The following is a 144,179-nucleotide window of genomic DNA, read 5'->3' on the forward strand; positions in this document are numbered from 1 at the left end:
AAATGGAGAAGTAAACGGGTAGAGAAAAACCAGAAATAGCGAAGGCTTTTAAGTTTAGCTTTGAATCTACTTCTCACCCCAACTGACCTCAGAAATTCTTGATTTATTTGTGTAACAGTCATAAAATCGCTCTGTGGGATAGTGTGAAAAATATGTTTCTGCCACTCATTAACCAGGGTCTGAATCTTAGCTGTGCTAATTACCGGCTGAGAGAAGGTGGCTCAGATGGGTCCTTCAGTTCTCGGCAGGGTTGAATTGGACACCTGCACCTACTCTTGTTCCGTTCTCCTCTCTTGTTGGCTGACGCCTGTGTTGAATCAGGTGTCAAATATTTTGAATATTACCTCTGCTTCTCTGAGCTTCCTTTTCCTCATAGGGGGCGAGTGACACCTTATGTGCTAGTTACTGAAAAGAAAAAATGAGACAATGCAGTGCTTCTCAGACTTTAGTGTTCATTGATAAGATCCCCTCTTATAGCTACCTGGAGATCTTGTTAAAATGCAGAATTTGATTCAGTAAGTTTGGGTTGGGGCCTGAGATTCTGCCTTTATTACACCTTCTTACAAGTTTTTTGCTGGTCCAAAGACCTCACTTTAAGTAGCAAGGAGATAATGTTTGTAAAGCAACTGGTACATAATAGACGATCAGAAATTATTGCTAGTCATTATTTTCAATTATTATCATCAAACTCATAAATGTAAATTGCCTCCATTTATATTTAATTACCATGCAACAAAATAATCATAAGTTATTAAGTTATGCGCTAACTTTTCTTATAAACTTGGCTTAATTTCAGCAATGGTCTCTGTCCATATGTGTTTATTCTTTATATTACATGGCTCATTTATACACAATTTTAAAAACCACAGAGAGAATGACACGAAAATCACTTCAACTTATAATGTTTCTCTCTCTCCATTTTAGTATAGAAAGAAGAAACTATAATTTATTAAACTGCAAGAGATATTCCTAGTTTCACCCAATCAAAAAATATTATTGTCACTAGTAATACTTGTGAGCTTCATCCAGTAACAAAATATTATGCTCAATAATGATACCAATTATTATGTGTATGGAGAAGAAATAAACCAAATAATAATAATAATTTGGTGCACCAAATTATCTGAAAATGGTGTTGTCTTTTGACATCACAGCCTTATATCAGAAGTTCTTTCTCCATTTTTTCTCTTTCCTTAATATAGTTGTATACTCTTAAACTTTGCCTAAGTCCTATGTTTGACTTTTGTAATTAAAAAAATTAAAGGAAAAGTATTTATTATTTTGGGTCCTTGTTTACTCTTGACTTTCCAAAACGCTAACATCTTTGTAAAATAGGGAAAATTTCCTTCAGAGTGAAGTACTTTCCCTTACTGTCAAACATTTTTACAGAACAATGAAGGACATGATGAGAACCGTTTTTCCTAAGGCCTAGTTACTCCTTGGCAGTAAATTCGGTATTCAAGTGTACAACTATTAATTGTGCCGGGAGTCCAACTCTTCTAAGTCTTTAATACTTTGGTTTAAGAGCTGAACGAGTTAATATAATTCCATGAGTAGTATCCACTCAGAGTAGACACGTGGTGGAACAATATGAGTGTTAAATTTTTGTGAATTTTGTGAATTTTTTTTTCTCAACTGTACAAGGGATCTTAAAAAGCATAAAGCCAGTCAAACTGGAAATGTGTTGTTTGCTATTTAGGGTGTTACCAAATTATAGAATCTTTGACCTGGATAGGATTTTCAGGCATCATCTGTCCCAGTCTCATCTTTAGGAAAAGGAACTGAAATCTCTGAGGGTTAAATGAGTCTGATTTGTAGTGAGGTTGTTAGAATGAATGCCATGGGAGAATAATGCATTGGTTTACATTAAACTTCTATAAACAGATCTCAGCATTTTGCTCCTTGGTGTACAAAATTATTTCCAATACAAGCTTCAAAATTATCTTGTGAGTTTCAAAGTGCTGGAGGGAAAGTTTTACCTTTGTTATGTAACCTTCTGAGTCCTTTGCGATAAAACACTGAGGGCCCCTCCCAAACTTTAGCACAGTAAATGGCTTTTCCTTAAAATATCCATAAAGCTAATCATTTTAGTAACTGTTGCTACAGTTTTAAAGTTCCTGTCTATTCCCAAGTGTGCAGACCCCGCAATGCTGAAGATTTGGAGTTAAGATCTGAAGATCACATGAAGACCATTGGCTGTAAATGAGGGTCATAGAAGGTAGAAATCACAGCTTAAGATCAGAAGTTATTTTTCTGTTTTAGATTTTCAAATGAAAACAAGAAAATGCTGTAAGAAATATGTCTCTTCAAGTAGAATGTGTAGGCCTTCTAATATCCAAATTCAGTTTTGGCACAGATGGAGAAAGTATAAATGATTCAGTGTTGGTCTTATAAAATTTGGTCCAAAATGCCTGACTTCTAAGTTAATGCTCTTTGGGTGGTAATTCCTGTAAAGATAGGAATGATCAAAAGCAAATTTAATGTTGAAAACAGGTATGGTTCCTGAATTTGGATGAGAAAGTATATTCATGCATATTGAAAACAGGAAGGAATACAGTTGTGGTGAGGGTAAAAGTCTAAGAGGTTGAGTGTCAAAGAGTTCTCCTGGGATGTCTCTACACTGTCAACACCTGGGGTTGCCTTTTAAAGATCACCATGTCTCTGGGCGTGGCATATAGTGATAACTAGACTTTGGTCCCAAACAGCTGCATTTCTGATTTATCTACAGCCATGATTCATATCCATTCTCTCATTTTCTTTAGAAATAATATTTTTGCCCCTTCTCCCTCCCTACTGTTTGCCTGATATATCCCTTTTTTTTTTTTTTTTTTTTTTGCCGTATGCGGGCCTCTCACCGCTGTGGCCTCTCCCGCTCCGGACGCGCAGGCCCAGCAGCCATGGCCCACGGGCCCAGCCGCTCCGCGGCATGCGGAATCCTCCCGGACCGGGGCGCAAACCCGCGTCCCCTGCATCGGCAGGCAGACTCCCCACCACTGTGCCACCAGGGAAGCCCTGATATATCCTCTTTTATGGTAGAATTTTTCAGAAAAAAAAAAAATCATATCTAGTCAGGAAAAAATGATATTTCAATGGTTTACATTATATGCTATTTAGCCCTTTGTTATATACACTGGAGTTTTTTTTTAAAAAAAGCACGCACGCGTGCGTGCGCGCACACACACACACACACACACACACACATACAGTAACGAGGAAGAACTCAGTGAAAATGTGTAGAACTACTCAATTCCTTAAAATTTTTTTCCATCGGGAAAAAAAAGAATGGACAAAAAAATCAAATTTAACCATTATAACTTGAGTACAACCGTTCCCAGATTCTTATGAAGGGGTATTCAGTTTTGCAAAATGATGACAAAAATGATCTGTTCTCTATGTCAATTTTCATCCAGGTGAAATTTTATCACATAGTGAAATCAGTTCTACTCCTGGTTGTTATGGGAGTTTGAGAGAAAAAAAATGCCATTTTTTTAATGACGTAGAAAGCCCAAATTAATACTAAGGTTTATTCTTCATAAACTAGGCTAGGAGACAGTAGAGCAGAAGTCACAATATTACTCTTCTGGTTGGACAGCCATCCAGCTGAGGCTCCTGGCACAACTATCTCCGTCCTTTAAGTAATACTACAGGTGATGTCCTGAAGTTTTAATGGAAATACACTCTCTAGTTTGAATCTCTCATGGAAACAATGAGGACCAAAGTTTGGCGAGAGGTCATGGCTTCCCTCTTGAAGGACCCTGGAGGATTATCAAACGTGTCTTATCTGCAGGAAGCTGTCACCCAACACATGGAATCTAGTTTGAACAACTCCTGAGGACCCTGTATTTTAATGGAACAAACATTGCTACGTTCGTTTTACCACATTTCTTTTAAAACCTTATGATGATGAAGACTTTGAAAGTGAATTTCTCAACTGTAGTACCTACATGATTGTCTCCATTCAACCTCCACTCTTACTCATGATTCGGAATCTGGGATGTTGAGAGGCTGGGAGGAAAAGGAGCCTGAGTTAGGGGTAGAGAGGGAGAGGAGAGGGCCTGGAATCATGCCAGAAAGGAAGCATGTGGAAGCACTTTGCCTGTCTTCCTCGGGATGCCTGCGGACTGCCCGCTCACGAGGCACAGCTGAGGCCCATGGGAGCCTGATTACCGAGCGACACATTCAGCTCATCTTTAGAGACAGGTTGGATTTGCCCTTTCCCAAGCCTAAAGCTGGGAAACTTCCTTACCTTAGCCTCTTTAATACTCTTAATATTACTTCCAGGCAAAGGAAGAAATACTGAATATGACTCTCTTTTTCCCAAACTCAACTCTCAGTGGGCTTGTCTTACACTTTACCAGTCTCGGTTTCTCCGTTTTCCCCCTTTTCCCTCAGACACTTGCACCCTCAAGCCCTGTGAAATTAGTTTTGGATCAGTCACTTTAGGTACTAGTCTTCACGTTTCATTAAATTTTTTTCAACTCATTTCCTTATTTTTCCCTGAAGGTAAATCACTAAACAAAATGCTCTTTTGTGAACAGTAAAAATCACCTGGTCAGCAGATAGCCAGCTTTTGCTTGCCATTGATGTCACGTGGCTTAGATGTGTACTAGAAGCAATGCAGTGCTTTACGGACCAGTAATGCCTTTATTTCATGACGGTGTTCTAGAGAGAGTCCAGCTTCCCTTTTACAGTCAGAATGATGGGCAGTAGAGATAAGGAGATCTGTCCTTGAGTTTTAGAGACTCTCCCTTCTCCAATATGTCATGAGGTAAATGAAAATGATGTCTTATTCCATTTTCCACTGACCATCCCCTCGTCCTTCCCATAGTTTTTAATGGAAATAATCTTCTTGCTTAATTGTCAATAAACTCTGAAAGAGATGTCTATGCTCTGTCCAACACTTTTATCTGTGGGATCATTACTAGATTGGTCCTGAGACACTCTGGGAACACTTCAAAGTTTTAATGGCAGCAATTACGTGGTGCATTTGTATAGCACTCTGTAATTTTTATAGAAATTTCAGAAAAGGAAAATATCAGTTAGATCTAAAGCTTCCAATCTATAAGAATGACTTGACTTTCCACCTTATTGCTGTTGGGTGATAAATGTCTCCTTGCTCTTTTGACATCACACTAAAATGGCATATCCGTGTGAAACATTAAGTAATTATTCTTCTCACATGGAAAGAAACAGACATGGTAAATGTCATTTTGTGTTAACTCAAAAGACCTTTTAGAAGACATGTTCAAAAGATTTTAGGACACCTTAAAGCAACAGTATTGGTATTTCCAGGTCAAATATGTTTACTTTAATAACTCAGATTAAAGACATTGTTTACTTCTAAGTTTCTGTTGAGATTTTTTTAGGTTGATTGTATGTGCAGACTACATTGCATTATAGGCTTTTCTTCTTGTGGAAAATTTTTGAAAACACAGAAATAAAGTGAAAAAATATAACAGTCATGATTTCACCACTCAGTATTGATATTTATAACATTTTTGTCATAAAAAGATAATGTTGAAGTTCTCTTTGGAATCCACTGACTTTCCAAAATGTGTTTGTGGAAGTGGAATTGTAGAAGTGGGATCTTCTCATGGTGTCAGTCTATTTTTCTGAAGTACAATGCCTGTTGTGATAAGAGCTGAAATGTACCAAACAGTCAAACTCCAGTACAGTCTGTCTTCTCCAGCATATTGCCCACATGCTGTTGGCAGTTTACTCTCACCACGTCTACCAGAAAAATTAATACTCCAATATAATCAAATGGTGTAAATAACCCCTAATGATTACTACTGGGTTCTTCATCCACAAGGATTTCATTTCTGAACTTGTAAAAAAAATTTTTCTTACTTTGGAGAGGTTTGCCACTGCTAAAAATTCTATGGACTATGTTCTCGTATAATGAGAAAAACATACATGATTCCTATCCTATAATGCCAGTGAAGCAATCTAGAGGCCATAAATACAATTTCCCCTCTAAGAAAACACTCAGCAACTCCTTTTTAAAAAGGGAGTGGGCTTATTTCTAAATTACTTTAAAGAATGAGTGTTTAAATGTTAACCTGGCTGCTAGCTCTCTCAGGGAAAGAAATAGGAAGATGAAACAGAGGAACATTCCTAGAAATGAGTGTGTGACCTGTGTGGTCTTTACAGTAAATTATACTAATTCTACATTTATGTTTATGTGTTGTGGCCCTATTGAGCTGATATAACTTTTCCATTAAGTGGGCAGGTGGTTTTCCTGTAGTACCCCCAAGTGCCTGAAGAGGTATATTGTTTTCTTGTTTCCATTACAGCATAGAGACTAAGAGGGAATCCTCTGTGGTACTTTCACATAGGTTGTGAATCTTTCATCTGTAGGTTGTATTTGTATCCAAGAGGTGAATATTAGTAGCCTCTTGGTGGCAGAGTGACTTTCTTAAAAAAAAAGGGGTTTCCCTGTGCATGGGGGGATTAACCTTTCAAAATATGTTTCTACTTCAACCACTTACTTACTGTTTGATTCAAAGGCTGTCATAAAGACAACCTCTCCACGTCTTTATTAGACCTCGTAGTACACTTACCTAGATCTGAGAGGAACTTTCAGTATAGAGCATGGTGAGTAACGTATTCTCCTGCCTTTACTTTCATTTCGCTTACTTACCAGTTTGCCGTAACTTAATTTCTTTTTAAAATGCCTAGAGTTTTCATATTAAAATGGCATGTGTGATTGGTTTTTGGATTTGGTAATATTAGCAATTAAGATCTGGTTTTTTGTATTCCAGGCGGGAAATGAGATAGAATGTATAAAATGTAATAATGTGTGATGTTCTCCTTTAAAATCTTCATAGCTTTCACCAGTTAGCCCCTTTGTCCATGTCAGGTAAGAGATTTTGAAATGACACAGTTAACTATGTGATGTTATCCTATTTACTGTTTCTAACAATTCTGTAAATAATAACCAAATCGAAGCACTCATATGAATAATTTTACTATGATTGTCCTCTTAGGCAATATTGCAGAGTTCAACAATCTTGATAAAGCAATGAGCGTGCAAGGATCCAGGCAATGTGTGTCGCTGTAGTGGATAGCTTTCATTGTATTCTTCATGGTATTATAGAATCATGTTGATGGGAAGCATAAAAAGTTCTAAAAGAATGTATTTCTAAATATAAAGTCACTGGGTTGATTTATTTAAATTGTCAAATCTTCCAAAGGAGATTGGAAAATAAACTTCCCTAGGTGCAATTTAACTATAAGCAATCAGATTGACATCCAAGGAAGGTTCATTTTAAAAGCCAGCAGTGGACAAAGGGAGACGAGATGGCTGTGAACACAGTGATGATTTTTTTCATTAATCTAGCAACATTAAGTTTCTGGCTTAGCCACAAAATTTTCTGTTGTGAAATACTACGGGGCTTCGTTATTCTTGGGAATCTCAGGCAATGCCCTGTTGCAGAAACTCTGAAAGCCCTTTTTTAAATGGCAAAGCATCCAAGGACCTGTTCCCACAGCACAAGGCCTTACCATGATGGGTGACAAGCAAATATCTGTAGAATGGGTCGATGTTAACATAGACAACTTTCAGAAATGCTCTCCTCAAATTTTTGAGGCTAATTTTTTTTAAATCGGAATTGTAACATATTTTTAAAATCCAGAAAATAACGGGAAACAAATCCTCTCATTTTCTCCTTTCCTTTTCACTCTGTATCTTTGTCTCTCTCTCTTTCCTGTCTTTCTGTCTCTCACTCCCTCTCTCTGTCTCCCTCTCCGCTGGCTTCCCTCGCTCTCCACTAAGTCTACATTTTAATTAGTACATCATTGGCTTCCAGTATAATTATTCCATTGAAATTTGCAGTCACTGTACAATTTCCCAGTTTTAATGAGATAAATGAGGCATGAATGAGGAAGAAATAATCATTCTTAAACATGGGAAATGTAGTATTAAACTCAATTCCTCCAGTTAAAGGAACCTGAAACACAGGTGTGAGAGGGGCCTGTGGAACAACAGAAGAGACAGACACCATCCTGTATGCTTCATCAATCAAGGTCCTTTACTCCTTGACCATCTTCTTCCACTGAGGTTAAGCATCTTTACCTAGATAGTGAGGGGGGAGGGGGAGGAGGGAATGAAGATGCTTACTAAGTTCTTTGTCAACCGAATACTTCCTGCAGAGAATAAAACCTTAGGCTTTGTTTTAACTGTTAACTTTAAAAAATTGCTCTCTAATGTTTTATGCTTAAGTGCTTTAGCTATCAATTTGTAAACTTTGTTTCCTCATTAATATTAGATAATGAAGAGGTCTCAGAGGAAAACCTGTTAGTCACGGTTGTTCTCCCATCTGTTTGGAGCTGTGACAGTTTAGATATTTCAAACATTGTTTTCATGAAGGAAGAAGGATTTAAAATAAAAGAAACATTTTACACACATATGTCCTCAAGTCTTTAAGAAAGATGAGAGAATTTAAAAAATGTCTTTCTACTGAAATTGCACAGAGCATGAGTCAACAATCAATTTTATTTGAAAACACTGCCAAGATGAAATATCCCCAAGGTTTTAAAATAAAAACAACATATGGGTGAAAATTATTCTAGTGGCTGCAAAGCACAGTCCCAACAAATGGATCCCTTGATTGATCTAAGAATGTAAAAAACTGTGGATGACAGAGAAAGAGTCGCAGTGGGGCAGTTAGTACACAGTTAATAGATTATTATGGTAAGTAATCAAAGTTAATTATTCTATACTTCTGCTAATCTGACACACAAATTCTGAGAGAAGAAATATATTAAGTGGCGTAATTCATAAAATACATTCAAAAGTAAATTACTCCTTTCACAGTTTTAAAATACATCTTAAATTACAAAGATGGTGAAATATTTCCTTTTGATGTGAATAAATATTGATAGGTTATGTCCAGATGACAGATTGCATGCTTACGAGGTATATCAGTACATTCTTCAGTAGGTTGCCGTATTCACCTTTTTTCCTTCAGTTTTGAAGAATATGTTATCACTTTTCACAAACTCTTTACTAGGAGAAGCTGTTCAAAAGTGTTCTGGGAAGAAAGCTTACATTTTTTTCAACTACAAAAGGCAAAACAACTGTAGATATTAAAATAAGCAAAAAACTGTTCAGCCTGAACAATAGGAAAATGTGCTTCCTCTTTGAATTTTTCTTGTAGAGAGGAACATAAAACATTGGAACAGTATCAAAACAATCAAATTTGATTTATAGTTGAAAAAAGTGAGTAGGAAGATTCTCAACCTTGAAGTGTTTCATGTAGACAAATTTAATCCTCCCTAAATGTGTGTCAAAAAATAAGATAAATTTCTAATTAGAGATTATTCTGTTGCTTTTTTAAAAATAAGAAAAAATATCAAAAAATAAAACCATTAACATTAGATAAGACTAAAGCAGAGACTATGTAATTAGTCTGAAAGGATCTTGAATTTCACATGTAGAAACAAAAGGATGGATTCTGTATCTGAAATCCAGTGTCCAGAGGTCAGGTCTTATCTCAACTTTTCCTTACCAACAGAAAGCATTTATTAAAATCTCAGGACTGAGCTCATTAACTATTCATTTTTATTATACTAAAACAGTCATTTATTTTCATTTGAGTTGTATTGAGATAGCATAGTTCTTTATATATATATATATATATATATATATATATATATATATATATTTGTTTGTTAATCTGGTGATAATCACCTGGACGGTAAAATTCCAAGGTAATTTCTATGTAGTCACAGATATTTAGATTTATCACAATTCCTTGATGTTAATAATAATCTTATATTATTATAATAATAACATGGTAATTAATGTTAAGTACTTATAATAATAATAACATATTATTATCATTTTGAAAGTACACAGACTCGGACATGGCTTCTATTGCTAAAAATTTGGTGCAGGTCAGAATACACTCATCTGAAGTATATTCCCATAAAACAACACCTCCTTAATCTCCCAGTTTCATGACTATCAACAAAACAATCAATACCCATAAATAATAACATACATAAAATACTCATGTCCCATAAAAATCATTTTCTCTACAGGTTTTCCAATGAGTTTTGAATGTTAAACAGTATTTAAATTCGACAATATTTATTTAGAACTTACTATTCACCAGACAACTCCGGGCAAATCTCCTTGTAGTGGAGGCAAACTGGCAGTGCTTTCAAATGCAATCTCTCGTTTAATCTTTATGTTTTTCCCTTTGAAGATAGGAAGTATTATTGTTACTTCACAGATGAGGATATTGGGGCTCTGAGAGTTTAACTAATTTGCCAAAAGTCACAAAGCTTGTTGAGTATAAGAGATAGATTGGGACTCACATCTTTTGACACTTACTTAATCCAATCATTCTTTGTAATATGCATGTTAAAAAAGGTGAATTTCTAAATTGGGGTACCTCAGGGGAGTCCTTCAATAGAACTCCACAGAAAGAGACTAATTCCCCAGATAGAGCTGGATGAAGGCCCAGAGCAAGCACATGCTTGTCTTGCTGCAGAATGAAAGGCCATGCTATGGACAACAGGACCCTCTCTATGAGGTAAGAACTGGCCATTGGTCATATTTCAGTAAGCCTCTAACACGTTGTGTCACAAGAGATAGCAATATATATAACACTAGGATGACCAATTTCACAGCACCTAAGTGTTGGAAAAGTTCTTAGCCATTATAACGTCCAATCTCTTCAAATCTGTGAGATGATGATAAACAACTTATCCAGGGATGAGCAAGTTTAGTGACAGCCCTGGTAACAGAATCTTGGTCTCTTGACTCCTGATTCAGGAACTTTTCCAATTTCAGTCCCCAAATGTTAGTTTTTCATAAAGTAGTGCAGGTGCCCTGAAGTGCTTGAACAATAGAGTACCTGTGGTGGTAAAGAATTTTATTCTATTGCTATAAAACAAAAAGACTTCTTAGAAGGAAACAGATGATGAAAGTCCCCTGATTGGGCAACTTTCTCAGAAATATGAAATGGAAAAAAAAAAAAAAACGCAGCTCTTCTTTTAGGTATCTCTTTCTTTTGGTTTAGCCAAACAATGTGTAGCCAAAAGTCTCTTTCCTATTCTCGATCTCCCTTGAGCCATTACTGTAAATGAGGGTGATGTGTAATTTTCCTCTCTTCCAATTTCTTCCACAACTGTAATCAAAGGGCCTTAAGTACCTGTTTAGATATAGGGATCTTTTTTTTGCCAGAGAAAATAAATGAATGAAAACCTAGAACAAATGCTTATTTTTTTGAATGGCATTATCGTATTCTTAAAAAACCCTGTGCATTTGCCTTATTTATCATAGAAATTACCTGAAATATTCCAGTGGAATTTAACCCTGTTTCTAGGCTAAGTGAATTCCCTTTTCTTTTTTAATTTTTTTGACTATAAAATTATTTTGATAGGGAGCTCTGGGGATAAAACTTCTTGAACATACAAACAGGTTTAAAGAGTGATTTAGACTAAACTAAGGTATTATTAGGAAAGCTTATTCAAGATTTTGTATTAAAAATGTTAAAATTCCATGTACAACTTACTGCTGGCATAATTAATATCCTTCAATTCATTCATTCAACATGTGTGGCGCATTTAGCATATTACAGACACTGCACCAGGTACCGGGGATTCAGTTGCGAGCAAAAAAGATGTAAAAATCACAGGATTTACAGTCTGGTGGAGAAGAATGGCCTTAAGCAAATACTCACACACCAAAATAGAAATTACAATTATGATAAATGCTACAAAGGGGAGATGCATACAGTTGTAAGAACGGATATTAAAAGAATTTGTACAAGATAAGTCAGGAAAGATTTACTTTGAGGGGAAGAGCAATCTAAGGGGGAGCAGCTTCAAAGGTTACAGCAGAAGGGAGCGTGGTACCTTCAGGGAACTGACAAAAAGGCAAATGGGTGATAAGAAAAGTGGTTGGAAGGTGCTTGTGGGTCAATGGCAGAGAGAGGGGAGCATTTTCAGTTATCGTAATGACTGGAGGCCGGTGATGTCAATACCAGAAGAGTTGCCACACGTCAAAGAACCATCACTTCCTTACGTGACTTCCTTAACCATCACTTCCAATAGTGACTGGTTTGAGACAAGCAGAGCCCTTTAGTTACGATAAGGACTTTGGTCACTGTAATGGAAAACCATGATGGTGGTTTCTTTGGCGGGTGGAGAGAGGGGAGATGACAAGATCAAATATGTGTTTTGAAAAGAACACTATGTCTACCATGTGAAGAGCCAACCGAAGGGAGCCAATACCAGGAAGAGGCAGGCCAGTTAGGATGCTACTTTAGTGGTCCAGGTAAAAAGCAATGGTATTGTCAGTGGTTTGCAAGCATTGCAAAGAAGCTATACAATACTTGAAGTTATTTCTTACCAGCCAATGTAATAGAACATTAAGCATAAAGAAAAGTTTGTCTGGCCCTTTATCTCCCCAATTCGTTCTTGAGTTTTATACAAGTCATTTAATTCTACTTTAAGGAGAACCAAACACAGAGAACAATAGCACCTGTGTCTCCTTCCCACCATAAGGGTTAACCCAGTAGTGATCCTGGTCATCATTCCCAGTGCTGACAGTAAATATCTGGCAATAATCATCATGGAATTTTAGAATTCAAGGGACATTAGAGATAATGCAATCAGGCCTTGATTCTGCCAAAGAGGGCTGAAATCTAGAGAAAATAATTAAAATGCTTAAAATTTTACATCTAGTTAATTTAGGAATTGGGACCAGAAAAAAACTAATAAAAACGAAAGACCTTCTAGTTTCCAATCTAGTGCTTTTTTTCATATTTCTTTCTTACTAATAATCGCAAGGATCTCAAAACTTATGCATGAGTATCTACATATTGGCAACAAATAAGCTCACGCTTTGGAAGTTACAAACGGCTATGAAAAATAGACTTGATAGTTGCTGAAAGTCAACAGAAATATATTTTAAGAGCATTGTTTTTTGTTTGTTCACTTTGCTTTTTTTAAAAAAAAATTGAATTTGAAAGCCTTGAGGCAGGACATTCATTTACTTGTTCTCCACAGGCCCTCCCACCACCTAATGTGGCCAATTTATCTTAGCTTCCTGATACGCTGCAGGCACTTTCCCACTCCTGACTGAAAGCTCTGCTCTTTTTCCAAACTCCACTTAACCAACTCAGCATGCATTAACCATTCTGTCTATTGTCTCTGTAAACTGGCACTCAAGGCACGCCTAATACTCGCAGCTAAGGACATTCTCTTATTTCTGCCTCCAAAAGTTAAGTGGTACGTTTACCAAAGGTCAGTCTTCTTTTTTCCCCCAAGCTATATGTGACAATTTTAATTTTTTTGCAATTACATAATTTAAATAAAATTTGTATAAGCTGATGTTTCATGAGTACAAAAAATGTAAGAGAATTGTTCTGTACAAGCTAATGGGAGTACCTTGGAAACATCCAACACAGGTGAGTTGCCCAATTTAAATTGGATGTGGGTGAGGCAAATTTAAAAGACTGGAAAAATATAAGCATCGAAAAGCATTCTATTTTCAGACAGCTTTGTAAATGTCTTACAAGTCTAATTCCCTTGTAAACAAAATGAAAACTAGAATTCATGGAGGATTTGCTGTGGGCCAGAAAGGCTCTCTGGAACAAAATCAGTTGATCCCTGCTGGGAAGAGAGGGCTTGGTGACTGAGGTGCACTTGTGTATCTTAAGTTATAATAACTTATTATGATAGTAGTGTGTTATTCTTCATGAGTCCCAGTTTTAACCAATTTTTTGATCAACTGACTACTTGTAGGTCTCTTATGTGATGATAAGAAAACATTTGTGTATTAGACACTAATAGATCATTCCTTTAAAAATCAATATAAGTGATTTCATATATGTAAGTTTGAGGGTATAAGTATGTATGTTTTCAGCATATGATAAAATCTTTATTATTTATCATATATATTTAGATATAAGGATAATAATTTTCATAATGGTTTAGTACTTACCTAGGACATTTCATCCTAAATGCATTGGACCTGGTTAACGTTTGATTTTGAATTTAGTTAAGGTAGACTCTGGAATGAAATAGATTTTCCGGGTAAATATTATGAGTTCTAAATCATATGCCCCAGAGGGCAGAGCATTCTATATAGATAAAAATCACTTGTCAGCCTCAGCGGACAGCCTTCTTTATGTTTTAAGTAAAACTTTCATGCCTTTGATTGCTCATTTATTTTGACACATTCCAACGCTATAGCATAGACTTGACCAACATAACAATGTTATACAATTGTAGAAGAATTCTTTGGCCATTTTTAATGTGATATTTTCAAGGTCTGTAAAAACCATTTCTGCACAGTTGACCATGACTGGTAATGCTCACACCCTAGTCCTTGAACCTGACTTTAAAAGTCCAACTGTATTAAAAACTTGTCACCACAAATGGCAAATAGCTCATAAAACTTGGTTTACTTCCAAAAGTAAGTTTATCCTCTAAAGTTGGGTTATTTTGGAACTGTGGATTGTGTAAACTTCTGCTTAAACAATCAAAGAGTTTATGATCTTCACTGATGTACTGAAATCCATCCAAGAATCCAGGACATCTTTTGGTTAAGTTAAACAGAAAGCAACAGCTGCTTCTTGAGCAGTAAGAAACTCCTTAAAAAGAGGAGGAACTGGTGGGGGAGAAGAAGAGGAAGAAGAAATTAACCAAACAGTGGAAACAAAAAATGTGTTTGCTTTTAGCTGAGAGGATGCTGTCAGCCAGTTAGGTACTCTAACTTCCATGGTCTTTAATTGGAAATCTTTTGGTTCCCAGAAATTGTATGTGGTTTATACTAGTCTTCCCCCAGGAAAACAAAAGTATAAAACAACTTAAGTAAACTTTTAAGCCCTCCTGTTGTCAAATTTCCTTGATATAAAAGGTAAAAATAAAACAATGTAAATGATCCATTAAAAACATCAGAGCAACTGATGCTGGCCATAGTTAGGTCCTATAATCCTCAAACTCTTAATGTCAGTATCAGTTATTTTTCATTTTCACATCTATCCTTTTATTCAGTTAGGTATCCTTCTTAATTCTACTGTGAAAATATTTGGTCCTCACTGTGAGATAAGTACCAGGTAGGATCCTGGAGATATGAAAATAAGAAACACCTGGATTTGAGCCTCTAAGGCTTAGCATCCTACTTTCTCAATAGGATGTGAATTCTTTGAAAGCAAGCACCTCTTTCTTTCCTCGGAATCTTAGAAGCAGAGAATTTTAGAGTCAAAAGGAACCTTAAAAGATGTCATCGGGCTTCCCTGGTGGCGCAGTGGTTGAGAGTCCGCCTGCCGATGAAGGGGACACGGGTTTGTGCCCCGGTCCGGGAAGATCCCACATGCCGCGGAGCGGCTGGGCCCGTGGGCCATGGCCGCTGAGCCTGTGCGTCCGGAGCCTGTGCTCCGCAACGGGAGAGGCCACAACAGTGAGAGGACTGCGTACCACAAAAATAGATATCATCTACACCAACCCCCATACACCAAGCTCTCCCGGTACGAGCCCCTCCTACCCACCATGAGTCAAGGTGATGAAACGATCAGTTATTTACCTCCTTCCTCCTCAGACTCTGTCAAAATGACACCCATAAACAAGTATAGCACACTAACTACAGGCCAAACACTACTGTATATATTTTACATATATCAACATATTTAAGCCTCATTACGGCCCTAATGAGGCAGGTACTATTATTATTCCCATCTTACCAGAGAGGAAACAGAGACACAGGAAGACTGTAATCTCTCACTAGAGGAGCCGGGACTGCACTTGGGCAGTCTTGCTTCCCAGTCTGTTCTTAATCACTATGCTACTCTGCTTCTATCCATACAAAGAAAACATATTTTAAAAGTTTACAAACGAGGGAAGGAAGACAGCTCTATTTTTCACCCTATATTTTAAACCACTGTTATTACTTAGCCTTACTGTCTTCACCTTATTTCCTGAACTTTAACCTGACGACTTAGGCCTTTTCCAAAAAGTTTGAAAAGAACATATGTCATATTACGGTCACACTTCTTATCAAGGATGATAGGGTACAAAGGTTCAGTGGCTCGTGGACCACATAGTGAACATATCTGGGAGAAATAATGGCTTCTCGGATGACCCTGCAGGGTAGAGACCAATATCACAGATATGAGAGAAAGATCTGTTGACTTCTACCTAGAAGTTAATAGAAATAAGAGTAGAGCAGGCAGACACCATGATCAGCAGTACAAACTAGACTAGTTTATATTGCAAGTACTTCGGGATAAACTGAGAAATTCACCTTGAATGGGCAAACGCTAAGAGGCGTCAGGTACCCTATCTTTCCTTTATCTTTCTACTATTTGATATTCAGATACTATTCATTTTAATGAAAGTTCACCCTGTTCTATGTCTGACTTGGTTGTCCCATTTGGGATCTGCCTCAAACATTTTAAATGTTTAGCAAAGCAAAAATACTTGAATTACACATTTTGCAAGAAATGAATGAACCTCAATCAAGCTGCAGTAGGCTGTGATGTGCTGCTATAGATGTGGGGGTTCTGACCACAGTGTCTCCTGGTTTGGTGTAGCAGGTGCTTTGCTCCTGCCTGTTTCACGTCTCCACACTAGCCAATTAAATTTCAGGAAGTCCATTACCTCCCTTCTAGGCTGATTCTGTGAAAAATTAAAGGAGCAAGAACTTCAGTAGAATTCTTTATCTTATGGTTTAACATCACCCTGACTTACAGTTTGTAGAGATAAAGTGCAGAGAGGCACACACATGTTTACTAAGTCTTATGAGACTCCTAAAGTGGTTCATTTTCTCTACGACTAAAAAAAAAAAGTGAGGCACCGACATTGAGAAAGGCCCTATGTCTTCAATGTTGGCTGGATTTATTTGCTTCTACTTGAAAGAGAAGCTCTTTAATTGCTCAGTGTCTTTTTCTGATTGTCTTCTTTGTTTCTCTTCTCATGGAAAAACACCCCCCATCAGGGGAAATGTATAAACTATTGGAAATTATGATTATTCCTGTGATATTGACTTTTCTGATTATCATTAGTTGATATTTCGACTTCCTGGGTAGAAGAATAACAAGTGTAAAATTCCAGCCTATGAAAAGGCTATTTAGAAGGAAATACAATGTTCAGTAAAGTACACCTTTGAGACAGTACCTAGTCCATCTGTTTCTAGTGCCTCGGAGGTATTACCTGTGAATTTTAAACTATAATATTTGGTTTGTTGGTTTGTTTGTTGTTTTTATTTTTTCATTGTGGTATAAACTATAACATTTTAAGTTTGGAAATTTCCCTCTCCATATGCTGTTTTCGGGGATTTTTTACCACCAGAGTTCAAATAATACAATGTCCTTGCCTAAGAAATATGTTTTTATGAGGTTTCATTTATAATGTAAACATTTCCTATATAACTTTTTAAATATTTTAACATTAGATCTCATCTTATTTCAAACTTGAAATTTCACCTGTATAACGTTCAATTGTGGAACAACAATAGAAAGTCATGGACTAGGGGTCAAATGGCTTGACATCTAATCCTAGATGAGGCATTAGTTAGTCAAATCATTTGTCCTCTATGGGCTTCTGTTTCCTCTCTTGTAAAATGATGATGTCATAATTCTCAGTATTCTCCAAGGTCTCAAATTCTATGATTCTGTAATACTCCAGGACTCCATGTGTCATTTCAGCTCTGCTAGGAAATTAACATTTTTTAAGAAGTAATTTTAGGAATAATGAAACCATTGAAGATATTTTTTAAAACTTACTGCAATTTTATTTTATAAATGAAATATTTTAAAAACCTCATCTTCCAGAAATGATAGAGTGCACACTTAACTGCAAGTCATGCTTTGTCAGGTAGCACCTCACTTGCATGCCTTTTCAAAGCATCCGCAGAATTGTATGGTATTTCCAGAGCGCCCCATGAAGAAACTGGGCAATTTTGCAATTTTATATAGCTAAAAGATAGTTGTACTAGTTGGTGGTCTAATTCCTACAACAGTCCTGAAAGGCATTTGCTTTCATCTAGCAACTGGCTACCATGGTGGTAATGGATGACTTTTAAACAGCTGTCACAAGCTGAAAAAAAACAAAATAAAAAAGCCACCCTCCTACACTATGTAAAGACAGCCTGCCAATAGCTAAAACAAATCCTTCTTGGAGCAATTTAACAAACAAACTTTTTTTTGTTGTTGTTACTATTAAATAGAAACTCATAAAACTCAAACAAACTGGCTTCATGTTTCCCACACACTTGAACAGCCTAACTTTTCTTATGGGATCACAGCAATTAGTGGTTTCCAGATGCATTTCAAATGTGTTAAGTGCCTGCAGGAATTGGCTTTTAAAACATACCCATGTCTTCAAATGCTTCAATCTCAAGAATCTACTATAATCCCCATGAGGGCCTATGATGTCTGTGTAATGTTTGACCATAGTTTGGTGCTTAAGTTGCAATTAATATTAAACAGGAAAAAAAATTGGGAAATGAAAAAAATTCTGTCTTACACGCCTTTTAAAATTTCCTCCTTTTTTAATGATCACATTACCAGTTCCCTTGTTATCCTGAAAATCATGGAAATAATCATTAACTTCTATTGGAGAAAAAGCTGGAATAAATGAGATTCTGAGAAGAAAGCTCTTGGTGTCACTGCGTTGTTAGGCACTCCCGGAAAACTCATTCCTGGACTGTGGCTAATTGAACTACAAACATGTCAGTCTGACAGCATTAACAGTTTATGACTCGTGCGTTGGAATCTCCAGCTTTCTTCACTTGCTCCTGGACAATTTCTCCCTGTCATGAGACTCTTCCTTAACTGGAAGACTGGGTCCTTATGTTTACACCCAGTATTTTACCTTTGATTGAAACTAGACAGAAGGCAAGTTCACGGTCTGTCTTCTCGTAACTGTCAGTGCTGAAAACAAGACATGAGAATAAAAACATGGCTTTTGGGAAAAATGCATTTAACAAGTGGTTTCTCCTCCATTGACTGACGTAGTTATCTTCCCTTGAGATACGGCCAAGTCTCATGTTCTTTATATTTTTTCCTTTTAGTTTCCACGTGGACAACTCTTAAATAAAAATGAGAAACACGAAGAGAAATTAGTCATGCTCACCAATCAGTCAGAAGATTCTGAAAGGTAATTACAGACACATCATTTAGAGGATACATGCCTCTAATAGTAATATTCTAGTAGGAGCACTTCAGTTTCCAGACAAAGGTTTTCAGTCTATTAAGAGTAGACGAGAACTCATCTGGATACAACCATAAAGAGTTGATAAGAAATATATGGTGGATAACAGTGTGGACTATTTGAACACATTTTTTTTCGCTGCTCTTCAAGGGGCAAGAATCATAGCAAGTTACAGAAGTTATTTTATTTGTTTTTTAAGTATTTGATAAATTCCCCTTGACAAGTTTGGATCTTCAGATGATTTCTCCTCAATAGCACACATTTTCACCTAGGAAACAACTCTATATCTTTTTTTTAAATTTTTTTTAAATTTATTTTTTAATTTAACTTATTTATTTTTTTAATTTATTTTCGTTGCTGCGCGTGGACTTTCTCTAGTTGTGGTGAGAAGGGTCTACTCTTCTTTGCGGTGCACAGGTTTCTCATTGCGGTGGCTTCTCTTGTTGTGGAGCATGGGCTCTAGGTGTGCAGTCTCAGTAGTTGTGGCACACTGGCTTAGTTGCTCCGCGGCATGTGGTATCTTCCCAGACCAGGGCTTGAACCCGTGTCCCCTACATTGGCAGGCGGATTCTTAACCACTGTGCCACCAGGGAAGTCCCAACTCTATTTCATTAATAGGGTGAAGAGTAGCTATATCTTCTCTCCTGTGTTCTTAAATCCTCAGCTCAGGTATAGGATGAGAAATTTACTAAGTCCCTTAAAAAAAAATCCCTTCTTCAGTCACTTTCTACATTCTATCGACCATTTATGGCTTTTCTCAAGCTTCACTCTAGTCATTGACCCATGTAGTTACTTCTTTGACTTCTTATTTGGCACCTTTTTTGTGTGCAAGATATTGGGCCAGCTGCTTCTAGACAATGAATCAGATCCTGTCCTTTTCCTCTAGCTGCTTGCAGTTTAGAAGTGAAAAGCCACACACACACCTAAGTATAATAAATGTTGAATGTTTCGTGTCATAAAAGAGGCACAGATAATCTGCCCTGAGACATCAGAGGAAGGTGAGAATCCTAGTTGTGAGCATAAAGAGATGCGTGAAGAAGGATTTGTTTGACCTAGTTTCTGGCAAAAAGAAAATAGGGGGACAGATGGAAAAAAAGAAAAAGGAAAGCGTATTCCAGGCTGAAGGCAGAATGTATACAAAAAAGTTGTGTAGGTAAGTTGAGGACTTGTGTTGGTTCCAGTGAGCTTTTTGGTTTGACTTCCACATCTGGCATGTAATACAAAACTCATCTTGAGTGAGATACTAAATAGTTGAGGACTTATTGTACACGCCAATGATTCTCTGTGTATAAAGACAAAATTTCTTTCAAGTGAAAGATAATTTAAAGAAATAATTACCCTCAGGTTCTCAAGTCGGTGTTGCTCAAACATGGGTTCTCATAACCTGTGGATCTGGAGACATATTCTCAGGGTTCTTGGTCTGTGAAAAACTTTTCATTAAAAGAAGCCTATAGGTACTTCCACTGTGAGAATCACAACTGTGCACAAGGGAAGCCAATAAGAATTGAACAAGGATTGACAATAGGCTAACCTGGCCACAGTGTCTGAAATTGGCAAAGGTGGGGAAGTGACTAGAAGCTTGAATGAATATAGAATTGCTGATTTATCCCATTCCTCTCAACCGGTTACATTCAGTATCAATAACAAGCATTTTAGCCTTTAATTGTATAAATTTAGCCTTTAATTGTATAAATTTATACAATTTATAAATTGTATAAATTTAGCATTTTATTATGCATCACAGTTTATTATTCTATAATTGTGCTGTATGTATAAGTCTTGTCTCGTTGATGAGATTTTCTCTACCTCAAGGGAAAGAACTCAGCATACAACGGTATAACCCACTTTAGCAGCAGGCCTATAATAAGCATTGATCAATTTCATATAAATTATTATAAAATGTGTAAGCAAAATAGAAATTCAGTTCACAGGAGTAGTTTGAGGATTAACCAATTATACTGACAACCTCTAAGATACTATAGATATTATAGAAGCGTAGAAGACAACATATGATGTTGAACGATTTCTAGGAAAGATGATACCCCACATTTGCCAAATATGGACCTTTGGTAGCAAAGGTCCATATTTGGCAAATTTTACCAGTTTAAAAAAAAAAAAGAATGAAAGAGAGGAAAGGAAAGAGAAGAAGGGAGGAAAGAAGGAAGGAAGAAAAGCAGGCAAACAAACTATTGTTTCTGTGTTTTGAAGTTATGTATAGTCTAGCTTTTCCTTCAGTAGAACCACAATGCAAAGAAGTAGGGATTACCTCCCCATCCCATCCCACCCCACACACCATTTTCTTCCAGGTGGAGAATTACAAGGACTCTGTAAGCTCCTGAGTCCCATTCTATTGCCCCCTCTCCTCAGCAACCCAAATTAATGTTTAGAGTCTCTCCATTTACCCATGATGAAAATTACTCAGAAGTTAGTAGTTAACATATTTTTTTCTACAGTAGTAAAACTTTTGTATTTCTAAGAGAATGAGACAGGTAGGTCCTTTGACAGTAATTTAAACTGCTCAGGAGATGGTTTTCAGGTTAACCTCTTTGGTGTATATGACTTGGAGTCCAGAAGAAGGATGGTGGATGAGGCAGATGCTGCAGTCCATACCCCCCTCTCAAGGGAGGTGAGAAAGAGAGAAGAGAGCAGGGAGATGAGAGGCCACAGAGTAGGAACTGAATAGTGAGTGCTGGTCATCTTCCCCTCTTCCTCTCCTGAACTGACCCCTTCCTACTTGATGTACTCTTATAAGACCAGCTCCTCATTTAAATTTTCCTAAAGCAGAATTTTTTCCCTGTCCTAACATCTATTTTAAGAAATTTATTTTTAATAAATTATGTGTTCAGAAAATTATAATTATTACCTAGCAAGGAAAACTATTATGATTCATTATAGCCTCAAGTAGAGGTAATCACAGTAGAATAAAATGAATGTTAAATTCCCATGACGTGCCTCCTTTACCTGGCATTAAACTCACTCACATTAGCACTTGTTCAACCTACGTATTGAACGTGGTCAAATACAATCTCTGTTATTCATTGCTTTCTGGGAACAATACACTGGTTTCAGATGCCCTTAAGGAGCTCCTGTGTCTTTCCCCACATTCAAAGCGTTTAAATATCTTGATGCAAAACACTGGTGGACTTTAAGAAAATTAAACAACAGGTTTTTGTTTTTTGGTTTTTCTTCCCATACATGAAGAGTACACTACCCTCCAGATGCAGTATTTGGCAGCCAAAAAGCTGCTGGCTATTAAACATCCCTTAAAGCTTCATTTTTTGCTCATAAAGGGAGGAACAGTGTAGGGACATTTATAGGGTGATAGGCAAATATTTTGGTTGAAGCAAGACTGTGTGGTAAGCGAAAGCTAAAATGATCATTTTTATGATATCATAAGCATTTTTACAATTCTTTTGGCCTCTTCATTTTTAACCTACTTCTTACCTGACCCTAAATTAAACTATTCTGGGAGGGCCATTTATACAGTTGCTGTCCACATGGTGAAGAGAGAAGTGAATGGTGTCATCTACTTTCTCAGACTGGCATACGTATTTTCTATCCATTCACATTGTTTTGTCAGATAAAAGAGAAATTAATTTTGAAGTGCTAAGTGTTTTTAATTACTCACAGAACATCACAGATCCTCACCTATATTTTCTCATAAATTTTGTTAATTCTTAGTCATGCTTTAAACAGTTTCAATATTTAAACTTATGAGACAAATTTGTCAGTTTTTCAGAAATTATAGTTCTTCAAACTAATACACATCAAAGTTACATTGGGTTTCTGGACAACAGTCTAATTAAGTCTCTTCTCTTTCCAAAATAAGAAAGTAGCATCTCAAGCATGTGTTTATGTGTAATATATTACATAACATTAACTTTTATTGGATGGATACATTCACAGAGATATAAGACAGGGGGCTTTTAGAAAACTTGTGTTTTCAGCCAGACTCCATAAAGCACATTTCAGAAAAGCTTTTTCCATACAAACAACACCCATGGGATGAACATAGACTTTCCATTTTCTAAGGCCCAGCTTAAACAAAATGCCAAAGAAGGTATCTATGGTATACCTTCTGTCTGTCTGTTTTTAATACTTTATGCCCACATAAACTCTTTGATTCAATGCGACAATAACTTGTAAAGTTACTACCATGTGCTAGGAAGTGTTTGGGGAAATACTGTTGGAAAGAATACCAAATTAGAATTCTCCAAAGGAGCTACTTATCAGTTAATCTCGGAAGAACTGGCACTACCTCTCAGCATGAAATTTGTGTATCTGGAGACTGGATCTGCCAGCTTTTACCTCAATGGAAACATCTTTGGCATTAACTGGGAAGGCACAGAGCTCACTTGGAGGTCTAACTAGGCCCCAGGCAGGCTGCAGACAGCATGCAGCCAGCTGAAGGAGTCATAAGTCTGTTCTTTCTGTGTGTGGCAGTTCTTGAGTTGCCCTTTTTTTTGCAGAAGGCTTCAGAGTTTAAGCTAATGACATGTCCTCCAGCATGGTAATTAAATACACAGAGACCCTTCTAAGGCAGTACATTTAGTTTCCTGGCTTGAATTTGATGTGGCTCAAGGCCAATTAACATGATGGAAGATATTGCATTAGCCAAATTCCAGTTTTCAGGGCAATTTGGAAATAACAAGTTCACAACTCTCTTTATGCTGCTCTGACAGGAAGTTATATCAAAACACTAAGCGAGGAAATAATGCGGAAAAATGAAGGGACTTGAGTTTGGAAAATTCAATTTGGTTCTGGTTTGGATCTTTCTCTTTTATTCCTTCATATAAATTGAAATTTTAAGTTTAATGCCCTCAGTGAATTGGGTTTTTTCATTGCTGGTAGGCTTCTACTTTGAATACTATATATGTCTCTGATCAAACATAGGTTTACTTTAGAAAGTAGGGAGGTTATGTTCAGAATTTGTTTGAAATCAATTTTTATTCCCTGTTTTTAGTCATTTATGTCATTTGCTAATTTTTATATTGACACAGTGCTCACTTTATATTCTGAATATATTGCTCTGTTAGGAAGGATTGTAATTACTTAAATCACACATCACCTCACTTTCCAAGGAAACTGCACTAGGGAATCATTTTTTCGTTTCACATCTAGGAAATATTTCTAAGCTGGAGACATTTACTTTCCAAATACAATGACTTTCATTGTTCTAATCATGTGAGTTCCATTATTCTCCTTATATTACCAGCTCAGTATTTTCAATTATCACAGAAAATATCAGCACATTAAAAAGTGAAATAAAATTTATTCTAAGACTCCAACCATTTGGATGATTTGCCTTTTTAAAAGTTTTTATTTTACTCTGTACTATATCACACTTTATTTATTTTAGAATATAAGCAGGAGGGGAAATGTAAATATTAGAAATGAAACTTAGATGAGTTTCACACCCTATACTGTTGTTATTATCAGTACTTGAATACAACACTCTTGAGGTGTTACTGTTCAAAATCAGATTTACATTTATTTAATATCTTATACAGCTTGGACAGTCTTTTCACATTTATATCTAAATTTAGAGTAGATTACAAGCTACACAGAAAAGTAAACTTCAATATGTGATTCCTGGTTATTTCCAGTTGCTTCTGTGTCTTACCTGCCAAAAGGTTAGTTGCTCTTTATAGGAAGAGAGCTGATCACAGTGAGTAGCACATGGTAGAGTCTCTGAAATGTTTGTTGAATGAGTAAGTGGAGACTAATTTAGCTGATAAGTTTGCTCTGCCCCTCTGCTAAACAGAACATTTTTCTGACCATTACAAATGAACCAGCCACCATGCCATCTTATTCTCCTTGTCTCTTTCTTTTTTGAAAATAGTTTCTATTTTCTAATTATAACAGTAAAACGTGAGTTATAAGTCAGTTCTTTCTGTGTGTGGCAACTCTAAGAGTTGCTATATTTATGTAGAAGCCTTTCGTGTTTGCAAATACAGATGAAAAGGAAGAAAAGAAAACTCAGGTTTAGTCCTAACACCCAAAATAACCACTGATAGGATTTTTCAGATCTCTCTACCTCTTTTTATCTTTTTCTTTAAAAACAGGACTATAGAGAAAAGGTTGCTTTTGAAAATTTTTAAGTAGGTATATTATAAATATTTTCCCAAGTAAATATTCATCTCATCATATCCAGTTATATAGCCATATCAATATTGATTTAACTGATGCCCTGTTTGAGACATATAGGTTGTATTCAATCTTTTACTATTAGGAACAATGCTGCAACAGATATACTTGTATTTAAATCTTTGTGCACATTCACCTTTGTTTTCTTAGGGTAAATTCCCAAAAGTGGAGTGTTGAGTGAAAGTACAGAAAAAGTTAAAACTTTTCACATGTACTTGACAATGCTCTCAAGCAGAATAACCCCAGTTTACCTTCCCTCCAGAAACAGAGTAATTTTTCTACATTGTCATTATTGCTCCAAATATTATTCACTGTTGAACCAAGTACTTCACTCTGGTCAAAATTCCTTTCCTAAGAATACTATCCCTTACTGGAGTTAAAGTTGCTCTGCCACCTCAGTTGGTCAGCTTTCTAGAAGTCCTTCTCACCAAGTGAGACAACCTACCCATACTATTTTCTCTACAGTCAACCCCATGAGTTACTTTTTTTCTAACATCCTCACTTCTTGAGCTCTCTGTCGTTCTCTCCAGTCTGGATTGTTACTCTTTGGCCAACAGTGCAGTCTTTCCTAGAACCTTCTTTACCACCTCAGAATTTCTAATCGTTGGTCTTTTCTGGCTGTTCAGTTTTTCTAGTGAGGGTCTTTCCAATCTGTAGTCTTGAGGTATATGAACGGCTGTACTATTTAGAGCAAAAGTGAGGGACGAGATCTCAGACTACTACAGTTTACTATGTAGATTTCCATGCAACCTCTCAACCCCACCCCAGACCTCTTCTGTGCCTCTGTCTCTCAATCCAGAGGCTTTGGGTTTCATCTTTCCAAAAGAATCAGCCTCTGGCCGTGCCTGGGGTATTAAGACAGCTGCCTGGGAATAAAGACGCAGACAGAGAGAACGGACTTGAGGACATGGGGGGCGGGTAGGGTAAGCTGGGACAAAGTAAGAGAGTGGCATGGACATATATACACTACCAAATGTAAAACAGATAGCTAGTGGGAAGCAGCCGCATAGCACAGGGAGATCAGCTCGGTGCTTTGTGACCACCTAGAGGGGTGGCATAGGGAGGGTGGGAGGGAGACGCAAGAGGGAGGGTATGGGTTTTGCTTTGTAAGCCACATTCAAAATCGTGTTCATTAAATAACCTAGTTAAGCCCATTTACATTTGTTGATATGATCGGCATGTTTGTTCTCAATTCTGTCGTATTATTTGATGTTAATATTAATGTTAAATTTACTATGTTTCTCTCTACTTGATCCGTCTTCTTTGCTTATTTTTAGTACTTGTTTTTTGCATTTAGAAAAGCTTATATTTTTATTCTAGTAGTTGCCTAACTCTATGCTAATAACTCAAACTTCCCTTGATCTTTTTTCCCCCCCCTTAATTAGGCTTCTCCTATCTGGTTTGTTAGATTTAAGTGATACTCTTTGACTCCTATCTATAATCTATGCAGCTATGAACTTATGCTAATTTTTACTTTTTCCCTTCTCCTACAACTTTTTAAATTACTTTTATTTTGTCAGAACCCATATTTAGATAATGCTTTTTCATGCTTGTTCTCCCTTTTTTTTTAGTCTTGGGTATATTCTTAGATCTACTATTTTAATACTCATCAGCAGTCCTTTTGCCAAAGTTTTCTTTAGTTTTAATACATGTAAAACAGCTTAACTGGATACAAGATTCTTTACTCATACTTTCCTAAAATTATTTTTTTTATTTTTTATTTTTATTTTTTTGCGGTACGTTGGACGCGCAGGCTCAGCGGCCATGGCTCACGGGCCCAGCCGCTCCGCGGCATGCGGGATCCTCCCGGACCGGGATATGAACCCGTGTCCCCTGCATCGGCAGGCGGACTCTCAACCACTGTGCCACCAGGGAAGCCCCTAAAATTATTTTTAAAATGCTGTGTCATTTTTGTCTTGCTTCTCATGTTTCAGTCAAGAAACTTTGTAAGTTTCTTGGTAATTTTTACCCCAGATGATGGATTCTTAAAAACTAAATAGTTTTACTAGACTCTGTCTTGTAATTTCGAAGGCATATGGGGGTGGGGGGGGCACTTTCAACAATAAAATTAAGATTTCGTTTTTTACTTTGATTATAGTTTTAATGGTTGTTCTATTTCATTGTTTTATTTTTCTTATTCAGGAAAATCAAATGTGTACTGGATATTTTTTTCTGTTCTATATCAAGCACTTCCTTTCTGATCCTATTTATTTCTTCATTTTATTTTTGTTCCTCTACTCAAAATCTCTTATGAGACTCTTAACTAAATCTCTTCTTCCTTGGATACTTTGTAATTTCACCTTCACCCATGAGATGATTTTTATCTTTTTTTCAATTTTTCTTTCCTGAATTTGGTCATATCTCATCTTAAATTGTGCTTTTGCTCACTTCTGTCCTGGGTTTTCTTGAATTTATGATTTAAGGTCCTCTTTTATATCTAAAAATGTTTATTTAGAGATGTTTAAAGCTTGTTGGAGTTTTATTACAGTTTTCCTGTGCATCATGTTTGGTTTTTTAGAGAATATTTTGATCAGCTAAAATCTGTTGATTTTCAATTTCTGTTTTTCTTCTTGTAGTTTTTAGTGGTTGTCAACTGCCCATTTTATAATCAGTTTCCTAGACTGGAAATAATAGATGTCTCGATGTAAACTTGGTGAGAATGTCTTACTAGGTTTCCTAGTTCAAGAGGACCCTCCTCTGATGGTAAAGATAAACGCTTTTTCTTTGGTGGTTGGTGTGTTCAAGGTTAATGTATCTTCTGATTTTGTTTTTATAGGTAGGGTTCAATTCCACAGCCTGGTTTATTACATCCCTTCATCACCAGACTCCACAGGATGCTCCCTCCTTCCAAGTCTCATACTCTCCTTCACAGTGGTGCCCACCCAAGGCCGCCACTGTCAGGGGACAATTCTGCATGGGTCTTTCATGTTCATGCATGTCTTACAAGCAGAGACACTGAGTGCCTTTGTTCTGGGTTACCTTCCCAAGACATTTATTTTTAAAAAATTCTTAGAAGACAAAAGTAATGTCTTCTCTGGACTGAAGGGCACAATTGCTTACAGTTTTGGAATATAGTGTCCCCCTTCATAGCAGGGGCAGTCATATTTACTGTCCGGTATAAAATATTCATTTTACTAAGATTAGGGCTCCTCCTCTGTAATGCAATAAACTTGGTCACAAGTGCTACCTGGCTACCTTTGCACCTCACTACAAGAACTAGGCTTGAGGAACTAGCCCAGCTTATCAAAAACACCAATACCTGGCTACTGCTATTTCTGTGAGCAATAAAGTCCTTTGTCTCTGATATATAAGTCTCATCTCTTCTGTCAGTATCCATGAAACACTGATGGGCTAAATTGTTAGCCTGCAAGGAGAAAGTCTCAGCCTCTTCACAGTTCTTGATGGCGGCCTTTTGATCTTTGAGTCCCCAGAAGCCAGTTCTCAGACATGTTCTGAGTGTTTTCTCATTCAGAAGGGGACTTTCACCTCCTTTTTTTTTTTTTTTTTCAAAATTCTGATATATTCCTTTTGAAAATATATTATGAATATTTTCAAACATATACAAAAGCAGAGAGAATATTATGGTGAAGCCCTTAATCATCACAGCAGTTTTTATAATATTCAATACATGGGCAGTCTTATTTCATCTATATCCACACCTATCCCCCAACTTTGAATTATTTTGAAAAAAATCGAAGATGTCATTTCATCTGTGGATATCCCAGTATTTCTGAAAGATAAGTATATCTTTTAAAAAACATGCCCACAATATCGTTATTACAACTAACATATTTAACAATTCCTTAAAATCACAAAATATCCAGTGTTAAGATTTTTCCCAATTGACTTGTTTCTATTTACAGTTTATTGAACTAGGATCAAACATTTGATAATTCTAGCTAATTACCTTTTGTTCTACAGCTTCCTCTTCTTTTTTTTCTTGCAGTTTTGTTGTTGCTGTTTTGTTTTGTTTTGCTGTTGTTGTCTCTTGAAGCTGGGTAACTTATAGAGTTTGCCAACAGCAATCACATTGATCATATAATAGATGTTCCTCTGTCCACTGTATTTACTATAAATTGCTCCTTAGATCTAAAGGCTTGGTCAGAATCAGATTTTATTTATTCATTTGGCAAGACTACTTTATAGGTGACGTTGTATACTTCTACCTGAAAATGCTTAATGTTTGCTCATCTCTTTTTTGGATTACTATCAGCCTCTGATAATTGCTTAGATCCATTCATTTATTATGATTATAAAATAGCAATAGAGCATTCTACCATTTCTTCTTTATTATGTAGAATAATTCTATAAAAAATTTCCCCAAAACTATATGACTATTCTGAGATATAGATTATATAGGAGAGGCAATATAAATAACTTGATTCTGTCATGTACCTGTTTTTGAAATAATGGGGACATTTTTTTCTCATCACCACTAGACCACAATGGGTTTGCTCCTCTTTTCAACTCATTCTTCACGAGACCCTGTTCTGGCATGGTTCCCAAATCTAGCTTTGTTGGTTTGAGATTGAAATTTGTAGTACTCTCTGTCTCTTATTGCTATGGACTGAATTGTGTTCTCCCCAAATTCATATGTTGAATCCCTAAACCAATATGACAGTATTTGGAGATAGGGCCTTTAGGGGATAATTAAGGTTAAATGAGGTCATAAGGGTGGGGTCCTGGTGCAATAGGATTAGTGCCCTTATGGGAAGAGACATCAGAGAGCTGCCTTGAGCTCTCTCTCTCCACACACACATACACACACGCAAAAAAAGAAGAGATCATGAGAGCACACAGTAAGATGGCACAATCTGCAAGCCAAGAGAAGAGGCCTCAGAATAAAACCTACTTTGCTGGCATCTTGATCTTGAACTTCCCAGCCTTCAGAACTGTGAGAAATAAATTTCTGTTGTTGAAGCCACCCAGTCTGCAATATTTTTTTATGGAAGTTTGAGCAGGCTAAGACACTTATTTATGCTACAGATCCCTATTGTGGATTTTATTTGCCCTTCTTGTTGATCTGTGAGCATTTTGGAGGATGTGTGGAGGAATTTGGATTAGGCAACTGCTAAAATGTAACAGGAATCTAGAAGTCCAGGCAATATATTGAGAAATAATCCCCTAAAGAAACACATGCACTTTTATTATCAAAGGTATGATTACCAAACCTGGTTCAATTTAAGACTATTAGAAATGTTCCAGAGTACAAGGATTTATTTCATCTCTATATAGTGGTAATCTTTCTTTTCTTTATCGTATGGTATAATTTATTAGAGGATGATGAGACCCCTTCTCATCAATGGCTCAGAGAAACTCCTACCTATCCTTTTGAGCAAAGCTGATAGAAGTTCTTATTTACTGACAAGTAAAGAGCATCCACTATATCAGTGACACCATTTAAAAACAGTCTTGTGGTGGAAAGTGTGGTTTCTTGAGTCAGACTGCCTGAGTTCAAATTGCACTTTTTAGGTAAATTACTTAATCTCTCTAAAAATCGTCGTTTTCTCATCATCCTGATGGGAATAATAATAGTCATAAGGATTAAATAAGATAATACATATAGAGCTTCTGACACATAGTAAGCATTCAGTCATCCTACAGATGCATTTAAAACAACCAACTTACTTTATGGTTAGAAAATGTTTCACCTTAAAAATATTTCAGTTGTCAATAATTCTCTCTATACTTAGAAGCAGTCATGTAAAATTAGGTAGAAGTCTATATAATGCCCCCAAATGTGTCACTGACTTGTTTCTTACAATCAGAAATATAAGAAGCATTGAGGACAGTTCTTGGCCCATAGTAAACTTCAATAAATATTTGTTGGTGAGTGAATTAAAATCACATAGTGAAATTATATATATAATATTTATCTCACCCCATCTGGGATCAAAGGATAGAGGACGTTGATTCTTCTGCAATTATTTTATAGAGCTTCAGAGACACACATGAATACATGTGAGACTTTCCATAACTTTACTGATCTGAATTTACAAGGCAATATTCTTTCTGTGTATAATGCTGCTTGGATTTATATAAGCATCACTTATGCCCATTGTAACATCTTTTTTTCTGACACCAAATGAGTGACTTTTTCCACAACTAATTCTCCAACACCAACTGTGTGTCCAACAATTCAATTCAATTCTGACACTAGCTACTTGGAGTTAGACCCCACAGGTTAAGGGCTCAGTCCCACAAGACTGGCCTCACTTTGAATTCCAGTCACAGGGGCCACCTATACTTCTGACTGACAGGTTATAAATTTGGGGGATCCTATAACCCTCTCCTCAGGTTCTATAATTCACTAGAATATTAATACCTTAACTCAGTGTTACAGCAGTTAAATAGAACATTTAAAAACCACCAGACTTATGAAATAGTCTAGAGAGATTTAAAGAAGTAGAGCATCTATACAGAATTAGTTGCTTAATTCATCAACATTTAATAAATCATGTACAGAGGTTCCCAACTTATGATGGTTTGGCTTATGATTTATTTAATTTATGGTGGTGTGAAAGCGATATGCACTCAGTAGAAACTATATATCAAATTTTGAGTTTTGATCTTTTCCCTGGCTGGCAATATGCATACCATACTCTCTCATGATGCTGGGCGGTGGCGGTAGACAGAGTTCCCAGTCAACCAGGCGATTGCGAAGATAAACAACCAATACACCTACTACCATTCTGTCCCCATACAACCATTCTGTCTTTCACTTTCAGTAAAGTATTCAATAAAATAGACTTTGTGTTAGACGTTAGATGATTTCGCCCAACTGTAGGGTAGTATGAGGCTAAGCCTTGATATTGGGTAGGCTGGGTGTATTAAATGCATTTTCGACTTATGATGGGTTTATTGAGATGTAGCCCCATCTCATAAATCAAGGAAGATCTGCACTAGTGTATCCTGGTTTCTACAAAACTAGAATAGATTTAATATTAATTAAATCTTTGATTTTCCTGAGACTTGTTAATTAATTTCTCTCTATGATTTAGAAGTTCCTGCTCTTAAAGCTGTCAAAGCTTAATGTCTTCTTTATGTTCTCAGTTATACATCATTGATCACTGTTGTTTTACTGATCTTGAGGTTAATTTTCTCTATGCCTCTGAACAATTCTCTGAACTTTCACGGTCCCTTTATCTTTTCTCTTCAATTGTGGGTATTTAACAACACCAACAAACAAACGGCAAAAAACATAAAACAAAACAAAAAAAACCCAGACCACATGTAAAGTAGTCTCACTAATGTGACTCTCCATGACTGTTCTTTTCCAATGAGAAGATTTTCCTCTACCTGACCACCTGTTTCTGCTCTTAGCTCCTTGCCCTTTGGAGTCGATACTTAAATTTGTTTCTATTTTGAAGCAAAATGTCAAGAGGCAACCCCCATAAATATAAAATTAGATAGCTCTGTACCCTCAGGGGCTTAGTACAAGATCCAGGTTATATATAAGTCTAACATTTCAACACCTTTAAGTAAACTTTTATTTTAAAAGTCAGAACACTAAGTAATGTGTCTATGATAAAATGCGTCTGACAATAATGAATACTTTGTAGACCTCTCATTTCTCAAACTACCCAAATTTGCTCCTCCCTCAGTCTTCTGTCTCATTAAAGGGCAACTAGCATCTCTGCCCAGATTATTGAGTAGCCTTCTAAGTAGTCTCCATGCGTTTTCCCTTGCCTCCCTGCAGGCTACTCTAAACCCAGCAACCAGAGTGATCTTTCCAAAATATGTCACATCATATTACTCTTTTGCTCAAAACCCTCATCTCCTCAGAGTAAAATTCAAGATTTTGTTAATACCTACAAGCCCTCCATGAGCTGGCTCCCTTTTATCTCTAGTATTATTGACTACAACCTCCCCTCCATCTCTGTCTACTCCAGGCATACCTTCCTCCTTGGGTTCATTGGACACATCAGGCAAGCTCTAGCCTTCGAGTTTTGACACAGCAGGGAGTGGAATGCTGTTTCCCCAGTAAGCCATAGGCTCACTCCTACACCTACTGCAAGACTTGCTCAAATGTCACCTTCTCAGTGGGCCTTGCCTTTGATTACCTTACATAAAGTTGGAATCCCTACTTCCCCTACTTCTGATGCTCCATAGTTCTGATCCCACTTCCCTTGCTTTGTATTGTTTTCTGTAACACCTCTACCTGTTAAAATGATGACTAGACAAAGAAGTACTGCAAATGGGAAAGGGAAAAGGCATCCGCAAAGAAAAGTCAGTCAAGAGCCAAGACTAACAGTTACAGAAGAGAACAAGCAAATAAAAACAAATATATTGAAATAGGATCAACATCATTGGTAATTAGGAAAATACAAATTAAAACAACAGTGGAATACTCATTGTTGGCAAAGATATTAATACACATAGAGCTGACGTCAGTTGTAGGAAAATAGAAATTCTTATATATAGCTGATAGAAATGAAAATTGCTATAACCAATTTAGAAAGTAATCTAGAAGCACTGTTAAATTTTAAACGTTTATACCCTTTGGCTAACAATCTAAATCTATTCTATGTAAATAAAGCACCAGTATGTAAGAATATATCTAGACAAATATTTCTTTTATGACGTTAACTAAAATGACATCAAAAAGAAAAAACTGTTAGAAACAACTTGATATTCCATCATAGGGAAATAGTTAAATAAATTTGGCCCATTTATAATTTTCAATATTATTCGGCCATTAAAAATAATTGGTTAGATCTATATGTATGAACCTGGAGGAATGTTCAGAAAAATGCAAAATAAACAAATAATTAGCAGGGTAATGTATAATATGACTATATTTTACTTTTTTAGAAAAGGAAGAAAAATTATCATATATATCATATAAATATACACATATTTGTGTGAGTATAAAGAAGAATATGGGATTGGTGCAAATACTAATTATCACAGTAAGGTGGAACTGAGGGAAGAATAAGTTTATTATTTTTTAATCTTCTCTAGTGTTGGCTTGTTAAAGTGGGTGTACTTTTATAGTGTACAATACAGAAAAAAATAAAACAGGCTTTTATTTGAAAATACATAGCCTAATGCTTTGATAAATGCAGAATAAGTGTATGTATCATATCAGAGGACCTAGGTTTTTATCTCAGTTCTCACAAAAAGGTGACATTTAAAATTAATGATATGATTCCAACATTGAATTGATCTAGGGTAATTCCTTTAATTCACACATGAAGAAAATGAGATTACCATGCACAAGGCAGGTTCTCAGTATAAGGCCACTGAATAAATGAATGGATGCATTAATTACTAGACAAAGAACGAGCTAAGTACTTGCTCAAATCACAGCTAGTTAGTGGCAGAGGTACATCTGGAATACAGATCTTCCAATTCCAGGTGCAGGGCTCTTTCCCTTGACATAGGCTTGGGAAAGCAACATGGAGAAAGATATGTGTATAGCCCAAAGCAGTGATAAACTGGCTCTAAATTTGCCTAAGGCAAAAATCATGATGCACAGAGTAAAGGACCATAATTACCTTTTCCTCTTAGAAAGCTTATTACTTTTTGTTTGGGGTTTTTTGTTTTTGTGTTTTGCTTTTTGAAACATACAAAATAATGCTTAGAAATGAATTTTAAACACATGAGACACAAAACAATGTCTAACAACCAGATGTTCTATGCTGGGGCCTGCTGCTCTGTCAGAAGCAGGCCAGTGACTACACACCATCTTGCATGGAACAGCCTCGTGCTTTCGGTGCTGAGTCCTACTCTGGTCCTTCCAAGCACTAACTAAAGTATCAATATGGCTACCCAGTTGTCCCCTTTTGTGGAACATTTGATTAGCATGTTTTCTGGACTTTCCTCACACCCCAAACTTCCTCTCTTGCCCCCTACTCACTCAGGCACGTCAGAAGCATTCACTGACGAAGCCTAGAGTCCATTCATAAATTAACTCTAGTTATTGCAGCCACCAAATTTCCCCCTTGACCTTCAACTCCTACTCTTTTCCCCAACAGACAGTTCTGCTTTTACTAACATTCAGAGCCTCTTACCAAAAAGTGACCTTTACTTTCACTCTCACCTAGCAGATCCAAAGAGCCAGTTTCGCTTTTTAATACTTCCCTCCGGATTTAGTTCCACCTAAGGTACATTATTTTCCAGTACAGTTCTGTTTTTCCTCTTAATAGAGCCTGAGCAGAGGACTTGAAATGGCCAGCTGGGCTGAGGGTTCCAGAAATATGCTGGATGAAAAGGAACAAAAAGCTCTCTGCGGGAATAAAAACAAAAACAAACAAACGAACAAAAATCTTTTGAGGAAAATATAATCAACATGCCTGTTAGCTGGCAGTCATTCCCTGATCGTTAAATCAGCCACAGTTCTGTTTGAACTTGATTGTTCTGTCATAGGAAAAGGATGTTTTCTAATCAGCAGTGGTTACCTAAAGCACCAGAGGAGCTGGGAGCCTGCTAGTTAGGACGTGTGTTCAGGGGTCCCTTTCTGCATCCAGAGACTGCTGGCGACCCGACAGCTGCCAACTGCCAAAATTTTGTGTAAAGATGAAAAACGTTGTTCAGAGGTGTGGAAAACCCCCCTGAGCCTAGCAAATTCTAACTAGGTACAGTTTTGAGAAATTGGGTCTAAATAAAGACAGTTGAGGCCCCTACTATGAGGTTTTTGAGAAATCTTGGACTCAAAAGTGTCCTCTTCTTAATTTAAGATTATGCAGAGGGAATTTGTCATTTTTATAGTGTCCTATTCATCACAATCTTTCTGCAGTTATCCCAGTAAACCCACTGTTTAGCACTCTCAGGTGTGGCTGGTGTCACCTATTTGGGTGAGAACAAAAGCAAGAGGAATTTCCTGTAGCGTGTCTGTGTCCATTTGGGGGCATTAAAGAACCAGTCGCAGGTGGTTGCCATGTCTCAACATACAAACAGAAGAAATGTCAAATGCCACCCCAATGTTGCCAGGTATGGGCTTTGCCTCTGACGATGGTTTTTGACAGCGGACACAGTTTCCAGGGCGCTGCTAGCCCAGAGAGTGCCTTTGTGTAATTGAGAAACAGGTGCTCTTCTTTCTGGGTGTATGCAGCCCCACGCAAGAGCTCCTGGCTTGGCCAGAGAAGCATGGGTGAGATCCCAGCCTTCCGCAGCACCAACCAGGTGCTCTGACACAACAACCCACAGAACTGTCCTCAGTGAGCTACCCTGACAAGTTACCTGCTCTGTCACCTCAGAAGGATTAAGTAAGCTTCCTTAGCTTCCTTTCTTATCTGAGGGTATCAGAGGGATGCTTCAACTCCAGACATTGTGTCTTGGGGTTGACATGACCTGTTTCCTCTTCTCTGGGACGTTATTCCCCAGCCATTGTAGCTAGGTGCACACAAGTAGTTCCAGTTCTGTGGGGGGGAAATTTGGAAGATAAAAATCAGTTCAGTTATTAGTTTAGTTTCACATCTCTCAGCTAGTCATGGGTTGAAATCTTCAATCAATGATTCCCAGTTGCCACTTCCTTTTCTAATCCATTGACCCTGACTCATGGCCAAGACACCTAGAGTCCTTGTTTTCCCTGCCCAGGCAGGGGTATTTCCAAGCTACATGAATGGCAAGACTCCTTTCTTATAGGCCCCATGCCCGACTTCTTCTACTTTTAAGTGAAAACTGCTGTCAAAGTAACAATGAGCTTCATCGATATATCTTTAAGCTCAGTAGCCTACCGATATTACAGATACTTTACTGAACTTTTCCTGGCTCTCACATTCCTCACTTACAGCGTCCCTAAGGTGGTACCAGCCCCCATCTCCTCGAACACTTCTCGGCTTTCCTTTTCTCCTGATTTTCCTCTAGATTTTCTTGTTCTGTTTTGGGGTGTTTTTTTTTTTGTTTTTTTTTTTTTTGGTTTGAACTCTCTCTTCTCTCTTGTCCTTGCACAGTGCTTTCAACTGAGCCAGCCATGTTGCATCTGGGTTCTCCCAAGTTTTTTATTTGTTTTGTTGCTAGTTTCACGAAACCTCCTCCTAAGTTTTTTCCAACTTTCTATCTCTAGCCATCATAGAAGGTCTATACCCTTTCCAAAACACCTCTTTAAAAACATTGCATGTTAAAGATAATCTTTTTCTTAGTAAGCTCCATAATTATTATTATTATTTTTTAATTTAAATACCTCAGAGCTGTATGAGTATTTTATGAGGAAAAACTCTAGGGTCACAGCGTCAACTGCAGTCACTTTTGAGAGGAAGGGCTCTTCTCATAACGTATCCCATGATTTTGTTAACACTCTCTTCGAACCTACTCATGTTTTCCAAGCAGATATACTGAACTCTTGATAAGCTTCAGGCAGCGAATCTTCTTGATCAGCGTAGCTGGCCCTCACTGGATCTTCTGAGCCATGTTCATTAATGAACTTGACAGCAAATTCACTACAGTTTGTTTGGAGGCAGGAAAATGTTATAGCGGCCGTTTGTAAGAAATCCTATAAGCTCCACAAGCGGAAGCATTTTTTTTTTCTTTTCTGCTCATTGAGATAATGTGCCAACCACTAGGAAGAGTGTCTGCCGTATAATAGATGTTCAATAGATGTTCAATAGTTATTTGCTGAAGGGATAGATGATAAAATCCAGTCATTTTTTATTTTACTTTTTTACCTCTGTAGCACTGTGAGCATGATTCATAAGGAAAAAGTCTTCAATGCCTTCATTGCCATGTAAACCTCTTTGTAACTAAAAATTTAGGCCGCAGATATCAAACTCATATGTTTCGGGTTATATTTTCTCTGAATGTGATTCTCTACAATGAAGGTCATGTACTACTTTTCAGCCCATTCCTTTAAGTTTTTGTATCTTTCCTGTAGTCCATTCCTTTTGCTTTAACATTTTGGTTTGCAAAGTCTATTAAAATGTCATTCATTGCTACTGTTTACCTTTCCTTTCCTGTAGTTTACAAAAAAAAAAAAAAAATGAAATCTTTCCTAGCCCAGATCCCTAAGAGACACCAGATCGCTATGCTCACCCAGAAATTTGTCTATTATCTTACTCCCTTCAGTTCTTTTCTAGAATCTATTTTTAAAACATGACAAAACGTTTTTATATGCATTCAGTTTTTAAAATTGCCTTTGCCTATAATCTTAGTGGAGAGACTTTATGTGTGTATTTAATCAATCAAGCAAGACTTGTCCGTACAGAAACTTTTCTTTCCACTGCTTAAATTACTTTCATGTTAGTAAATCTGTATCATAAATTCTACTTCTCACTGATAAGGTCTTTGAATTTCTTACATGGCTATTCATAATTAAAATAGTATTAGCAAGCCTTATTTCTGTGTTGGCTAATAAATATTGAGGAAAAATCCTAAATTTGTCCTCAAATTCCTTCAGAATTCTTGGGTGGATCCCACTATTTTGGTTTTTTGTTTGTTTGTTTTAATATTTATTTATTTACTTACTTATTTGGCTGCGGGGTCTTAGTTGTGGCATGCGGAAGCTTAAGTTGCCATGTGTGGAATCTTCCTTGCGGCGGGCGGGCTCTTTTAGTTGCCGTATGTGGGATCTAGTTCCCCGAACAGAGATCGAACCCGGGCCCCCTGCATTGGGAGCACGGAGTCTAAACCACTGGACCACCAGGGAAGTCCCGCACAATTTTGGTTATGTTTAGCTTTATAACTAGGCTTAGAATAGCTCTTATGTGTACTTAAGCTTGGCCCTAGATGTTAAGGGACACTCAAAATCTTTAACAGTTAAGTCAAAAATCAAGTTTCTTAACTCTGAACAGCCATCTACTTGATGAGCACAACTTTTACATTGTACTGATAACTTTCTAACTGGTTTAAGTTCATTAAGCCTAATACTTTGAGCCAAGTCTGTTCATATTTGTTCTTGAATGTTTTAAATTGAATTTCTATGCTACTCATGGATCTCTTTACTGAAGGAAAGGCCTTTAATACTCTGATGATGTATTAATCAGAAAAAAAATACAATACTTTATATACCCCAGTCCCAATTTACAAAAATATATATGTGCATAGAAAGGAAAAAGGTAAATTTACCACGATTTTATTCTATATTAAAGTTGTATTACTATTATATTAATTATAAAAGTCTTTACTGAAAATGCTACTAGATATACATACTTATATTTGATATGAATGTATATTTTTAAGTAATTATTAATTCTTTTCATCTTCACAACTAAATACTTTTCCCTGGCTATTTATAATTCCATTTTTAATGACTAAGTCTGACCAATTCTTTAGTTTTCCAAACTTCACTGGAATTCTGAGTTTAATTGTGTTATGATCTCCATTGCACAGTCAAGCACACGCAATTACTTCCTGAACAAGTTCCTAATTTTTGGCTCTTAAAAACCGAACATGGTATGTGGCCCTTTCTTTCCTTACTGTCTTTTTTTTTTTTAAAAAGTACTTATATAGAAAAATGAACTGTTTATTAAAAAGATCTGTTTCTACCAGTATTAGAACTGGTGATCTCTTCTAATTCTTTACCTTTGGCAATCTACACAAAAGCTGTGCTCAATGAAATGCAATGAGAAGAGCTCACCTTGGGCAAGTTAATCATCTCTGTGAACCTCAGTTTCCTCACCTGTAAGACAGGGGAAGCAGTTCCTACCTCAAGGAGGCCTTCTATGGAGTGAATGCGATAAAGCATACACAGTGCTTAGTGCACTTAGTGCCTGGCTCAGTAGACGCTGCCATCGCTGTGACTAGCCTGGCCAGGGGACTGTGTGTTTGTACATATTTCAACAAGTGTCAGGTGAGTAAAGGTGAATGTCGTTTTTTAGTAGAATGCTACTGTTTCCCATCTATTCTGTCATCGCTCATCAGAACAATGTCACCTCACCCACCTGCTGGTCTTGTTTTCACTACAGAATGCTACCTGGCCTTTGGAGATGATTTTTTTTTTCACTTGATCTCAAAAGTGCCAGTTAAATGTGAGATTTGCTTTTTCTGCCAAGTATTCTAACTTACCGTGTTTTAGGAACGCCTCCTCTAGTCTTGGTGTAGTTGCATTTATACAAATACCTGAATTGCTTTTATGTCAATCTTGTAAAGATGTCTGAAGAACAAAAAACAATTTATACCAAATAACTGTTTCACTTTGCTGGTTTCCCACATAATCATGACCCTTGATAATTTCCTTCCGAATTCAGTGATTTGATGTTTTATAACAAAGAGAAACCAGTGTTGTTTTTTTCCATTTCACTCAAGAATAAATGATCCATTCTCTCTACTCAGAAATACACAAGGTCAACAATAGTTTTATTTTATAGTTTTTGAATCTAAAAATAATGCTGTGATAAAAATCCATTTTATTTATTTATTTATTATTTTATTTTTGTCTGCCTCAGGTCTTAGTTGAGGCATGCGGTATCTTTCTAGTTGTGGTGTGTGGTGCAAGGGCTTCTGTAGTTGTGGCGCACAGGCTCCAGAGCATGTGGGCTCTGTAGTTGCAGCACACGGGCTCACTAGTTGTGGTGCGCAATCTCAGTAGTTGCGGCATGCAGGCTTAGTTGTGCCGCAGCATGTGGGATCTTAGTTCCCCGACCAGGGATCAAACCCGCATCCCCTGAATTGGAAGGCGGATTCTTAACCACTGGACCACCAGGGAAGTCCCTAAAAATCCATTTTAAACCCCTGTGCTATTCCTTGATGCCAAAAGTCATATCATTGTGTTTAAAAAAAAAAGTAATTAATGAAAGAAAAACACTTCCTTTACGCACATTTCTTTCTTTTGGAATCTCACCCAAAATCATGAGGACATAAGCTCTTGAAGGTTAATGGACTTTATTACACAAAGAAGTTTTAAAGAAATATTTGTTGAATTAAATGAGAAAAAAAGTCTTCCTGAGTTTGGGTTTTTTCTTTTTCTATTGTGCATGGATTTTAGCACTAACCCACATTTCCAAAGGCAGGCTTCTATAATCTGAGGATTTCAACAATTTTTAATATGTTTATTATGAGAAGTCCACAGGGAGGTGAAATGCCAGACATTACAGAGCAAAGATGAAGACATTCAAGGTTTGGGAGTCTTGTTTATTTATTTTGTGTTTTTTCCTACCTGGGCTTTAAATATTATGGTGGAAATAGCTCATTTCATTTTTGGAATCCTTGGGCTAGAACAGACTATCAAAGTAATTTGATTCACACACATGCTCTTCTTCCACATTCTTTTAGAAAAGCAAAACACTAAATCATCTTTGCTTTGTTTCGGTTTGCACTAATTCCACAAATCTCAAAGAAGATTTATAGGCCTGCATCTTAGTTTCTGCAATATAATGAAATGCTAACTTCATTTTCATAAGATGATTTCTACATTGAGTATAAGATAAAGTGTCAAACCGATTTTATTTTTTTAGGTTTACTATTTATGTACTTTTTTATTTTAAAATAATTTCAAACTCCCAAGAATTTCTAAGTGTATCAAGATCTTTCTTTTTTTTTTTTTAACTGAGCAAATTCAGAAATAAATTAACACTGGATTATTTCATGTGCATTTCCTACAACCAAGGACATTCTCCCATGTAACCACAAGAAAGAAAAAAACTTTTCCTCTACCCTGTTAGGTTCAGTGTCGGGGGGCCTGCTACTTTAACCGACACAGGTTGATTAACAGGAGAAAAGGAATACACATTTATTAATATTTGTATTTTCATGGGATTTCACAGAAAAGAAATGAAATTCAAAGAAGAAGTTAGACTCAGGAGCTTCTATACCCTTCTTAGCAAAGGAAATAGTGTTTGGGCTTCAGGGGACAATAAATTGTATGGAAGTAACTAGGAAATATATGGGCTATTGTAGTAAGGTTTGTTTATGCAGACTCATTTTGGTTGCCGTGATGAGTTGTTCTTCTCATCCTGGTATAGGAAAAGGGCAAAATTTATGCCACCTTCACAAAAGGAAATTTACGCCCTGCTTTTAGGGAGATCAAGGAGGGCGGATAACTCTTACCATACTTGTTGATTCTTCAACTCAAAATGATCTTCATATCAAAGTGGCATATTTTGAGTGTGGCAAATTCTGATCCCCTTTGAATCAAAATCAGAAAACGAACATTGTTACAATACTATCGTATAATCCTCAAAGCCATTCAAGTTTTTGCCAATTATTCTGTTCGTGTCTTTCCTAGACAAAGAAGGATCCAATCCAGGAACATAGATTGCATGTAGTTTTCATGATTTTTAGCCTCTTTCAATCTGGGACAGTTTCCCAGTCTTGCTTGACTTTCATGACCTAACACTTTATACATTTTTAGCAGGAATACCACAGATGTGAAGCTATGTTTTGATGCATCCTATCAGATGGTCAGTTTGGATTTTTCTCATTACAGGTGATTTTATTCTTGATCATTCCGTTAAGGTGGAGTCTGCCAATATTCTCCAATGTAAGGTTACTCTTCCGTATTTCCTTTAGTATTAGCTAAGTATTTGGGGGGGGGGGAGATCCTATGAAATGATGTAAAGATGCCATTCCTCATCAAAATTTCAGGCGTGAGTTTTAGCATCCATTAATATTTCCTATTTAAATTATTACTATGATGGCTGCCAAATAGTGAATTTCTGATACCATAATTTCTTCTACATTTATTAGTAGGTATTCTAACGTAAAGAAAAAAGATTTCTCCTGTCCCCATTTATGTCTATTTCTAAATTTTTTATCAGTATAAATTAACTAATCCTATTTTATTTAATGAGTTAGAATGCATTTATATCACTACTTATTTTGATGTGAAATTGTCCCATGTTTAACCAGTTCTTTAGGTATTTCCTAATTTCTAGCACAAAAAGAAATTCTAGGCTCATCAATTTCACATCCATATGAACACTGAAAAAAACAGAGAAAGAAAGAAAGAAAGTGAATATAGACCATTTCAATCTTTAACAAAGTTAACTTACCACTATAGTAGGAAAGCTATTCAGTGTAAGTCTATTACATAAATGTTAAACAACTGCAAATTAAAAAAAAAAAATCTATTAAAAAAGAAAGAAAATTTTTATTAAAAGTTTAAAATTCGGTAAAAAAGCTACAATTATTACAAATGTACACACCACACACTTCTCTCTCTCTGCTGACCTCAAAATTCAAAATAAATATAACAGAAAATGTGAGCAACATCAGAAACTAGTTTCTACCTGAACTGAATGCAGAGTGCCCTCTAGAGGCATCATTTAATCAATGCAATATTTCCAACTGCAAATGAACCTGTTTATAATATAGCTCTGTAGAAAGTTTTCAGAAGCAGTTCTCATTCAATACGTAGGTTTACTCTACGCATACTAATAACTCATAATGATTTGATTCAGTGTATTATGTACCACCTCTAACAAAACTAATGCAAGGGATCCAACAAAATGTGGCTCTCACTTTATCAGCTAGACAAGAGAATTGAGACACGTGATCACAAGATAAGACATCAGATTGTCATAGGTCAGTTTGTGACTTCTGGTAAAGCTATTACCAAATCTGAGACCTCCCAAAAATTTTATGCAGAAGAAATGTCTCCATAATTTATTCCATTATTTCCTCACCATCCATAGACGAATCAGCTGTAGATTCAGCTTGCAAACTGCCTCACTTGGCTCTGTACTTTTATGTACTGCTGCAAACTTCAAAACTGCTGGTGAATTAAAATCGAGAACTGTAGTCACATCTTGAAATGAAACGCCAACACAGATGTGAAAAATTCACATTTAAACTGATATCGTTTAAATAAGTATTACTTAAAGATCAAGTAAATAGAAAGGTAAACTACTTCTCCTATTATAAAATTTTTATACAGCTCTCAAGTATATGGGGGTCCAAATTACTTAATACTTCAGCTATAGTTATTAAAAGTATCACTTTCTCACCTTCTTTGCAATAATTTAAAATAATTTGAATAAAGTTATTTTACCAATGGCTGTTCCTTAAAAAAGTCCTTTCAAATATTTGTCCCAATGAAATTCAGCTATAACAATATAGATTTGAGTTAAGAGAATAGTTTTAAGATAATATTGTTTTATTTGATCATATGTTTTACCTAAATACATACTCAATATTAAACAGCAATGAGATACTAGGGAAAATATTATAATTAGACTTCCAAAGTTTAGTCTTCCGACCTTCCTAGAGAATGTCACAACTTGGTATTGTGTAAAGAAGAGACACATTTTGATAAATTAAAGGAAAACTATCGTTGACACCGAAATGTGGTTATATCAGATGAGTGTACCCAGATCTAATTTATCTACTTTGCTTTTCTGATATAGATACAATTGTAAAATATATAACTTAATGTTCCTGTTGAAATGCTTATTTCCAAGTACAGTGCAGGGGAGGAAAATTCTTGAATGGGCTCTGCAAGAAAAGACAGCTTAATAGGAGAAAACCACACAAACAAGTTTTTGGGGACATGGGAGCCTAAGAGGTTAGGAAATGAAGACCCAAAGAAATGGCAAAACCTAGTATACAATGCTTTTATACTAAATTGATCAAAGAAAGACAATTAGGGAAAAGTAACTGAAACATGATGAGGCTAACGGAAGATACGAATTATTTTAACAAGGTCTGTTTGTACAGATTTCTCTTCATCTTAATTTCCCATCCTTGATGATAAGAATGCTTCTTTCTTCCTAGTATAGGGGGACATCTTTCACAAGGGAGTTTTATCTCCTGTTTTCAGGAAGAAAAGGGGGAGATCAGAATGCTTTTTTTTGTATCTGCTGTTTTTCAAGTATCTTTTGTTCAAAATAATCCTAATGCTTAAGTGGCATATTTTGGGCTGGCATTCTCTGCCATCATTCAACATTCACAATAAAATATATAATTTTGCTCTGCATGTATAGCTAGCTTAATTTTGTTTTCAGTAAATCAGCATGAGCATATTTACTCTGCAGAGCAATGTGCAAAAGCTTTATCCACGTGATACAAACGCTAAAATGCCAAGGTTTTCTTGACCTTCAGGTCAAGCTTAACGTAACAGGCTTAACTTATTCACAATGCTGGTTGGGAATTATGTTTCCTAACACCTGAATCTTTAAGAGTATTCACTTTTTATAGTCTCTGCTTCTTCAAAAGAATGGAATTTTAAGTAAATAAAGAACAACCTTCATGATAGTCTGCCATATTCAAAAGAAATAGTAACAAAAACACCAAGGAATCTATCCCCTATTGACCCATAAACTCTCAAGCTATGTCCCTCCTGTATCCCTGTTAGAGGGTGTATTTTGTGTGTTTTCAACCCCATAATAAATAGTAGGGAGAGTAGCAATATTTGCGTGACTTCTTCGTCTTTCTGCTGTTCCTCCAACAGGGTCCCTGCTCCCTGGAGTAGAGAAACTCACATCCTAACAAACCTTGGTGTTCCAGGCTCAGTCTATCCAGAAGATCTAAGATCTAAAAACGGTGTCATTTTTCTCTCAATAAAAACTCAGAAAACTTGTTAGGAGAGGAGAGAATCATGCTTACTACTTGCCCTCGGACAAGATTTTATCCTGACTTATATTTCTTCTCAAGCATCAACCTGACTACAGGTTTGATTCCAGGGAATTTGGAAGGACTCCACAACTCCAAAATCCCTCCAGAACACTGCTTGCTGATGCCTAAAGCTCTATGGCTTGTAGCAGAAAGTTGTGTGCCCTGTTACAATCTCCATAGCTGTTAGACTTTGTCAGCTCCTTCTCCCAGAGGCTGACTACTGAGATGAGGAGGGAAGAAATCATATAGATCCCATGGAGAGAACACGTCTAGAGAGAACAGATGAGCAGCCTACACGTGACTTTTTAATACAAGCGTCCCGTCCTTCAGGACTACCTGGCATCCTTGTTGACCTCAGACCTAGTTGTTCTTGACTATCTGTTCTCTTGTCAAACATTTCATAATCACTCTGAGACTCTGGAGTTACAATGATAAGCAAGCCAAACCTGTGCCTGCCTCCAGGGGTTTCTAATTTAGTGGAGGATACATGTGAGTAGACATGCAATCAAGTGTAATAAGCTGCCTACTGTAGGAAATACACGTTGCTATGGAAATACATAGTTGGAACATCTCATGCAATCTAGGGTCTTGTCATGCTCCCATACTTAAGGTGAGAACTGCACAATGGCTAACATTCAGCCAGACAAAAAGGCCAAGGTTTGCATGTATCACAATATCTCCTGTTGAAACAGTGTGTATTTATAGACGCTGTATCCTGCCTCATCTGTTGCTCTGCCCTTGTGAACAAGAATGTTTTACTGATGCAGAATAGTTCCAGTAAGATGGCCAAACCTTAACTCCGTAGGATAGTTATAGGAAGATGTGGTTTCTACAGAACTATGCTCACCTGTAACCTTTCGCGGGCTGAACAGCACCTGCAGCTGCACCTTATCTCCACTCCAATCTGGCTCTTCTGTCCACGCGTTCCTCCAGGGAGCAGCCACAAGAGGTTTGGCTGGGGTGTGTGGCATCAGTTCAGCGACCTGGCACATCACAAAAAGCAGAGAGGAGATAAATAGGGATCCAACCAAGAATGCAGATAGAGGGCAGTAACAGAGTCCATGTTTATAAGAAACATCCCGACCCTCCAGGCTTTTGTTTCAGACATGCAAAGACCATTTTTAGATATTTATTTAAATTATTAAGCCACATAGCCTTGGGTTGAACTCTAGAAATAGTCACTCTTGCCCAAGGCCGATGCTACTCTGAAAATTTTGTGAGCAAATCTTTTCTCTTCCATCACCTCTTTAAGCCACAACTGTTAAAGCTCTCAATTACGAAATAATTAAGACACCATGACTTGTGGATCTAAAGCACATTTACACAGAGTAACTTCTTCATTGAGTAGTTTGTTTCTCCCCCTTATAGCCAGTAGCACACTCAGACTACTAATCACAATAACAAAAAGTAAAACCCAAAAGTCACAGAAAAAAGTCACGGGAAAAGAAAAAGTTTCCGTTTTCTTAATTGTTTTGGATTCGTTATTGTAGGTCTTTTCCTTCTCTTGTGTTTCTTGCCTTGAGAAGTTCCTTTAGCAGTTGTTGTAAAGCTGGTTTGGTGGTGCTGAACTCTCTCAGCTTTTGCTTGTCTGTAAAGGTTTTAATTTCTCCATCAAATCTGAATGAGATCCTTGCTGGGTAGAGTAATCTTGGTTGCAGGTTTTTCTCCTTCATCACTTTAAATATGTCCTACCAGTCCCTTCTGGCTTGCAGAGTTTCTGCTGAAAGATCAGCCATTAACCTTATGGGGATTCCCTTGTGTGTTATTTGTTGTTTTTCCCTTGCTGCTTTTAATATGCTTTCTTTGTATTTAATTTTTGACAGTTTGATTAACATGTGTCTTGGCGTATTTCTCCTTGGATTTTTCCTGTATGGGACTCTCTGTGCTTCCTGGACTTGATTAACTATTTCCTTTCCCATATTAGGGAAGTTTTCAACTATAATCTCTTCAAATATTTTCTCATTCCCTTTCTTTTTGTCTTCTTTTTCTGGAACTCCTATAATTCGAATGTTGGTGTTGTCCCAGAGGTCTCTGAGACTGTCCTCAGCTCTTTTCATTCTTTTTTCTTTATTATTATTTTATTTTTTTATTTCTTTATTATTATTTTATTATTATTTTTTTTTTTTCTTTATTCTGCTCTGCAGTAGTTATTTCCACTATTTTATCTGCCAGGTCACGTATCCGTTCTTCTGCCTCAGTTATTCTGCTATTGATCCCATCTAGAGTGTTTTTCATTTCATTAATTGTGTTGTTCATCATTGTTTCATCTTTAGTTCTTCTAGGTCCTTGTTAAACGTTTCTTGCATTTTCTCTATTCTATTTCCAAGATTTTGGATCATCTTTACTATCAGTATTCTGAATTCTTTTCAGGTAGACTGCCTATTTCCTCTTCATTTGTTAGGTCTGGTGCATTTTTATCTTGCTCCTTCATCTGCTGTGTGTTTTTCTGTCTTCTCATTTTGCTTATCTTACTGTGTTTGGGGTCTCCTTTTTGCAGGCTGCAGGTTCGCAGTTCCTGTTGTTTTTGGTGTCTGTCCCCAGTGGTTAAGGTTGGTTCAGTGGGTTGTGTAGGTTTCCTGGTGGAGGGGACTAGTGCCTGTGTTCTGGTGGATGAGGTTGGATCTTGTCTTTCTGGTGGGCAGGTCCACGTCTGGTGGTGTATTTTGGGGTGTCTGTGGACTTATTATGATTTTAGGCAGCCTCTCTGCTAATGGGTGGGGTTGTGTTCCTGTCTTGATAGTTGTTTGGCATAGGATGTCCAGCACTGTAGCTTGCTGGTCGTTGAGTGAAGCTGGGTGTTGAGATGGAGATCTCTGGGAGATTTTCGCCATTTGATATTATGTGGAGCTGGGAGGTCTCTTGTGGACCAGTGTCCTGAAGTTGGTTCTCCCACCTCAGAGGCACAGCACTGACTCCTGGCTGCAATACCAAGAGCCTTTCATTCACACAGCTCAGAATAAAAGTGAGACAAAGTAGAAAGAAAGAATTAGTAGAAGTAGAAAGAAAGAAAGAAAGGAGGGAGGGAGGGAGGAAGGGAGGAAGGAAGGAGGGAAGGAAGGAAAAAAAGAAAGAAGATAAAGTAAAATAAAATATAATAAAATTATTAAAATAAAAATATAATTATTAAGAAAAAATATTAAAAAACAAAAAAACGGACGGATAGAACCCTAGGACAAATGGTGGAAGCAAAGCTATACAGACAAAATCTCACACAGAAGCATACACACTCACAAAAAGAGGAAAAAAGGAAAAAATCATAAATCTTGCCCTCGAAGTCCACCTCCTCAATTTGGGATGACTCGTTGTCTATTCATGTATTCCACAGATGCAGGGTATATCAAGTTGATTGTGGAGCTTTAATCCGCTGCTTCTGAGGCTGCTGGGAGGGATTTCCCTTTCTCTTCTTTGTTCTCACAGCTCCTGGGGCTCAGCTTTGGATTTGGCCCCGCCTCTGCATGTAGGTCGCCTGAGGGCGTCTGTTCCCGCTCAGACAGGACGGGGTTAAAGGAGCCGCTGCTTCGGGGTCTCTGGCTCACTCAGGCCGGGGACGCGGGGGGGGGGGGGGGGGGGGCACGGAGTGTGGGGCGGGCCTGCGGCGGCAGAGGCCTGCGTGACGTTGCACCAGCCTGAGGCGCGCCGTATGTTCTCCCAGGGGAGTTGTCCCTGGATCCCGGGACCCTGGCGGTGGCGGGCTGCACATGCTCCCCGGAAGGTAGGCGTGGAGAGTGACCTGTGCTCGCACACAGGCTTCTTGGTGGCGGCAGCAGCAGCCTTAGCGTCTCGCGCCCGTCTCTGGGGTCCGCGCTGTTAGCCGCGGCTCGTGCCCGTCTCTGGAGCTCCTTTAAGCAGCTCTCTTAATCCCCTCTCCTCACGCACCAGGAAACAAAGAGGGAAGAAAAAGTCTCTTGCCTCTTCGGCAGCTCCAGACTTTTCCCCGGACTCCCTCCCGGCTAGCCGTGGCGCACTAACCCCCTGCAGGCTGTGTTCACGCAGCCAACCCCAGTCCTCTTCCTGTGCTCCGACCGAAGCCCGAGCCTCAGCTCCCAGCCCCGCCCGCCCCGGCGGGTGAGCAGACAAGCCTCTCGGGCTGGTGAGTGCCGGTCGGCCCTGATCCTCTGTGCGGGAATCTCCCCGCTTTGCCCTCCACACCCCTGTTGCTGTGCTCTCCTCCGCGGCCCCGAAGCTTTCCCCCTCCGCCACCCGCTGTCTCCACCCGCAAACAGGCTTCCTAGTGTGTGGAAACATTTCCTCCTTCACAGCTCCCTCCCACTGGTGCAGGTCCCGTCCCTATCCTTTTGTCTCTGTTTATTCTTTTTTTCTTTTGCCCTACCCAGGTATGTGGGGGGTTTCTTGCCTTTTGGGCGGTCTGAGGTCTTGTTCCAGCATTCAGTAGGTGTTCTGTAGGAGTTGTTCCACGTGTAGATGTATTTCTGGTGTATCTGTGGGGAGGAAGGTGATCTCCGCGTCTTACTCTTCCGCCATCTTCCCAGAAGCCTCCAAGGGGTTGTTTTTAAGGGACGAAAAATGATGAGGAAGGGAAAAGAAAAAAAAAACTATGTAAAGAAAAATAACAAAATGAACGTATTTTTCTCTTGAATTGTGGGGTTTTTTTCCTTTTTTTTTTTTTTTTTTGCGGTACGCGGGCCTCTCACTGTTGTGGCCTCTCCCGTTGCGGAGCACAGGCTCCGGACGCGCAGGTCAGCGGCCATGGCTCACGGGCCCAGCCGCTCCGCGGCATGTGGGACCTTCCCGGACCGGGGCACGAACCCGTGGCCCCCGCATCGGCAGGCGGACTCTCAACCACTGCGCCACCAGGGAAGCCCTTGAATTGTGTTTTTAATGAGAAGATTTCTCCATCATGCCAACATGATATAATGGAAAGAAAAATGGACTGGAGTCAGAAAATCTGATTTAAATTTTGATGTTACCTGTTAATAGTCATGGGAATGTAAGCAATTCATTCTTGTTCTCATATAAATGATGCAAGTTGGACTAAGTTCTTTTTAAGGTAATTTCCAGGTACTCTTTGACTCTAATATTTCCATTTGGTGGCAAATAATTCCTTAGGGATTTGTTCTCAGTTTAACTGAAGACATACAGCAAACATAGCCCAGAGACAGGCCATAGAACCCTACAGATCTGCGTCTGATCTTGGTCCTGCCAATGTTCTGCAGTGTGATATCATGTAAATTAGTAAGTTAATTAACTTCCTAAGTCTGAGTTTGCTCATCTGTATAACGCAGGTAATGCTGACTATGGTAATGCGTTGTTATACCCACTGAATAAGAATATGGATGTAAAGCATCAGGCTTACTGGGAGTGCTCAGCTCTGGTCATCGTTATCAGACTGTGAAAATCCCTAAACTTGCCTGTATCTTACTTGATTACTTGGAATAAATGTGCAAGTAAGTGAAAATTAAACTCCAATACTCTTTAAAGTTCTCTAATGGCAGCAACTAATGAATACAAAATGAAATTAGAGAACTGGAGATTTTAGAGGGGTATCGTACACGAATAACACCTCCACATCATTCACAAAATTATAATCATTTTTAATTATCTTTGTAAAATGTGACTTTCCCATGTCCCCTGGGCAGATGTGAAAGCATGGAGCTGGATAATAAAATCTGCGATCTGATTGAGAGGAATGTTTCTCCTGATTCCAGAGGGGTCACCCCGGGACCAATGCCAAGTCACAGAAGTCCATGTTCTGTGAAGGTAAGAAAACATCTTCTTTCGCGGTTTCTCAATACACCCTTCAGCAGCGTGTTCACCGAGAAGAATGCATGGGGACAGTCCCCAAATCATTTACAGTAATGCACTTCCTTGATGGCTGAGAGGACAAAGTGAACCAGTACCAACTTCTCATACACAGTCACTTCCTGTTACCAAGGAAACCCTCAGCAGAAGCTCCTTCCAGTTTAAAGCGTGATACCAGGGGAAGCAGAGCTCAAGCCGCAAGAAAGAACGCTTATTGCAGCGACAGCTCTTTTACTGGGAGGCGCTAACCTCGTTTTTGTAAACCCACTTACACTGGGTTGCGAAAGTCTGCACAACTCACGTCCATTTTTTTGATGAAAGAACAAGGTTTTCCTGATTAGAGTTGTTTGACTTTGACTTTCCTCTTGTTTTAGGATATTTGTCTATAGTGCTTTATGTAAGCAAATAAAATTCAAGGGTAAGCTCAAGCTAGGAATTTTGTGCATGACTTTCTAGAAATACATCATAAATGACAACATAAGCTCTTAAACTCTGCAGCCCTTCTGATTAGAAACCGTCTCTAATGATCATTTCAAAAGAGATCTAATGTAAGTAAATTAGAGAGCATGACTGACATTAAAAACATTTACATAGGGCTTCCCTGGTGGCGCAGTGGTTGGGAGTCCGCCTGCCGATGCAGGGGACACGGGTTCGTGCTCCGATCCAGGAGGATCCCACATGCCGTGGAGCGGCTGGGCCCGTGGGCCATGGCCGCTGAGCCTGCGCGTCCGGAGCCTGTGCTCCGCAACGGGAGAGGCCACAACAGTGAGAGGCCCGTGTACCACAAAAAGAAAAAAAAAAAAAAAAAAATTTACATAACTTCTGCTTTGGTTCCTAGTTCTAAAATAATTCATGCTCATTGTGGAAAAGCTATACTAAGCATAGAGAATACTATAAAAATCATGTAGAGACAGATTTGTTGTGGAGCTAATTAAGCTTGGATTCCCCTAAACAAATATTTACTTTTGTAACTAATTAGCATTCACAGATTTGTGTCTTTTTCTCTTAAAGGAGGTCCTGGAATTGTATAAGCCTTAGGCCTCGCCAAACATGTATCAGCCTCTGAAATCCCCTCCATGCCCACAGCTCCTAGAGAGCCTCTCTCAGCATTTGGGGTCTGTCTGTGTGTCTCCTTCTGTCACACACACACACGCGTGCACACCCTGTTTTGTTAAACTCACCTTTTTTCACTTAATAAAATGTTGTGGATATTCCTATAACTCTTTCATTCGTTTAATGACCAAATAGTATGGTGTGTGTTCTTCCCACTTCTCCCTGAAAAAGAAGTATTTCTTTTCAGAGTTAGAAATGACTCTCTGCTAATGATGAGGGGCAAGGAGGCTTTCCTCCCCTTTTCTTTCTTCTCTTCTCACTCCCACCCCCATACACATATCTCTAACTCCCAGTTAAGACTTCCTTCCTTCACGAAATGTGTGCTTCTTTGTAGTGGCCATCTTGTCTAATCCCGGAAAGAAATTTAATGATGAAAATTTGAATTCCCTCCAGTACCTCTGATCTGCATATTCTCTGATTATCAGCCCCCAAGACTCATTTGACTGACTTCCCTCCCCATTCCGTTCATTTTGTTTTCTGGATTCCTCCTTATGTGCTAAAGACCTCTTCTCCATCCTTATTGCTACTCTCCTGGAAGTTAGCTCGCTCTGTGCTGGGGACTTAACTGGAACTTCTACCTCTCTTCAAGATACTGTTTCCCCTATCACTTTGTTGATGAAATTGGCTCGTTTTCCGATACATATCCAGGCAAAGGAGAACAGGTACCTGGCTGATGTTTTTTATTGTCCTTGTGAAGTGTGAGGTAAAGACATCTACAGAGAATGAAAGCGAGGGTAAACGTGAAGTCCAGTGGTTAACATAAGGGAAGATATGAAATGGCCATTGAGAGACTGAGAGACAGGAGAGAGGTGCAAAACTAAAATGAGTTGCTGAGTAGCAGTGAGGACCACTTAATAAGACCAGTCACTAAAGAGTGTTTGGGCTCCTAAATCTTCACTCTCTCCATCACCTCTTGCCAGCTTAATTCTCCTCAACTTTAAACATTTATGAGACCTCATGTTATTTTATGGGTAATGTTCTTTCTTTCTCACCATTAAGTATGATTTTATTTTATTTTTTAATTTTTTTATTCAAGTACAGTTGATTTACAATGTGTTAGTTTCAGGTGTACAGCAAAGTGATATGTATATATTCTTTTCCAGATTTTTTTCCATTATAGGTTATTACAAGATATTGAATGTAGTTCCCTGTGCTATACAGTAGGTCCTTGTTATTTATCTATTTTATATATAGTACTATGTCTCTGTTAATCCCAAACTCCTAATTTATCCCTCCCTCACCCCCATTTTAGGGGTGATGTTCTAACTCACTCTAATATATCATAGCCAAGCTTATTGATCATGACGTCCAAGACTTTGCAGCCCCTTATCACACCACTAATAAGCTCTACCCTGATAAATCCACAGTCATTTTGCATCTGATTTTTCACTTGTCCTTCCATTTGCAATTGATACTATTCACTAATTCAACTTTCTTAAAATGTCTTACTCCATTTACATCTATAAAAGTATCCCTCAACACCCTCCTTTTTCCTTCTGATCTTTTCTTCTCACTCACCTTCACTGACTTCTCTTTCATCACCTGCCCGTGTTATACTAGTGTCACCCAGGGATCTGTCCATAATCATTGGCTCACTAAACTACAAAATATAGGCTGATGACTTCCGACACATACACCTACTAAAGGTCAAGTACTTTTCTATACTCATATCAACTTCACTCAGCATTTTCAAAGGTGAATTCAGTATCTTTCCTGTTAAAACTGCTCGTTTTCTTTTTTCCACTCTCCATTTCCCACTTCCCAAAATGCACCCATGTCCCACCATTCCACAGTCCTCTAACAGACCATGCAGTTTCATGTACTATGCCTTTTCACATGCTGGTTATTCTTCATGGAAACCCTTGTCTCCTTGCCCATTGGATGAACTATCTTTTATGCCAAGGTTTGGACATTTCATGACTCTTTAGTCCCACAGAGTTCTCCAGCTCCCTTTTGCTCTGTCCTAAATAAATACCTTCTTTATACCTCATTCATAGGCTTTATCACCTTGGTTTTGTAATCATTTATGTATAGACATGTCTTCCCCACCGGTCATGGACTTCCTGTGGATGGGGTATAAAGTGTCACATGAATGTGTAAAGTATCACAACATAGGTTTTTCTAGAAGGTACCAGGGTTATGCAACATGTTTGTTTTCATGCACTGTGAGAAAACTAGATATACAAAATCAACTTATCTCTAGAATCCCTTCACAAATAATTCTCAAAGTCTACAGGGGAATATTGAATATACACTTATAAGCCCAGTTTCTCATCCTCAAGCTTTTGACTGCCAGTGACTGTCAGATGCCCACCTATCACTGCTGCTTCTAGACGTCAGCTTTACCACTCTCGGTGGCATTGTTGTGGTACCACTCACTGTGACAAGTCAGCCTAATATTTGGATATATTCTCCAGAGCTCAAATGCAGCTAAATGCTATTGCTCTCTCCATTTCAATGGAAAGACATTTCCTTTTGCAACTTTAGTTACACAGGCCCCTAATGCTACTTTACACATCCAGTGTTTGCCAGAAATATGTGTAACAGTTTGACTTTCATTCTTCTGCAGATGGGGAAACTGAGGCTCGGTGAAGCTAGATCATTTTCTCATGGTCCTATAGCTAGTAGAAATTGGTTTCTGGACCTAAACCCAGATTTGTCTGGGTTGCCCTATATATCCTGCTCTCAACTTTCCCTCCCTCACATAAGAATCATTCGGTGACTGGGCCCAAGTTCAAGCTGGTATCAGGAATGATGCTATTGTCAGAGCAAACCCTCCTTTCTGGCTTAAAGCATCACCATTGGATCAAGCTACTGTGCCTTTACTCTCTCTTTGAGGGTAAGATCTCCCAGGAAAAATCCCTGGAAGTTTCTCTTTATCTCACGGACTTCTGGCATCTCCTCCTCAATTGTCATCTGAAGTATCTTAAAATATTTGCTTCCTTAAGTAAACACAGCTTAGTTTCCAGCTGGAAGCTCTGCTGAATTACTGTTTACAATAGCACTCTGCAGAAGTAAATCCTACATTCAAAACAAACAAAAACTGTTGCATTCTCACTGAGATACTGATGGAACTAAAAAAAGTATAGGAAAAATCTTTTGGGGTAAGACAAGGGTGAGCCAATGACAGAAGAACTGTGGAGGGCATCTCTCATTTTTCCACTGGAGGAAGTAAGCATGAGAACGGTAAGGTAGACTCCCTTTCCAGGAAGAGGAAATGAATTTCTTTATGACATTATGAGATGGGAAGAGTGTGGCTGCATAAAAGAAATATGATTTAATGAAAACTTCTGAGACATATGTCATGTTCCTTTTTTGCTCTATCTTTGCCAAGAATAAGGAAAGAGGAAGAATTACTATAAGAGAAAATGAGCAGACTGACTCATTGCTTTGAGGAAACAGAAAAGCATTATTGATGAACATGAGGAACTCCATCAGTATGAAAGCAGGTTTTAATATTCTGGGAGAGCTGAAGTAGACAGCTGGTGAACAGAAGGCATTAAAAGTCTTATAGGCGAAGGACAAATAATTTTCTAAGTGAGATTAACATTCAATTCCAAAATGGGTGTTAAATGGAAGTTACACTAAACCAAGACACGGTCTTAATACTATGAGAAAATTAATATATGAACATTAATTTATGACCCTGTAATTGTATGTCTTCAAAGACAAAAGAAAGTGATAGGAGGCTTGAGATGTATTTCTTGGACAAACACATACATTCCAGTAATGCTTGGAAACAAGGGTGCCACTTGGGAAAGGGAAGGAAAAGTGTCCAAATTTTAAGAAGATATACCACAACTGAATTTGCTTAAGAGCATTGTCTTGTGTTTAAATTCTATTTTGCTTTTCTGATTTTAACTGAGACAGCACTAGAAATTGGCTTTTAATAACTTTGGTACCAGCTGAGGGAAGATTTCCCAGTAACTGCAGAAAAATTCTAGCTCTGGACATTCTTCTCAAGGCAAAAAGCTTTGGGAAAATGTTTTGAAATGTTCAGAGAGTAATATGAAACTTCTTGGAAAGTACAGTAAGTCGACACACGTTTTTTGTAACCACATTTGTTGAAAAAAACAAAAGATCTAGTTTCCGTTTCCTTATTTCCCTTTTTAGAAAGTTAAGCTATTTCTTTATCAAAATAAAATTTTGATTATTGAAATCTTGTTTTCCCATCTCTAAAATGGGTTGTCACAAGAATATACTAAAGTGAGTGAAGGAGAGTGAAGCTGTGTGCTTGCTCAGCGGCTGCAGGCACCGCTGCTCCTCTGCTGCACCAACGCCGCAGCCTCAACTCAGATTTTCCCCTGATTTCATGCCTCTTGACCAGGGTCTCTTACCGTTCTGTGGAAGCTAGCTCCACCCACGCCTTCTCCTCGAGGTAAATACTTAGGAGTGGAATTGCTGAGTCGTATGGTAAATCTGGGAGGTCCTTATCCTGGGATCATTTAATCTGCAGTTATCTTGAAGGCTCCACTGTGGCTGGAGGGTCCAAGTTGGCTTCACTCAGATAGGTGGCAGTGGGTACTGGATATTGGCTGAGTCTCCTCATTTCTCCTCCACATGATCTCTCATCTTCTGCCACGTGGCTGACAGGGTCTTGGTGCTCCAGCCTGGTGTCAGGCCTGAGCTTCTGAGGTGGGAGAGCTGACTTCAGGACATTGGATGACCAGAGACCTCCCGACCCCACATAGTATCAATCGGCGAGAGCTCGCCCAGAGATCTCCATCTCAACAGTAAGACCCAACTCCCCCCAATGGCCAGCAAGCTCCGGTGCTGGACACCCCATGCCAAACAACCAGCAAGACAGGAGCACAACCTCATCCATTAGCAGAGAGGCTGCCTAAAATCACACTAAGTTCACAGACACCCCAAAACACACCACCAGATGCAGCCCTGCCCACCAGAAAGGCAAGATCCAGCCTCATCCATCAGAACACAGGGAGCAGCCCCCTCCACCAGGAAACCTACAGAAACCACTGAGCCAAACTTACCCACTGCGGGCAGACACCAAAAACAACAGAAACTATGAACCAGCAGCCTGCAAAAAAGAGACCCCAAACACAGTAAATTAAGCAAAATGAGAAGACAGAGCAATACACAGCAGATGAAGGAGCAAAGTAAAAACTCACCAGACCAAACAAATGAAGAGGAAATAGGCAGTCTACCTGAAAAACAATTCAGAGTAATGATAGTAAAGATGGCCCCAAATCTTGGAAATAGAATGGAGAAAATACAAGAAACATTTAACATGGACCTAGAAGAAGTAAAGAGCAAACAAACAATGATGAACAACACAATAAATGAAATTAAAAATTCTCTAGAAGGAATCAATAGCAGAATAACTGAGGCAGAAGAACGGATAAGCGACCTGGAAAATAAAATAATGTAAATAGCTACCACAGAGCAGAATAAAGAAAAAAGAAATGAAAAGACTTGAGGACAGTCTCAGAGACCTCTGGGACAACACTAAACGTACCAACATTCGAATTATAGGGGTCCCAGAAAAAGAAGAGAAAAAGGCAGGGTCTGAGAAAATATTTGAAGAGATTATAGTTGAAAACTTCCTTAATATGGGAAAGGAAATAGTCAAGTCCAGGAAGTGCAGAGAGTCCCATACGGGATAAATCCAAGGAGAAACACACCAAGACACATATTAATCAAACTATCAAAAATTAAATACAAAGAAAAAATATTAAAAGTAGCAAGGGAAAAGCAACAATTAACATGCAAGGGAAATCCCATAAGGTTAACAGCTGATAGTTCAGCAGAAACTCTGCAAGCCAGAAGGGAGTGACAGGACATATTTAAACTGATGAAATGGAAAAACCTACAACCAAGATTACTCTACACAGCAGGGATCTCATTCAGATTAGACAGAGAAATTAAAACCTTTAGAGACAAGCAAAAGTTAAGAGAATTCAGAACCACCAAACCAGCTTTACAACAACTGCTAAAGGAACTTCTCTAGGCAGGAAACACAAGAGAAGGAAAAGACCTACAAAAACAAACACAAAACAATTAAGAAAATGGTAATAGGAGCATACCTATTGATAATTACCTTAAATGTAAATGGACTAAATGCTCCAACCAAAAGATATAGACTGGGTGAAAGGACACAAAAACAAGAGTCATATATACTGTCTACAAGAGACCCACTTCAGACCTAGGGACACATATAGACTGAAAGTGAGGGGATGGAAAAATATATTCCATGCAAATGGAAATCAAAAGAAAGCTGGAGTAGCAATTCTCATATCAGACAAAATAGACTTTAAAACAAAGACTATTATAGGAGACAAAGAAGGACACTACATAATGATCAAGTGATCCATCCAAGCAGAAGATATAACAATTGTAATTATTTATGCACCCAATATAGAAGCACCTCAATACATAAGACAAATGCTAACAGCCACAAAAGGGGAAATTGACAGTAACACAATCATAGTAGGGGACTTTAGCACCCCATTTTCACCAACGGACAGATCATCCAAAATGAAAGTAAATAAGGAAACACAAGGTTTAAATGACACACTAAACAAGATGTACCTAATTGGTATTTATAAGACATTCCATCCAAAAGCAACAGAATACACTTTCTTCTCAAGTGGTCATGGAATATTCTCCAGGGTAGATCATATCTTGGGTCACAAATCAAGCCTTAATAAATTTAAGAAAATTGACATCGTATCAAGTATCTTTTCCGACCACAATGCTATGAGACTAGATATCAACTACAGGAAAATATCTGTAAAAAATACAAATACATGGAGGCTAAACAATACACTACTTAATGACCAAGAGATCACTGAAGAAATAAAAGAGGAAATCAAAAAATACCTAGAAACAAATGACAATGAAAACATGGCGACCCAAACCTATGTGATGCATCAAAAGCAGTCCTAAGAGGGAAGTTTACAGCAATACAATCCTATTTCAAGAAACAAGAAACATTTCAAATAAACAACCTAACCTTACACCTAAAGCAATTAGAGAAAGAAGAACCAAAAACCCCCAAAGTTAACAGAAGGAAAGAAATCATAAAGATCAGATCAGAAATAAATGAAAAAGAAATAAAGGAAACAGTAGCAAAGATCAATAAAACTAAAAGCTGGTTCGTTGAGAAGTTAAAAAAAATTGATAAACCATTAACCAGACTCATCAAGATAAAAAAGGAGAAGACTCAAATGAATAGAATTAGAAATGAAAAAGAAGTAACAACTGACACTGCAGCAATACAGAGGATCATGAGAGATTACTACAAGCAACTCTATGCCAATAAAATGGACAACCTGGAAGAAATGGACAAATTCTTAGAAAAGCACAACCTTCCAAGATTGAACCAGGAAGAAATAGAAAATATAAACAGACCAATCACAATCACTGAAATTGAAACGGTGATTAAAAATCTTCCAACAAACAAAAGCCCAGGACCAGATGGCTTCACAGACTAATTCTATCAAACATTTAGAGAAGAGCTAACACCTATCCTTCTCAAACTCTTCCAAAATATAGCAGAGGGAGGAACAACTCCCAACTCATTCTGTGAGGCCACCATCACCCTGATATCAAACCAGACAAAGATGTCACAAAAAATGAAAACTACAGGCCAATATCACTGATAAATATAGATGCAAAACTCCTCAACAAAGTACTAGCAAACAGAATCCAACTGCACAGTAAAAGGACCTAGGAATGCGAGGATTCTTTAATATATGTAAATCTATCAATGTGATACACCATATTGACAAATTGAAGGAGAAAAACCATCTCAATAGTTGCAGTAAAAGCTTTCGACAAAATTCAACACCCATTTATGATAAACACTTGCAGAAAGTAGGCATAGAGGGAACTTAACATAATAAAGTCCATATATGACAACCCCACAGCCTACATCGTTCTCAATGGTGAAAAATTGAAACCATTTCCTATAAGATCAGGAACAAAACAAGGTTACCCACTCTCGCCACCATTATTCAACATAGTTTTGGAAGTTTTAGCCACAGAGAAGAAAAAGAAATAAAAGGAATCCAAATCGGAAAAGAAGAAGTAAAGCTGTCACTGTTTGCAGATGACATGATACTATATACAGAGAATTCTAAATATGCTACCAGAAAACTACTAGAGCTAATCAATGAATTTCGTAAAGTAGCAGCATACAAAATGAATGAACAGAAATCTCTTGCATTCCTATACACTAATGATGAAAAATCTGAAAGAGAAATTAAGGAAACACTCCCATTTACCATTGCAACAAAAAGAATAAAATACCTAGGAATAAACCTAACTAAGGAGATAAAAGACCTGTATGCAGAAAACTATAAGACACTGATGAATGAAATTAAAGACGATACAAATGGATGGAGACACATACCATGTTCTTGGATTGGAAGAATCAACATTGTGAAAATGACTATACTACCCAAAGCAATCTACAGATTCAATGCAATCCCTATCAAAAACCAATGGCAGGGCTTCCCTGGTGGTGCAGTGGTTGAGAGTCTGCCTGCCGATGCAGGGGACACGAGTTCGTGCCCCGGTCCGGGAAGATCCCACATGCCACGGAGCGGCTGGGCCCGTGAGCCATGGCCACTGAGCCTGCGTGTCTGGAGCCTGTGCTCCATAACAGGAGAGGCCAAAACAGTGAGAGGCCCGCGTACCACAAAAAAAAAAAAAAAAAAAAAAAAAAAATGCAATGACATTTTTCACAGAACTAGAACAAAAAATTTCACAATTTGTATGGAAACACAAAAGACCCCGAATAGCCAAAGCAATCTTGAGAAAGAAATACGGAGCTGGAGGAATCAGGCTCCCTGACTTCAGACTATACTACAAAGCTACAGTAATCAAGGCAGCATGGTACTGGCACCAAAACAGAAATGTAGATCAATGGAACAGGATAAAAAGCCTAGAGATAAACACACGCACATATGGTCACCTTATCTTTGATAAAGGAGGCAGGAATATACAATGGAGAAGAGACAGCCTCTTCAATAAGTGGTGCCAGGAAAACTGGACAGCAGCATGGAAAATAATGAAATTAGAACACTTCCTAATACCATACACAAAAATAAACTCAAAATGGATTAAAGACCTAAATGTAAGGCCAGACACTGTAAAACTCCTAGGGGAAAACACAGGAAGGACATTCTTTGACATAAATCACAGCAAGATCCTTTTTGACCCACCTCCTAGAGGAATGGAAATAAAAACAAAAATAAACAAGTGAGACCTAATGAAACTTAAAAGCTTTTGCACAGCAAAGGAAACCATAAACAAGATGAAAAGACAACACTCAGAATGGGAGAAAATATTTGCAAAGGAAGCAACTGACAAAGGATTAATCTCCAAAATTTACAAGCAGCTCATGCAGCTCTATGTCAAAAAAAACAAAGAACCCAATCTAAAAATGGGCAGAAGACTGAAATAGACATTTCTCCAAAGATATACAGATTGCCAACAAACACATGAAAGGATGCTCAACATCACTAATCATTAGAGAAATGCAAATGAAAACTACAATGAGGTATCACCTTACTCCGGTCAGAATGGCCATCATCAAAAAATCTACAAACGATAAATGCTGGAGAGGATGCGGAGAAAAGGGAACACCCTTGCACCGCTGGTGGGAATGTAAATTGATACAGCCACTATGGAGAGCCATATGGAGCTTCCTTAAAAATCTAAAAATAGGACAACCATACGACCCAGCAATCCCACTACTGGGCATATACCCTCAGAAAACCATAATTCAAAAAGATACATGTACCACAGTGTTCATTGCAGCATGATTTACAATAGCCAGGACATGGAAGCAACCTAAGTGTCCACTGACGAATGGATAAAGAAGATGTGGCACATATATACAATGGAATATTACTCGGCCATAAATAGAAATGAAAGTGAGTTATTTGTAGTGAGGTGGATGGACCTAGAGTCTGTCATACTGAGTGAAGTAAGTCAGAAAGAGAAAGCCAAATACCATATGCTAACACATATATAGGGAATCAAAAAAAAAACAAAAAACGGTTCTGATGAATCCAGGGGCAGGACAGGAATAAGGACGCAGACATAGAGAATGGACTTGGGGACACAGGGAGGGGGAAGGGTAAGCTGGGATGTCTCAAGCTGTGACGAAGTGAGAGAATAGCATTGACATATATACACTACCAAATGTAAAATAGATAGCTAGCGGGAAGCAGCTGCATAGCACAGGGAGATCAGCTCGGTGGTGCTTTGTGACCACCTAGAGGAGTGGGATAGGGAGGGTGGGAGGGAGACGCAAGCGCGAGGGGATATACGTATACATATAGCTGATTCAGTTGTGGTAATCGTGGAGTATTTCAATCCTTTCTTTGTTAGGAAAAAACGTTGCATTTTTGTGTGAGGACCTGTTTACTGTTCCCTGGGAAATGTTTGAATAGCTGGCTGGAAAAACAGCAAGTTCTTAGGCAACAAGAAGGCCTATCTCAACTCAGCTGCTGCACTTTGTGGTGTTTGAAGCTCACAGTTGGCAACCTGGGTGAAATTTAAATGATCTATGTATCTTTCTCTTATCTCTTAGTTCAGCTAGTAGTTTTTAGTCTTATAGTTCTAAAAGTATAATCAAATCTCAAAACTAAACAGATGAGTGGATAAAGAGACCATGTTGTGTTTCCCTAAATATCACCATGCCTTATCTATGACATATTATTCCTCCATTCATTACAAAGATTTTAAAGGCTTCCACTATGCATGAATATCAGGTATATGTCCAGATAAGGAGATCTTGCTGTGTCTGTCCACCTTGAACTCTATTTTATAATAAGGTATAACACCAGGCACCACAGGAAAACAGACACACAAGTCTGTAAGCTAAAATCGAACTCTAAGACACAATTAAAACTCTTATAAAAGAAGGGAGACAGAAACTCTCCCTAACACTTGAGAGGCGTCCATTGTTGGACAGATGGCTGTCTATTGGATAGAAGTGAGGTGATAAGCTCAAGCTCCTCTTGGTTAATAAGTAAGAGACACTTTTGAGTAGGACACTTTCTTACTCAAAGGTTTTCTCTTCCATCGCTGGGAGGATTTGCCCCAAGTTCCACAAGAGAGGGATTTAGAGAACACTGGAAGATGCAGGTTGTCCTTTGGAGATGTGAGCAGTAGGTGCAAGACGATTCCATCTGCCTCTGAACATAGTGATCCTGGAAGCTCCAATGCAGGCTGCTTCGGTGGCCAGGAGAGCAGCATGCCAACACGAGGGGGTGTTAGTGGAGGAAGCCACCAAGTCTTGAAGTGAAGGGTGACATCTGGGTGGAAATTATAATACATTTTATAATTTTAACGGAATAAATGAACATAAGGCATCCAAGAGGCTGCAAAGAGAAGAAAATGAATTCGGAGTGTCAGGGCTTCTAGCAAACAGACTTTCAGAGCTAAAAGTATTATCCTTACTTTTGGAATCGTTGCCCTCTCATAGACTTATATGACTTCAGCAATTACACTTGAAAAAAACTTTAGATATGTCTTTCTTATTATGCAGAAGGAAGAGTAACGTCAGTCTCTGGGTTCAGAGATTTGTAAATTTGTGACACTATTAAGGAAGCTAAATTCTTGGCTTGGGAGATACCACGAATAAACATGTTCATAAGAGTTGTTTAGCAAATATGTATTCTTTATATTCTTGATCTGTTTAGCTTTGTGACAGAATGTGGATCTCTCGTAAGGACTTCCAAACCTAAGATGGGTTTTGGAATCTAATGCCTCAAGAAACCTTTTTTCTCAAGCAAGCCTTCCCATTTCTAGTTTGGTTAGAAACAATTTCTTTAATGGGCGTGGGGAAAATACTAGCGAAATGGGCACTTTCAGCTCTCACTGAAGAAGGTTCATAGTATTCTGATGTCTACCATCTAGATGAAATGCATCTTAAGACTCTTTTTACCTTCTTTTGTACTTGTGAGGGGAGTGAGGCTGGACCCACAAAGTATATAAATATCTTTTCCTATGGGATTCTGGGTTAGGTAGCAAGAAGTGGGATAATTTATTCCTTTTATTTTTTTCTCCAGTAAGGAAGATTTAGTTTTTTAAAGTAAATGTTCCTTAAATCAGTAAGATCAGCTAGTAAATATTTACAATATTTTCAAGCTCTCATATTGAGAGATTTTCTTTGAGTCAGGCTCGTTTTCAGACAAAACAGTCCCAATGTACACTATTTGATCACTTGTGTTTCCACAAGTCATCACCGTAGGCTCCCATTATTCCCACGTCATCTATATATGTACATGCCCTTTCTTAATTACTATATGTAACTATAATTTTTGCTATTTAAAAATAGTATCTAGGGGGCTTCCCTGGTGGCGCAGTGTGCAGGGGACACGGGTTCGTGCCCCAGTCCGGGAGGATCCCCCATGCCGCGGAGCGGCTGGACCCGTGAGCCATGGCCGCTGAGCCTGCGCGTCCGGAGCCTGTGCTCCGCAATGGGAGAGGCCACAGCAGTGACAGGCCCGCGTACCACAAAAAAAAAAAAAAGTATCTAAATCTATGATATGTTGAGATGTATTGTCTCAGGAAGAAAGTAGTCTCTTTCACCTGAGGTCTCCAGGCTAATCGCTTGGTGATTATGAAATGATGCAGAAAGGATTTCATTATCAATGGAATGATCCCTCTAATCTTCAGATTTTATTTTCAAAAACCAGAAAATACATGAAAGACATGTCTGTTTCGCTCATCTAGTACTTACCTCATGTCCAATACACAGTCCATAATCAATAAATATTTATTATAAGAATGAGTACATGAATGAAGGTGAAGTCAACACATGTAAGCTAGGTACAAGGGAAAAATAAAGGGATTTGCAAAGATACCGAGTGATCAGGGATTAAAGTCTGGCAGAGAAGAGAACATTGAAAACTTCAAATGCAGGATTACAATTTTCGAAGGCTAAATTTCTCTTTTCTGACCACCAGTTATTGGCAGTAGAAATTAATCTCTAGGCAAGTAGTGATGGCAACTGGTAAGAGTTTGTTTGGATATGATCTTGAAGGTCAAGCCAGTTCATATGTAGCCCTCAAGAAAGCTCAACTCCCTTGAAACTTTTCTGAATTATATTTCTTAATGGCTCAGGCTCCTGTATCAAACAAAGTAAATTATGTTTTGTCCAATAATCTTTAGCTATGTTATTCATGTCTCCTCGCATAGGTAAAAGGTTCTTTGTGGGGAATAAGCCAGGGGGACTGAGGTCTGGTATGGGTTCAGCCAGCCACTCATCATGTAATGACCAGGGGCAAGTCACTTCTCAACTCTGAACCTCAGTTTAATCCTTCTTTACATCAAAGATGCCTCTCCTGACAGCTGCACGGGACTGTTATGAAGTTCAAATTGAAGCAGGTAAACGTTTGCAAACCACAGAACTCACATGTGCTAAATTGTAATTTTCTCCCTTTTTTAAGCTGAATTTAGTTTCAATCTAGGACCCCTATCCTGTCTTTTAGAAGATAATTTAATCCAGTTGACTTCAGGAAATCTCAGCCACTTCAGCGTTTTCTCAGGCAATTTATATTTTCAGTGCAGTCTTACGCAGGGATTCTCTCCTCTGTCTTCTTCTCCCTACAGCAGCACCTACAGTCTGTGATGGAGATTTTGTGGGAAAATGCATGTGGAGTAGAGTTGCCAGATGTGGCAAATAAAAATACAGGATGGGGTTTCCCTGGTGGCGCAGTGGTTGAGAGTCCGCCTGCCGATGCAGAGGACACGGGTTCATGCCCCGGTCCGGGAGGATCCCACATGCCGCGAAGCGGCTGGGCCCGTGAGCCATGGCTGCTGAGCCTGCGCATCCGGAGCCTGTGCTCTGCAATGGGAGAGGCCACAACAGTGAGAGGCCTGCGTACAGCAAAAAAAAAAAAAAAAAAAAAAAAAAAAAAAAAAAAAACAGGATGCCCACTTAAGTTTGAATTTCAAATAAACATCAAAATATTGTATCAGACATACTTTTACAAAAAAGGTTATTGTGCATCTAACACTCAAATTTATCTGGAGGTCCTATATTTTTCTGGCAACTTCAGGGTGAAGGCACCAGGTTGCAATAATCCGTCATCTTACACTGCAATTAGCACTGGTGTAATCTGTTCCTTATGCTCTTTTCATTGGCTCATTGCTTCACTGGCAATCACTGAAGCTTCCAGGTCCCTCTTCTCATCTCCTATCCTCAGATCCATGTGATAAATACTGCATTTTCCTCAATTTTACAGCAAAGCATTCTTAAATCCACAAAATCCTAGTTAACCACTGTTACATCCTTCTCAGGAGATGATGGATGAGTCCCTAGAAGAGTTGGACTCATTTTCCCCAAGAGGACTCACAACATTCAGGGCTCTTTTCCCCTGATTCTTTTCTCATTTTCCCTCAGGGCCATATACTTCTTTTACTCTTCTCTGGGTGGGATGGGGTAGGGAGTGTGGAAGAGGTAAGGAATAGGTTATACCATCTCTTCATCTACCCTCTTTTCTGTCAGTTGTTTATGGTGTAAGATTTTACGGCTTGATTCTGATTTTTCTCAAACATTTTGTTATGAAAATTTCAAATATATAGCCAAGTTGAAAGGATTTTATGGTGTACACCCATAGATTTTACTGTTAAAACTTCACTCTACTTATTTATCATATATCTATCCATCTACCCACTGCATGTTTCATCCATCAATCCACGTTACTTTTTGAAGCATTTAAAAATAATTTCACAAAAGGAATTAATCTTTAAAAACATTTTTTTAAATATATTACTTTCAGAAATACTAGCTCTTAAAATTCAAAGCTTTGGTTTTCAGCATGGTCTCTAGAGTTTGAAGAGTCTATTTCGAAGTTCAAAGGCTGAACAGGGACTGTTTTTCCCTTTGCATTCAATGACAAACTTACTCAGCCCTGAGACGAAAGATATCTCTTACTGAACAAAGAAAGGATTACTTACATGAAACAAAGAACCATATGTGTTTGGGGGAATCACCAGTTAATACTTCAAGAGGTTAACTTATAAGATATAATAAAGCACGGTACAAATGTAGGAGATATTATTAAAGACCACATTTATACCTTTTAAAAATTCCCTCATAACATGTATAATCATTTATATTATTTATTTATTAAATATAAACTAGGATTAGGAGAAAAAAATTTAAGGAGGTTTTGTATGGAGACAAAACAATATTGATCATGTAACCAAAATAAAAAAGGGTGAAATATTTACCTATAAAATGAATAAAAAGAAAATACATTTAAACAGAACAGCTTTTTAAAAATGGATACCCCTACTTGATCCTTTCTGATTTGGAGACAAAACATATAACTTTGTTTATCCCTGTGGTCATTCTCCTCTGGGCTGTGTTCTGAGATGTAGAAGTGTACTATGATTTCCTACTGAAAATTTATACATAATCAGGTTTATTTTTTTTCAGTGTGTATGTCACTACTCTGTCCTCTGAAGGTACTGTGTCAGTTCCCAAGGCTGAAATGATAAATATCGACCCTACCTTCAAGAAACTTACAGCCTTGGGAGAGAAAGGTACATAAAATTAATGACAGTTTTACAGTAAGTGCAGGAATTGATGCTTCACAAAGTGCCCTGGATCACAAAGGAGGAGGTAACGAACTGCTCTGGAAAACCAGGGGAGACTTCAAAGGGGCTGGTGGTCAGGCTGTGTCAGCTAGTTTACTACTTTGGCAGCGCTGAGAAATCTTTAGACATGGAAGTTTCATAAATTCTGCAGTTTCCTAAAGACTAGAGAAGAGTCAACAAAGCCCAATTTGCCCTGTGATGTATCTGCAATGCACTAAAAACTAAAAGTGTGCAGTGGAAACAGACATGTATGTACTGCATGGAAGAAGTGCTTCAAAGCACCAACCTGGAGGGACACAGCCTGTATCCCCCTTGAGGCTCTGGAATTTGGGACACGCCTCTCATGGGGCTCTTCTAGTCCAAACCCAGGTTTGGGGTATGCAAGAGAGGTTATTTACTAGTTTGGAGGCCAAGAAGTTGACTTTTCTGATCTTGAGATCTTCTACAACCTCTTGAGAAGATACATGACTCAGCAACATTACAGATTTAGTTTTGGGTAAGGAGGAGGCTTTACGTGTGTCTGAGCACTGTGTGTACTTGCATAGGCACTAATATAATTGGCACTATTTTAGGTTCGAGAAATACAGAATGAACACAGCAGACAACAACTGCTGTCATGGAGTTTAAGCTCTAATGGTGGGAGGCCAAGAACAAAGAAGAAAAATATATAGGGTATGATATACAGTGCTGTGGAAAAAATATAGCAGGAAAGCACTGGGATGGAGAGTAATTTTAAATGGAGGGGGGGTGGGTAAGATGTTAATAAAGAGATGACATTGAAGCAATTACCCGTTTGGGGTGGAGGGTGGGATGAGCCATGAGGTTATCTAGGAGAAAGATAGTTCTGGGCGGACAGAACAGGGAGTGCACACGACAGGTTCATGGACCAGCAGTGTGGCCAGGACATAGAGCAGAGTGAACAAACAGGAGGATACTGAGAAAGAGGTCAGAGGGGCACAGGCTAGAGTATCTAGTACCCTGTGGGCCACTATAAAGAGTTTTGCTTTCACTCTGAGATGGGAAGCCATTGAAAGGTTTTGAGCAGAGGAGTGACATGAAATGACATATTTTAAAGACCCACAGTGGCTACTGGGCTGAGAATAGATGGGAAAGGAGCCAGAGGGGAAGCAAGGAACATTGCAATAGTATTGCAGTAATCCAGGTAGGAGATGATGGTGGCTTGATCAATGCAAAGATGCTAAGCCTCTTGCCCAAGCTCACATATCTAGTAAAGGATGGAACTAGGATTTGACACAGAGACAGATGTCAGTAACTACTGGATGCTCTCTTAAGAATTTTCATGTGAATAAAATCAGGAAGTAATCATTAAAGTTTCCATTTTGAAAATTTATAAAATTGCACGTTTATTTCACTCTCTCCTTAAACTGGGAAGTCTCTAGTGGCAACATGCTGCTCTCCTTTCTGTGTATGTTTTTTTTTGTTTATTTGGTTTTTGTTTTGTTTTGTTTTTTGTGGTACGCGGGCCTCTCACTGTTGTGGCCTCTCCCGTTGTGGAGCACAGGCTCCGGACGCGCAGGCTCAGCGGCCATGGCTCACGGGCCCAGCCGCTCCGCGGCACATGGGATCTTCCCGGACCGGGGCACGAACCCGTGTCCGCTGCATCGGCAGGCGGACTCTCAACCACTGTGCCACCAGGGAAGCCCTCTGTGTATGTTTATAGAGAGCCTAAAAAATGTTCAGTTAGATTGGGTATAAGCTGTGAGGAAAAAGAGGAGTCAAGGATGACTCCAAAGTTCTTAGTCCAGAGCATGAAATTTGTCATTGTGATGGGGAAGACGAGTCTTGTGAGGGAAGATCAAGAAATAGCTTTTATATAAGTGGATAAGAAGGTACCTATTAAGCAACCAAACAGGTATGGTGAGTAGGCAATTAATATAGGTGTCTGGAGTTCAGAGGTGTGGTTCATTCTGAGTGCCCCAGGTGAGCTGATTATTAAATATTTTGATTACCACGAGATGTTAAGTATTTTGAATATTACTTTTGATAATATCTATTAAGTGGTATTGCAGTTGTCAGTCTAACCCATTTAGTACATAATGTGCATATCCAGGTTTATTTTTACTAAAAAGCCACTTTGATCATATAATTCCTTTCCTCAAGGGTCTTTAGAAGTGCCCCATGGCCTATGCAATAGACTTAAAATTTCTTAGTCTGAAATTAAAAGCCTTTCACAATTTGATCTAAATCGACTTTAGATAGACCACATGAGCCCCCCTCTAGTTACACTGAGCTTGCTATAATCCTTCATATTTAGGCTTGTCCATCTCTGTTTCATTTAAGTTGCTCCCCTTACAATAATATATCTCAGTTCTCACCATCTATGAAAATCCTATCCAGCCTTCAAGGCCCAGCAGATATTCCAACTCCTGCAATAATGATTAAAGCTCTGAATGAGCTCTCTCTGAATTCTTACAGTCACCTCTCTCTCTCTCTCTCTCTCTCTCTCTCTCTCTCTATATATATATATATATATATATATTTATTTATTTATTTATTTATAGATATGTAAATTTCATTAGAAGTAGGAACTTTTGTTACTTTTGTTTATTTTCCTTTGGAATCCACTTAGTGCCATGTGCATAGTAAGTGATGTGTAAATGATTGATGGTCCCTATCTTTAAGGTCATATTATTATTAACATCTAAGCTCTTCTATATATTATCACAGACAGCAACCCCAGGAAGAAGACACCTCTACTATCCCTAGTTTACAAATGTGGAAGTTGAGACTTAGGGGCCTTAAGCATCATCCCCAGATTTACAAGCAGTGAAGGTAGAGCTGAGATATGAATCCAGATGACTGGACTCTAGAGTCAGATGTTTAGTCACCACCACGTACTCTCTCTCCTACCTAGATAGCACATTCACTTAAAAATCTATGCAAATAGATTCAGGAAGCAAAGGAGGTTTTTTAACCCCCATTCTAAATGGATATTAAAGAAAAAGCCGTGTTTATTTTACCTGCCAAAGAATCCCTCCAAGCATGTGTAGAAATGTGATGATCTCTCTTGAACTAATTTTGAGAGAATTATCATCAACCGGAATGATAGTTACAGACCACTGACCGGTAGTTCCTTGGTCCTTTACTTCACCATATTTCCCTCTGTTAGTTATTTTCCTCTAGAGATTATTTTAGTCACTTGAGAAATGAAGACTCTTCAAAATCACTTTGGAAACATGGAGTGACATGTCCATTTCTCTGAAGGTTATTGCAGCTAGTGAGACTTCTCATGAAACAAAGCTTGACTAAAAGCCAGACTCTTAAAGTATACAGCATATGTGAAAGGGATGGAGGTGAGGTGAAGAGGGCATATGTAACAGAAAATATCCAGTTTATTCCTAGGACAGTACTAATGCAAATTCCCTTTTTCTCAAACCGAACTTGGGACACTCCAGAAGTTATTGTTTATTCATAAATCACCACATGGCTCTCTGGAGCTAATAGAAAATCTGTTTGTTGTTAAACTGCCATAGCAGAAAAAGAGGGAAAAAATTATAATAAAAAATGCAAAGATACAGGATTTCCATTCAGTAGAATCACTCACATCATGATGGGCTACAACGATGAATGTGCAACAGGAGGCCCATACAGAGGGGACCCAACGACGACAGTGCCTGGCCAGAAAATGTGCTTTCTAACCACTTCTTTAGGTCAGTGTTAACACGTCCACTGGGTTATTATTACCAAATACACAAATAAGGCTGAAGGGAACCTTGAACCTTGTATAATTATGTTTTGTGTGTGTGTGTGTGTGTGTGTGTGTGTGTGTGTGTTTGCAGCAGGGATTGGGAGGGAAAAAATATATTTTTATGTTATTGTCTTTTTTATTCTTTTCTGATGTGTAGATTTTACTGTTAATGAAGTGTCAGTCTCCAGGAAATCCCTGCTTATATTCCCTAAAGTCAAATCATATGTGAGTCATAAGTTTTACCTTTAGAACTGTGAACAATTTCATTCCCACTTGTACTTTTGGATATTTCCTTAAGGAAATATCATTCTGTTTCACTCGAGTGTACCCCCCAAACAGACCAAGAAACCAGAAGAAAGTAAACACACACACACACACACACACACACACACACACTCCAGGTGGAGAGAGCCACAGATGTCAAGGGGCGTGACCAGTTCAGGAAGCAGAGGGAATTCAGTTCGGCTGGAGCCCAAGAAGAGACGGGTAGAAGATCTAAAGGAGAAAAAGGAGGGCCAAATCTTAGCCACCCGTTCATTCCCTTTTAAAGAATCTGAATTTCAGGAGTTTTAGGATTTATCCTACATATATGTGGATATCAAATAGGGAGGTCTAAAGAAAAATGTAAATTAAGTGATTGACTAAATTCTTCCTTTTCTCCTTTCAGCAACACATTCTTTCCTTTCTATATTGTTGCCTTTTCTTCTGTTCCCTCTCCTCCAAGTCAAGAATGAGGTCTTCTGCTCTATCACAGCCCATCTGTGTAGCTCCAAACATCTGCTTTCCGTGCTTTTTTTTTTTTTTAACATCTTTATTGGAGTATAATTGCCCTACTTATCACGTGCTCCATTATCTCAGTGCCCTGTAAAACGACAAGCCAACTCATTAAAGGTAAATGTTAGTGCAAAGATTTTACTTCCATGGGATCATGGAGAAAATGTGGACAACCTACGGAAAAGACAGTCTTGAGACTTTAAACTTGAGAACCAAGTTTAAACTTCCTGCCAATACAGAAGATTAGTTTTACGAACAATACCCGATAACCTTGTAATGAATTATTTTCTTTTTACTTCCATGAGAATTATGTATGACTCATTAAATTCTGCACAGCTAAGCTGACATGTATAAGGCATTGCCAGAAAATCCTTCCCTTAGGGAAGCAAGGAACTGGGCTGTCAAAAAGTCAACAGTTACCTAATTGATCTGGAAATACAGTGAAGTTACGGCAGCTTGTCTACTGAGGAAAGACTTGGCTTGCCTAGGCTTTCTGTGGTAACTTCTTCCTCCAGTGGGAGAAACTTCCAGTAAGGGAAGAATGACAATTTACATACCATAGCAAGGCTTATCTGCCTTGCGTGTTAGTCACAGCCTGCAGCTTGAGACATCCTGGGAAATCCCTATATGGAAGAGAAGAAAAGTTATAATCACACTTGCTGTGCTTTTAACCTTATTCTGTATAATTCACATACAGAGTCACTTCTGTACATTTTCAGTGAAAAACTGTTGCTATTATTTTCTATCATCAGTTAACTATTTGTGTGGTATTTTAAAAATTATATATATATATTTGCTCTGACTTTAAAAGACACCATTCAGAGATATTTTCTTTGCTTTTTTCTTTCTGCTCTCCAAGACTCCAGAAAAACCAGCTTCCGTGGCACATTTCCTACAGTGCACAACTAGAATGAGTGGTACAGAAACTTCTACTGAGCATGCAGAGGTAAGAACGCATTTCTAGGGGATGAATTGACCATATATATCATCGACAGCATTGCTAATGGCGAGTTATGCAATGATTAATAAAAGTAGAAATGGCTAGTTTGCTTTCTTTAACTAAGATCTGCTCTATATATTTCAAGGATGTTATTCAACAAAGGAAAAATATCTAGGTGACTGTTTACATTTCCTTTGACACCTTTGAGCTACATTTCTTCTTTTACAAAGTGAGAAATAAAATCTTGTCCTGTCAGCTTTTCGATTCTTTGTGTTTCATATTTTGCTCTTGATTTCAAGGAATTTGGTTTAATGTAAAATGTAAAAAGAATATTATATTTGTGTGGTTAGAAGTAAAAGCTATTATAGCAATAGAGTATCTATGGTGAAATACTTCTATATACGTAATTAATACCACAGTCATTGTTCTGTTACTGGTTACTGCAACAGATACTTACTAATTGAATGAATGAATGAAAGTGCTTTCTTAAAGATTTTTTTAGAGATAACTAAGATATAATAGGACTCTGAGACTTTTTGGTACATTTAGGGATTTAATTTAGCAGTCTCAGAACTTGGATCTTTTAGAAGTTGGTCTGGGTATTAGGGTAAATGAGAAATCAAGGTCCAAATACTTTGAACACAGATTACATTTTATAGGGAATAAATGTTCTTTAAATGAGCCCTTAGAAGGACCAGTGACTAAAATTCTTTCTATGCCTTTATTAGCAACAGGGAAGCACAGCAAAAACAAGTGAAAAGTTTCCCCAAAACTTTGTATTTAATTGAGTTTCTTTCATTTTAATGCACACCTAAGACATATGAATGGTGGTAAAATGTTGATTAATCCTCAGAGAAATCCGTAGTGATACATTTATGACTTATAAGCCATACCTATTGCTGTGCTTTCTCTGTCTTGCAGATTTAATATCTCTACTAAATCATTTTATAAATGATTTTTATAAAGTTATTTAAAAATAACTCAGGGCTTCCCTGGTGATGCAGTGGTTGAGAGTCCGCCTGCTGATGCAGGGGACACGGGTTCATGCCCCGGTCTGGGAGGATCCCACATGCCGCGGAGCGGCTGGGCCCGTGAGCCATGGCCGCTGAGCCTGCGCGTCCGGAGCCTGTGCTCCGCAACGGGAGAGGCTACAGCAGTGAGAGGCCCGCGTACCGCAAAAAATAAATAAATAAAAATTAAAAATAACTCATTTATAAGAAAATCAAGGGTCAAAATATTTCATAATTTTTTTCCAGAGAAAATTATATATGGAAAAAAATGCATGCTATCTCATTACTCTTAATCTAGATTCCCAGAAAGTAGGGTCATACAAATATTTGTTGGTCACAGATTTTTATTTTTTTATTTTTTTGGTCTATATCACAAATAGAAAAAAGACTTTTTGAGGAACTAAAATTCATATTCCGAAGCGTGGTATGGAATGGAAGAACCTTGAACTTTAGTGTAACTCATGATAATCAGTGATATTTATTAAAAATAGAGGTGGGTAAATAGGTGGCGCACAGAGGATGTTTAAGACAGTGAAACTATTCTCCATGGTACTACAAATGATAGATACAGGTCATTACACATTCGTCTAAATCCATAGAATGTACAACAGCAAGAGGGAACCCTAATGTAAACTGTGGATTTGGGTGATAATGATGTGTCAGTGTAGGCTCATCTATTAACAAATATACCACTCTGATGGGGGATGCCAATCATGGGGAAGGCTACCCATTTGTTGGGGCAATAGGTATGCGGGAAATCTCTATACTCTCCACTCAATTTTTCTGTGAACCTAGAACTGCTTTAAAAAGTAATCTATGAAAAAGAAGGTAGAGGTGCTATGGCTCCCTTTCAGAAATTCTGATCAGTGTTCAGGGTGCCTTATGTTTAGCAAGCTCCCAGGGTGATTCTGATGCGCTCCAGTGGTGAGAACCACTGGTCTAGAATCCAGTCTCACCAAACCTCTGCTTCACAGAGCCCAGGACACACTAAGTAGGGTTGGCTCACAGCATTCTCCAAATCAAAGATGCCTAATATTTAGTCTGTGCTGATTCAGAATAAGTCCAGTCCCTTGGAAGTCTTCCTAAAAGAGAGAAATCTCAATTGCAGGACCCAACATACTTGTCACCTGGAAATTGATGTCACTTCTGGCACTGGGCTAAACCACCTTGAGGTCAGAAGCGGGTATAATCATTCTGATTGTGTTGACCTACGGAAGAATGTCTCTTTTTAAATGCAGTCTTAGTTACACATGGATCTGAATAGGAAGTAGCTAAGTAAACTAAGAACAGCATCTATTGAGGTATAAAATACCCTCGAATCCTAAAACATTGTGAGACAAAGATAAGTAGAGAAAAGATAGAAAATAGTTTTATAAATCATTTCTAATGAAAAAAGTCCTTAAAATCCTGTGATGATTGCAAAACGGCATTTCCTGTAACGTTTGTGGCAAAGGCCAACATGTTTTGAAAATATTTCTTAATTGTTCATGAATACCCTTAAGCAATTTCGTGGTCCACAATAGCTATTGAGCCTGAAACTGAATAGCAGATTTAGGGACGATCCTCATTACTCCATTCATTGTATTACTTGTATGACTCAGCCATGCGATGGTTTTAAGACTATTGAGTTAAAACAGAGAAAACAGTACTTAAGAGAACTTTGTTGATGGTCGATTTAGACAGATGGCAGGCAGTTTCCAGAGCTTTTGTGCTTTCTTTAAATGAATAATATTTTTTTAAAAAAAAACTGAAAAGAAAGGTGGTTAATTTTTCACCATACCAATGATTTATTATTAATCTAAATTTGTCACCTAGTAGCTTTATACAAAGGGCTGGTTAAAATTACAAAATACCAGATAATCTATGCCCACCTCTATAACATAATCATAATGATGGTCACTGAGGTAGTTAATTTATTGTATTATTGTTTCAGAATCAATTTGTTGCCATTTAACTGTAGTGTGTTGGTCTTTTTTTCTTGGTGGTTCTATCACTTCTCTGACTTTTGCCAGGGCCGCTCTTCAGATCATGGGTATGTCTACAAAAATGATTTTTTAGAAATGTTTACCAGGTAAATACCTAACATATATCCATGCAACTTACCTGATTTCTATATACTTTATACTCTGAATTTTCATTTTTTTGGAAAAGGGTTGAAATCCAAATTCATAAAATCCTAATTTCTTACTTGCCCATTATATAGATACATTCGTAATTTATTAGAGAATTATTTTGGTACTTAATTCATATAAAAGAGTCTAAAATATAAAGCTTTTTCATCAACAGGTCTCTATGAAGGACTATGGTGTGAGCATTATTATTGCTAAAATATTTTTATGAATTACAACATGAGAGTTTGTGAAGAGAAGCATTTCTCCTGTTTATAGACTATTCTGTTTCACTCTTTTTCTTCTTTTTTTTTTTAAGTGGACTCAATCATCGAGAAGAAAGAACTTAACAAATTTCCTTGAACAAAAGATAAGGTGCCTGGAAAAACAGAGAAAAGAGGTAATTTTGAAATATTAGTTGAAGCAACATGTGCCATGGATTAATGCTGAGAATAAAATAGGCATCTAGTGCCTTTTATTTTTGTTATTGGGTCACAGTATTTATCTTAAGGATACTGGACTGCATTATTTTGAGAGCAAATACTTCTTTCTTATTCACCTACATATCTCTTACTCGGTCTCTCAGTGCTTGTGCAAATGAATAAAAATGACAAAGCCATAAATCCAATAATTATAATCTTAATTTTTTTCAAAACTTAGACATTTCCTCCACATGGGCTAGGTGAGCTTATCATCTGTGCCATTTATGCTCAGCACTTGACACACCTTGAAACTCAAACTGTCAGAGGCTTTATTGTATCACTGATTAGGTGCTATGACTTCATGAGTTGGGCATCTGACCAACAGGGGTTAAGGAGCTTTATCATAAAAGAAATTTGTTTTAAAATGTCATTGGGAATGTGATGGATATTATTTTGAGTTCCGTTTTTCTGAGTTTAATGAATATTAGAACCTCTTTATTCTCCTTGACAGAGAACCTCTTTATTCTCCTTAACAGTTCTGGCACTCTGTTGTCAATTTTGTAATTCCTTTTCGAAATCATTTTCTATGCTACAGCCTTCATGTTTTCTTCTATGGTTTCCTCTACCCTTCTTTGATACTGCATAAAATAGTGTGCCCTTCTGGAAAATTACTGAACTATAGCAGAGTAATGTTACCATAGCATAGAAATGTTAGTCCCTAAAATAACAACAGATCAGGGATCTTTACATAATAATATTATATAGTCTTATACTAAATAGTCATATCTATTTCCAGCATAAGAGTTACCTAGCAACTGCCACTCTGGATTAGATATTTTGTTTTGTAATTAAGAGAAAGTCTTGCTACATTTTAGTCATTGCGACAGTCTTCTCCATGTCTGTCCCATATTTATAGGTGTTGGAATTTCTCTTAATGTGGAAAGTTGTAGACTTCCCTTACAAGAAAACTGAAAACAGGTCTTAGTGTTTTTTCTTTCATCTATTTGGCACACAGTTTTAAAACTTTCAAATTGTTTGCAGCCTAAATTGTTTCTAAATATTGTCTTATGACAAAAACTATTTTTCCCTGAAAAACCTATGCTTCCAAAAAGGTGATATTATCCATTAGCTGAGTATATAATACAAATCATGTACTGATTTTTTTTAAAAAAAAAAACACAGTATTGCAAGCAAATGATTATCAGTTAATTGAACTTGGAATTTTTTTTTTTTTTTTTTTTTTTTTTTTTTTTTTGTGGTACGCGGGCCTCTCACTGTTGTGGCCTCTCCCGTTGCGGAGCACAGGCTCCGGACGCGCAGGCTCAGCGGCCATGGCTCACGGGCCCAGCCGCTCCGCGGCACGTGGGATCTTCCCAGACCGGGGCATGAACCCGTGTCCCCTGCATCAGCAGGCGGACTCTCAACCACTGTGCCACCAGGGAAGCCCGAACTTGGAATTTTTTAATATAAATTCTGCCTTTAAAAAGCTAGAAGAAATATTTCATTTTAATAATCAATATAAGCACATAAAAAATATGGAAAGGTTTGAAAAAAGGCCCTTCAAATATTAATAAATCTTACATAAAACCATTAATACTTACAATTTTTTATCAGATTCTGGTTAGATTAAACAAGAAGATGAAAATTCAAATAACTAAACAAAGTTAGAAGTTGCTAATAAACTGTTCAGCTGATTAGTCAAGATATACCTAAGGCTTAATAGTTTTTCATATGTGAACCAATTATGAAAGGCGAATGTGTTCAATTAACTTATCCCAGGTCTACCAGAACTTGGTGGAAGGAATATTGTCTTCACCCATGGCTTCCAAAACCTTAGTAGCCTCGAGAAGTGATTTCACTATGGCTAAATTTCCAAATGGGCAAAATCCTTTGTTGCTTTACCAAACTTTAATAATTTCAGCTCCTGGAAGTTAACCAGCAATGGGATCAGCAATTTAGAAGCATGAAAGAGTTATATGAAAGAAAGGTAAACACCTCTCTGTTTGGTATTTGCTTTAAATCGGTAATCTCGGGGAGACAAGTATGTGAAGATTCTCACTGATTTCAACTACAGGAGATTTGTGGGTAGCCAGCTGTCTGTTGTAAAATGATGAAGGGGAGGGTGCTGAGTGCATTATTGGCCTCTTGGTACTGAAGATTAATGAACGAAGGAACGTGTCAGTGAATTGTCTTAAGCATGGCAGAAGAAAGGTACTAAATATAGCCCCCAGTGCCGTCTCTAGAGCTCTTGCCCACATTTATCATAACTCACACAGTATCCTGGCCTCGGCTTTGTTACTAGCAGCCATAAAAACACAAGGTTATATGTGAGGTGAGAAATGGCTTAAAGTTCATACTTTTTTGTGCAAGGCTACTTCTCTAATTCTTTATAGCATAAGCTGTTTTCCACAGAAAAAGAGACAAGCAGTGTTAACAGCGTGTGAGGGGAAGTGGGGAATCCCTTCTTCTCTCCAAAGCATGTTCTCTGTCAAGAAACTTTTGCTTTGGTGAGAAAGAATTTTTTTTGGAGGAAATATATTTTAAAGGGTAAAAGTCAGTTTATAATTTAAAACCATTCCATGTTCTAAAAGAGAGGAAAGAGAAGGTAAACTCCCCAAAATAATTCAGAGTCAAGAAACTTGACCACACATGAGAAGTACGTTAGTATTGCTCTTTTCTTCCTCATTTTGATACTCAGAGTATTAAATTTGGAAAGAGCAGGGTAACGTTTCACTACACCAGGCCATGGTCAAGCCACCTTATAATATTCGGTCTGGACAGCTTTGGGATCTCCAAATTTTAAAGCACATGATCCCAGAGAAAATTGTTTAAGCTGCCTTCCTGAACGGCTTGCAGCTGCATGAAGACCCAGGGTTAACAATGGTCACAGTTCCCATCTTTGATGAAGCGCCTGTCCCTAAGGCTTTTCTGGACCCTTGTCACTCAGACGACTAATTTGGCATTTAGTAGCAGGTCAAATGCTGCAGGTTACTGATGAGTTAAAAGTCACGTCTGTTTTTCGGCAAGGTAGGTATATTCACTTATCCCCTATCCTTCGCTGTCCTTTTCAGATCAGATGAGGCACACCTTGCGACCTGAGAATAGAATGACAAGCCTAGAAGGCTCCCTTAAGGTCTACGGGTTTATTTCCTCGAAAGTGGTGTGGTCTAGAGAAAGGAGGCTGGAGGCCGTTTTGGTGTTTGCTTTTTTCTCTTGTAGAGGAAACTTCTTTTTAAAAGCAAAAGACCCGATCTTGGTTTGGGGCGGTGGGAAGAAGAGCCACTCCCTAGGGGATGCCCAAGACTGAGCCAGTTCTGTCCCCGGGTGCTTAGGCTGGGAATAAATCCAGGGGGTTGTGGGCTTCAGGCGAGGTGTCTGCAGCTGTCTGTGAACCACTCCTTCAGGTCGCAGAGCTGAAAACGAAACTGGACACCGCAGAAAGCTTCCTAGGCACGCTGGAGAAGGAGCTGCAGCAGAGCCAGAGGGAGAGCGACCTGCAGCAGCGCGAGGAGGTGGGCGGGGCTCGGGGAGCGACCTCCCTGCCCCCAGGAGCGCGCGGTAGGGGGAAGGGGGGGCCCCTGCCTCCAGATGGTTGAGAACCAACCGTTTATTCAAATCAACCCTCTGCAGAGCGGTGACCGATGGGCAAGGGTGTACGGGTTACGCAAGTCCCCAGAGCCAAAAATAGGGGCCACTTCTCTAGAATCAGAGAGCGGGAGGTGCCGGCTCACTTCCTTCTGTGTCGCGCAAACAGGCAGACCTTAATTTGCCCGGCTCCACCCGCGGGCAGAACTGAGCCAGGGCTTTGGGGTATCTTTCTCGGACGTTGCAGCCTAGGAGAAAATTCATTTTGCGTTTTTGCTTTTACTCATACTAATCATTTTTATTACCAGTGTTGATAATATGACAATTCCTTGTATTTGTACAGCTGCTTTTCAGCTTACAGAGAGCTTTACAAATAAGTATTACCTTTGTCATCTTAAAAATATAACATTTTTGAAAAGTATCTCATCCTCATCGTCTCATTTAACATCCTCAGCCCATCTGTGAGGAAACTCTTATTTTTGCCGTTTTAAAGATGAGAAGGCTGAGACGTAGGGCTTAGATGACTTAATGTCAGTAACGTAGCACATGGAAAAATAGGACTTGAGCCCAGTCTCCAGATTGGAAGGCCCCTTTAATCCTCCTGAGAACTAGAAGGTGGCCATTGAGGTGATGGCCTCTCTTAAAATAGATTCCCGGTTTTACTTTTAGTTATGGGACTACATGGATTTGTAGAAAATGGGAGGAGGCCCTTGAGCTCTAATGGCCTCTCATTTTTTCAGGCATGTTAGGAAAGAACGAGAAGGGTAGATTTTCTCAGGTGAAGTCTTGTGACTAATATTGTGATGCAGCAGCTGTATTTTAAAACATGCATAAATCTTAAGGCAATGTCACCAATCAGTGCATCCATCATCAGTTCAGGTTCCCTTCCTTGCTTAGCAACTCCCTTTCTGCCATGTAAGAGTCCCTTTCGGTTCCATTTACATGCAGCACAGGAATCATGGTAATTTCTTCCCTATGCAGTTGGGACCATTTTCTTGTGGAAATAATTTTCTCTTAAACTATGCTGAGTTAGAAAAAGATTGCTAAATTTTCTGTGTACACATGGACCTATTCTGTTTAAACAAAGGCAAAGAGAAGTGTTTTCACTTGTAAAGAAAACGACTCACCTAAAGTAGATTTCTTTAATCATTGTGATGGGAAATATTAGCTATTAAAATAATATACTTTAACGTATATCTTAGCTATTTCCTCATCTTGATTTACCTAAATTCCAGAATGTTTATTTTACTGGGTTAAAACTGCAGTCTCGTTAAAAATTCAATTCACTCCACAAAAAGTTTACTGTCCAGAATATAAAATTAAGAGATAGGAGGCAGATGTTGTCTGAATCCTGTTATTGTCTAAGCCACCAACCTTGCTTCAGTTACTTAAAACACTGGATTCCTTGAAGGTGATCTGAAAAGTGGAGGAGTGATGGCAGTTGGACTAGCTCATCTCTACCTTTTAAAAGTAATCATCAGAACAATACAGTGCTCTGAATAATTATCTGTGGTGAAATGTCTTATTGCCTGAGGTTTTATCTTTTATCCTCTTCTTTGTCTCTCACCAGTCCTGAATGATGCAGGATTGGGCTTTGAGATATTTGGTATTTTTTGTTGCAATGACACTTTGCATATTAGAACTTTCAGTTATTTTTAGTGAGTCACTCTTTCATCACCTTGTAAGAGCAAGTAGCTTTTTCTGCAGACCCATTTGACCCTTGAAAGTGAGGAGTGGGGATTTTGATAGCTTGTTCTGGGGTCGCAAAACGTAGTAGCAGTAAGGATAACATAAAGATTTCTTCTATCCTAATCCTGACCTCCACCCAGAGATTATTGCTCGAATGGAATGTTAAGTGAAAATCTAGCAGGTCCTGTTTTTTGTTTGTTTTTTATTTCAGAAGTATTCCTACAATATCATCTCATCTGAATTTTATTGATTTTGAATTTGTTTTCTTGCTTTCTACTTCAGAAGGAAAAGGAGAGCCTAAATGAAGAATTACATGAATTGAAGAGAGAGAATACGCTTTTGAAGGAAAAAATTGCTCTCGCAAGCCAGAAGAAGCAACACTTTGAATGTGAAATAAAACGCCTCAATAAGGTATCAGGCCAGGTGAAGCTGGAGAGATGAGAGGTTTCTGTATAAAGAGCACTTTCTGGGCTGAGGCTCACAGCAAAATCCACACTGCAATGCGGCTCGTCTCGGGGGCTTGCACGGAGGTCTCTGTAATTGCATAAATCACTCCTATCTGCTTCGTTCAGCCATACTTGGCTAAGAATTTTGGGGGGAATTCATGTCTCTGCAAAGAATTGTCATTAAAGAAAGAGATAAGGAGAAAGTATAGAAGAGAGTAAGAACTTTTTTTTTTTTTGGTAGATCAAAGAACCACATAAAGCAAGTGGGTGTTTGCGAATAGTAGCGTTATCTCTTGGTCAACCGCGAAAGTTTCCTGAGGAAAACAGGCTGCTCTTTAAAATCATCACTGTGGAGCTCCTGAGTGTAATACAGACTATATGGAAGCAAACTAAATGCCAAATCCAAAAATGAGATGGCGGCCTTCCTGAGAATAAGCCTAAAACTCACCTTTAATGGGGGGGTGGGGAGTAGTGTGTAGGTCTATTAAGAAAATGCTGGTGATTTAATGCCTTTGCTCCAACAACTATTCAAAGGAGCTACCTGTGAATTGCTGCAAAAGGACGACATGTAAGTGAGTGTGTGTGTGTGTGTGTGTGTGTGTGTGTGTGTGTGTGTGTTGTTTTAATGGACTAAACCTTAATTTTCTTGGGGGGAGGGATTGCTGACTTGTTCAGGGAAAAAAATTAAATCCTTTGCTGTTGACTTTTCCAAGAGCCACATCGTATGTGGACCGTAGTAATACGTAGTAATACATGGTTGAGTTGAGATAGTCATCTCTCAAGCTAGATATTTCTTGACCAAAGTAACAGAAATTATCTTCTAAAAAAAGAGCAGGTGGTTGACTGGCCTTAAACACGTGCTCAGTGCTTGCCTTTGGGACCGTGTGCCATCTTGTAGTTAAGTAGTGTTCAGAGGTGTAACTTAAATATCCCCAAAGCGTTAACTATATGCCTGTATGGTTGATAGGGTGCTTTACAAATGTGATGCTATGTTTGATCTGTTTATGGGGCAAGTTATTATTCAGGAGAAAATGAGAAATTGGAGACTGACTTCGTAAACCATGTACTTCTCTGTCGTTTAAGAGAGAAAAACAATGTTCAGAGATACAAGTTCAGGGCAAATGAATTTTCTGTCTTAATCACTGCTGGAAATCCTTCGCAAATGAATTAGAGGAACTGACATTAATTGAGATTATATTTGAAATCTCTCCCATTTTTGATATGTTATTACTTATCAGTCTTCTTCTGTTCTCTATTTCTATAAATGTAGGCACAAGGATATAAAGCCTGTAGAAATTAAAACAGCCGAGAACTCTGTGTTTTACTCAAACCCATGTAATAACCTTCATTTTTGTGTAGGTGTGTTTATAGAAAATCTTTTTTAATTAGTAAAAACTTTAAAAATCATGATTATAATCATAAAATCTCAATGAGAAAAATTAATTTGAGTAAAATTCAGAGCTTGTCATCTTCTCAAAGAGGATTTTTCTGGTTATCTTAATTAAAATTACATACTCCACTTCTAATATTTCCTGTTTTAATATTTCCTTGGAATTCATTGCATTCTAGTGTATGCATAATGTCTCATATTTATTATCTTAATTGTTTCCTGTCTCCCAGTCTTGATTGTAAGCTCCATGTGGGCAGGATATTTGCAGGGCAGATTTCTCTCCTAGGCAAGGTGGACACAGTATTGAGGGCCCACAATACTTATAGTGGCCCATTAATATGCTTAATTTCTCTTAAAGTCAGAGGAAAAATACTAAAGTATGAGGTTGAAAATATATTTTCATATTAACATATTCATCTTTGTAAGAATGCAATTATAATATATAATTTTACTACATATTTATTTGGAGGAAGGGACTCACAAAGACAACAGTCATAATGGGGCCCTGAGTTTCTCTATTTTGTTCACTGCTACATTCCAAGTGCCTAGAACAGGGCCTTGCTCATAGTATGTTCTTAAATATTTGTTGACTGGATGAATGGATGAAGTAACTAATTAATGTAATTTGCTGGTACATAATATGTTCAGTAGCCAATTTTGGCCCTGAGATTCATGTTTTAATAGGCATAACACATTACTTATGAGTAGTAAGAAAAAATAAAAGGTACTTCAAGCCAGAAAAGATTTCATCTCACACATCTATACCTTCAACTGTCACTTTAAAAACATAGATAGAAAGTGATGAGCTATAAAGAGATTTTTTTTTCTCATTTAGTGCAAAGAGATTTTTTTCTCATTTAGGTTTTTTCTCATTTAGTATTAGTGTCTAATGAAATGTAAGAAATTATTATTTTACAGTATAGATTTTTCTTCTGTTCTCTTTTACCACTGTAATAAATAGAAGTTACTCAAAATGATGATTTGGGTAGCTAATTGTGTGCACCATTCATTACAGCGTGGAAATTTGGGGTCCACCCCGCTTGCACAAACCCACTGCCTGCTGACCCGGTCTCAGCAGAAATTGGTAGCATGTCACCTTAGCAATTAACATATGGTTTTCAGAAGTTCACACAACTATGTGTACTGAATTTTACTTATTTGCTTTGAGGGAGATACCTAAGGGCATTGTTTTCATCAGGTTCTTGACAGAGAAGCCAGATGTTTGATCAAAGTGAGAGAAATTACCTGAGGCTAGTCAACCAGGGCCACCCATGGGCAAAACTGATGTGTCTGACATCTTGCCATTGTGAGATGGGTAGATCTGTTTAGTATATCTGTGCTTATGGTAAACTGCTGCTCTAGAGTAGGTTACAGGTGTTTGTTCAAAGAAGTTGGAAAACCCCAAGATGGAATAAATGTCTACTAGACTCGCCTTTCGTTTATGACTCATTTGCAAAATTTCTAGAAGTCTGAATAGCATGAAAGGTAGATCAGAAAATTCAGATATTACAAAACCTACAAAAGTAGTCTATTCATAGCTGTAGGATATAGAACCAGCATATTTGATTATCTTGACTCACTTGGTTTACCCCACCCTAGATTCTATTACTAGTGACACATGTTTTAAAAATATAACTATTATGATAATTCCTAGAACTATGTAGCTTAGCAATAAATTCTAACAAAACATAAATTATTAAACAACTTCTGTTGTCTAATAATTCTTGGAGGAAGAAAAAAGTTCTTGTTTTTCTTACAACTTCCTGAAAAATGATATTTACATCAGGCTAGACTATAAGACATTCTATTAGGAAACTTCTAATCTTAACTATGCATATTTAAGACCTTAAATTTGCTTTTCTTTTCTATCCTTATGACCATATTGTGTAGTAATGCAGGGAAGTGAGTTACTAATAGAATCATCAAATGAACACCATCGAAGCTACTAAAGAAATACAGAGGCAGTAAAGTCTTGGAGCTTTGGAAGTGAACCTTTCTATTTGTGTAGAGGACTCATTTGATAATGAGCAAGTAGTCACATTGTGTGTGGGCTCTGAAACCACAACAGGATGAGGTATGTTCTGTCACAGTTTTTGGCGGCCGTTTTATTTAACTCATCATGAGCCCAAAGTCTTCAGAATAGAGACAGTGTCTTTCATATAATCTGAAAAAGTATAGTATATGTAAGAGTGCCATGGAATTATGAGTAAGGATGATGATCTGGTTGGCAAATCTAAGTGTCTCTTATTTGCTTCACTTCCTCACCCCACGGTGAAAACACCAAGTTGTACTGCATGTCAAGAAAGCAGAGCACTCTCTCCACCCTCTAGTGGGTTAGTGGGTGTTTTATTGGAGAATAATTATGACTGTGTCTAGGCCAAGGCATGTCATGCTAAAGGAGTACAGAGCAGAGCCGTACAACAATGGATAATGAATCTGCCTGGGTTCCCATTTATGTGAGTTTCCCTCTCTCCTGTAAGGGACATGGTTATATAGCAGAAATATATCATTCAAAATGTCATCTGATGGGGATATATGTATATGTGTAGCTGATTCACTTTGTTATAAGCAGAAACTAACACACCATTGTAAAGCAATTATGCTTCAATGAAGATATATTTTTTAAATGTCATCTGAGAGCAGGAACGTCAGCTTTTGAGGAATGCAGATTCTCAGGCCCTGCTTCCAGATATACTGATTCAGGATCCTTGGAGGCAATGCCCAGGCGTGGGCATGTTTGCTACCTCTCCGGGTGATTCTGATGCTCCCTGAAGTTCGAGCCTTATTGATGGAGCATATATTTGACTGAAGCAGACTCTAGAGAAAGGCTATGTATCTGTTTTCCACTCATGGTTGGCTAGGTGGAAGGATCTCTAACACCAAAGCCTTCTCAAGTAACAATGAGAGTTGAATAACATAAGCACCATCATGGAGAAAAGATGGAGATTCTGAAAAAAAAAATGCATATATGAAGAAAGTTACTCAGTGTTGAAGGTAGCATTAAAAATGAAATTCTACCTTATGAGTGCACTTGAGATGACTGTAGGAATTGTAGAGAAATTCATATGATGTGGCAACTCTCAGGTCAACAGTGTGCTTATCTTATAACACAGGCTCTTCAGGATGCCTTGAAAATGGAGTGTTCTTCATCTCCTGAGGATTGTTTGCGGAAGTCTGAAATGGAGTGCAGCCGTGAGGAGATGAGGACAGAAATGGAAGTTCTCAAACAGCAGGTGAGAAGTTGAAAGTGGAGCGGTCATGTGGAGAACTTAGGGCCCATTGTTCATGCTGCTTTAGCCATTTCTGGAAGTCCTCCTATTCAAAACATGTCAAAGGTTTTTGCATGTATTTTAATTAGAATTACCTAATTTTAAAGCTTTATGGGAAAATATAGATCAGCTAGTCCAACTCTAGAGGAAAAAAAGAGAAAAAAAAAGAGAAAATTGAGTTTCAGATGGATTAAGTGGCTCGCCCAAGATTATACACTTAAAAAGGGGGCATGCTAATTAACCTTTTAGTGAAATTCTATTAGCACTGGGTCTAGAGGGTTTCATGTAGACATGATTTATTTTGAAGACACTATTAACCCAAACTCTGGACCTTTTCAGAAAATGGTAGCAGCCGGGCTATTATTCTGTAGCTGCAGGCCTCTGGGCTTTTGAACAATGAGGGCAGTTTTAAAGGGAATACTCTGCACTGGTCATAGTCACTGAAGAGCCAGGTCTGTTCATCTATCCCTGCATACAGATGGCACTACCTAGGAATTTCCTGATGTACAATAGTTTCCTCCTCCTAACTCACCCAGCTTCACTCACTGTTTCCAAGTGCACAGCAAGAGAAAAGGATGCTCTCTCTAAGCTCCTGCATGCACCAGCAACACAGGGCTGTGGGGATATAGCACTGCCTAAACTACTTGAGGCTAATTTTAGTTCACCCAGCTGGAGCTGGCTTAGCTGAGGAGCCACCCATGCATATCACATCTCTTTTCCTGTAAGAGGTTAAATAAACTAATATAAGCAAAGGGCTGGAACAGTTCATAGCGATATTGATAAGTACAGGAAATATAGGAATTCCAATCCCAGAAGCACACATTGTCAGAAATATGTTAGCAATGGCAGGGGCAGGGGATAGGGTGACATAGAACAAAGAGCCGGGAAGTATTATTTTCTGATGCCCCTGGGTATGACTTGTTGGCTGTTTTGCTCTGAGCAAGTGCCAATTACAAGGATTCCTGATGCAATACAAGGAAGAATAGAACAATTGTGTTATTGTTGTTGTTGTTTACTTTATTGTTATTACTTCATAGGAAGTAACCTATCTATAAATCTAAAAAATTCAGAGCATTTGACATAAAGTTGGATTTTCTCTTCTATCAACTCAGTTTGAAATAATCTGCTTCATTACATTCAGGATCAAATATAGAGCTTGAAAGTAGACCCATGGAAAGAATAAGTGCATAATCAGAGTGTTAAAACTGCCAAATTCTCATCCCCTAAAGTACCACTGGCTCTAGCCAGGATTCCTCTGAAAAAGGTACTGCTTACGTTCAGACACCTGAGTCATCTTCAGTGCTCCCGTATAATGTACACCTCATGCGAGAGAGTTGCTCTTACACGTGTTTACAGTAAAGGTTTAATTCGTATTTGATACAGACAATGGCAGGTATTCTTCTTCTCATAAACCCCAAGAGTAGACCAGAATCCGTCTCCTTCGTTTCTGTATGGCCCTTTTGCTAGCTTTCGGCATTCACATTTTAACTGTGCACATTTCTAATTGGGTACCCACAATCATTACATCACCAAGTGCTGCGTGAAACCCTAAAGGATTTAAATTCACAAAGAAACTGAGCTCGAATCTTGGCCATCTAAGTGCTGAAATCGCTATCAGTGTTGTGTTTGATAAAGAGCGTCCATCTGTTCTAATCAGATGGACTTCTCCCACTTCAGATGCCTCTGGTAATTATTTACAGAGCATTGGTTTAACTGTGTCTGGATTTGAACCTCAGCTCTCAACTAAAAAAAAAAAAAAAAAAACCACCCCAAAACAAAATATCAGATTGGCTGGGTATAGTTCCCTTGCAACCTTCTGGTGAATAAAGCCTTGAAATTAAATATGTCTATCTGTATCTAGATCCATGTAAAATATTTAATTCCCCCCCCTTGCCTATTACATTTTGTTCTATTATTATTGACTTAAAATTGATAATCCTGTAGTTAAAATTTGTTGCACTGTTGCTGATGGTGGTGCAATGTGCATTAACTTTAATAGACGAAATCTAGCTACTAGGTTCCCATGTAAGTCGTAGTTTAAATCTGGTTTTAGAGGAAATCCTTTGCTTCATTTCTTAAGCTTCATTTGTTTTCATAACTCCACATTCTAGTCTCCAAGCCATCAGCCAACACTACGCCAATTAAAACAACAATAATTAAATCTGGTTTGGGGGGGTTTGTTTTGATTACTTTTCTGGAATATTTGGAGCACCTCTTGAGAGGCATTCCACTAGAATGTTACTCTTTTTTATGATATACTCCCACAATTACTTATAAAGGCCAACTCTGGTGAATATCTTTCAATAAACATGCTTTGCTCTCCCACATACATGAGCCTTTCATTTCTATCTTGTGCTAAACTTATAATTTATATTTAGAAACTTTGGCATGTCAGTATTTAGTGGCTTCACTTAGCAGCTATTGTCAGTAAACTGTCTTTCAGAACTTCAAGCAGTATTTATACATCAAAGCCTTGTTTTAGAGATGGATGATTTGCTCCAAAACAGTGAAACTTAACACTGATGGGGTGGGAGGAGCAAGACTTCATCACAACAATGGAATATGCAATAAAAAATCGGGGAGGGGAATTATTTTCAAAATATCCATGTTATTACTTTATTTATGAATTTCTGATATATGCTCAAGGAGAAAAAAGTTGAGAACTGCCATTATAAACAAAGTGAAAGGTAAAATTATAGTCATATGTATCAAGATAGAGCCCCACCATAAAGAAATATTCATGAAAAGAGGACGGAATGTCTCAGATTGGACAAACCCAGATAGCACCTCTCCAGAACTCATTTAAATGGCTTAAGAGAAAAGGAAGCTAGCAGTAACAGTAAGTTAATATTTCCTAGGTGCAAATATACGAAGAAGACTTCAAAAAGGAGCGATCAGACCGAGAAAGACTTAGTCAAGAAAAAGAGGAGCTACAGCAAATTAATCAAACTTCTCAAACCCAGTTGAACAGGCTGAATTCTCAGGTATAAGTCCAATAATCTTTGCCAGCACGTATGTATTTTATTTTTATTTTCTCATTTAAAAATCTAGACATTTTGGCTTCTGTTAATTGCTGTTGGATTTTTTTTTCTTTTTTGAGAGATTAGCACCTGGGATGAAATCATTCTTAAACAATCTTGTAAAGAGATGAAAATGACTAGAGATTTCTTTCATCTTAAGTATATTAAGGAGTTTTCCAAGAAATTGGATTCCAAAGTCTTTTATAAAATCCAATTCTTTTGATCTTTTTCTCATAATATTTATCTTGGTAGAATGGGAGTTGGAACTACCTAGCACTCAAATTCAAAGCCAAAACACTCTAGTACAGTGAAGTTGTTTCTAAATTCTTATCATTTTCTTTGAAGGGCTATGTTGGAATGTTCCTGTCTTCTAAAAACATACATACTAAATGTCATTTATATACCTAGTGAAACCAAGAATTTTGTTCAGTGGTTTCCCAGATTTAAAGTAACTGGAGTGCTCTCAGGGAAGCCAGATAATGTTAGCCACTTTATTAGAATAGAATATTAAATGTAAGCATACTAAAATTAGGTGCAATAGAATTTATTAAACATAGACTCGGGAATTTGCCATGATGGGTAATTATTGATGTTAATGAGGGAAATGTAGCTAACACAAATTTGGCTTAAGAAAAAACAATGAATCACGAAATTTTTAATTTGCAAAATTATGCAGTGTTTTTCAATAAATAAGGAATTGTTGTGGGACAGGCTGTGACAGCTCTGTAGCTTTAAGATTCTTAGTCTTAGAAGAGATTTTAAACTCTTTGTCATTGCCTTCTTCCTAATACAAAGTAGATTGTGAATTAAATTTAGTTTCTTCTTTGACATCTTTTTTAAGGATTAACTTTAAATCCCTAGTTTTACATGGAGAATTATTTGGCAGAACCATTTCCTTTCTAAGAAACTGGAAGGAATAAAATAACGGTAAAAATATAATACAATGTTTTTCTGAAAATAATTCATGCAACATACTTTTACAACAGTGGGTGAGAAAACGTTCTGATCGTTCTTGGTGAGAAAATCACTGTCTCAATTTGTATGCCTTACATGCAAAGCTGCCTTAATTTTTTTGAAGTTGTCACTGCACAAATCATTTTAGTTCCTGCCGTATTTTAATTTTATTCATTCTACTACATTAAATTCAGATTGATGATAAATATTTGTCTAGACTGGCAATGTTCTTGCCTTTATAAAGGCTGTAGTACAGCCAGAAACACACAACCAGATACTTACATTATAGACTATAATTCACAGTAATTTTCATTCCCGTGTTATCTGTAATTTTTGATTGATATCAAAAAATAAATGTATTGTCTAATTACAGTACCTTATAACTGCTTATGAACTAGGGGAGGATCCTAGTGATATGCTAAAACTATCAAAATTTTCTTTATAATGATAATCCAAGCATTCATTCTTCAAAAGTCTCATTTACTCAGGTGAAAGGAAGACAGAATTCACCGGATGTAATAGATGGTTTAACAATCTATGTTAAATGTATTAACAGCAGATTAAATGCCATGTTAGAATAGGCATTACCTTATTTGAGTAGCGTATTACCAGTGGTCCAAACGGACCACTTGACCAAAAGAATTTTTAGGTCAAATCGATCTGCCACTAGTTGCTTACATACCAGAGTTTATTCTTCCTATCACGAAGGACATTTTAAGGCAGTGACTGGTAAAACAGTCAGTGTGGTGAAGTGAAAGATACTTAGGAGATATTTAAGGATAAAAGCCCGATGTTCATGCCTGCTTTGACCATCAGTGAGGACCTTGGGCAAATATTCAACCTTTCTTCTCTTCATCTGTAAAATGACAAAGTTGGAGTAGGTGATCTCTAAAATGTTTCTTATAACTCTAAAACCTCTGTCTCTAAAAATAGGTTGCTTAACCTCTCTTAGCATTCTCACCTGTAAAACATAGATAATGATACCTACCTCATGACTTCACAAAGTTGTTCTCAGGGTTAAGTGAAAAACAATCTATGCAGAAACATCTAGTTCAAGTAATGGCTCACAGGTATTTCATAAATAATCTGTTGGAAGGGAGAATTTTTAATAGTTTCATTTAGTTGTATAATTAGCCTGCCACATTCAGTGCCTCATAATCTAATTTTGATGCTTTCTTTCCGCAAGGCATTCTGCTATATGCTGTGAGGGAACTAAAAAATGATCCATTCTATTAAAAAACTCACAAGATAATGAGGGGGACATATATAGTCTGTCCTCATCATTTTTGCAGATTCTATTTTTGTGAATTTGCCTACTCACTAAAATATATTTGTCACCCCAAAATCAGTTCTTGTGCCACCTTTAAGGTCACTTGTGAACTTGTACAGAGCAGCAAAATACTTGAGCTTCCTGACACACTTGTTCCCAGTGGAGGTCCAACAGTTGATGCTGTCTTCTTCTTTCAGATCTCATACTGTAAAAAGTGTCCTTTTCATGGTCTATATAGTGCCACGTTTTTCACATATTTGTGCTTTTTGGTGGTGATTTCACTTTTTTTTAATAAATTTATTCTATTTTAATTTTGGCTGCGTTGGGTCTTCGTTGCTGCATGCGGGCTTTCTCTAGTTGTGGCGAGCGGGGTCTACTCTTCGGTGTGGTGCACGGGCTTCTCATTGTGGTGGCTTCTCTTGTTGCAGAGCATGTGCTCTAGAGCACAGGCTCAGTAGCTGTGGCCCATGGGCTTAGTTGCTCTGCGGCATGTGGGAGCTTCCCGGACCAGGGCTCGAACCCGTGTCTCCTGCATTGGCAGGTGGATTCTTAACCACTGCACCACCAGGGAAGACCCCGGTGATTTCATTTTTTTAAAATGGCCCCCAAGCATAGTGCTGAAGTGCTGTCCAGTGTTCCTGAGCACAGGAAGGCTGTGATGTGCCTAATGGAGAAAAGGCATGTGTCAGATAAGCTTCATTCAGGGATGAATATAGCGCTATTGGCCATGAGTTCCATGTTAATGGATCTATAATATTTATTAAATGAGGTGTCTTTAAAAGAACACACATAAAACAAAATTATGTATTGATTGATTTACAAAAATGGCATGACCAGAAGCTGGTAGGAACCTAAGCCTGCATTTCCCTGGGAGAATGGTGCAGTGTTTGCTACTTCAGTATTCACAGTGACTTTATAGAGCATAACTACCATGAATCATGAGAACTGACTGTACATAGTACACATTAGACTATAAAAAGTCACATAGTAAATGTAAAATGCTATCTATATGGGAGGACCAAAGGAGAGAATAATTCTGATAGGTAGGACTTGGAAAGGTATCATACAGTAGGGGACATTTGACCTTGCTTTATAGGGATATAGGGATGACAATAGCATTACTAAAGAGTCCAAAGAAAACCAGCTTTCCCTAGATGTGTCAGATGTTGGGGGAACCCAGCATAGGTGACTCTGCTGGATGAGGTTGGGCCTCAAATAGTGAGAAGCATGAAGTGTAGCAGTGTGCCTTTGAACAAGTTACTCAGCATCTCATGCCTTAGTGACCTCGTCTGTAAAACAGGAATAATAATGTTAAGTATCACATAGGGGTATTGGGAAGATTGAATGTGAGTTATTAAGTGTAAAGCACTTAGATCACTGACTGGCATGTATTAAGTGCATATGCAACTTTTAAAATTTATTGTGGAAGCCTTTGACTGTACAATTGACCAATTCCAATTACATTCAATAAGCAGTAGAAGCTGTTTCTATATCCATATCTATGTCTATATCTATATTTATAGCTAGAACTAAATACATCAACCTAAAACTGAGAATTATAATGGCCCCAACAAATTGGAATAACAATTTTAAACTATCCAACTTTCCAAACTTCATTTGGGAATTTCAAGATAGAACCAGTGCCTGTCTGAAAAATCCAAAACTCAGCTATTTTCGTTGGCATGACTGTTATCAGTGCTTCACCCCCTTGATTTCTGAGTAGATCACTGCCCTCTGGGCCAAGAGTAGCTTTAGAACATTTGAGCTCTTTCTGATATACAAATGCCTTTGTTTTGTCCACAGATAAAAGCTGGTCAGATGGAGAAAGAAAAACTAGAAAGGCAATTAAAACAGGTATGTTGATCCTTACTGAAATTCACCAGCCCTCTTGTCGTGGTTTTTTTTTTTTTTTTTTTTTTTTTTTTTGCGGTACGCGAGCCTCTCACTGTTGTGGCCTCTCCCGTTGAGGGGCACAGGCTCCGGACGCGCAGGCTCAGCGGCCATGGCTCACGGGCCCAGCCGCTCCGCAGCATGTGGGATCCTCCCGGACCGGGGCACGAACCCGTGTCCCCTGCATCGGCAGGCGGACTCTCAACCACTGTGCCACCAGGGAAGCCCAACCTCTTGTCGTGTTTGAAATTCCAACTTTAAGTTTTACACATTTATTCCCAAATACAGCAGGTCCTCATGGTCCCAATTGAAGGCATTTTCAAACTCTGGTACAGATGGCCTAGGACAACTCATGCTTTTCATTGTCAACTAAAATGTCAGTGGAGAGTTAATGCTTAGGTACCCCCAAGGCCTCTCAACCCTAACACTCATGAAAAGCACATGTTACAGAACACGTTTTTACAGTAGCACAAGCTTCAGTGTGTGTTCATGCAAACAGAGATTTCTTCATAGACTCACAAACACCTGGGAAATATATTTCCTTGGTATTTCTTGCAGTTGCTTCCACAACAGTGGAAAACTACGTCAAAGACTTGTGCCTTCTTTTGAGAAAGTAGAGTATCTTCTTGGGTATTGGAGCATTCTAGTCCATTGGTTCGCTAGTAGCCTTAAGGAATGAATATTGTTTCTCTTAATTCCTAATTTCCTCTCTGGACTTTAGTTATGTCATCAGTGTCTCTGGCTGCAGTTTAAGAAAATTTATTTTATGGCTTAAAGTCTGGTTCTTCTTAAGCAAGGACTCTGTGAAGATAACTCAGAGACACAAAGTTAACTCTACATACATTTTCAAGTGTTTCTAATTTCTTCAACATGGAAAAGTAGCTACAGCTTCACCTTCAGTAAAATTTGGCCCGTGAGCTTCATCTGTATCGGTCCAGAGTCTGCATTGACGGGCCTCCTATCTTGAATTTGTATTATGCCAGACTTAGGCTAAACCTTAAGATTTTAACCAAACCTTGTGGTTGTATAAAACAAGTGTCAGTGTGATTCCCCAATTTCACCCACTTCCCATGAACCAACAGCATTGTTCTCCTCAGATGTATTTCCTAACCAGTAACTACGGCTGGAATTTCCACCTACGGGATCCATGCGTACCGACAGGCCCTGGGGCTGTGCAGGATCTACAGAAGTACCCAGTAAGTAAGAGCTCTCATTGAAACAAATAAGTGCTTATATCTCTAATAAGTGCTAATATTCTCTTTTGGTAGAAATGATGTCTGTCTCAGGAATTTTGGCACATAATACTGTCTACATAAAGAGCCTCTATTTATCTCAGCCTCTAATTTGCAGAGTTACAGTGGTCTATGTACATTATAATTATCTTTGGGTCACTGTATCCATAGGACATATAGATAGGAATACATTAACTGAAAGGTATCGAATTGAGCTAAAATTCCAGGAACAAACATATAACACTTTATATGGGTCATTTTTAATGACATACCTGACTCTACCGAAAAGACATTTCCGTGTATAAAGAAAAGCAAAGTGAATATAGCAAAACAGTCTGGGTGATACCTTTTTCAGTTGTAGACTTATATTCAACTACTATGAATATTGCTACATCTGTGCAAAATAGTTTTGGACATTTTCCAGTTGAAAGCATCTTCTTAAAGGATCCAAGAAAAAGTGACCCACTTAAGTTGCTCTCTATGGCTGTGTCTACCCAAGCAAAATGAAGTGAACAGTGGAGCCGTTAGTTGTGAGTGAAATTGCTTTGGACAGTCAACCTGAATAAGTCAGACCCAGAGCACCCTCCCTTTCCTTCTCAATAACAGTGTTCCACCCACCATCCCCCATGGTCTGGAAGTTTGTCTCTACTCTCTATTTTTGCCTACATAGACAGAATCTTCATACAGGAAATAAATCATGCATTTTTCTGCATTTTGGATTGGCTCAGACAACCTTCTCCCCCTTAGTTATTATTAACTGTGTTTCTAATTAGGCAAAGAATCTGAGATTTTAAATCCTAGCAGGATTTTCCTAGCAGGACACTTAAGGAGTACATAGTTCTCTTAGTTGCCTGAAACTTCTCACACTTTTGTATTTGAGTGTGACTCAGAAGCCCTTTTCCCAAGGGAAGAGATAATGACTCTTTGGGTGGTGGAAGGAAGGATGTCAGAATTTAATGAGCATCTCTTAGTTGACCCTGGTGTGACACAGCATACAGCTGAGAATTTGGTTCTTTTTGTGTTGTTGTTGGTTGCTTCTTCTGTCTGCTCTCCCTCCTCCATTTTCTTTTTTCTTTACCTGTTTGCTTACTTTTTACTTTTCACTAGAAACATTTCTGGGAATCTCCAAACACAGCTATCATTCTGTATTTTTTTCAGAGTGTAGAAGGAAATTAATATTGTGGGAAACAAAGAGATAGAAATTTACTAAGGAGTTTAGTTGTCTGCAGGTTAGGGAATTGGGGGAAATACTCTCGTGGAAGGTTAACTATAAATCCAAGGACTCAATCAAGTTTGCCTACAAGTAAAAATGACTGTTTTCTTCAAATCTTCGTTTGTGGAAAAAAGGCAGAAGTTCACCTACTATAAAAGCTCATCAAACCTTTTCTATCGGGCTTCCCTGGTGGCGCAGTGGTTAGGAGTCTGCCTGCCAATGCAGGGGACATGGGTTCGTGCCCCGGTCCGGGAAGATCCCACATGCCGCGGAGCGGCTGGGCCCGTGAGCCATGGCCGCTGAGCCTGCACGTCCAGAGCCTGTGCTCCGCAACGGGAGAGGCCACAACAGTGAGAGGCCCGTGTACCACAAAAAATAAAATAAAAAAAAAAAAAAAAAAAAAAAAAAAAACCTTTTCTATCAATTACAAGAGATAAGGCAGTCCCGATCACTTAAAATTATCACCAAATAAACGTCTGTATTTGAAACAAGATTCCACGCCATGTAACGACTACATTTTCAATCAGTATTCACTTAAACAAAATCTCAGTATAAGGAGAGAAATTACAGAAACTCCCAGAGTTCATTTTAAAAGAATATTTCATGTCTCATGCTTATTTCTAAGCCTGAATTAAAGCACATGCGATAGTGTTTGTAAAATTATGGTATATTCACCTTCTTTTGGCAACTGTCCTGGAATATAAAACTGAGGCTCACGTCACTTATCCTATGTGTTATTTGAGACATCTAAAAATAAACGAGGAGATGAAAAACGGAGGTGATCTCATTTCCTCTTCTAGCTTTTTGTGGACCAAAAAGAGCCAGGAGCCTAGGTGTCTGAGTGAGGGTAAAGTGGGGTCAGGCAGTACCGAATGCAGCATTTCTTAGCATCTTAGATAATTGAACTCTTAGGCTACTTTCAGTGGTCTGGCAGCCCTGTAAAATGCCCCCTATTGGCTCGTTGTTAGAGAAAATTCTCCTGAGTTATTTTCAGGTGGTAATTGGATAATAGAACAAAGGGCCTGTCTTCTCTGGGTCTTGGGGAGAAGGTAGAGGAAGCAGGAACAAGCATCTGGAGCAGGAAGACAGACCAACCTCCTTGGCAGGGAAAGCTGAGATTCCTCGGTTCTAAGTGGTTAAATACAAAGATTCTGGCCTTGGAACTGTATTTTGAAATTCAGGTCTATAGTTTATGATTTATTTCAATGCAATTTGTTTAACAGGTTTCCTGATGTTCAATGTCTAGCTGTTCTTAATTGGTGTAAATCTAGGAAAAAAATCCCAAGAGAAAAATCCAAGTCTACCCTCTCTTCTCACTGACTTTCTAGTCTAAACTAAGCAATTTAGAATAGTTTCTGCAGAGGAACAGTACAAAGGGAAAGATTTTCACTCCTTTACCATCCTGAGCCTCTATAAGCCATGTCCTCATGTAATGGCTTAGATTTCTTCCTTGAGCCACCAGAAAACATTAAACTTGTACATTGTTGTCTTGGTCTTCCTGTTGCCTCCTGTGCGAGGGTTTTATAAAGAGTATTGTTGATGATAAATTCTTTTGTTTTATTTACGGGCTATAGTAAGTTTTACAAAAGTCTTTATACTTCTGCACATATCCAAAACACATCTGGTTTAAAAAAAAAAAAAAGCCACAATCGCAAAGTAGTAGACATTCTGGCTGAACACAGAGTGGATTTAGGAGGGGGTAGGGAGATGGTAATAGTGATGAGGGAGATAAGAGGGGTGAGCAAGATTGGCCACAGGTCTGGATAGAAACCCCTTTTGTGTTGCCTGCATAACAAAAGCCACATAGGGTAGTTATATTTGTAACACACCACTATGTTTGGTTTGAAGCTCATGTTGCTATAATAATGTTTTATTGTTCCACACAGCCAGACTGTCAGTGGTATGCTCCCGACCTGTTTCCGCCAGATGTGCAGGACAAGGCGAATGGTAAGACCGCAGCTGTATTGAGCATTCCTTCATGTTTACATTTTAATGGGCTCTTTTGGGGATGTTTACTCAACATACATTCACTCATACTCGGGGAGGACCCACTATAAAGTTGAGTTGCATACACAACTCTAATGTGATGCACCTGGGGTTAAATTGAACTCCTTCAGAAAAAGAAAATGTTCGAATGCAGAAATGCATGGATCTCAGTTCTGGCATCTGTTCCTATTCCATCTCAGAGTCAGTATTCCATCCGGGGTTAGAAATGAGAACTTCCAGCAGAGCTGCATTATAACAACAACAACAAAGTTCTGTGATTCTGCTGCAAAAGACAGATGCACATCCACTATTCCAGGTTGAGTTTGCTAGACAGATGTTTTAAATGTCACTGGCAGACAGACAGAGGAAACCAAAGGCTCAGAGCTGTGTTCCCTAATGACTAAGTGTCAGGCTCCAAGTTTAGGCCAGAGTTGCCCACAACGCCCACTTCTAAGTGTGCTGAGAAAAATGGAAAAGTCACCTACCAAGTACTCACAAGTAAGAGTACTCTTTTACCTTATTTTTCTTTGGTTTACCATTCTCTTCTTTCTTTCCAGCATATGCTATACTTTCTACTGCTTGTTTCTCTGGTCTCATGAGGCCACCCAGGAGTGGGCTGAATAAACTGGGCTATAATTATAACCCCTCTTCTGTTTTCATCACATATAATCAGAAGTCAGCAATGTCTGCTGCATGTTTAACATTCCATATGACACATACCTGTGACTCTAAGTTGTTAATTTCCAGAGATTGGAATCTATCTACAAAAGCTGAAGAGGAGCCATGCTCCAATTTCAGGCCATACTTGGAATGTTATCTCATTTAGTTCAGATCTGAGGTCACAGAATTCTAGTGTTTAGTACAAGGAATCCATTATGGAGTGGAAGTAGAGAGCCGGGGATACCATATGTAATTTTCCAGTTGGGAACTTCACAAGTCCAAGGACTTTTCATGGTAGTCTGCGTAAATGGAGCCTCCTACAGTTGTGCAGCACACAACCTGGACAGCTGTACACAGCAGCACTGAGAGTGGCAAAGGCCATAGCTCACAGTAGCATTATGGAGAAGAAAGATAAAAAGTGAGAACTCTATAATAAAATGTCTAGGTATTTATCAGAAAACTGTAGGACTTTCTTTTTTCTTTTCTTTCTACTACTAATATAACCATTGGTTTTAATGAAGTTCTTGGGTTCCAGTCATAAAGGAGAGCTTTTAATAGAAAGGCATACTATTAACCACAATGATTGTTGCATAATGTCTGTGTTTCTGAAATACATTAGCTGAGTTGCCATCCAATTATAGTTTCCCATTTTATATTATATTGGTCTGGAATGAATATTAAAGATATTTTCTCCTGAGTTGGAGTTTAATCACTAGAAAATACAATTATGCAGTAGAGAAGTCGATAATATCATAAAGCCATTTATATATCACTATAGTATTCGTCCTGGACCAAAGTAATAGAAACTAACGATTATATAAAATAGGACTGAATTGTGATGATCTTCAAAAACTAAATAACATGCAAAAATATAATTTTATAGTCAGTGTGTGAGACCTACTGATTTTTGTCTACTTGGGAAGAAATATAAGAGCTCTGTGATGTATAAACATGTTGTGTGACAGGGTCTACAGATATAAAGCAAGTTTTATTATTATACCATTTTACAGATGAGGAAACTGAGGCTTGGAGAATTTAAGTAGCATGCCTAAATCACAGAGTTAGGAAGATTTAACCCTGGGATTAGATTCCAGGTATATAACACCTCAAAACCTGTGCTTGAATCATATCCTGTAGGGCCCTTGAAAAGCTACCTCTCTTACTATATTAAAACTGTCTAAAGTGGTAGATATAAAAATGACAATGGGGGTCTTAACTTGGATAATTATAGGTCTAGTATCTAACCCTCAATAATCTCTTCTTCCTAAGAACTCATAGCATATATTATCTGTGCTCCTCATTTGACACTTAGAATATCACAGGTAAAAGACACAGTACTATGTAAGAATCAGTGCATAATAAATGTGTTATGGGGTAAATCTTGCTTGGGCAGTCCTGGTGGAAACTGAAGGGTTATATTACCATTTGAAACCTGTCCTCCGTACCAGCGCTGCTCTGCAGCTGACTGTGGCTTGTCTACAGGGAAGAGGGCTGATCATGACTAGGGGACTATTATAGAAAGAAACCTCCTTACTTTAAAATCTACCTGCTTGGAATTCCTGTTGCCCCTTTTCTAGCTTCCAAAGCTGATGCTGTTTCAAAGCTCAAGCCAGGTCATGACACTTGGCAGAAGCTCTGAAATCACCCTTGTCACAAACATCCCACGTGCCATTATTTAATTTCGGTAGTGAATCTTGTTATTTTTTGTTTTATTTAATTGGAAAGCTCCTTTTGCTTTGTCGATCCAACACAATTGCTCAGAGTTCTTAAAAGTAATTGTGTAGTATTGATTGTTAAAAAAATATGGGTTTAAAGAGCTTTTATTATAAAGGTATTTTTATTGTCTCATCATATGACCAATACATTTATTCTCCACTATTCAAGAATATACTGCTAGTCAATATAGCCTGTGTTTTGGACTAAAAATACCAAAATGCAAGCAATGGGAAGAAAAATGAGTGGAAAAATTAGACTCTGTTTCTGATAATCTATAAACAAGCTATTTCTGAAAACTGCTATACGTTTTATTCATATAATACTTAAAATATTTTATTTATATTTAAATAAAAAGGATCCTTTTTAAAATGTGGATATTTAAATTAATATTAATTAGTACATATGCTTCCTAGATTGTCCTAGTTCTCGGTTTTTATTAATTTCCTATTACTCCTGACAAATTTATTTTTCTGACCCCAATATATGTAGGATATTTTTATCTTAGTATCTTCCTTTATAATTATTCCTCTTATTATAATTTAACCTGAAATAGTGGCTCCAATGTCTACACATAGAGCGGCAGCCTTGTGATTTTTAAAAGGGACAGTGGGTACAAAGTGGGTGACTAAACGTCTATGCTACCGCTAGAGCCTCCTCTGACATTCCCAGGGTCTGCGACAAGAACACAAGGAAAGCTGCATACTTTATTTGTAAATATTTAAACATTATGGATCAGGCTTAGAAGCTATTAAAGTATAGTCTATCCTCCTATTGATAAATATAACTGGAAGGCCAGCGTCAAATTTAGAACACTCAGATTCCAACCAGTTCTGTGCCAGAAAGCAGTGGCACAGGAAGACCTGAGCCATGGCCCACCCCCTTCCCTCCCACCTACCCACTGGGAGGGGTCTTGAGTGTGAATTTGAGGACAGCCAGCAGGCACATCCCAACTTCATATACCCCTCACTACCCTACAAACGGAACCCCTTGGCTTCAGGCCTGGGGAAGAAGACCCCATGGGGCCTGGAAGCAGACCCGGGGTCACCTGGCAAAGAATCTGGGGGTCTGCTTGTGGGTGCCAGGAGCTTGTTCTAAAGGAAGGTAGGCCCACATGATGAGAGGGAGTCTGGCTGGAGGAGGGCCAGAGCAGGGTCCTCTGAAGAGTGGGGACCCAGTGAAGGGCTCCCTGGCCGAGGATTAAGGTCAGTTGGTACTGAGTACAACATGGAACAGTCTTCAGGTCAACTGATTTCCAGCCTTGCTCTCAGCCACTGTCTGTGGTTATTTTAGAGTGCTTTGGGGACACACTGAAAATCAAATCTTCTTTCAGAACCTCAAGATTTGAATAAAGGTTTTCAAGGCTTTGAGACTTTCCTAGCTTTCTCTCTGCATAGCATTAAGTAATGGCATTTTTCTACACGATGTCCCCAGATGTCAACGGGTTACAGTTTCTGTTTAAACATGTGATTTTACAAAGAACTTTTAATCTCATTTTATCTGTTATCAGAATGAGATGCAAAATGACTTCCATGTTTCCAGAACAATTACGGCACAGCAGAGTTAGTATAACCTTGAAAGCATGTTGTTTGTTTCCTCCTTTTTGAAATGTCAGAAGGCTATGTTTTCTGACTCTATCGTATGCCAGTCACTTCTGCACCTTCCAAAATTTTCATATGGTATAGAGCTGAACTTCGTCTAATGAGCTGGACCTCAGTACTTACATATTTGGAATGGCATGAAATATAGGCACGCAAGATTGTGTTGTGAGCAAACATCATTATTTCTTTACAATATAGAAGATCAAAGCCCAGCCATTATAATTGGCCTTTACCGATGTCTAATAATAAAGAATTAATTGAATACTGCCTGAATTCATTTCCTAGAGCTACCATAACAAAGTACCACAAACTAGGTGGCTGAAAACAGCAAAAATTGACGCTCTCACAGCTCTGGAGGCTGGAAGTCTGAAATCAAGGTGTTGGGACGGTCGTGCTGCCTTCAGAGCCTGTAGGGGAGGGTCCTTCCTTGCCTCTTTCAGCCTCTAGTAGTCCCAGATGTTCCTTGGCCGCGGCAGCATAAGGCCAATCTCTGCCTCTCTCTTCACGTGGCTATCTTCCCTCCATGTCTGTGTCTAAATTCTCCTCTTCTTATAAGGACACCAGTCATATTGGATTAGGCTAATCCAGTGTAACCTCATATTAACCTGATTATGTCTGCAAAGCCCCTATTCCCAAATAAGGACACGTTCACAGGTACCAGGGGCAAGGACTTAAACATATCTTTTGGGGGGGACACGGTTCACGCAATAACACTAACTGTATGCCAGAAACTATTTTAGCGGCCTTCTATTTATTATCTCGTCAAAACCTTACAGCAGCCATGTGAAACGAGGACTGCCGTTGTCCCTGTTTTGTAAATTTGAAAACTGAGAAGCAGAGAGATCATGTAACTTGTCCAACCCCACGTGGTTGGACGTGGCTGGTTATTGGCTGGGACACAGACAAGCTCACACAGTCTAGCTCCAAAGCCCACACTGTAACCACTAAGCAATGTGGACCACCCCATGCTCTGCATTAAGTAAAATGTAATAGTGTCATACTTTGCATTTATTCTATTTAAATACATTCTAATGGTCCTGTCCTGAAAACCAGAATCTTTATGTCTCAGGGTGTGTCTTTTTTTTTTTTTTTTTTTTGCGGTACACGGGCCTCTCACCGCTGTGGTGTCTCCCGTTGCGGAGCACAGGCTCCGGACGCACAGGCTCAACGGCCATGGCTCACAGGCCCAGCCGCTCAGCGGCAGGCGGGATCCTCCCGGACCGGGACACGTGTCCCCTGCATCGGCAGGCGGATTCCCAACCGCTGTGCCACCAGGGAAGCCCCCAGGGTGTGTCTTTTTATAACTGTCTTTATTTAAACATTACAGGTAATTTTACCTTGGTAAATGGCTTGGATTCGTTGGATTTTTTCCAGTTCCTAATAGTATGAAGAGATAAAGGGACCAGTGTAAATAGTAAAAAGTACTTAAGAAATGTAAGAAACAGAAGAAACTTAAAGACAGTACTTTGTATAATTTTCAATACAGATGGATAAAATATTACAATATTTTTCTTTTATCAAATACATTACTGTCTTAATAAAGGAAATTAATTGAAACTTAGAGGCAGATAATTTTATGCCTGTTTCTAGATTGTTTGAAAAGAATTACAGGAGAAATGCCACCTCACCTTTAATGCTCTTAAGGTCAGCTTATCAGTAAACTAAATGATTTTGCTAAAAGAATAACAAAGTGCAAAAGTATATTTACATGTACAGGAACATATGAAAATACAGATGGTAAATATCTTCCTAGTCAAACACTGATTTTATAAGCAAAGACTAAACATTCTATTTAGCATTTTGTATGAATAGATACAGAAGATAGATCGATCCTAGATGAGAAAAATGCACACAGGAAGTCTAGACTAGTCACAGTTCCACCAGGTAAATGAAATTGTAGTAATTCTATTAAATGGAAGATAAAAATCCATAGGGAAGGAAAGCAAGGTATATATTTTATTTTTCTGCATCCCAGCTGGGAAGAAAGTCTACTTACCTAGGTTTCCTTACTGTTCATGCCTAAGCGTTCACATTCTAAGAGGTTAGTGGGCACATAGAGAGCAGAGTCCCCTCAGTCCTTTCAAAACCCCTCTGCGGCGCTGATACCCCCTCCACTCTTAACCACCAACTGTACTTTAGATTCAGCTCCTACTTGATGTAGAGTTGAGACATGGCTTCTGTCACCAAGATCTCTGGGGTCTATTCAGATCACTTTGGCATCAGGCTACTTAACCTGTGCTCCTGTGAACATGGAAACCTACAGTGTAACCAACACCATTAATAGATAATTACTTACCCAATTAGTGGGTAGAGTCCTTCACCAAGCAATAAGGCAAAGCCAATTCTTCCTAGCAGGTGAGGACCCACATTCCCTTGTGGTGTTTCTCTTGTCCTGCCCCCATAACTGCAGAGCCAAGTCTCACGACAGAAGTCTCTAACCAACTTCACTATATAAGGACACTCTGCCTTCCGTTCTAGGAACTCAAGACCTGTATTTGCCTTTGTTCAGATTTCCATTCTGCCATGGATTATCTCATGGGCCATAGCTGCTCTCCATCTAAAACTTGTGGGTAGTAGCCCTTGCCTCTATACCTATTTCACAAGAGTGCTGTAAAAACTACACAGGAACTAATTTTTCTTAATGTTTTAAGATACCTAGAGGTAGGCATCATTAATTAATGGATTAATTCTAAACTTCAGGATTGGTTAGACCAGTAGATCATGCTTCTGGATCCAAATTTATGTTCTCACCATATTAGATATCTTTTCTTTTTGGAAATGCAAAAACTTTTTAATCAAATTAAGGAATGCTTCCAGACTTTAAAAAATTATTATAAAGTTACATTCCCATCTAAACACATTTTTACCTATATTTTTATATTTTCTCAGTTTAGTGCATAATCATGTCTAGTCTGTTTTTAAAATACACCAAAAGTTCAGGTATATATTGTAAATGAATTCTTTGCCATAAATTGTAATTCTGTGCCATAAATTGCATGTGATTTCAAAAACGTACACCACAAATATCTTAAGAACGTTATGCGGCTAAGTTCCTGTAGAAACTGTAGCTAACATTTCTGAGAAAGTAAGATACTTATTACGTTTAATATAACTTTCCAAAAAGGCATTAAATATTTTTTTCTTTTTTTATTGAGGTATAGTTGATTTACAATATTATGTAAGTTTCAGGTGTACAACATAGTGATTCACAATTTTTGAAGGTTATACTCTCCTCATAGTTCATTATAACATATTCATCCATTCATTATAAAATATTGGCTATATTTCCTGTGCTGTACAATAAAGACTTGTAGCTTATTTATTTTGTGCATGGTACTTTGTACCTCTTAATCCCCTGCCCCTTTCTTGTCCCTCTCCATTCCCTCTCCCCACTGGTAACCACTGGTTTGTTCTCTATATCTGTGAGTCTGTTTCTGTTTTACTATATTCCCTAGTTTGTTGTATTTTTTAGATTCTACATATAGGTGATATCATACAGTATTTATCTTTCTCTGTCTGACTTATCTCACATAATACCCTCCAAGTCCATCTATGTTGTTGCAAGTGGCAAAATTTCATTCTCTTTTATGGCTGAGTAATATTCCGTTATATATGTATTATGTATTATATATATTATATATATCCATTATACATGTAATGGATATATATAATGCATATAGTATATATTTTTATACATATACATATATATATATATATATATATATATATATATATATATCCCACATCTTCCTTATCCATTCATCTGTTGATGAACACTGAGGTTGCTTCCATATCTTGGCTATTTTAAACAATGCTGCTATGAACATTGGAGTACATATATCTTTTTGAATTAGTGCTTTTGTTTTCTTCAGATACATACCCAGGAGTGGAATTGCTGGATCATACGGTAGTTCTATTTTTAGTTTTTTTGACGAAACTCCATACTGTTTTCCACAGTGGCAACACCAATTTACACTCCCACCAACAGTGTCCAAGGGTTACCATTTCTCCACATCCTTGCCAATATTTGTTATTTGTGGTCCTTTTGTTGATAGCCATTCTGGCAGGTGTGAGCTAATATCTCATTGTGGTTTTGATTTTCATTTCTTTGATGATCAATGATGTTGAGCATCTTTTCATGTGCCTATTGGTCAAATGACTGTTTTCTTTGGAAAAATGTCTGTTCAGGTCTTATGCCCATTTTTAATTGGGTTGTTTGTTTGTTTGTTTTGATATTGAGTTGTATGAGCTATTTATATATGTTAGATATTAACCCCTTATCGGTCACATCATTCGCAAGTATTTACTCCCATTCAGTAGCTTGTCTTTTCATTTTGTTTCCAGTAGATACCTTTTTATATAATGGCCGCAGTTCTCAGAAGAATATTTTTTCAACCTGAAAAAGTAACCTTTTATCTTCCTGTTACTAAAATGTTAGTTTAGCGTATCTTTGAAATACCAAATGCAGGGCAGCAAGTATAAAACATTTAACATATACTAAAACGTTATCATGAATCAGAGAAACACCTTATTTCTTGGCATTTATGCGATTTTTTTTCTGTTGCCATGAGTAGACTTCTTTGATTTTGTTTTCCCTATGGCACTTATTTGTGGCATTTTATCCTGGTCTTACTAAAATATTCCAAATTTTTCATATTGGTTTTCATGACACACTCTCACATCGTAAGCACTGTGATCTTTTCTATGGCTTCGGCAAGAACGCACCCAGTATCGTATTTTTAAGGTACTTTATTTGGCAGTTATCTCTCTGTGGGATGAGTACTGAACCAAAGAGTAACACATATGACTCACTTTCATAAGCAAACGCCAGAGCCACCGAAATGACAGCAAGGATGAGAAGTAGTGTATCCTTGTCAGGCACGATCAGGACGAGGCCACAAGTGATTTCACGAAACGGTAAGCATGTGTCAGTCCTGAAAATAATAACCTTCCATTTGCTGCCTCTTGGTTTCTCAGTGTAAACTTGTGGGTGCTCATGAATAAAATACTTCTTTTCTCGCCAGCCTCGAAGCTTACGTTAGCCCTAAGCCGGAAGAAGAGAAATGAATTTTTAATTTTCAATCTGAAGCATTTTCCTGCTGTTTTTCGTAGGTTTCTCCTCAGAAAAGAAAGCCAATGCGTAGAAGCACACGCTGTTGGAGGAGCACACGGGCCGAGGGAGAGCTCGGCTGAGGGCCCTCGTTCCTCTTTTTACTGTGGCTTGTGTCTGCCACACCTGCACATCACCGCCTCCACTACTCATACCTGGTAATGTTTCCCTTTGGCACGGATGGAGGACAAGGCTGTGACAGCTGAGATCCTGATCAAGTCCTAGGGGCCAAAATTATACAACCTATCACAACTTCCAGCTTCCTCGAAATGAGAAAATCCTAATGTGATGGTGATGGCTTTGCTGCGTACATATATACTTAGAGAAGTAGTTCAGAGACACATCGATTTGCAGTTAAATCTGTGTTTTTCTTCCTGTGCATTTGCGTAATTATTAACAAAAAACGTAACTCTGTCTTCTCAAACCAATTAAAACGGAAAACGAACGTATCCAAATTTTATTGCAATTAAATTATACAGTGACATGACAGATGTCTAAAGATTAAGCAGGTTTAAAAGTATTCATCCATTTAATAAGGATTCTACTAGGACCAACTGGAGATCATCTTTGCGAGGAGGTATAAAGCAGGAGTGTGAGATTCACGGATATCTGTACTTCTAGAAGTAACTAAAGAAAACCAGGAGCATCAACTGAAGCTGCAGTCCAATAAACAATCCAGAGATAAGAGCTGAGACTATCTAGCTCCAACTTCCAAAAGTTATTTTGCTTAATTCCAGTTCAATCGTTTTTGTTTTTTCAATTTCTGGAAATACTTGAAGCTTTGTGTAATAGGAAGATGAAAGAGCCTTACTAAGCAGTTAAATACTTTCAACCTCAATCTTTGACTATTTAATTCTTGATAATTCTTGAGAAAGAATTATCCTTCTCTTACGTTAATTCACTAAAGTTTGTTTTTTCTACAACTGATTAAAGAGACAAATCATTCTTGGCCAATACTTCAGTATAAGTGAATCAGAAAAACAATAGTTGCATCATAACATTTTGGTGTATTTTTTTAAATTTCCATTTCCTTGAATTAGTGAAAAGGTCATTGTAATCCAACTTCTAGTAGTGGATTAAGTTTGCCAACTGAGGTGTGCTCACCAGAATAAAAATTGAACGTATATGTAAGAAGTACCTCTTGGTAGCCTTGTTATAGGTCAATTCAACAGCAGTAAAACATGATTTAATCATACCATTACTATTACTGAAGTCATCCTACTACTAATTAGCAAACGGCCAAACATTGTCAAGATTGTACAAATGCTAACGTATTGGGAGAAAATCCAGTTTAGGCGAGACCTAATTTCATTTCAACTCCCGGTGGGTGACTGCAAATGTGCAAAGAGGACCCCTTGCTCAGAGTACTACTGTAGTTCCAAGAAGACAGGTTTCCACATCCCCGGCCTGCGAGTCAGCCAGTCCCTCTTGTGACCCTCTCCCAGGATCATTTGGGGACGTCTCTGTCTCAGCTCATTATAAAGGTCACACCCCTGTGCTGTGGTACTTGCTTCATTATCACACACAGTTTGTAGAAACTGTGTGAGGAATAGCTCTATCCCTTTGAAAAGATAGGAAGTCACACCACACGGTGGTCTCTGTTACTTTGGAAATGTAAGGCCAGGGGCATATTTTAAGTTTTCAAAGGTCATGGAGAATTCAATCTTTGACTTGAAAGTATCACATGAAGAGAAAGATATATTCACTTTGTCATGGTTGTGATGTGATGTCAGAAGAAAACCTTCCTTGGAGTCTAGTTAGGTCTGGGAGTGAGGCCAGCCTGTAACGCTTACTAGCATAGATTTTTTTTTAACCCCATTTTCCTTATCAACAAAAATAATATTTCAGACTAAATTTCTAATATTATTAAGCATGGACTAACTTCAGATGATTTTCCTTAGTTTATTTATTGAGCTCTATCACCCAGCAAGAGAGGTAAAATTATCCCGTTGTTACAGGTGATTAATCCAAGTCCCATGGCAAGAAAATGGCGGAGCCAGGATTCAAAACTGCCTCAGGGCTGGCCGCCCAGTTCTATGCATGCTGTAATTCTCCTTCCTAAATTATTCCAGCAAGTTCCACTTGTTTTATGGTTCTTTGGGTCTTCATCAATTTGAAGTTATAAGAGCATACTTCTAGGAGAAAGTATTTCGATAAAAAATACTATATATTTTATAGAATTTATGTTACCCCCGGGTTAAGGGAAGTATCTCATTTAAGCTCCTACATAGAAAAAGGAAAATGTACATTTAACATTAAAATGCATTAAAGGTAGAAGTGTGGGCCTGATTGGTTGCTTTCATGTATTGATACTTTTTCATGTAGCTCAGACACTGCTAGAATTGAATCTAAAAGACATGTATCTCCCAATTCAATGATTCAATTTAACAATTATTCTTTAAACACTCACTTATTTTCAAAAATGTCCAGGCAGCTCAAAGCATCTCACACTGATTCTTTGTCTATGCACTAATTTTGGTTGAGTGCATATTTGGAGGGGAGGACAGAGTCATTTAGCAGCCATTACTCTCCCCAACTTGAGGGTCCCTTTGCCCCATTTCATTTCTGTCACTTTCTTCTAATCATCCTGGGCACCTGCAGGATGTTAAATCCTAGGCAGATATAAAATCAGTTGCACTGCTGTTGCCGCCACACTATGATCCTTTTGCTGGCTTACAATTGCTTAAGCTCCAGGTACAAGCTCAAAAGAAAAGAAAATGTTTGCTCTAATCCTTACTTTTCAATAATTTTAGAAATAGTTTCTCTTGCCTAGTTTCCATCTTATATAACTACCTCTTCACTTTCATCAGTCTTTGCTCCAAGGGAAAAAGGTGTTGGGGGAAACAGTTATACCTCCAGCCTTTGTGATTCCATAGAAAAGGGAAGTTTTACCAGCACACACATGCTATACACACACGCACACACACCAGGCACCTCCACACACACGCACACACACACACCACACACACACGCCCCACCTCTGCCTCCCCAGCTTTCCAGGCAGCACTGTGGGACTCTAGTTTCTCCATTTGTGGCTGGGTAGATATATTCAAATTGAAAATTTTGCATAATAAAGTTATATCTTTCCATTTTGCCTCAAATGCTGGTGTGTGTGTAATATATTGCCAAGAATATTGACAAACTCTACCTTAAGCCTCCTACAGGAAGTGATAATGTTGAGATCTAGAACCAATTAACTTGCCAATAATTGCTGAGTAATAGGAGGGGAATTTAACGTTTGTGGAAATGCATGAGTTTCACCACTTTGTGTCCTGCGCTCAGAAGGTAAGATAATTTCTCTCTGCTCTTCTTCCACTTTATTCCACTCCAGCAGCAGAAGGGGGAGCACAATATATGAGGCTCACGAAGTACTGCTTTGGTAAACTAAACCCAACCCCAGGGCTTCCCAATGCTCTTAACCTATTCCTGAGAATTAGTTTGTTGGGAGAATCATCATATGAGCTGATTTCCCCGAGTCTCCCCTTGACTGGGGGGAGCATTTGCACATCTTCGGGGGAACCTCACAGCTCCCTTCTCCCTCTCCCCCTCTGCGGCCGTCAGCGGCCACATCAGCCAACACAGAGGCGTCTGGCAAGCACGAGGCCCCCTCCACTTGGAGACGCCTCTGCAGGCGGAGAGGCTGGCTTTGTGCTGGGGAAGCTACTCAGTGTGTCGCTTCACGTGCATTTGCCACACTCGGGCCATTTCCATCCGCCCTGGGAAGGGGGGGCTGAGGGAACACATGTGCGATATCGCAGGGTCCGGCCTAGGCTGAGATGGGGTTACAGCATTGAGCAGGATTTAGCATGTAAAGAATGAGACTTAAGCCTTTCCTCCTTTGTTTCTGTTTAACTTCATAGGTTCTTTCTCTCTGTTCCTGCGTGGAGACCCTAATGTCTTCCTGCTTCCTGACCACTCCTGAATGCCAACCAAAAACATGTCTTTCCCTTCTGTTTCCTTTTTTCAGACTTTTCTCATGTTCCTTTTAAGTAATGGAAGTTTCAAAAAGGCAAGATGGATGCTAGCATGAATGTTAACAGTATGATCTCAAGTTCTCTCAGATGTGGTAACTTACACGGGGGGCTCCAGATTCCTATGACTTAATCCAGACCCCTCTCCTGATTCCTAATAAAGAGCTCAGTGTGTCCCAAACTGTGATGGATGCCATCGTCCCTTCTAAACCCACTCTATTTCCTATTTTCATCTACAGTTGTCATTCATCTAGTCCCACAAACCAGAGACCTTTGAAACAGTAGCAAAGCAACATTTTCGGCATATTATGCTTTTCTATTTCGAGAAAGGTAAAAATGCAACTGAAACACAAAAAAAGATTTGTGCAGTGTATGGAGAAGGTGCTGTGACTGATCAAACATGTCTAAAGTGGTCTGCGACGTTTCGTGCTGGAGATTTCTAGCCGATCGATGCTCCACAGTCGGGTAGAACAGTTGAAGTTGATAGCGATCAAATCAAGACATTAATTGAGGACAATCATTGTTATACCACGCAGGAGATAGCCGACATACTCAAAATATCTGAATCAGGCATTGAAAATCATTTGCACCAGCTTGGTTATGTTCATTGCTTTGATATTTGGGTTCCACATAAATTAAGTGAAAAAAACCTTCTTGGCTGTATTTCTGCAATTCCCTACTTAAACATAATGAAAATGTTCGGTTTTTAAAACCTCTGCCACGCAGCACAATAACTCTGGGAGTTTGACCAAAATACTCAACCTCTATGAGCATCAGGTTTTCCTTGAATAAGTATCCCACATAGTATTTGGGGGCGTCAAGGACTTCTGGCTTGCCATCTCACCATGACCTCCAAACCTCATGTCACCCTGGATGTAAACCTGGATATGAAATTCGGAACCTTCCAGAGGATCCGCAAGTAATCTAATCCCTGAACCTTCCAGCGGATCCGCAAGTAATCTAATCCCTGAAATGAGTTTCTCATGGTTTGTACAGTCCGTCCTAAATATTTGTGGGATCATGAGGATTGCATTCATAGCATCCCACTACAGGCTCCTATCTAGTATTTGTGTACCCTGCCTTGCCCTCTACCACAGCTTTATTGCCTTGTTATTTTTATTTTTACTCTCTCTTCTGCCTTTTTCCACTTAGTATTCAGTCTTTGACATTTTCTCTAACTTCCAACTCTTTCCCTTCTTTCAGTAGCAACAAACATTTACCCCTTTGTCATAAATATAATGACAGTCATTTATTTTTCAAATGTGTCCTTGAGGTATTACCCTCTACTCAAGAGTATTATCAATGTATTATGTCACCAAAACAAACAGACAGACAGACAAATAGCAAGGCTCTCTCTGAAAAGAATTCTAATGAATTCTCTAAGTGGTAAGGCACAAAATGAAGAAAATAGTTATCAATTTATGGGATTATTTAAGGATTAAATTATGTATATGAAGAGGTTAACACAGTGGCTGGTACATGGTAGGGACTCAATAAATTCCTTGGTTTCAATATCTATAAAGAAAAATGTCAATGTTGATAAAGGCTGCTATTGTCAAGAGCTGTAAAAGTCTGAAATACATAAGTCAGCTGCCATAGTTTCAGGAATGCTAGCAGAAGACACAAGATTCCTGGGTCAGAGACAGAAGACTTCATTACTCCCAGCAATAGCAGTAGCCACAGTATCAGCATTTCCTTGTGCCCGTTATCTGAGCCTGATTCCCACAGGGCAAAGTGAAGAGGGCCAGGTGACACCTACACATGCAGTGGCCACATTACAGGAAAGGAACCCTAAACTTAGAGAACCCAAGCCTTTTATGATGGGCAGTAATCCTGCCTGACTGTTGCTTTGGAAAGAGACATTATCTTTATTATATTGGGCAGCAAACCTGTCTGCCACCTACTCTAGAAGGAGATACTTCCTCTATCTTCTGAAAAAAAAAATATATATATATATATATATGTATATATATATATATATTTTTTTTTTTTTTTTAATTTTTGGCTGTGTTGGGTCTTCGTTGCTGCGTGCGGGCTTTCTCTAGTTGCTGTGAGCAGGGGCTACTCTTCATTGCGGTGCACGGGCTTCTCATTGCGGTGGCTTCTCTTGTTGCAGAGCACGGGCCCTAGGCACATAGGCTTCAGTAGTTGTGGCACACGGGCTCAGTAGTTGTGGCTCGCGGGCTCTAGAGTGCAGGCTCAGTAGTTGTGGCACACAGGCTTAGTTGCTCCGCAGCATGTGGGACCTTCCTGGACCAGGGCTCAAACCTGTGTTCCTTGCATTGGCAAGTGGATTCTTAACGACTGTGCCACCAGGGAAGCCCCTGAAAAATATCTTTGAAAAGATAATCCAGAACTAAGGCAATCAGTGTCTCTGCCTGCGAGATGTAAAGAAATGGGATATTCCCAAGGAGGATTCTCTCCCAACAGATATATGTGAATAAAATCACCAGTTTTCTAAATGCTGTAACAAATTTCTCTATCTATACGAGCTCGGAGTTAAAACCTGGGTTATATATATGGTAACTACCTCATTTATAAAATGGGATACTTCCAATTAACTCAATCTTAGACATAGCTCAATACCTCTTGTCAATTATATGCTTTAAGGTCAATTATTAGGCAATATTATTCCTTATATATCTTTGCATGTGCATACTCAAAAGAATGATAAAAAATACACATAAGATTTCCTGGTTCTCTGAGCAAAGTTACTCTAGCATAATACTTTATTAAAGGTATTTGAGAGACTGTTGCTTTCTTGATTTCCAAACACCCATTCCATCTTCTTTTCGGAATAGCACCTTAATATCCTTTAGGAAAATTATCTTTTTCCCCACTGGACCTAGTTTGATCTAAAGTGTCCTGTCCTCTCCTAGGCAAGGGACAACCATGTGATCCAAACCAGGCCGGTTGGACTTTCCCTTGCTGGAATTTGAACTTCAAGGCAACAGAGTGCCTTGAGGGGATCGTGGTTGCTACCTTGGCCCCTTAAGATTGACCATGTTCTACAACTTCCCTCTTACTCATGTGAGTAACCCAGTATCTCTCCAATCAGTTGTTTAAGTCAGTCAGAGTTAGTTTCTCTAGTTTGAAACAAATGAATCTTCATCACAAATGTGGGAGTTAAAGCTCAGAGTTTAGGTCAAGGGTCTTGTGAAGAATATATGTAAACATACAATATACACATTTTTTTCTTTATTATATCTCTGAAAATGGAAAGTAGGACTGATGGTAGCTTTATAATAATATAATCAGATCCAATATAATCAGATGAGTTAAACAATTCAAATGCTATGCTTGCAAGTCTGACAAAATATTACCTGGGATCATTGCACAGTACACTCAAATATATTTTAAAGTGGAAAACTTCATAATAAAAATAAAATACAATTATTCATTTGAATCTCCTCCAAAACCTGACAAAGCTCCTTAAGAAAATATTTTCATGAAGCAACTTTGGGAAAAGTTCCAGTGAAATAAAACCACCAAAGCCCATGTCTAATTTCCTTATTTCTTTCAATGAAGTGCCTACTTGCATATAACTGATGATCTACATTTTAATACGTTGTTAATAAATAAATCATAGGTAATAGAATTCCTTTTTGAAAGAACTACACCAAATGAGTTCTGCTTTAAAAATCAGTGAGATGGTGGTGTTACTTTCCAGCAAAGTTAAACTCTAGCATTATAAACTTCAGATTATTCTGCAGCAAAATGTGAATTCAAATACAGAGCAGCTCCTCAATAAGAAGTTAAGGTAAAATTTCTGATGGTTTAAAAATTTCTTGTAAACCAATACATTTTTGGACATTTGGCCAATTCTACACATATCGTAACTCTCATCTTGATCAATTATCTATTTGGGATTATTATTTGTCATTGTCATTTTATTGGAAATTTATTTGCATAAAACTGTACCTTGTGTGGCATGATGCGTGGGTGATACTAAAGAGAGGCAGTTCCTATTCTTTCTAATGTCTAAGGAAAAGTATTCTAGCAGCTGTGTGGAGAATGAATTGAAGCCAGGGGAGATTGAATCTCCTTTTAATTTCCAACCTATTCCTCGGTCTTTCAATGTCTCTAGAAGTATTATCTTCCTTCTATAAATCACAGAAGGCAATCAGTCAAAATTTGGCAATTTAAAGTGAGCAAACTATTATAATATTCAAATATTCTAGCAAAACTTTATAAGTTTTTTATCAAAATGTATTATTTAATTAATTAGCAAAATGTAGATCCATTTTCCCCAAAAGAAAAACTAGCCTTTAATTTTTTCTTTAATTTATTATTACTCCTAGTTCAATAGGTTCCAACAGTATGGCAGAAATCTATCTTCCCCATAAAACATAAAAGTTAATCCCAGGACATAGATTAATCACTAAGAAACTTTAAGAACAAAGTTAAAATGAATTTTTTAAATATAAGGAAGTGGTAGGCCAATGTTTCTGACATAAATTTATATTTATATTCATAAATTTAATTTTTTTCCAGTTTGTCATATGTTTTTCAAAAGAAATTACCACTAACAATGTTTAGCAAACTTTTAATTTACCTTTAGACATTAATTCTTGCTTCATTACCAAATTATTTAGCATCTATTGCCTTTACACTCCACTGATTGCTTTCCAGTAAAATGAAAAAATCATCAGGTAAAAATAGGAGTTTTTTTCCCAATAGGAATAGTTGAGATAATTTAAGAGCTTTTATCTGAGATCTTCAAGAGATTCACTTCTATCAAATAAGAATGTAATGAATGAGTAAGTTTTGTAGAAAAAGCCCGGGATTTGGAGTCAGGTACAGATTCTGGCCCTGACTGCACAGGTATGAATGTGAGCAAGTGTGTCTGATGTGAATAAACCTCAGTTCTCATAACTGAAAAATGACAAGAAAACAATCTCAGATTTTTGTAAAAAGTTAAACGATATCAAATATGTGATGTTTGGCGGTTGGGTGGTTTTCATCATATGTTAGCTCCCTTTGCTTACTGTGACGGTTAAAGAAATTTCTCTTGGGTAACATTTCCCAAAATGTGCTTGATAGGAGGAAAAATAGGAGCTGTGCAGGAAAGGATTTCCTCATAAATGTAAGAAATGCTTTGTCCAACCCAGCTTTTACTGTAGGAGTTCTCAGATCTTTTCATGTGAAATTGCAAGTTACGAAACTCACTCTGTGAACTGTTCCCAGCTTGTGGAGAATTTAAGTCATGTTGATAAAGATACCATAAATAGAATTAACACAAAAATCAGATGCCATCCAAAGATTATCTCTGCAAGACAAAAGCATAAAAAGTGATTATTCTCTGTTAAGTTTAGATATATTATGCTTATTAAAAGAGTGGCTCAAACACAGAAAGGGTTATCCTATCACATACCACTCAAAGACATAGGGTTAACTTCAGTGGCTGCGACAGGCTAGAAGTACAGGAAAAGAAGTACAGCACACCCATAGGGTGGGTGGTATAGACCCAGTTGAGGAAGACACAGCTGCAGATGATGGGAAGAATGGGTGGGATGTTCCAGGTCGATGGTGATAGACAGAGGGGCAGACCAATCAAGATGTAAGCCCCAGGAAAACCCAACAAGGAGTGATAACGATGTTCAATTTGAAAGCAACTGAAAATGGATCAAAGCATGCAAATTAAAAGAGCTCATCTTGATCCAGACAGAATGAACTAAAATAAAGACTATACAGACACACTCTGAAAAAACTATTTGTATTACAAAAATAATAATCATAAACTTTAAAAAATTCTCATACAAGTTTCTAAACTAAAAAAATCAGTTGGTCTACAAAGGAACTGTAGAGGGAATACCAACCAATGCTGGACAACTTGACATACAAGGCGATAATGGAGAAACACTTGTCATTTTTTTGGCATTATACTTTCATTTTTCATTTATCTTTTCAGTCATCTTTCAGGGGTATCCTTGTATAAATAATATGCAAAAATTAAATTACATTACATTTTATATAAATGGCTTTATAATGTCTTAATTTATGGTAAAGTGATTATAAATACCTTATTTCTTAGTAGTATATATTTTCATTTTAAAAAATACATTAAAGTGCTCCCATATCTAGGGTTAGTTAGAATGTAGCAATGGTACCATGCAAAGAGCCTGCCTCCCTGAGAGTTTATCTTTCTGTTTAAAAATCTGAAAGTTATTAGTTTCATTATATATAGGCCACAGTTCAAAGCCAAGGGCTACATGAGCCAGAAGTGTTTACTTTTAAAACCTAAGAGCATTTTACATTTTGGCTATTACACAAAATTCTTTTCATAATTTTTATTCTATCTTGCAGTTCTGAGGAATTTCAAGTTAAACTCAGATTCCAGTTTTCACATTTACCTTCTTTAGAAAAACAAATCATATCATTCAAGGAGAAGCTAAATCACAGGTGTGGATATGGGGTTAGCAGTTTGCAGAATGAGGACTTTTTATGTTATAGCCTAGTTTGCAAGCTGAACTTACATATGTCACTTTATATAGAGCCATTTTGGAGATCCAAAATGGCAATATTCCAGCTTCAGGCACACTCCTGATGTTCCTGTCTGCAAGACAACTCCAATTTCCAAAAGACAATCAGATTGTCGATTAGTTTCAATAGAATATGCCTCCTAGTTCATAATTAGATTATTTCAAAAACTGGAAGTACAGATACTCCAAAGATACACCTGAAGCTATTTGTTTAAGTAAAAAAGGAAATTAATGGCAAGAAACATATATGCCAGATATTTTCCCTTTATAGATAATATGTAAAAACAATTTATATATGATATATATGTTAAATCTTATATATATATATATATATATATAAAGTACAGAATTAAATAGTCTGATGGACAATAATCCAACAAAAAATTAACAATAAAAGAAAAACTAAACTTCTGATAAAAATTTTTTTCTTCTGATGACTTTCCGAAAGTTTTTTTCCACCAATAAACATACCACCTGAATACATTTCAAATTCTTTATAAGCGAAGTCCAAACTGATTGTGAAGGATGTTACATTGCAGCTTGTAAAAGTTAGCAACAGTCAAGCCAGTGTGGCATTTACATGTTCTTGGATTGAGGATTGCTAGAATAAGAAGCAGAACTCAGAGTGTGGTAAACTTTAAAAAATTATTCTCCCATTCTCATCTAAATTGACCTCATCACAATCTTCTGATATTACTAAGCTTTTGCAAGGGGAAGGAGGCAGTTGGCAGAAAGAGGAAAGGCTGAGGGTTTATTAGTGTAATGGAGAAAGGACGACATCGAAGAACATCCATCATCTGACACTCCAGGAGCAAAACCAATCAGCTTCTCTTCACTGGGAACCGCAGGAACATTACGGCCAGAAGTTCCTTTATACTTAAGTGTCAATGTCTGAAGCATTGAGGTCATCTTTGGTTAATTAGCAGCCACTACAAAACCACATTACGATTATCAACCAGGCCAGCAGAGAACACTTTTCTGAGAAAGGCCATCTGTTATGGCTCTTTATGGAATAAGAATCATCAAGTTCTTTTCTGGAGTTTCTGAATCTTCGCACACAGTTCACGGTCTAAGACATTTCTCTGTGTTCTTGACTAGCATCCTGTTAGCTCGCGCAGAAAGGGGCTGCCTCTCTTCTGCTATACTGGCATTCACTGAAATCACTGGGTTTTCTTTTTCCACTCTTCACGAACTTTCTTAAGAAAAAAGCTGCTTTTCTTTCTTCACTTTTTCATCCACTTGGATATCACTGTCTTTGATTTTTTGAAGATAATTCTTGACTAAGAACCTTCCTCATACTGACCCAGCGCCTGCAGTGTTGGACCACGTGGTCCTTACTGACAGGGTCAGGGCTCTAATCCTAAACCTTCCACGTGGTTGAGAGCAGCTCTCTGAGCCAGATGGCTCCCAAAAGTCAGAGAGGATCCTCAGAAAGTACCTGTCAAAATCTTATACCATGTGCAAATGCTCATGTTTATATATATCTCTATATATAAACTATATATCTATAATATCTATATAGCTATAATGTATCTTTAAAATGTTTTTTTTAGAAGTTACATTGTAGCTGAAGAGTTTATTCTAGATGGATTGAGGGGTAAAAAGGAAAATATAAAATCTTAAAAGAAAGACATAACTGAAAACATCTTATAGGGGTGTGCTCAGAGTAGGGAGCGTGAAGAAATGGCTCGTCTGTTTACAACACACTTGACAGGAATCTGGGCTCATTGTGACAAGGGGCACAAAATACCCAACAAATACCCAACACACGTCCTCCACGTGGCTGCTGGGCAGGACCAGTGGGACAGGGCTCAATATTGGAAGAAAAGCTACAGTATTTAGTGGGGGAGTTTGCCACCTGGAGCCTGTCCGGTCCACGCATGGGCGGGCCATGAGTGGTCTTATAGACATAAAGGCTTTGAAGCTCTCTTTTCAAGGAGAAAAAAAAAAGAAAAATAGATTCTATATGCCATTCTGGAAAAGGCAAAGCTGTGGAAACAATAAAAAGATCAGTGGTTGTCAGTAGTTTGGGGGGAGAGGGGAGAGGAATACAGATTCCAGAAGTTTTTATGAGCAGTGAAAATACTTTGACATTATGATTGATATATGTCATCATACTTTTGTCCAGACCCATAGAATGTGCAACACTATTCACTTCATTAAAGTGAACCCTAAGGTGAAACAAACAAAAAAGAATCTACAGGTTTGGTCTACAGATGCAGCCATGAGTATGATGACACCACAGGTATCATATGTGGTATTTATTGATACATGTAATATCTGTAAATATTTTTAAAAACAACATTAATAGGCAAACATAAACTAGAAAAACATATACATCAAATATGGTGAACAATTGGCTAACATGCTTAAAATATATTTCATACATTTTTAATATGTAAGCTATTTTGTCACTATCAAAATTGTTTACAAAACCTTAACATGATAGAATGTTAACATAACTTTTAAAAAAGTTCTTTTTTTAAAAAAATTTTTAAATTTTTTCTAAAATATAACTTTAAGAAACGACACCATTTAAAAAAATGTGCTTAGGTTCACAATTCATTATCTGCAATTCTGAAATCTAATAAGCTCAGAAAAACAAGAGACTATTTGTGATGAACTGTGAGTCAATTAATAGCAAAATATGACTGTAACTCATATGAGGCTGTTTATGGTCTTTATTAATCTCATGTATTATGAACAAACATTTCACTATTAATGTATTTGATTGCAGGGTCCTGCCCCAGACCACACTAGGGATATTATGTAATGTACAGTTTATATAAAATTACCTTTTTATACCCAATCAATTCTCAAGCACATTTTGATTCCAGAGTTTTCAGATAAGAGATTGAAGACCTATGCATAGCCTCAATTAAAAAAAAGAAAAACCCTATCCATTTATATAATTATTTTTAATTCTATCTAGGTGGATAAAAGGAAGATTGGAAGGAAGGAAGTGAAGGAGGAAGGGGAGAGGGAGGGAGGAAAGAGGAAAAAGGACAGGTATGAAGAAAGGGAGGAATCTTTCTAAAATATTAGTATTTATCTATGAGCAGTGGGATTATGGGTGATTTTTGTTTTCTTTCTTTTTAATATTCTGAATTTCCTAAAATAAGCAAGCTGTTAGAATCAAGAAAAACAAAAAATATTATAAAAACATTCTTTGAAGTCATTTTATGCTATTAAAAGCTCTTCATGGAAAACACAAAGGTAAATTTTTAACCAATGTAGTGTTTGAATTAATCGCAAATTTTAAATTAGTGGGAAATATATTAATAGACTTTCAGTGTAGAAACATACATATAGTTAATATTTCATTTTAACGTAGCTTGTATTTATGTACTCATGTAAATATATATTATATTATATATACACATACTTTATAAGATATACATACATCTTTCACCATGAGGTCTACCCTATCCACCTCATTTAAAAAGGCAACGTCTGCTGTGCAGTAGAAGCTAACGCAACATTGTAAAGCAACTATACTCCAATAAAAATTAATTTAAAAAAAACATAAAAAAAGAGGCAATGTCTCTTATGCTCTAGATTTTCTCACCCTGCTCTGTATTCCCCCATTGCACTTATTACCTTCTATCATAGTATATCTATTAATCTGCTATGTTTATCATTCGTGGTCTCTCTTTTCCTCACTAGAATATTAGCTCACAAGGGCTTCAATCTTTTGTCTACTTTTGTTCACAAATGTATCCCAAGCACTCAGAACAGTCAGTGCCTGGCGTGTATGAGTTACTGAATAAATAGTTGTTAAATTTATGAAGCTGTGTAGTTTTCAAATACTCAGTAACAAAAAGAACAACAACATTAAGTAATACATAAAATCTTAGAATTCTTGGAATCATATTAGATCTGAAAAGAGCCTGAGCTTTCTTTAGTACAGCTAAATATGGTTTAGCTAAATATAATTTTAGGACATTAATCGCTATTAGATAGGATATCCAAGTACAATTTTCTTTTATGCTTAAAAATGTTTATAACCAGTTTTTTTAGTAGAAAGTCTTGAGGCTTGCCTTTCTTTAATGTTTTTCAAGTTTCCACAGAGAAGGTTAAGAATTCTTCTTCAAATGATACTGTTATGTGATTCTGGCTCAGAGATTTATTAAAATAACATCCCTTTGAACTTTTCAATCTTGTTTGAGGAAAAAAATCCTATAATCTACTTTGTAACCATAATGTAGAACATGATAAGAATATGCACTGTAAATGAAATTGTCAACATAAACTTCCATTATATTATCTACATAATCTACATTGTTTGACAGGACCCTTACATTGAATTCTTCCTGAGAACAAACACCTTCCTTTTCATCTCCTGTGCCCCTTCTCCCACAGGATGCCACAACCCAAGATCAGGCACTCAGCAATGCTAGAAACAGCCTTTATGAATTTGTGTGTGTGTGTAAGCCCAAAGAACCCATGTAGTTGTGCTGGGGAAAGAGGCAGCCAGACCAAAACCCTTTTGCTGTCCCAGTATTTTGCAAGACAAGTCATTATCCTTCTTGTACTTCGTATACATACTAGCTGAGAAAAGTAGCCTTAAGGTGTAGTCTGCCTTTGCCTTTGGTGATTAGGAGTCAGAGATAAAATTCCCAGATAGCAGAAGGGATAGATGGAAACACTGACCTAATGTGTTTTCCTTTCTTTAAGTCCTCTAAGCATATCTTTCACTTATACATTCTATTTTTTTAATTAATTAATTTATTAATTTATTTTTTGACTGTGTTGGGTCTTCGTTGCTGTGCACAGGCTTTCTCTAGTTGCCACTGCTACTACTCTTCGTTACAGTGTGTGGGCTTCTCATTGCGGTGGCTTCTCTTGTCACAGAGCTCGGGCTCTAGGTGCAGGGGCTTCAGTAGTTGCAGCATGTGGGCTCAGTAGTTGTGGCTCACGGGCTCTAGAGCACAGGCTCAGTAGCTGTGGCACACGGGCTTAGTTGCTCCACGGCATATGGGATATTCCCGGACCAGGGCTCAAACCCATGTCTCCTGCATTGGCAGGCAGATACTTAACCACTGCGCCACCAGGGAAGTCCCTATACATTCTATTTTATATCAAGGTACCTTCCATGCTAAAAGTTTCTCCCCATCGATCCTTGGGGATGTTAATTTCTGTTGCTTTATGATGTGCCGTGTAGGAGACACTTGGTTTTTTGCCAAGAGCCCTTTTCCTTCTGTAGAACCCATATTTGATGCAGGTATTAGGGCTCAGGAAAGATTAGTCCTGCCCCAGTCACAGCCCCAAGAATCCTGATTGCCTTCAACCAATCATAACACAGTAGTTCAATTTCCCTTTCCATTTGGAGATTGAGCTGGAAAGAGATACCTGATCCCAATCTAATAAGGCATGAGTGGAAATCTGTTGGAATAACTCCTGGAGAAAGATTCTAAGCTCTTAAGAAAGACATGTGAGAGAGGGCTCTTGAGTTTGTTTTTCCTCTGGACATTGATGTGTGAGGATGTAAAGCTTGCAGATAGAATCATTTTGCGAGCATGAAAGGGCCTATCCCAGATGGCAAGGCTGATAGAAGAAAAAGCATAATTCTGGGTATTTAACGGCTTTCTTAAGTTGCTGAATTAACAAACCCTGGAGGCTCCCTACATCTGAGACACTAGTTACGTGCAACAGTAATGTTTCCATGTTGACCACGTCGCTTTGACTAAAAGCCAAATGCGTGCCTCTTCAGCAACATGGTAACAGCTAATTTGCACCCATGTGAGCCTGGCTGGGCTATCTGCTGCAGTAATGATCCTTACATATTTTCAGTTCTTATTTTTGCCAACCTCAGTCTATGATTTCATTTTGAAGAATCATTTGGAAATTTTGAAGTTATCTGTCTACTGTTAGGCCACATCTAAGTCCTTTTGCTTTCTGATAAAGCAAAGTAGAACACAAAGACATGTAGGACCCCAAAAATCTGGATATCTAACTAGCTGCACATCAAACAATAAATACTCATTGGCAGTCTTATTTTAAAGCTATTCTTTGAACTTAAAAATTTGGCCTAAATTTGAGTATCTTTCATTATATGGAATAGATGTGTTTCAGAATGTTAACTGTGCTATAAAGCTAATGCTGGTGATTTAATTGCTGTCTTACATGATAAAATTAAAGGCATATTCATAACCAAAAATTCCTCTAAGCAGAATTGAATTTTAAAACTTCCAGCAAAAAGAGACTGACGATGAGCAAGAAGACGTGCTTGCTGTTGGAATTGCTCGACGTCACTCATAGTCCTTTGAGAACCTGCAGAATTTCTCCCATGGGAGATTTTTATTGTAGCATTGCTACCAATTTTCAGTGATTCCGAGGTTATAGAACTTCTCACATTCCCCAAATTCTTTTGACCACGTGTTTGTGATTCCCCAAAGTGAACATTTTTTTTCCTATTTGGATTGAGTATCTACCATACAAACGGGGACCTTGTGGTAAATTCAGATGGAAAGAATGAAGAATAAGAGTCTGTAAGTCTGTCTTCCCTGAACTTTTCTCTGAGCCTAGACACAAGCTGGCACATGACTTTTCTCATCTTTCAAACAAAGGGAATGAGCTAGATCCAATATTTCTAAAAGTTTTCCACTGAAGAACCTCTAATAGCAAGACGAAAATGAATGCGTTTGAAACAGAGACACTTTTGGAAGATTTCCATCATAGATAAAAAAAAAAATCAGGCTAATTGTGCCATCTAAGTCACAATAAACATTTATTTTCGTATATAAATGTCGAATAAAATTGAGATGTCAGAAAGATGTGCCGTGCATATTCTGTAACTACTTATACTCCAGACATAGTGTATTTTTCCAGGAAGATGCATTCTGTAATTTTAAAAACCTGACAAAACAGGGGCTTCCCTGGTGGCGCAGTGGTTAAGAATCCGCCTGCCAGTGCAGGGGACACAGGTTCAAGCCCTGGCCCAGGAAGATCGCACATGCCACAGAGTAAGTAAGCCTGTCTGCCGCAACTACTGAGCCTGTGCTCTAGAGCTCGCGTGCCACAACTACTGAGCCCGCATGCCACAACTACTGAAGGCTGCGCGCCTAGAGCCCGTGCTCCGCCACAAGAGAAGCCACTGCAATGAGAAGCCTGCGCACCACAACGAAGAGTAGCCCCCCTCGCTGCAAACAGAGAAAGCCCACACACAGCAACAAAGACCCAACGCAGCCAAAAATTTAAAAAAGTAAAAAATAAATAAATTTTAAAATAAATAAATACAAATTAAAACCTGACAAAACAGGTTCTTCCTATATTAAAGTCTTTAGAATTTCTTTCTAATGATGCTAGACTGCAATACATACATTGTCTGTAGGTGCCACTACTTCACATAATTTACTAGAAGGTGAAAATTCCTTAGTTCACTGTCCATCAACTAATCAGTATATTTTAAAATGAGTGTCAATTAATGTAGAAGATGCAGAAAGTATCTTTATTTACCTTCTGCTGAGACGTCAGTCTCTTTTTGCTGGAAGTTTTAAAATTCAATTCTGCTTAGAGGAATTTTTGGTTATGAATATGCCTTTAATTTTATCATGTAAGGAGGGATTTTTCCTCCAGGAATCTAGAAAAAGTTAAATTCTGTAGATGAATGCTATGCGAAATCAGTGGGGGAGAATTGCTGCATCCTTTAGAAAGGCGTCCATTATTTTCCTGGAGTTTGCGATACCAAACGTACTTTTATGATAGATTATGTTCCTATTCTGCCTTGCAAAATCTTAAAATAAAAAGATAATATTGTTTCCAAATATATTAAAATAATTTTCCTTCTTCTTAGAGAAAAACACTAAAATGATAACACATTGTTGTGGAAACTCATGGGATTTGGAGTCAGACAGACCTAAGTTTGAGCCCATCTCTCCCACTTACTACTTGGGCAATCTTAAGCAATTTACTTGGGCTTTTTTTTTCTTTTTTTTTTTTTTTGCCAGAGTCCCTATATCTTAATTACAAGGTTTACACATCTGACAGAGTTTTTGGAAGACTAATAATGTACATAAATCCCCTGGCACATAGTAGGCATTCAAAAAGCAGCAGTTATTAGCAGTTGTCATGTTTCAGCAAAGCCTCAGTAACTACATTACCACCATGGCATTAAACATGGTAGTGTTGAACATTATTATTAATATTAGTAATATTAAAGTTAATTTTAATTTGCTCTAATGCATATGAATCTAACATTTAAGAGGTAAATATATTTCCTTATCAAATCAAATTCCACTTAACTTTGAATCTGATCTTGAATCCGATCTTTTCCTTGGATTCATTTACGGTGAGCACACTGTCTGAAGGCCAAGCAGTAGGGTATAAACTGTAGGGACCAGGTCATCCTCCTTGCTGGGAAAGCCCAAATACTCACAAGCGCTGAGGACATAAGGGTGCTGAGCGTGTCAGAAGTGCTTCAAAGAGGGGGTTAGCGCCCGCAGTTCCGCACCTCCGCCCGCCAGGGTGCGCTCGGCTGGACACCGACCCCCGGGAGCGGCGGGGCTGGAGGAGGCGGAGCCTAGCCCGGCAAGATGGTGCCGTCCGCCTTGTTGCGCCCTTTGTCCAAGCTGGTGGCCTGGGCCAGGCTCCCCAGCAGCTTTTCAGCGCGGTCAAAGTTCTACATTCGGGAATCGCCACTTGGCAGACCTGACTGGCTGAAGGTTGGACTGACCTTGGGCACCTCCGTCTTCTTGTGGATCTATCTCATCCAACAGCATAATGAAGATGTTTTAGAGTATAAAAGAAGAAATGGGTTGGAATAAACTTTTGAAATACCGATACAGTAGTGTTTATAGCAGTTCCTCTGGATTCACCAATCTGTTGAGCTGTAAACGTGAGAGAAAGAGTTACATGTGAATATATGTCAAGTCAGCATTTTGTGTTTCACATAATTAAATTAAAAAATACTTCTGTATTAAAAAAAGAAGAAGAAGTGCTTAAAAGAACATGAGCTGCTTGACCAAAGTGGGTTAGAGTGAGTCTTTGCTGATCAGCCCAGCTGGGATTTACGGTTACCTGGCTCTACCCCATGGGCAGAGTGCAAAATGGCAACCATCAAAATACTTACACCATGGGAAGAGGTCTAACCGAGGAGTCTTTGTGTGTACAGTTTAAAACAACACTCTATATTGGTCTTGGCGTCTTGCATTTATAGAGGCACATTCAAGACACTCACACCACAGAAGCAAAGCATGTAACTAGAAGGGGAACAACTGCTTTTTCCCAGTATAACAGAGCCATAACTAAAGGTGCTGCGAAGCCCCTGTCACATTGATCTCAGCTAGTCTTTATTTCACCATCTGGCTCCTTTTCCAGGGCTCCCTCAAAAAGGATATCCCTAACTAACCCAACAGGGCCTTCTCTCCCACACATCAGTCCGCATAGAAACAACAAAAGATGTCAATTGTGCTGATTTTCTGTGTAAGGCCCCATACCAGGCTTGTTAGCAGAAGCCTCCTCCTTCACCCAGCCTGGCTGGCCTCCCCTTCACAGTCAGGAGTCTTCATTTAAGTCCCTTTTAATGAGAGGAGCTGAGAGCGAACTCAATAGTCCCAACCTTCCTCTTAAAGGAACTGGGCCCCACTCTCCCATCACAGCTACTTCCAACGGTATTCCTAATAAGACTTGGTAATGTTTTCCTGTGATACTTATTCAGTGCCTGCACAATTTTATTTTCGGAACCAACAGGGCTGTTGGTTCACCAATCTGAGCTTATTCCACCGTAGTTCCAAACCACGTATCATTTTGTTGGGTGAAACCTGTTCATTGAAGAGATGAGTCCAGTGATCAAAGAAAGAAGGACAGTGTACAAAAGCTCTTTCTGCTTCCAATTATTTCAGTGACTTATTTGGGGCCAGATAAGCCACTCAATCTAAGCGTGTTTAAATGACGCACGCGTGAGTTGCAGCTGAATCTCAGTGGTGGCTCTTTTGATTTAAGATGCTTATGGGCTCCCAGACCTGCCCGTGGACATCACCAGGAAGTCTATTCCATGCTATTCTCTTTGTGCTTGTTTCCAGCGGATGGTATTCTTCAAATACAGAGTGGCACGTTCAAAGATATGTGTAGCATAAATTTTGCTCTGACAGATGATTGGAGCAAATATATGCCCTCACATTTACCTTTAGGGAATCTTTTAATCATTTAATAGAAAATTCACGACAAACTTGTCTACAGTTTCCACATCCTCCATTTACTTGGTATGACCCAATCAGCCTTGCCTATTATAATCAACTCTCACCCACTGAGGTCAAATTTATGAAACACTGCTATATTGCACCTGTCACTTTGGGTATGAGATCCTTGGTAAGCAGACTGGGGCAAACTGGCAGTCTCCCTTTGTGGCAGAGTGAGAGGTGCCCATATTTCCTGGGGTGTTGTCTTAACTCAGTAGCTGTATCACACTGCTTTATGAACTGTCCAACAGCTGTGACTTTGGGCATTTAGACACTGATTTCTTCATTGTAAGAAATGACATTATTAATGTTTACAAATGGTGGTTCTCAAAGTGTGGTCCCCAGACCAGCTGCGTCAGCAACAGCTGGGAACTTGTTAGAAATGCAAATTCTCAGGTTATACATGAGAAGTTGAATCAGATGCTCCAGAGGGTGTTTTAACAATCTCTCCCAGGGCCTTGACGCCTGCTGAGTCTTCACGTGTGAGATACTTTGCAGACAGCAGATTTTTACCTGCACATTAACTGGGTAACACAGAGAACAGTTTCTCTTGTGTTGAGGAAAGTCTGAACACTGCACTCTTAGCAGACCTTAAATAATCTTTTCTGAAGCCTTTTGCCTTTGCTACAGAAAGGTTGAAATTTCAATATTTTCTTGTTCTCACCCAATCCATTTTATCACATGAATCTTATTCCCTGAAACCAAAAGCCCTGTTGAAAAGAAGCGGGTGAATAATTCTAGGCAGTGGAAACATCCTAGATATGTACAGCAAGCATGGTTCCCACAACATAACTGGCAGGCTGTGCTTCTTTTAAATATTTAAAAAATGAGAATCTCCATCTCTAGGCTATTCCCTTTCTTCCTTACTCAGCAGAATCTCTTATTTAGGATGTTATTTTGTCCAAAGACTCTATCCTTCTCCTAATAGGCTTTCTCAAGCAACATTTGCTTAATTCTCTCAGGTCAAGTCCAAATACAGCCACTCTGATAGTCTTCTCTGTTATTGTTTCTTGACTTGAAATGCCAGTAATTTCCTTTCATCTTTTCCCATTAATCACCAAGTTCATATCTTGAGCCTTCATGTTCTCCAGTAATCTTCACCAGGCTTCTTGGTGCTGTGTGGTCTTCTCCATTCATTCACCATCTTCTACCCAAGCCATTTTTTTATTAGTTTCCTTCAGTTGGTCCTCAGAGTCCCTTATCTTTGCCTTTTTCTGGGATCTATTTAATATCTGATAGCATCACCTGGTCTGGATGTAGGTAAGCTGAGGGGCTGTCCACAGTGACAGAATGGATCCAAGACAGGATGAGAATCAGACAGTCTCCTTGTGGGTGAAACATTTTAACATAGAATCTATCTGTGTGTGGAAAAGGATAGAGGTTGTTGAGTGAAACAGACCACAGTTGGAAGTCAGGTTGACCAGTGCGGAGCCATAGCTTCACCATCACTTGTTTTGTTCTGGGCACTCTAAGCCACCTGCAATTCCATCTCACTTGCCCTGCTTTGTGTGTTGCTTCCAGCCTTTGGTTTACCCCATGCCTTTGTGCAAGTTCCAAAAAAGTGGTCCCTCTGAGGAGACATACCCACAGGGCAGACATTTAACAAAGGGGCCCTTTTGGGTGGACAAAATACAGACCAGCGGCCCTTCCCGAATGCTTACATTGCCCTCAGGGCCTAGCAAGTGCAATAAGGGCTGGATTTCAAGGTCTGTTGCGGCCCCACAGCCCATGCTGGTGCCTTTGTTTCATGCTAAAACTGCACAACCCGACCTGTGGCACTGCTTGCTTTCCCCCATTTCGTACTGCTCTGTCTAAATCAGTGGTTCTCAAAGTACAGTCCTTAGATCAATATTACCATCACCCAGAAACATGTTAGAAACACAGACTCTCAAACCCTGCTGCAGACCTCCTGCCTCCGCAAACAGCAATCTGTGTTTAAACAAGCCCTCCAGATGATTCTGGTGCACACTCAACTTTGCAAACACTAGAAAAATATCTGACGTGTAACAGGTATTTAGTAAATGTTTGTTGGTTGAATGAGGAAATTAATTTCTCCATCAAAATTAAGCTCAAGCATCATTCCCCTGAGCCTCCTCCAGCCTCCATCTCATCAGGCTACGGCCCCTCTGTGTTCTCACCTGAGTCTGTATCACTGCACTGTGCAATGAGATCTAACGCACTGCGGGAAATAAATTGGACAACGTGGCTCTCTCCATGACTCAAACTGGCGCTCCTTCAGGAGGAGAAGAGGGTAGAAACTGTGTTTACTGAACTTCATTTTTGTACCCCTCAACACAGTGCTTTGTCTGCAATAGGAACTCAATTCCCATAGAAGGAAGCGACGGAGGATGATGCAAACAAACAGGTAAAGAAAAAGTAGTCACCAGGCTGGGAATTGGTACTCCCGAGAGGACCCAGCGCTGGAAGTTTTCTTTGTATAAAATTCCAATCGATTCACAAACTCATGCTCAAAAAGATCTTTCCTTATTGTGCCTGAAGTAATATGCTACTTCCTCTTGTTCAGTTGTTTTGCTTACTTTTAGTTAATAATAAAATTTGTTTATTAAAGTATTTAAGTGACTTGTGTCTAGGGTGGTATTTGTTTCTATTTCTAGGTCTATATGGAAACAGGATCAGGGAATGAATATTGCTGGACCCTTAAGATGCTGATCTAATCAGTAGCAAGAAATCATAAAATATTGTCTTTTTGTGTCTGGCTTATTTTACTTAGCTTACTTCACTTAATGTTTTCAAGGCTCATCCCTGCTGTAGCATGTGTCAAAACTCCACTCCTTTCAAAGGCTGAATAATATTCCATTGTATGTACACACCACATTTGCTTATCCACGCACATGTTAATGGACACTTGGATTATTTCAACCTTTCAGCTATTGTGAATAATGCTACTGAAAACAATAAAGTTTTTACCGTATAGAGTAATGCAGTAGTTCCAAATTGCTTTCCATGGAGTTTCATTTGCTTTATATATCAACACTCCATTTGAGGGTTAAAAGTAATAGTTTTACTGGTAAAGTAGAACAAGCTAAAGCTTTGGAGTCAGACGAGATGCCATTTCTGCCTTCTGTCTTCTATGTGAACTTGGGCAAGTAATTTAACTCCTCAGGGTCTTAATTTCTTCATCTGTTACATGGATCAATGTAATAATTTCTGTTGTACAGGTTGTAATGAGGATAAATAAGACAGCATATATAAAGCACCTGGTCTAATATTTGGCAACTAGTATGAAAATAGTAACTGGAAACCATTAGCATTATTTCCAAATGGCCACATAATCCAGCCCCTACACTTGTTGTTGTTGTTGTTGTTGTTGTACGCGGCCCTCTCATTGTTGTGGCCTCTCCCATTGCAGAGCACAGGCTCTGGACGCGCAGGCTCAGCGGCCATGGCTCACGGGCCCAGCCGCTCCATGGCACGTGGGATCCTCCAGGACCGGGGCACGAACCCGTGTCCCCTGCATCGGCAGGCGGACTCTCAACCACTGTGCCACCAGGGAAGCCCTACACTTTTAATCTAACTATACTGCTTTCTTCAATCCCTTGTCACCCATCTGGCCTTTATTCTCACTTTTTCTTCTAGTTGCTGTTAAGAGTTTTATTTCAATCACTTGCATAGGTCACAGTACCACTCCCCAGTTTTCTAACCTGTTAAATATTTTATATCAAAAAGTCTATTTTATCAAGTTTACCTTCTGCTCTAGTTTATAACTTGGAGAAAGATCATAGGAGAATATATTTTTAGGAATTCGAGATCATTCATGTATGAATTACTCTGAGGCCCATCTATTAAAAAGTGTTTATGTGGTATCAAAGACTTCTTCCATCTCAGTGAAAAGGGCAAGGATGATTGACCTTTAAGGCCTAGATAGAAGACATTCATGGACCATATCACTTAACTTCTGTTTTTTAATTGAAAAGTGGCATTAAATCGCCCTGCAAATATATGTAGATCCCTAGCTCATATGCCTAAATCCAGGAAAAGCATTGGGAAACTCTGAAATTAGTCCCAGTGTGTGCAAAAGAGGTACAGAGATCCTACTTAATTCAAAACTGCCCTGGTAGGCAGTTTGTCTGCTCTGGGTTGAGCCACTCATAGTCAAGGAATATAAGGGATGAAAGAGAGCCAGAAACGTCCTCAATCCAAAGACCCCTGCACCTGGAAATACAGTCTGCACATTCTAGAAGATTTATCCAGAGCTTAATCATTTTAATTTTGAACCGAACTAAAAATAAATAATAATCCAATCAATTATCAATGGTTGATCCAATCAACTATTTTGGTCTTTTAAAATAAAAGAGATCCATAGATTTAGGTTTCAAGTTCATGAAATCAGGATAACAATAACAAGAACTTCTGGCTTACTTTATTCCAAATGTTTAGAGGTTTACTCTGTAGGCTGCCAATCTGCTTTTAGACATAATGTGATTAGAAGTAACACTGCCAAATCAGTAAAAAAAAAAAATCCAGCCATGTTAATATTTTGGAATCATGCATATGATTAATATTTGAATGAAATATCTGAATAGATTGGCCATCTTGCTATTGTGTTGCAAATTAGAGCCACTATCATAGGTCAAGTTTTTGTATTTCCAATAGTTCACTTTAGATGGCCACTGATATTGATAGAAAGCCCCTCTTGCGCTATAGGACTAAAGCAATTGTCAGTATCATAGAAGTTAGGAAGTGACTGGCATATATTTGATGCCGAAAGCCAATAAATATTGTTGCTGAAATGAATAAATGAAATGATTTCTATTACTCTGCATTTTGGGAAACGTGTAGCAGATTTTTGTTTTTAATCAAATTGTAGTTTGTTTCTTGTCACAGTCATTCCAGTGTTACCTAGTTTGGCTCTCCACATTGATTAAATTACCGAATTCTTTTTTTTAGTGTGTTCTTAAACTTAGGAAAGTGTTTTATTTACAGATAGATATTTTTTTAGTGTGTTCTTAAACATAGGAAAGTGTTTTATTTACAGGTAGATATGTTTGTTTGTTTTCCAGCGTAATTATTTGGTTTCTACCTTGTTACTTGTGAATTTAATATTTTAAACAAGTTATTTCTCCTATTATCCTTGTTATTTTCCTCTAATGCTCATTTCATTAAAGAAAAAAACCTTTCTCTAACTTTTGGAATCACAGGTTTGTTTCTAAGTAAATGTCCACTAGATGGAACTATTGCTTCAAAAGAAGAGGGTGATGTCTTAGAAAGGACCCATTTCTAAAGATTTCCCACTGAACTTTACCTCATAAAAACTGTTGATAGGTAATGCCTTTTCTTTCTTTTTTTTAACTAACTCCTTCTTTTTTTCGTAAGTAACATTACCATTTAAAGCACATGCTATTTGAAGGCTTATATTCTGAAGACCTGTTGCATCTCTAAGACTTTAAATCTGTCTCAATGCAGAGTTCTCTTTTTAAAACATTTTTTTCCTGTATACTTCAAGGGTTTAATGACAACAAACGAAAATATCTTAGTTGTAAAATGTGCCTTAAAAATGGAGGGAACTTGCTTAATGAGTCAGAAATTTAAAAATACAATTCATAGAGGTTTAAATAAAAACCCTAAAACTAAAGTCCTTAACAAAAAGATAATAAAACTTCAAGTGTGGAAACACCTACACAAAGATTAAATGTGAGTGTCCATTAGGTATGTTTCTCAAGTTCTCAAAGAAACAATATCACTGTGTATTCACACATTCTTGCCCAGTTTACACAACTGTATTTAAACTGCATAGCTTACTATTTGCTAATGCAAATGACATGGTAATGTTGCAAGTTACTTTCCTGTTTGCATGCTTAAGCTTCTAAAGCAGTTTTTACATTTTCTTACTATAATGTTTAGCACCAATATTTTTAAAGTATTTACTTAATGTCTTATGGCATATTATGTTTTATAATTAAATATGGCTTTGGAGTTATTAACTTATTACCTTTAAGAAGTACAATTTTAAGGAAACAAAGTTATAATGCAATATAAAAGCGTGTTAGTTTGAGGCTTCAAAACTTCAACCTAATGATAAGCTTCCTCTACATGTTAGCCCACAAGTGTATACTTTCAACAAATGATAAAGAGAAATCTATCAGCTCCTTGACAAACTCTTTGTGGTAGTGACTGGAGACATCAAAGAGTACATATTTCATACAGCAAGCCTGAGTCACCATGATATCATTGAAAATTCTATGATTCCTTTTTTTCTCTATAAAGTCTGAGGGGAATTATTTTTATCATTATTATGTAAGTTTCAGGTGTACAGCATCATAATTCAACATCTGTATATGCTACAAAGGGATCACCACCACAAGTCGAGCTACCACCCATCACCATACAGCTGATCTTAAGGAGACTTCTTATTAATTTATTTACTTATTTATTTATTTTGGCTGCGTTGGGTATTCATTGCGGCACACGGGCTTTCTCTAGTTGTGGCAAGTGCGGGCTACTCTTCATTGTGGTGCGCGGGCTTCTCATTGTAGTGGCTTCTCTTGTTGCAGAGCACAGGCTCTAGGTACACGGGCTTCAGCAGTTGTGGCGCACGGGCTTAGTTGCTCTGCAGCATGTGGGATCCTCCCAGACCAGGACTCAAACCCGTGTCCCCTGCATTGGCAGGTGGATTCTTAACCACTGCGCCACCAGGGAAGTCCCAGGGACTTCTTTTAATTAAGTTGAAATAGTTATAATACTTTCTTAAAGTTTTCTTCAAAGCTCTCACAACTAAAAAATATTTTTTAAAGCTTTGAATGTAAGTGTTCTTCCTTACATAATTTACTTAATGGTAAAATTTAGCAAATAAATTAAAGTTCTTAGAAACTAATAGCAATTTTATAGTCTTTCTTTAAATCATTTGTCAAAATAAAATTTCAAATATTGGGTTTTCTTTCCAATTTATTGAGAAATAATTTACATAGATCACTGTATAACCTTAAGGCATAGAGCATTATGGTTTGATTTACATATATAGTGAAATGATGACCACTATAGGTTCAGTTAACATCCATTTTCTCATATGGATACAATAAACAGAAAAGAAGAAAGGAAAAAAATTTCTCCTCGTGATGAAAACTCGTAGGATTTATTCTCTTAACAACTTTCCTATATATCATACTTTAGTGTTAGCTATAGTTATCGTGTTGTACATTACATCCCTAGTAGGGATAATGCACATCCCTATTTAATTATCTTATAACTGGAGGCTTATACCTTTTGATTCCCTTCCTCCAATTCCCTCTCCCCCCACCCTCCTCCTCTGGTAACCACAAGTCTGATCTCTTTTTCTATGAGTTTTTTAAAGAATATATTCCACAGATAAGTGAGATCATACAGTATTTGTATGATCACTTAGCATAATGCCTACAAAGTCCATCTATGTTGTTACAAATGATAGGATTTCCTTGTTTTTTATGAGTGAATAATATTCCATATTTTATATATATATTCAATATATACACATATATTATATACATAATGGAATATTCTATATATACCACAACTACTTTATCCATTCACTCATCAATGAACACTGAGGTTGCTTCCATGTCATGGCTATTGTAAATAATGTGGCTATGAGCATCAGGGTGCAAATATCTTTTCATGTTAGTGTTTTTGTTCCCTCTGATGTATTCCCAGAAGTGGAATTTTTGGATCATATGGTAGTTCCAGTTTTCATTTTTCAAGGATCCTCCATATTGTTTTCCATAGTGGCTGCACCTATTTGCATTCCCAGCTAGAATGCCCAAGCATTCCCTTTTCTCCACATCCACACCAGCATTTGTTATCTCTTGTCTTTTGATGATGGCCATTCTAATAGGCAAGAGGTAATATCTCATTGTGGTTTTCATCTGCATTTCTCTAATGACTAGTGATACTGAGCATCTTTTCGGATTCTGTGGGTGTTTCATATATCTTCTTTGAAGAAATGTCTATTCAGGTCCTTTGCCCATTTTTTAATTGCACTATTTGTTTTTCTTGCCATTGAGTTATAGGAGTTCTCTATGTATGTTGAATAGTAACCCCTTAACAGATATATGGTTTGCAAATATTTTTTCCTGTTCTGTATGTTGCTTTTTCACTTTGTTGATTGTCTCTTTTGCTGTGAAGAAGCTTTTTAGTTTGATGTAGTCCCACTTGTTTATTGTTTTTATTTTGTTGCTTGTGCTTTAGGTGTCATGTGCAGAAAATCATTACCAAGACCCATGTCAAGGGTCTTATTGTAGGAGTTTTATGGTTTCAGGTCTTACATTTAAGTCCTAATCCATTTTGGGTTAATTTTTGTGAGGGTAAGGTATGGATCCAGTTTCATTCTTTTACATGTGAATATCCAATTGTCCCAGCACCATCTATTAAACAGACCTGTCTTTTCTCCACTGAGTATTCTTGGCTCCCTTGTCAAATATCAGCCATATATGCTTGGATTTATTTCTGGGCCCTTGATTTTGTTCCATTAATCTATCTCTCTGTTTTTATGCCAGTACTATACTTATTTGATGACTATAGCTTTATAGAATAGCTTGAAATCAGAAAGTATGATGCCTCCTGCTTTGTTCTTCTTTCTCACAATTTCTTTGTTTATTTAGGGTCTTTTGTGATATCATATAAGTTTTAGGAGGTTTTTTTTCTGCTTCTGTAAAAATTGCCACTGGAATCTTGTTAGGGATCGCACTGAATGTATAGCTGGCTTTTGGTAGTATTGACATTTTAACAATACCAATTCTTCCAATCTGTGAACAAGGTATCTTTCCACTTCTTTGTGTCTTCTTTTAATTTCTTTCATCAATTTCTTACAGTTTTCAGAATATATCTTTCAGCTTTCTTGGAAAATTTATTCCTAAATATTTGGTAGTTTTTGATGCTATTATAAATGGGATTTTTTTCTGAAAGTACATTGCTAGTGTTTAGAAACACCACTGAATTTTTATGTTAATTTTGTATGCTCCAACTTTACTAAATTAGTTGATTAGATCTAACAGTGTTTTGATTGAGTCTTTAGGATTTTCTATATATAAAATTATGTCATCTGCAAATGGAGACAACTTAACTTCTTCCTTTCTAATTCTGATACATTTTATTTCTTTTTCTGGCCTGATTGCTCTAGCTAGGACTTCCAGTACTACACTGAATAGGAGGGGTGAGAGTGGGCACCCTTTTCTTGTTCCTGATCTTAGAGGAAAATCTTTCAACCTTTCAACATTAATATGATGCTATCTTTGGGCTTGTGATATATGGCCTTTATTATGTTGAGATATGCCTAATTTGTTTAGAGTTTTTATCAAGAATGGATGTTTTATTTTGCCAAATGCTTTTTCTGCATATATTGAAATGATCGTATGATTCTTATCTTTCATTTTATTAATGTGATGTATCGATTTATGTATGTTGAACCATCCTTATACCCCAGGGATATCATACATTAGGTTTTAATTTAATGTTGTACTATTTGTACAAATGCAAAATGGTCTTTGTTCATCCATCCCTTGATTCATTAATCAATATTTATCAAATTCCTAATTTAGCATTCAGTGTTTTCTACATCTTTATTTTTAATATGCTGTCTTGCCTTTCTAATTTGATTCTCAAATGTTCTACTTTTTAAACATAAAAAATTCTATAACTTCCCACTGCCTACTGAAAATAAGTCCAACTCCAAACTGCTTGGTCTGACATGGTGCCTTTCCTCAATGAAGCTCCAACTTTTGAGGTTCATCACCTATTATTCCACCTATTTGACATTTCATTCAAATCTTATCTAGTCACCATTCCCTAAATATCACCTTCAATTCCCTTTGCTTATTCTCTTGCAATGTAATGGCCTACACTTCTGAGTCCCTCACATACTTTAAGAACTATCTCAGACTTTACCTCCTTTATAAGATTCTACTCCATCCCAAATCAGAAACAACCTTTCCATTCAGTAAGCTACCATTCTTTGCCTTCTATTTCTAAGTCTCTCATGTCATCTATCACTTTCTACTTAATAACAGAATTATTAGCATATGTTTTATCTCCCTCTTCCAAACTGAGAGAGGACTGGGATCCTGGCATATTCATCTTGGCATCTTGAAAGCTCTTATCACACTCTCATTACCCAAGCTGGGACCATCTGGACCATCATCACTCCATCCTCCTGATACTTGGAGGCATTGCCTCTTCCTCGTAAAGGGTAATGCTTCCACCAGTGCACTGTATCTCATACCCTCCTTCCCACCTCCTTAAGGATCTCCTGCCACTGGCTATTCTCTTTTCCTTCTTTATTGGATTTTTCCTATCAGCATATAAGCATGCTTAAGTCTCCCTTAAAACCTTCTTTTCAACCTGATACACCCTTTCAACTAGCACACTATCTCTCTTCTGCCTTAACAGTCAAACTTCCTGAAAGCATTTTCTACACTCACTGTCACCATGTCCACAGCTCCCACTCACTTCTGAACCCTGTGTGATCTAGTTTTCATCCCCATCACTCAAATGAAGCTGTTATCACAAGGGACACCAGTGACCTTCTGGTTGCTAAATCCAATGGGTACTTCTTAAAACTGTTTTTTTTTTTGGGGGGGGGTGTGCTCTCTACGTCACCTAACACTATGGACCATTCTTTCCTCTTTCAAGTGCCCTCTTCCCTTGAATTTCTGTGATATTTTATGTTCCTGGATTTCCTCCTGAGTCTCGACCATCTCTTATAATGTGGGCTTTGGTCATTGTTCTGTCCTTGGCTTTCCTCTGTTCTACGTCTACACACTTTCCCTGAATGGTCATCTAATCCACAGTTTCAGATGCCATTAGACTGGTGACTTTTGTAGCTTTGTTTTATTTCCAGCCTAGATGTCTCTTCTAACTTTATACATACATAAAGCCTTCTAGACTTTTCTGTTTGGATGGTCCATATGCACCCAAAGTACATGTCCCAAGACAAACTCATCACATTTTCTCCCTTCACCCAAATCTGTTGGCTTTTTTTTTGTTCCTCATCACATTGAAAGGTAGTACTATAAATCAAGTTTCCCAAGTCAGAAACCACAGTATCTTTCCTGAATTGTCCTTCTCTTTTATTCTATATATTCAAAAAAAATACTGAACCCTGCTGATTCTAACTTCAAAGCTTTGGAATATGGTCTCTTTTCTCCCATCTCTTTCACATTATCCTGGTTAAGACACCATAATTTTTAATCTGGACTTCTGCTGTGCTTTCTAACTCATCACTCTGCTTTCAGTCTTGGTTTCTGGCAATGGATTTTCCACACTGAAGGTTGAGTAAACTTGACAAATACAAGTCATCCCCCTGGTCAAACACATCAATCATGCTAATGATTTGTAGGAGAAAGTCCAAGAGAGTTTACAATAAGATAGTTTACAATAGTGCATAACCTGATTGCTACTCACTTCTCTGGCCTCATCTATGGTCACACCCCTTGAAACTCAACATTCCAGCTCTCCAAGTTCTCTCAACATACTGCGCTCTCTCACCTTGGGTGCTATACACGCGCTGTTCCCTATGTCTAGATCACCCTTATTCCCACCTCTCAATGACTTTGCAAGGCTAACTCCATCTCATCTACCAAGTCTCTCAGCTTAGGTCTCTTCCTCCAGAAAATCTCTACTAACTTACTGCCTCTGGGTAAGGTATTTGTCCTATGTACCTGCAGTGGCATCTTACACTTTGTAGATCAAACTTAATTGTTATTGCCTGTTTACCTGCCTATATGCTTATGAATTGGGACTGTCTATTATGTACACAGCCATAACCTAATGGCTAATACATGCCTAATACAATGCCTGGTACATAGCAGTGACTGATATGTATTAAAGAGATCATAGATGCTCAAAAATGTATATAGTATGTGATGCATTTTAACAAGTAATCAAACTTACCACAGTGGGGAGAAAAGGGCTTCTGGGCTTGGTTAGATAGTTTTCTTTTGTTTTTCACCATGTGACTGTAAGATAACAATTGTTTCATCTAAGCAAGTCAATACATCGTCATATACATAAGCCATATCATGAAATAGTAGGGCAATTCTATCAAATTATATTTTCATATGTACATAGATGGACAAGTCTACACAGATTGCCATATCCTAACACTTGGGTCATCCTGTGGTAATCAGCACTGACCTTTAAGAGGATCCAAATAAATGAACTGGCTAGGGGAGAGTCTGTACATTCATGACTTTAAACCCAGCCTGTGTATGTGTTTATACATTATAATATTTATATTGAAGAAGTAATTTATCATAGATTATACTGAACTATTGGAGAAATCACTTTTCTTTGGGCTGGACAATTCTAGTCATTTACAAATTGAAATAAATTCTTCAGTTCAGTTTATAGATCTACACCAAATGTATTGAGTTAGCCAAAAAGTGCCTTCAGTTTTTTAGTAAAAATAAAAGACCCATTTTTCATTTTCACCAAGAACTTTATTGAACAATGTATTCACCCTTTTGTTCCACTACCTTCTGCCATTTTTCGGGCAACTTCATAATTCCATCTTCCCAAAACTTTTTATCTTTTTAAGCACAGAACTGTTCCAAGTGCCTTTTACAGTCTTCCAGGAAATTGAGATTTTTTCCATTAAGAGAATTTTGTAAAGACCTAAATAAATGGAAATCTGGAGGTGCAATGTCTGAAGGTGAATATGGTGGATGAATCAGAACTTCCCAGCCAAGCTGTAACAGTTTTTGCCTGGTCATCAAAGAAACGTGTGGTCTTGCGTTTATCCTGATGGAAGGTTATGCGTTTTCTGTTGACTACATCTGGACGCTTTTCGTCGAGTGCTGCTTTCAGTTGGTCTAATTGGGAGCAGTACTTGTTGGAATTAATTGTTTTGTTTTCCAAAAGGAGCTCATAATAAAGGACTCCCTTCCAATCCCACCATATACACAACATCACCTTCTTTGGATGAAGACCAGTCTTTGGTGTGGTTGGTGGTTGTTCATTTCACTTGCCCCATGATCTCTTCCATTCCACATTATTGTACAGCACCCACTTTTCATCACCCATCACAGTTTCTTTTAAAAATGGAACATTTTCATTACGTTTAAGTAGAGAATTGCATGCGGAAATACAGTTAAGGTTTTTTTCGCTTAACTTATGTGGAACCCAAACACCAAAGTGATTAACATAACCAAGCTGGTGCAAATGATTTTCAACGCTTGATTTGGATATCTTGAGTATGTCAGCTATCTCCCGCGTGGTATAACATTGATTGTTCTCAATTAATGTCTTGATTTGATCGCTATCAACTTCAACTGTTCTACCCGACTGTGGAGCATCGTCCAGCGAGAAATCTCCAGCACAAAACATCGCAAACCACTTTTGACACGTTTAATCAGGCACAACACCTTCTCCATACACTGCACAAATCTTTTTTTGCGTTTCAGTTGCATTTTTACCTTTCTCGAAAGAGTAAAGCATAATATGCCAAAAATGTTGCTTTTTTCTTCCATCCTCAATATTAAAATGGCTACACAAAAATTCACCAATTTTGATGTTTTTTTTTTTAATGCACACTGATATGACAGCTGTCACAATACAATCTAACAAAATTGTTTCCAATAAAGTTAAAGACAACTAAGTGCTACCAGAGCCATCTTATGGAAAAAAAATGAATGAAACTTTTGGCCAACCCAGTAACATTTTTAACTGTCCAAAATGGCTAACTGCATAGAAGAAGTAAATAAGTAGCAGTGTGCTTAAATCCTAGAGAGTGTTCAGTACCTAATTGTCAATAGCTGGACAAGCAAGGGTCATCTTTTTCAATTCCCTCCTCGTATAGATGAGGAAAAAGGAGTCTGGAGAGGTCAGGTTTCATTGTTCAGGTCACCCAGCATATAGAGGCAAATCTCCCATTTTGTTAGTGGGATCAGAGTAGAACCCATTTGGCACACCTTCCTACCCAGTCCTCTTTCCATTACAACGTGTGGTCCCTGACCACCCTCGTGTCCTTTCATTTGCAGCTTGTGTAAACACCCTCAACCTGGCTCAGAATTTCCAAGTCTTGCAACTTTGAGGAGGTATTTCAATGACGTATGTTTCCTGGCTAAGGTTGTAAAAAAAAATTTTTTTTAATGAAATCTTATCTGGAATCACAATATAAAAAACAGATAAAATCAATGAATGAGTTTTTCAGGCAATTTAAATCTTCATTGTTTGTGGAGCCCCTGAAGCCCTTTCGAAGGTACAAACTACCTAGGGAGGGGAGTTGGGAAACTACTCTAAACTGAGGGAACTGGATATTTGGCAGCAGGAGTTCTGGGTTCTGCCATTCTCCTTGGACTTGGAGAGAGCCGGTTGACACAGCAAAGCATTACTTTAGCATCCCTATGTGTTTTAATAGGGTTGATTTTTTTTTTTTTACTGTAATCAAGCACTGAATAATTACTACAATAAGATAATAGTGTAACTCAGAGCTCAGCCAAAATGATAGAAAACTGGGGGGAAGGGGTTCTCACGCTTTCTTCCCTTGTCATCTTACATGCATTCATTCAACAATTTTAAAACTGTTTATGTATTTATTTTTGGTACTATTTTCCCCAGAGGGGCTTTGGTCACCAGCATCTCAGTTAATGCTCCTGCATCTTAGATACCTGTCCTAGGGGAGGCAACAAATTTTTTTATTAACATAGTTTATGTTGCAGACACTGGCCAGTCGTTAAAACATTTGCACGTTCCATCTGCCCTGTTTTGCTTTCTTCCCATTCCTAACTCCAAGTCTACTCCATATTTCAGTTGCTAGTAATTCTTCAATGCCTATTTCACCCTCGCTCTCTCTTGAATAAAGCCATGTCTAACTCACCTGCAAGAGACTAAGATTGCTTCCTCCTTTAAACCCTTATGGCATTTGCTCAGACTTCTTTTATAATACTTGGATTTAGAGTTTAGAGACAGTACTTGTCTCCTCTCTGCCCCACCATCCACTCCTCTCCATACCCCACAATGCACACTTCTATTTTTGAGACACTAGCTTTCTTACTTATCTATATATCCATTGGAGAAACCAGCCCAATGCTTTTTTAAAAAAGAACAGGATATGGGAAAGATGAATTGAATACAAATCCTTGCCTTACAATTTTTTTAACCTAATATGTTGGTTCGGTAACCTTTCTGCATCTCAATTTCCCCATCTGCAAAATGGGGAGAAGACCTATTTGTAAGCCTTTGGTTAAGATTGCAAATAATGCATATAAGGTCCTCAGCCCTGGGCTAGTCAAGGAAGTCTGTCACTATTGAATACATGAATTAATTCACAGAGCATGGAGCTTTGGTCCGCAGGTTACTGGGGCTGCAGTAACAGTCTTTCCACCAGGTGTAGAAACCTTACATGTGTAGATACATAGGCCAG

At 38.0% G+C, this 144,179-nt stretch overlaps 2 protein-coding genes across 6 annotated transcripts; both read left to right on the forward strand.

The window, feature by feature from the left end:
• Positions 1 to 19,059: 19,059 nt before the first annotated feature.
• On the forward strand, positions 19,060 to 111,197 carry TNIP3 (TNFAIP3 interacting protein 3). Of its 5 annotated transcripts, XM_079919733.1 has the most exons (14): positions 49,386 to 49,459; positions 49,627 to 49,837; positions 51,345 to 51,465; positions 73,551 to 73,637; positions 77,069 to 77,149; positions 79,093 to 79,158; positions 80,576 to 80,683; positions 82,728 to 82,856; positions 87,395 to 87,514; positions 90,409 to 90,534; positions 94,598 to 94,648; positions 95,767 to 95,880; positions 99,016 to 99,076; positions 108,202 to 111,197. In XM_079919733.1, exons 3-14 carry the CDS (start codon positions 51,355 to 51,357, stop codon positions 108,231 to 108,233), a joined length of 1,086 nt encoding a protein of 361 aa, XP_079775859.1. In that variant the 5' UTR covers positions 49,386 to 49,459; positions 49,627 to 49,837; positions 51,345 to 51,354; the 3' UTR covers positions 108,234 to 111,197. The 5 variants fall into 5 exon arrangements, with proteins under 5 accessions (XP_079775856.1, XP_079775857.1, XP_079775858.1 ...); XM_079919730.1 differs by lacking the exons at positions 49,386 to 49,459; positions 49,627 to 49,837 and adding an exon at positions 19,060 to 19,119; XM_079919731.1 differs by lacking the exons at positions 49,386 to 49,459; positions 49,627 to 49,837 and adding an exon at positions 19,060 to 19,119 and having other exon boundaries at positions 95,782 to 95,880.
• Positions 111,198 to 126,946: 15,749 nt separating this feature from the next.
• Positions 126,947 to 127,421, forward strand: LOC307185999 (NADH dehydrogenase [ubiquinone] 1 subunit C1, mitochondrial-like). The gene has a single exon (XM_079920643.1). It carries the CDS (start codon positions 127,187 to 127,189, stop codon positions 127,415 to 127,417), a length of 231 nt encoding a protein of 76 aa, XP_079776769.1. The 5' UTR covers positions 126,947 to 127,186; the 3' UTR covers positions 127,418 to 127,421.
• The last annotated feature ends 16,758 nt before the right edge of the window (positions 127,422 to 144,179 follow it).

The sequence above is a fragment of the Stenella coeruleoalba genome (genome assembly GCF_951394435.1).
Source record: "Stenella coeruleoalba genome assembly, chromosome: 4".
Lineage (NCBI taxonomy): Eukaryota > Metazoa > Chordata > Mammalia > Artiodactyla > Delphinidae > Stenella > Stenella coeruleoalba.

Bases quoted from the DNA above. Each gene is read 5' to 3' on its own strand.
- TNIP3 (XM_079919730.1), top strand. From the start codon at position 19,088: ATGCTCACCAATCAGTCAGAAGATTCTGAAAG. The intron at 73,638-77,068 runs GTAAGAACGCAT...TTTTTTTTTAAG, and splicing joins CTTCTACTGAGCATGCAGAG to TGGACTCAATCATCGAGAAG. The intron at 99,077-108,201 runs GTAAGACCGCAG...TGTTTTTCGTAG, and splicing joins TGTGCAGGACAAGGCGAATG to GTTTCTCCTCAGAAAAGAAA.
- LOC307185999 (XM_079920643.1), top strand. From the start codon at position 127,187: ATGGTGCCGTCCGCCTTGTTGCGCCCTTTGTCCAAGCTGGTGGCCTGG.